At 34.6% G+C, this 141871-nt stretch overlaps 1 protein-coding gene across 19 annotated transcripts; it reads right to left on the bottom strand.

The window, feature by feature from the left end:
- Positions 1-23172: 23172 nt before the first annotated feature.
- Positions 23173-132767, bottom strand: LOC101789162 (histone H1.8-like). 19 transcript variants are annotated; one of them, XR_010046114.1, is made up of 11 exons: positions 132591-132732; positions 131400-131593; positions 90293-90344; positions 87765-89551; positions 87508-87540; positions 85004-85101; positions 46698-46774; positions 44878-44980; positions 42187-42265; positions 39689-39759; positions 31178-35960 (listed from the first exon to the last, which is right to left on the bottom strand). XR_010046114.1 is itself a non-coding variant. In XM_063244527.1 (3 exons), exon 3 carries the CDS (start codon positions 25984-25986, stop codon positions 25228-25230), a length of 759 nt encoding a protein of 252 aa, XP_063100597.1. In that variant the 5' UTR covers positions 25987-26045; positions 39689-39759; positions 42187-44658; the 3' UTR covers positions 23173-25227. The 19 variants fall into 19 exon arrangements, 3 of the variants coding, with proteins under 3 accessions (XP_063100597.1, XP_063100598.1, XP_063100596.1); XR_010046116.1 differs by lacking the exons at positions 42187-42265; positions 44878-44980 and adding an exon at positions 47987-48094 and having other exon boundaries at positions 31178-34161; XR_010046115.1 differs by lacking the exon at positions 44878-44980.
- Between the last annotated feature and the right edge of the window lie 9104 nt (positions 132768-141871).

The raw sequence follows: 141871 nt of genomic DNA, 5'->3' as shown, positions 1-141871 counted from the left end.
CTTCCCATGTCTTTCACAAATAAAATTTTCAAAATATATTAAATTTGCACTTAAGGCAACATCCAGGATTATATTCACTTACCATAAACATTTACAAAATAATAACATTCTATTTCCACCCATTACCCCTTAAGCCATTAATTCTCTTATGAAACTACATTGTACAGATTCAGTAACAAGGATAATGTGTGAAATTTCTTCTATAAGCGTAGTAACTGTCAAAAGGTAAAAACAAGTGGAATTATATGACATCACAGAATGGAAATAAAATAGCAGAAATATTTGATTAGTATATTTAAAAGTCTGTACACTCTCATATTTGTCTAAGTTTTTCAGGCCCTCTAAATGGAAGTACACTGATAGAGATATTTGATTAACTTAGTTAGAAGTTTCTACCCTTTATATTTGCTTCAGTTATTTAGGCTTCCTAAGAATTTTTCAGGGACTACTATGGATATTTTTTATGATTCTCAATTATTTTCAATAAGTAGGTCATTTTTATTGCCTCTTCATTTCTCATTTCTAGAACATTAAAGTACAAGTGTAATTTTTAGGTAAAGTTTCTTAAATGATTTCTTCTAAGACTTCTTCTTCTTCTTCTTCTTCTTCTTCTTCTTCTTCACTTCTTTCTTCTTTTTATAATAAAAGTATATATTAATAAGTAAAAGTATTTATATATATTACAATTTTTATTAAAAGTAAAATATTATTATTTTACTTTTAACTTGTTTAGAGTCATTTTTAGTAGGGTAATTTCACAAATATTCCAGTCTCCATAGTAACCATAAAAGTTTCAGTTCTGTCTTATTTTGTTATAATCTTTTTTCTTTGCTTTTCATTAAATTTATCCTATCTGCTTCTTTTAAAACATGTCTCCGGTGATTTTATAATGTGTACTTTTATACTTATCTGTTCATTAGAATTTTAAAAACATGAGCAACTTATAAGGAAGTTGAATTTCTTATTAAAAATTAAGAATATTATTATGGGCTGGGGACTTAGGGCAGTGGAAGAAGCACCTGCCTGGGAAGTGCAAGGTCATGAGTCTGATCTCTGGAAAGGAAGGAAGGAAGGAAGGAAGAAAAAAAGAAAGAAAGAAAGAAAGAGAAAGAAAGAGAGAGAGAAAGAAAGAAAAAAGAATAAAGAAAGAAAGGGAAAGTAAGAAAGAAAGAAAGATGAAAGGAAATTATTAACAAAGTTAAAAATTGTTAATAAAAACATCTTTTGCCTCATAATTGTGTCACATATGAGTAATGCTAGCTTCATGTTATATTAACACAATAATTTCTTATTGAAGTCTAATTTTTATGAATCCATAGAAAAATCTTTGGTGTCCTATAAATTGTACATGCAGTCCATGTTTCTTTTGTAATGGGGAACATTTCTTTTGTCTTAATCTTGAAGTTTGATTGTTATTAAAACTATACGATAACAAGACAAATAAGAAAAATAAAAAGGCTATTGTGATTGAGTACATTTAAATGATATTATAATAAATGTAGAAGTGGAAATCAGGATGTTTCTTAGTTGCTGATATGAAATATTTCATACCTACAAGTTAAACAAAGAAAGGTTTATTTGAACTCATAGTGTGTTGAGGTTTCAGTACATACTCAGCTGACCTCCATGCAGGGTGCTGTGAAAGATGGTCATAGCAGAGGAGAAACAGTCCTTGGCAGAGTAGGCAGCAAGCAGCAGGACTTCCTTCTTCTTTCCCTTTGTAGTTCATCCAGGCTGCAAGCCTGTAGGTTGGTGCCACCCAGACCCAGAGTAGGTCTTTCCTCTTTAGTAAGTCGATCATTCATACCCATAACTGTGCTAAACATCTCAGTAGAATCACTCCCCTAGGATCCAGTGTCACAAATCCATTGTCCCTGGACTCCAAAAAGCCCTACCTGCAAACACTTCAGGTTTGAGAAAGACATCCAGATATAATTTAACAGGAAACATTTACAAAAAATGACACTAAATATAAGGTCTACATAACAAAATATATGAGAAATTTTGGTCAAAATTTCATGCAATTGAAGTAATAATTCTGATTCTATTACAGGGAAACATGTATCAGCACAAAATAATATGATGTTTTTGAATAATAACAATTAATATAATGCAAGGAACCCTCAAATCATTAACTTTAAATAAGAGTTTTTATAATGTTTTCTAAAAATGTGGAGCCTTCAAAAATTTTCCTGCAATATCTTGTGGGTGATTAAAGTTTTGTTTTCTTACACAGTGTCTTTGTATTCTAGTTTATTCTGCTTGTGTAAATTATGAACCAATGTTACTTTCCATTCTGATAAAAGAATTTTCACTCTATTTAGGCAAAATTTGAAATTTATTCTCTCGCATGGCTAAAATAATAAAAGAAACAATTAATTTCAGAAATAAATAGATTTAGTGATTCAAGAAACAATTAATTTCAGAAATAAATAGATTTAGTGATTCAAGCATCTGGGTTCTCTCTGAATCTCTCAGATAAATTCATTTTATGCATCATGTTTCATAGCCATTGGCAAACCGATCTCAACTATTTGTTCAATTATATCAGAGGTGAGACTTTTGGAAGGTGTTGCAACATGGAGGTTCTATATTCAGTGGATTCATTCATTAATGAGTTCTGTTAGGAGATGGGTGTTGATTAGAGGTGAGTTAGGGTACGACCTGGAAGGATATTGTTTTTGGCAGCCTTCCTCTACCATACTTTATGTTGTGGAATATTGAAACTATGGAGTGAAGCCTGTAGGACCTGAGCCAGAATAACTTCTGTCCATTTAAGTTTTTGCATTGGATATTTTTCTCAAGTGAGAAGAAAGTGACCAAGAGAGCTCCTTTGCCTGGTATCTGTCAATGTTGCAGATTCAACATTGCTTTGATTACCAGTAAATCACTAAAGATGCTAATTTCTAATTCAAACACTACAAAAATGTTTGCATTTCCATTTTCTTTGCCACAAAAAATCATTCATGCTCTAGTCAAATTTCTGTACAATGACAAATACATTATGCCTACTAACTGACTAATATGGATGAATTTTTAAAAGTATGTTTTAATTGTTTCTGTCTTTATTTAACCATATTCTTATTGCTAAAGAAAACTTTGTTTCACTTAGGGTAGTTTCCATATTATTAAAGAATAATGTTGGCATTATTTTCTAATTGTTTCATCTAAAAGAAGTCTCATTTATTAGATAATAGTAAAATTTATCATGTTAAGGGTGTGAATCACTGTAAACATCTTTGGATTCATGACCAGTGTATGACTAATTAATGGCTCAGCTGTATAATATTTGGTCAGATATTAGTTAATATACAATGTTAATATTTTTTCTGTAGTGTGTCCTACTTTTACTATATTTTTCCTGATTTACAGTTCACCAGAGATATATTTAGAAAACTGAAATAAAGTTAAACTGTGAGAACAGAGAACTGATTTGTTGATCTGTTTGACCCATCATACCAACTTCTATATCTGGTTTGTCCAATTGTCAAAAGGAGGATATATTAGTGAGTATTCAAGTTGTTGGAAACAATAGTGGACACCCACAAATTAAAGGAAAAGAGGAGGTTTAATTCAGCTCATATTTTAAGGAGACTCAGTCCATGGTTAGCCAGCTCCAAAGCAGCATTTCTGCTTTTTAATCATGGTAGAATGGCATGATGCAGCAAAGGCAGTCAGACAATATTTGTGGCCAGGATACAGAGCAAGACAACAGTGACAGAGAGGAAGAATGAGGGACTGGACATAGATCCAAGTTAATGTCTCACCCAGACACAACAAGAAGTGTACATCACTAAAACTTATCAGATCTCAAAGTTAATGAGGTTGACACTCTACCATAGCTATCATATCCTAGTCCTTGTCAAAATCACATCAAAACACATCTCCTTAAATCACATTTATTTTCCAAATGAAAACAATAGAAAGTTCGTAATTTTGTCTTACATAATAACAAATATCCTGTGTACAGCTGGAATGCAACAACTTTCCCCCCAAATCTCAACAATTCCAGAATTTTTCAAAAGTCCAAGTCCAAATCTAGTCAATGCTTAGTTTTATATTTCGGTGAAAATCAAAAAGGAGTAATGCAATCCCAGAGGAGACTGGTGCAGGGGTAACATTCTTCTTCCATATGTAGTGAAAAGGTGACTAGAACCAAATCAAGTTAAAGCATGATTGGAATGGTTAATATACTTTGTCAGCTGGAGAAGTCTAGAAGCTTAACTAAATAACTAGCTGTTCTGCTCTAGTGTACAGAGGGCATGTTCTCAGGACTCTGGGGTATTGCTCATTGTATCAATTTGAGAAGTTTAGCAGTTTAACTAAGTGATTCAGGATGGGTCCAGAGTCATCACATGAGCCTGCACATGAGAAGGGTGCAGAGATGATGTGAGTGCTACACTCAACTGAGGGCACAGCCTACATACAATATAAGGAAGAAAAGAGGCTTGTATCCGTCTTTTGCTATTGTTGCCTTTTCTGTCTTCTCCTGCCTTGAAGTGTTGCCTGTGTCACATCGCTTTGTCTTGGAGCCAGCTGATTATGTACTGAAACTTCCACACACTGTGAGTTCAGCAAACTTTTCTTTTCTTAAATTTTGGGCATTGGGCATTTTATCCCAGCAATGATAAAACAACCAAGACAATAAGAAATATCCAACAGGGCAACTATTAAGTTCTATAGCATCATAGCTGGCATTGAAGGCAAACAAGGATGAAATTTGAGTTCCAGAGTGCCTAAGTAGCCCTAATACTATGGCTTTGTTAGTTGCAGTTCACTTGGTCTCTGTCTTGAGCAGTGTCCACTCCAGACCTCTAGTTTTCCTTACTAGATGGTTCATATTTCTGGCATCCCTGACTTTCTGCCTTGTTCTCTGCTTTATTCCCACAGCTTTACAGATTGCACTCATAGGAGATCCTTGCTTGGCCTCCTCAGCCCTATTCTGAAATCTAGATAGACATCTTCCTAATTCCATAACTCTTCATTTCTGCATATTGATAAAAAACAGCATCATGTGGATGATGCCAAGATCTGCTCTCAAATTGAGCAGTAACTGGACACCTTTAAACCTTGACTGCAATGACCTCTCAGAATCTGGATAACTGACAGCATCAAAATAAATCTTGGGAAGCATTACTAATAGTGTACTTTCCCAAGCAATTCTACCATACGTTATCTTCTAAAATAAATGTATTATTCTTATTCAACCTTTTCTACTTTGATGGTTAGGACTTTACTGGTTTTTGGGATGCTCTCAAGTCATCTTTTTTTTATGCCTTTAGAAAGTACTTGTTTTTTTTCTTTCTTTCTTTCTTTTTTTTTTTTTTTTGTCTTTTTCATTTTTTTATCAGTACCGGGGATTGAACTCAGAACCGCCTGCTTGCAAGGCTGGTGCTTATGCCACTGAGCTAAACCCCCAGCCCCTTGTTTTCTTTTTATAGATGATAATCTCTTAATGAGATTTTGCTTTGTTTTGTTTTTCTTGCCCCTGATACTCATGAAAATTTGGTAAATCAGCCAACAAAGACTAAAGGGTACTCTAAAGGTTAGACAGCTTTACAATTCCCTTTGCTATCATAATTAGTGTATTATCCTTTATCTCAGTTTTTTAAAAAAGTCTTATTGGTTGGACAAATTGGAAACAGCATCTTTTCCAGAACATCAGCTCATGGTCTCTAGTGCATTTCCCAGTATAGTTCATTTGCACTTGAAACTTAAAAACCCTGGCTTTTCATCTCTGCATTCCTATCAGTATGATCTGAGCTCCCACTAGACTCACCCCTGAAGTTTTGCTTATAGCATTTTAGTACATCTACAATCTGTGTTTCCAATGCTTTCCAATTTCCTTCCATAAGCCAGTTCCAAAAGTTTTCAGACAACTTCACTAGGTAGAATCACAAAAAGATCACCTCTTTTGCTCCAATTTTTCTGTATTTATCAGCTCTCTTCTTCTGATACACAATATTATATATCCAAGACTTAAAGGAGAATTTTGATTTAATTCATGTTTACAATCTGCGCCCAATTTACTCAAAGACACAAGCATGATGGCAGAAGAATGTTGCACAATGAAGTTCCTGAGTCCATAATGACCAGAAATCAGAGCAGGAGAAAAGACTCATAGAGGAAGGGGCCAGAGACCTCACACAGTCCCCATAGCCATGCTTCCTCTCCACTACCCACTCAGACACCCCCAAAATGTGGTAAACCTCTCTTGAGCTATCCCAAGCAATTCTACCATGCATTATCTTCTAAAATAAATGTATTATGCTTGTTCACCCTTTTCAACTTTGATGGTTAGGTTCTTATTGATTTTTGAGATGCTCCCAAGTCATCTTTTTACACCTTTAGAAAGTACTTGTTATTGATGCATCCTAATATGGCTCATAACTTCCTGCATAAATGAAATTAAACTAGCTGTCTTAATGATTTATACAAGTCCTTGAATCATAGACATTATTGTTAGACAAATAAAAATATTCTGTCATTGTTTATAATGTCATTTAGATGGTTTTAATACAGCAAAATTTCAAAATATAAAATGACTTACTTGTTTCTAGCAAAATTATGGCTTATTTAAACATGTTATTATTTCATATTAAAATCAATCAAAATGTTTAATCACATACAGTAACACATTATGTTCTACGCTACAAAAATTGAGTTTCCAAAGGATGTGCATAAAGTTAGGTAAACAGATAGATCTACATTTGTGTGTGTGTGTGTGTGTGTGTGTGTGTGTGTGTGTGTATATATATATATGTTTCAGGTCCTTTAAAAAGTTTGATATAGTCTATATTATAATAAGATCTTCAACCAGAGTAATTAAGAGTATTAAACATTATTTTCCAAACGTAGATTAAAGAAGAAAGTATGATCAGCTTTTGAAACTCTTGTTTCTGAATACGAGTGAATATGCTATTTCACTCAGCTTTTTAAAAAAGTAACTACATAATAGCTTCTTCAGTCAGTGAGAGAAATAGTTGCCAAGTCATAAAAATGACACTTAAAAATTATGATTGTCTTTCTTCTTCATATTTCAGTCTTTCTCTTTAAAGTACAGTCATTATTGAAAATGTAAGTTTTAAAGCAGAAAGTCAGAGTAACATTACACTCTGCAAATTTATTTGTTAACTTACTCATTTTTATCTATATATCACACTCTGAATTAACTCTTGTGCTAAGAGAAAATTTGCTATGTAGGATAAATTATTGCCAGTGTGTGCTCACTTTTCTTATTCATAAATTCCACAATGGTTCTAAGAGGACAAAGGATGATATAGGTAACAGTAAAGATGGTTTCTGAGTTTGATTTTGCCTGTATTTTCCCATAGGAATTGTAAAATACTTAATTAAGTTGAATATCTTTATTAAATACATGATTTCTTAGGCAAAAGAGCCCTCCACAGTCATCAGCATATTGTAAATATTTTAGGAAACAAGTAAACCATAATGTAAAATTACATGATATTTAGCTTAAGGTAATTGGCATCAATGTTAAACTACTGCTATAAAAAAAGAAAAAAAAAGCAAGCAAGCAAGAAATAAAATTGAAAACTACCAAATTCTATAATACAAGAACTTTCTAGTGTGCATCAAATGAGATTAAATTTCTAACCATTTGACCCTTTGTCCTCTTTTTTTCCCTTTCCTTACAGGAACACCAAGTGCAGTCATTAACTGGGCCTGTTCTGTGTGCAGCTGGGTCAGTAGGGAGGAGGGAGCCCTAGTAATATCAAAGCTGAGTCCCATCTGGGGATTGCTGCTTATGTCTCGGGTACAGGCCTGTTTCAGGGAGAAGCAGGGCTGCACACTTGCTATGAACATGAATATTCTGTCCCACAGCTTCCTGATACACTCTCATTCCATGTTGCTGACACAACACAAAAATAAGGAAAAGGAAGAACAATCCATATAAAGGAGATGAGAGCTGGAATACAAATCACAACAAAAGACAGAAGTCTCTGAAAATGTTGAAAGCAAGCATAAACTTTCCCAAAATTGAGCTTTAAACATGGGGTGCTAAAAGATTGTGAAAAAGTAGAGAGCTTTTGAACACAGGTTAAACCACAAGCTAGGGTAGCAACTTGTTCAGCACAATGTTATTCACACGGTCAGGAAAATTTCACAGCGGTATGGTGAAAATTTATTACCATTTGTTTAGCTAAAAAAGTGGAAATTATCAAAATATACTAATACAGATCTTTATTATTTATTTACAAAATTCTTTTAAAGTGCACAGTGCTTTCATTATAAAGTATGGACTGATTAATTCATCCTACTGCTTTTACTTCATTCTCATCTATTTTGATTGATGGGGACACACATCTAACCAGAGAATGGAGAAAAGAGAACCAAAGTCGGAATACAGGAACCTGAGGCCACAGGAAGCCCTCTCTGCCAGTCAGAAATAAGAGAAACGAAGGGTGTAAGGAGCGGGAGTGCCAAGAGCTGTGGCACGTTTATTTATCCACTTGGGAGGTGGAGTCTCATGTGAACCTCTGCCTCATAGTTTCTCCATGTGCAATGTGTCAGGCACTCAGTGTTCTTGAGAGCAGAGCTGCTTAGTGAAGTGACTTGCCTCAGGTGCTCTGTGTTCTTCAGGCTGGCCTTGGCTCTGCTGCAAGTGATCACTCCGTCTTTAGTCACTACCCACATCATAGGAATTTGGGTGAGGATGTTTGGATTTTAATGTTTGATTGCAATAGCATTCTATCCTACTCAGGACCCTTATGTATCCATTTGCAGAATGTAAGTGCTCTTTAGGTTTTAAAATATTTTCATTAGAATATGTTTGCAATATATTATGATTACATTCATCATGGGGGTTAGTCTGTAGAGATATCCTGACCAGGTCTTTTCTCATATAAGAGAAACCATATGATATTTAACTGCTCTTTATATTGAACTATTATTGAGATTTGATATTGTTCTAAGAAAGAATATTTAAAGTTTAGTCACATGCAATATATACTTATGTATCGCAAATTGATAGGCAAAATAATGATTTGTAAACAAAAACTGTTGTATTCAATGTATTCGGGATGTTCATTTTCTCATATTTACAAAAAGTTCACAAAAATAATTTTGAAAAGAAAAATGTGTTTGTATGATAATACATATGTAATAGTTACATGCTGCAAACATGCACTAATAATTTTATTGAAACTTTGTCTCTTCCTCTTCCATACTTTGTTTACATCTCTATTATCGTAGGCTCCATCTTTTGTTTTGACTTAAGAATTTGTACTATTTATGCCTTATGTCCAATATTAAACTATGTTTACACTCTCAAAGCAGGAGATGAGGCTCTTTAAAAATGTTACAGGCTTGTTCTGAGTTTCATAAGTTGTTGTACATGGTTGATTAAAAGATCTATTATTCTCATGTAAATTGATCATCGGCATTTAGAAACAGCTATCCTGTTCTATTCTAATGTTCTTATAACTGCTGTCTCTCCCATTTATCTTAAATGTGTGCAGCATTAGATTGTCAAAATACTCATCATTTAATATAGCACATTCCTTTCCTCTATGAATGAAGCCCTAGCAATTACATTGCAAAATAGCTGTCAATTCTTGGCTTGTATTTAGTGTTGAGATTCTCCTTTCCATTTGGAAAGCAGCTGCTCAATTCTAGGATGACTCCTAAGATGCACTGTTTTAGTAAGTAAAGTTTCTTGGAAGTAAATGCTCAGGTACAATTTCAAGTGAATTATTATATGAAACAAAAGCTCTCAGTACAATGGAAGTTGAATAAATAAAGTTCAGGAGAGAAGCAATAAATGGTAAGGTCTTATCATCTGTCAATTAGTTTTAATCCGATCTAATGTGAAAACTGTAAATCACAAAAGTCAATGCTACATTCCACCAAATTACCTTTAATCATATAATAGACCAAAGTCTGTGCACAAAATGAGATTAGCCTGTAGCTCCTGAAGGTGAAACTGCTGAAGATTTGGTTAATGGCAATTCCTTGGAGAAGAGAACAGATGTGAGATTTTTTCTTTCCTGTACTAGCCTGTAATCTCTGAGAGCCCTGTGTACTAACTGGCTCAAGGCACCTTGGATAAGACATTCAACATCACATGAATTTCATCTCATATGAAGTTACAAGATCAATTACAAAATTTCAAGATCATTTTGTACATGATATTACTATTTAAATGCTATTTGCCATAAGATTTGACAAAGCAGAACAATGCAATTCATTTCTTTACTTATGAAGTCATAATTAGGATTTTATATCAATTTGTGTTATGATGATTATATCACAAGAGTATAAGACTAATTGCTGGAATTACTTAAAATACACTTAATACGACAATTAAAAACACATTAAGACTACTCTTGCCTTAAATAAGAAGAGGTATGAAAATCTACACATAAAGTGTGAGCTATAAATAAATATCTTAGAAATATAATCTAAAATAACTGCCCTTAAAAATTTGTAAATCCAAGTTTTTTTCCCAAGTAAGAAATTCATTTCAGACAAAATAAATATCTAAAAAAGAGAAATACTTTAAAGAGCTACTGATGGAAATTACTTTAAATATGAGCTGATGAAGCACACGCACTTTTTAATCAAATTACACAAATATAGTTACATAATAAAAACTACATCTATGCATTTTACAGCTTTTATATATTAGAAGTTGTGATCTTCCATATTCATTGCTCACTGTATGATGGTTTTAATGCATTATATATAACATTAATCCAATCTGAATAAAGATGAGAAAATTTTAAGTAACTATTAAGGAAACATAGAATACAAACCAAATAGCTCAAAGTGAAAGTAATACAAAAATCTCAGATTCTCACCATCTTCACCTTCTCTAACAGATGGCCGACAAGTGCCGTGATGGCTGACAAGTGCCAGGCCTACTATAAGCTAGGTCCAGAAACAATGAGCAAGACCTTTCAACCAGAGAAGTTCATGCATCATGATTTTTGACATAAAGTAGTTAGCTAACACAAACTCCATACAAGGGGTTCAGGGAATGAGGGGAGACAGGAGGTGAGGAGCGGAAGGGGAAGACAAATGATTAAGATACAATGATGATTGCTTTTGTTACATCAATAGTGCATATCTAACTAAACTGTATCTCTGGATTCATATGTCTGTACCTACATAATTTGTAACCTGTCATAATAACTCAAACTATCAATACCTTTAATTTAAAAAAAAAACAACTCACATGGAGCGTTATACAAATAGCAAATATTTAAATCTCACAGGACAAATACAATTAATTTGTATTGTTTATTAAAGTTATTTTTAGTATCCTTTGTCTGAATTTATCTAATAAGGAATCATGCTACATTGTGCAAATGTTCTAGTTATTTACTACTAACACTAATAGAACAAAAAGGAGAGGTACTGTATTTTATTGGAACAACAAAAAGAGATTAAGTTTAAAGAGCTGAATTTAAGTGTTGCATTTGACAGTATTATCAAGAACCATGCATGCTTCTAACCTCATTCAATTTCTATTTCTTCAAATATGAAAAGTAAATAATTACCCAATATTTTGCCTAGAGATACAATAATTTATTAGCTAATATTGAAAAATTAAAGTAGTAATGGTAATCTAAATGTGAAAATAGTATTTGTAAATTTATTTTCTAGAAATATAGCTTTTTGCTTATTTGAAGCGTGTATGCTCAATATTTGTTATATACAATGTCTATAGACTTTGCTCTCATTTGCTGTCACTTGCTCAAAAATAACTGGTACCATTTGGTTAGATACATTTGATTTTATTTTCATTTATATTTTTATTTAGTGTTCCATTTGTATGATAAATATATTAAATTACAAAAATGTATCAACTGTTTACAGCAAACCTTTGAAAAAGTATATATACTGTATGCAATAATTCCTTCTTATAGATTTATAAAACGTTGTAACTTTCAATTTTCAGTATTTCAGCTGAATGAAAGTGGATTGTTGAGCAAGTCAAGTTATAGTTTCAAAGACAGTTGAGGTATTATCTGTGTTGTGAACATCCATTGGGCTGATCGCTCTGAGCTTCCCTGTTCCTCAATTTGGCTCTTTGGAATAAAGTAGCTTTCTGAGCTATGTTTACTACTGAATAAGTGGAACATATTCCATAATTCCTACTTCATAATATGATTTATATAACATCTACAAGTCTGAGATTCTATCCATAGATGGAAAGGAAGCATCCTTCGATGAATTGTACACAAGAAACTCTATAAGACTACAAAAAAAATTCAGCTTTTTCTTAATAAAATTTTGTATCTTTCTAAAGGGAAAATTTGAAGGAAATCATTCTGGTATTGAACATTTTATATCTTTTTGGAAATTAGGTTTATTTCTTCATCTTAGTGTTAACACTTTGAAATATCAGGCATGAACACCCCTTTGATATATTTACCACTTTCTAACTGTCTTTGTTTTCCTTTGAAATTAATCCATTCTCTCAAGCTAGGGCTGTCTAGTTTCCACAGTTCCCACACACTAATGGGTGTTATCTAGCTTAATCCATTCAGGATAGGAAAACTTATTGATGGATTCTGACATGTCTGCATGGGAAGCCCACAATGCAGAGGCAGGTTTGTATTCACATTGATCATCATATGTATCATTCTATGACCAAAACTTCTCAGAGGGTGGTACCCATGAGGAAAAATGAATTAGTAAGTCTAGTGTAGCTGCAGAATTTATATCAGTACCAGTAGATAAAAATTGTAGATACTTTTCTCCCTTTTAAAAAGTCCAACACAATCCACTCCTCACCATAAGACTAGTTTATTGCCTAGAATGATAGTCATATACTAAAGAGTCAGAGTTCAGAGAAACAACTTCAGCATGGGTCTGAGGGAGGCTCTGTCCAGCGTAACACAATGTGGGCCACAATGTTGTGCATCACCTGATCTCCATATATCTCTACAGCAAAAGTGTAAACATGTTAGTAGTATTGTCTTAGGTAGAGTATTATGGATTTCTGAACTCTTAACATATCTGGATATTTGCATTCTTTAAGTGTACTATATGATCCTTCTCACAAATATTGGGCCCTGTGGCCTGTCTCACAAAGGTTGGAAAAAATATACTTACACATTTATCAAGCAAGCTAAGTGTCTTCCTCCACTGATGGCATCTGACCATAATACCAATCTCTGTTCTTTAAGGTGAAGAGCTGTGATTTTTCCAAATTTCATTATATTTTCAATTCTTTTGAGATAAGGTCATACTTTGTATATAGTTCAGGTTAGTTTTGAATTCATTACATACCCCATGCTAGCCTTGGACTCATTGTAATTCTTTTGTTTCTGCCTCTCCATTTCTGGGATTACAGGCATGTGCCACCATGCCTGGCTCAATTAATTATTTTGAAATTTCTCTGAACACATCCACAAAAATAAATACTGTTTCTCAGTTTATAATTTAAATTTACTGGAAATTACAGAATACTATATATGTATATTCAGATAATTACATTTTATTGATACTAACACTTTCTGAAATAAATGCATGAGATGCAGCTTTATTCAGATTTCACAAAAATAAATGTAGAATACTAAGTGTTACTTTTCTTGATTTATTGAAATAATCATAGGTTTTCCAGCTTTAATCAAAGCATTCAATTTGCATTCCATTTGCTTTTAAATGGTTTCATTCTAGGAGGAGATTATCTTATCTTAGGTTATGAAAGATTGGAAACCTGAGTAAACATGATCTCTAAATTGATTAGACTTTTAAAGTCCAAGACCTAAATTTATAAGAGTATATCCAACAGTTGCTCAAAAATTATACCTACCCTGTACAAAATACACAAACATATGGCAACAAGTTATAAAACCAAAGTAGATTAAATGTTATATCAACTTCTGTAACATGAGAATGAAATTGAGGCCACGTTTTTTGGATATTTCTTTTTTTGTGAACAAATGCTTTTGTTTTCCATAGAGAGTAAGTAAAAGACTCTCGGCTAGCAGATTCTCTTGTTGTTTCATACTTTCCAAAAGGATCTTTTTCTCCTTTTTTCTATAGAATTTACAATATATTTAAGGTAACTTCTGACAGGTGGTGACCACAAAGTATCAAATACTGCAGTTATCTTTGTAGAAAAAGAATAGAAGTTTCCTTTATGAAACATTCTTCTTCCATTTAACTAATTCTGTTTTTTGTAAAAAGTTTTCTCCAACCAAAGATTATAAAAAATAGAACCTGAAAATTATTTGTCTGAATAACCCCCCCCAATTGTTTTTATCATCTTGAGATCTATGTCAAATTGGAGTTGTTGTCCAAATTTGAGGTGGTTGTTTAAAGTAGCAAGTTTATGGAAGAATATCTGATATGGCATTATTTGTGTTATTTTTCATTATTCTCTTAGCAGAGATGTTTAAAAATGAAGGATAAAGACACCTGACAGAATACAATGTGAAGCCAGGCAGTGTAGCAATCCAGCGACATATCTTCCTCTGACTCACAGAGTGATGGAGACTGGCCAATCTAAAGAGAAAAAAGTAGGAATTTCACAAAATGTTGCCTAGGTCATACAACAAGACCCACTCTGGCTATCTATTCCTTTTTGAAAAGAACATGTGTTGATATCATTTGGCCAGCTCACACATGACAGATGTCTTTTAGCCAGGCTAAAAAAAAAAAAAAAAAAAAACAATATGAAAGACAGAATTTGTATTTCTTGTCAATTCTGGCCTGCATTCTGAAATTGAAAGTTTATCTCAACATCAGGCTTCCTTGTAGTACTTACACTGAGATCTAACCATCTTCACTTGAGACTATTCTAATTTTTACTACTTTAAGAGCACTGTCGTGTAACTTTACAAATCACATATATAAAGTCAGAAATTGATTAATTATACTTAAATATCCTTTTCTCTGTTATCTCGTTCCACCCTCTTCTCACTTCCTCCTCTTTTTTTCTCCTTTCTTTTTTCTTTACATAATAATATTTTTATAAATACCATTTTTATGCCAGACAGTGTTAGTTTGAGGATCACATAATTAAAAACACAAAACTTGTTAAAACTTAAAACTTAGTATTTCAGAAAGAAAGATAACCAGTAATTACAATACAAACCATTTGATGGGAAGGTGTGTAGGATGAATACCCACCATATATGTAGACAGATGCTGTGGAGAAACTGACTTCTTCAGTCTCTAAATATTATGTAGAAGATGTGTGGCTATAGAAAAGAAGTGAGGAGCTTTAGGGTTTCAGGATGGTTGAATAAGGCATCAAGAATTCATGTCCTCCTCCATGAAAAGGAAGCAAAGCACCAGGAAAATGGTTACATTTTGAGATGTGTGATCATAGGCAAATGCTTGAACTCAACAAGTTATAGCCTTGGAGATTTAAGTAACACAGAAGCAACAGATGTTCTGGGAACTTTGATATTGGCTCCCAAACTGGATGAGGACTCTCTTTTGCAAAGTAAAATATAAACATTTGAGTCATTGCAAACTCCATGAGAACAAACTTAGATCATCATAAAGAAAAATTTCACAGATTGGACAAGTTTGCAATCAATTTAAGGGAGCAACTTGGAATTGCATAGCACCTGTGCTGTGAAGAAGGAACTCATACTATATCTCAGCAGATTTTCAGAGCCTAGGCCACTGATGGTGGGTGCCATATTGAAAACTGAGCTTTTCTCCAAACGTACATCACACTGCTGCTTGGAATCATACCTATTCCATCATTCCTTAGACCTCACTGCATTCCCCCACACTAGCAAACGGGCCTGACTTTCACAAAACCATCTTGACCTGGCATGGCAACCGTGATCCCAGTATCCAAAAGTGCCAATCGCTGCTTTACAGAAGACGAATGTTTCATCACAGAGGTAACAAAAGGTGTCACTGTGGAGAACTAAAAGTCCACAGTTCTTGTTTTCTGCGCCCTAAGCTATGAGCAGCTTTGTAAGTCATCGTCTGCCTCCCAGAGTGACAGTAGGTGGCTGCTCAGTACCACAAATTTTCTTACAACAATGCACAGCTGTGCATAATCCCTGGCCCTGACTGCGAAGAGTGTAGAAGGACATTTGCCTGCTTCCATATCTCCTCCCTCCATGAGGCTTGTGCCACCACCAGGACTGAGAACACTCCAATGGGGCTCTGAGCCTGTCCACTAATCCATCTCCCCACTGCATTTGTGTGCCACCACCTGGACTAAGATTGGGTGCTTCTGAATCCTTCTCACTGTAAGGAATGCCAGATGCACAACACAAGCCAGTGCCTGAGAGAATGTCTATTTTCCCATTGCCGTTACCTACCTTCTTAAGTTGACACAGGAAGAGCATCAAACCACTTTGCTCATCAATATTTCTTGCCTGATCCCCAGAGATAGGGAGTTTCTACAGTACTATAACATGAACTAAACCAAAAGCCAAAGGTACAAGGAGACCACACATTGGTGATCAACTGTATACAAAGTCAACATTATATGCAAATTCTCCATCTCAAGACATATCTTCAAAAAAAACACAATTTACGATTTACTAAGCCCCATCATAAAACAAGTAAAGATAACTGTTCCAATAGATATACAAATATCCACACTGGAGCACAATAAGTATAAAAAAAGTAACAAGGTACAATGATACCAAAAAGAATACAATTATTTAGAAAACTCTACTTAGAAAAAGAGATCAAAGAAAAGAATATCAACAAAATTCCTAACATAGAATGTCAAAAACTGACAAGGTCCTGAGTTCAATTTCGAGTACCAAAAAATGTTTAAAATGAACAATTGTAAAGAAACTGAAATATACAGCATTGAAAACATACAAATTTGAATGAAATTAGAAAAATTATGTATGATATGAATGAGAAATTCAGCACAAGACAGAGATCTTGATAGAGTCAAACAAGTGTTTGGAATCAAGGTGGAAATAAGTAAAATAAAAAATGCAGTCGAAACCTTTCCACAGAGTAGAGCAGACAAAAAGTAACTCTGAACTCAAAGGCAGTTTTTAAAAATATCCTAGTCAGAAAGAAAAAAGAAAAATTTATACCACATGGTTTCTTTCATATAAGAAATTCAAAACATAAAATTTCAAAGAGCAAAATTAAAGATAAGCAATATGCAATAGGAACACAGGATTTTTAAATACGAAAAGGAAAATGTGGAGATGGAGGTGAACTAAAGGAGAGAAGGGCAAGCAGAAGTGTAGATAATTAAAATGTGCTACTTATATGTCCCAGCTCCCAAGATGAGTGTAACCATTGTGCATATCAAATATACTAATAAACACAGAAAGAAAGATGGAAGGAATGGGAGAAGGGAAAGGAGGGAAGGAGAGAAGAGGAGAGGGAAAAAGATAGTAAGAGAGGATAAAGACAGCTTAGAGACATTTTGGATAAATAATAAACAGATATTCACATTTTATGAGCCCTTGAAGAAAAAGAAAAGTACACAAGACGCTTTCAGTAATAGCTGAATAACATCAATCTTATGGATGATGTGCACACTCAGGCAGAGCAGGCCCACACAGACCTCACCAGAGAAGAGCCTTCACTCTGCATATTATAGTCAAAGTATCAAAAAGATAAAGAATTCTGAAACCTGAAGAGAAAAACATCAAGTCACATTTAAAGGATCTCCATTTAGACTAAATTACACTTTGTATCAAAGGCTGTATACCTTAGGAAAGAATGAACTGACATATTACAAGTTCAGAAAGAAAATAACACATTCAAGAGTACTATTTGCAGCAAAGCTATGAGATTTCCTTTTCATTAAGAACAAAATACTTGAAATATTTAACAATTCTTCTTTAAACTATTCATTTTATGGATGTTAATTCCATTGTGTTGTGATAGCCCAGTGTGTGTGAGTGTACCCTTCAAAGGTTATTAACTTATGTCATATCACCAAAAATGCAGGTGGGTTTGTAAAATTCCATAGGAGCTTAAAACATGTGGATATAGATTCAGATTTGTAGATACAAATATGTAGATACAGATATTTTCATATTCTACTGCTGTTGGTTGAAGTAGTCTAAATATGTCAATTATATCCAATAAATTGGTAGTGTGAAGTTTCATTTCTAAAGTTTCATTTCTTTTTTAAAAGCTTTTATGTATTTAAATTTAAAAAAATATTATCAACATATGCATGCAGTATATGTAGCTTATGCTCATCTTGGGGAGTGGGTAAATGTGCATACTAGAGCTTGTTTCTGTTTCATTTCAATCCCCTCATCCCTTTCCCTCCTTCTCTGGTAATTCCCCTGTCTCAGTTTTCATTCTTGTTGAGATTATTAATCTTAGATCATGTTATAGAATATAATGTTATATTGATTGAGGTTATAGGCTCCTATATATGAAATAGCTTCTTTATTTCCTCTTCTGCTCCTTTTCACCCCTCACCCCTGTTCCTTTGGACCACTTCCCTACTGTAACAGATTCATCCTCTTGTCCTCTTCTATCCATCGTTTATTATTTTCTTTTTTATACGTTGTCCCCTTACTCAAACAATGACAGCTCCTGGCATGCCCCACATGTCTCCTAAGGTTCTCAGGGTGAAGGACCAGGCAAGGATGAGAGAAATAAAGCAGAGCTGAAAGTTGGGGTCAGGGGAGACCTCTCTCTCCTGATGGGAGAAAAGGAACTTATCCTTCACTGCAGGGCATTTATTTATACATTCAACAACATAGTGCCACGTGGCGCCTCTTTGACTAGCAACCCATGGCTTGAGTTCTCTGGATGCTTGGTGTTATTTTGGGCTGAAGCATCTTCTTACGTGACTTGCCCCACTGCTCTTTGTTCTTGGGGCAGTCATGCACAGGCCATGCTCAGCCCTGCATGTGTTATAATTCTCATTTCCCCGAAAGGTACAATATGATATTTAAGCTTGTGTGTCTCATGTATTTTATTTAATATTATGTTTTCCAGGTATACCAATGTTTTTCTACAAATGTTAATATTTATAGCCAAGCAAGAGTATTCCAGTATATATGGATACCACATGTCCAATTGTCCTGCTATAAATATTGGTATATATGACCCAAAGACCAATATATACCAATAAATACTGGTATATTTATATGTTGACACCACCAGTGATACAGCTGGGTCATATGGAATTTCTAGTTTCAGTTTATTGGTACGTCTCTACACTGATTTCCATAATGGCTGTCCTAGTTTACATTCCTACCAACCACGAAGAAAGTTTTATTTTCCCCACAGCCTCACCAGAGTTTGCTATTGTAGATTTCTTAATGACTGTCATTCTTTCCAGATAAGATGGAATCAACATTGTTTTAAAATGCATACCTCTAATGGATAGAGATGTTGAACATTTTTTCATATATTTGTTGAGGATTTGTCTTTGTTTCTCTGTGACATTTGTTGATTTGTCTTGCCCATTTCTTGACTGGATTTTTAATTTTAAAATGTTAGTAAATGTTAGTACATCACATAAAGAGAAGCAAAGTAAAAAACCATATGATCATATAAGTAGATGTAGAAGAGGCTTTCAGTAATATACAAAATGGCTTCACGATGAAAAAAAAAGCTTGAAGAAAATAGGTATATGGTAACCATTCCTAAACATGATAAAAGCTATTTATGACACACTAACAGCCAGGATTAATTTTTTAAAATTCATTTTACAGGCCTGGGTCTGGTAATAGCTGGCAAAAAGTTTTATGCTATTCTGTAAGTTGTCTCTCCACTTTATTCTTTTGCTGTACAGAAGCTTTTTAGTGTGATATATTCCCACTTCTTGCTTTTATTTCATATGCCACTGAAGCTGTTTAGAAAATCCTTTCTAAACATCCATGTCTTCGTGGGGATGTTTCTGCATCCTGTTTTCTGGTCTATTGATCTATGAAGCTGTTCTTGTTCCATTACTGTGTGACCTTTTCCACTACTGCTTTGTGCTATTGCCCTAAATCAGGCATCAGAAGGCCTGTTGCTTGCTCTTGTTTCCCAGAATTGTTATTGCTACTCTGGGTATCATCTGGTCCCTTATTTATTTATTTATTATACCAGGAATCAAAGTCATAACCTCATGCTTGCCAGGCAGGAGCTGTGTCAGTGAGCTATATTCCCAACATGGTTCCATATGAATTTCAGACTCTTTTATGTTGGTCTGTAAAGTATGCTGTTGGCACTGAATTTGTATGACAATTTAGAAAGTATGACTATTTTAACAATACTGGTGCTGCCTATCCAACAGCAGGGGACATCTTTGCATCCTGGTGTCCTGTTCTGTCTCCTTTTTCAGGGGACTGAATTTTTATTTGTAGAGGTCTTTCATCCATGGTTACATTAATTCTTAGGTATATCATTTTTCTTGAAGCTAATGTGAATGGAATTCTTTCATAACTTCCTTCTCACCAAATTCTTTATTGGTACATACAAATGTTAATGATTTTTGTATGTTGATCAATATCCTGCTACATTGCTGAAGTTAATTATTAATTCTAAGAGCTTTTTGGTGAGATTCTTTGGGTTTTGTATGTAGAGTATCATATATACTTGTATGCAGAGTATCATGTCATCTGCAAATAATGCTAATTTGAGGTTTTCTTTCCCTGTATGTGTACACTTTGTTTCTCATGCCTGAAAAAGTGTCAAGTACTATGTTCAGTAGAAGTGGTGGTAATAAACATAACAGTCTTCTTCCTGATTTTTGGAGGAATAGTTTTGGTTTTCCCCATTTAACAAGATCCTGGCTGTTAGTGTGTCATAAATAGCTTTTATCATGTTTAGGAATGGTTACCGTATACCTATTTTCTTCAAGCTTTTTTTTTCATCGTGAAGCCATTTTGTATATTACTGAAAGCCTCTTCTACATCTACTTATATGATCATATGGTTTTTTACTTTGCTTCTCTTTATGTGATGTACTAACATTTACTAAGTTATGTATGTTGAACTATCCATGCATCTCTGGGATGAAAACTGCTTGATCACAATCTATAATCTTTTTGATAATGTGCTGCATCCTACTTGTTAATACCTTACTGAGTTTTACTGCATCTATGTTCATTAAGGACGCTGACCTATGGTTTTCTTTTTTCATTTGGTCTTTGTGCAGCTTTGAGATCAGTGTGATATTAATTTCCATAAGTGAATTTGGGAACAATTAATGTCTTTCCATATTATTGAAGATTTTGAAGAGTATTAGTGACACAATGTGATTAAAGATTTTTTAGTATCTCAACCATGAAGCCAGTAGGTCTTCAACATTTTGTTTCATAGATTATTTATTATGGTGTCTATTTCATTGCTTGTTACTGGGTTATTAAATATGATCATGTATTCTTGGGTCAGTTTTCATAGTTTGCATGTGTCTGGGTATCTATAACTAATACTATTTCTTTAAAATTTGCTAATTTGTTGAAATATAATTTTTCTAACTATTTAGTGTCATCTGGATTTTGACAGTGTTGTATTGTTACCTTTTCGTTTCTATCTGCAAGACTTATCTTTCTTTTTCATTTAAAATCTGCCTATAAATTATCTATTTTATTTATTCTTTCAAAGGAAAAACTCTTTGATTCAAAGAGTTTTTATTTTTTTCTTGATTGTTGTATCTTCCCACTGTTATAAGATAGTATAAGTCAAAATATATTAAGTCAACTTTTCCTGTGTAATTCTGTCTGCTTTTGCCTTAGATTGTTTTGGAGGGTAAGAGGTTAAAGATTATTACACATAGTTTGAGATTTGAACCATTATCACTATGTGGTGCTCCTGCTTGTCCTTGATGATCTTTTTGTTCTCAAATCAAATTGTCTGAAGGTAACAAAGCTATGTCCTCTTTTGATTAGGGATAACATAACAGATATACTTTTTAATACACTTAGATTCAATATTTAAATAGTTTCTAATAAATATAAATGAGTCTTATTTTTAATTCCCTCTGATGATTGTTATTTTCTAATGGTTCTTTTAAATTATTGACACTCATATTTTTGTTGATATAATAGCAATATCTATTATAGTCTTCCTCTCATCTATGCATTGTGTATTTTTCTTTTTTCCTATTTTTGTCTTTCATTCTTAGTGCATCTTTTAGTGTCTGTATTGAATTTATTTTTTACACTTTATTTCTTAGTATAACAGTTGTACTTTCTTTACCATTTTAGCTTTACATTCACTGTTTTCTCCAGTGCTGTTACTTTGCTATGTCAAATTCTTGTGTGTATCATTTTCTTCTATCTAAAGAACTTTGAAATTTAAGATAGATCTTCTAATGAAAACACTTCAATTTCTTTTTATCTGAGAAAGTGTACATTTCTCCATTATTTTTGAAGGATAATTTTTCATGGTACCGAATTCCAGATCTTTTTATCTTAGAAACATCTGAAAATTTTAGTCTACTATTTTCTTTTAGACTATTTTTAAGTAGTTGAATATGGTGTTTCTGTTTGTGTCTCTGCATTTTTATTCTGATTTCTTTCAAAATATTTATTTTTAGTTTTCTACAGTTCAAAAGTAACATTTCTGAGTACAGTTCTCTTTGGCACTTATCCATACTAGAGTTCTTTGAGCTTCATAATCTCTGGCCTGATATCAATATTCTTTTTTGGTCTTTTTCTGTTTTTATAGGTACCAGCGATTGAAGTCAGAACTGCCTGCTTGCAAGCCAGGCACTTATGCTGCTGAACTAAATCCCCAGCCCCTTGTTATCAATATTAACTGGGGAGAATTTTCAGTCTTTGTCTGTTTATTATATTTCTTATGTTTCTCATCTTTTCATATTATGCACATTTATAACTTTTATGTTTAACTGAATAACGTTGTTACTTTATTTCAAGTTATGTTTTCTAGTTTATTTTCTGCTTGCTTTTAACTGGGGAAGTTAATATTGAAATATCCTGAAGCTTAAAAATTTTTCTTCTCATCAATGTCCAGTCTACCAGTTAAGACCAAATGAACATTGCTTCTATCACAGTGTTTTTCAGTGTCTTATGTTTCTTGTTTGCTGTGTCTTAGCATACTCACTGCATTTTTCACTGATCACCTAGTCCTGTGTATTGTTTTCTTTATCCAGTATAGCCTATTGCACATTAATCGTAAGTGACTTACGTTGCTTTTCTAATCATACTAATGACTCTCTTATTTCTGAGTCTGACTCTGTCTTCCTAACTGTGATTTTACATTTTAATGGTGAAGTACTGAAAATAAGGCTTTGACAATGTAGTAACAAGATGTTAATGAATGAGAGATTTTTAAGGTTTTACTTTAAAGAGAACAAAGCAAAACAAAATGAAACAGAATAAAGCCAATCAAAACAAAACCATGAAAGCAATACAGACTCTCAAAACAAGGTAATAGATAATCAACGACTATCATAATATCTCATATTATCTTTAAAATAGCTGTACATACAATAAGACAATAATATCAAGCAAAACAACAGAATAAAAGCAATCAAAAAACACAATACAGTGATACAGGACTTCAAAACAAGAGAATAGGAGATGAACAATGGCTACCATAATATATCTTTTTATCGTAGAAATAATTTCCCATACAACCTGACACAATAGAATCTAACAAAACAAACAGAATAAAATGAAACCAAACCAAACAATGAAAATGATGCAGAACTTCAAAACAAGTTAATAGGAAATTAACTATAGCTACCACCTTCCCTTTTTAGACATTTCCTCCCCTTTCACCTTCACAATATCTATTGTACATTTTGGATCCCACTAATTCCTTCAGTTTTTCCTTATCTTTAAATTTAAGGGGAATAAAACAGCAATAAAATGCATCTAAACAGTGATAAGACAGTAGGAAATGTACCACAGTTACTATATTACATACTGTTGTCCTCTAAATAGTTGCTTGGTTTAGGCTTGCTAAGTCAGTCAAACAACAGTGCCTCCGAGTCAGTTTGCTGCTCATAGGGGAAGCTGTACTCCTCAGCCCACCCCATGCACCAGCTGGCTCACAGGCAGGGCCTTTGCTTCCATCTCAGCTCTCCCCACCTGCACTCTGAATGGCTTATAGGCAGGGGCAGGAAGGAAAACACTTTACAGTCTTATATCTCGCTTATCTTTTGGAGAAGCTATGCATGTAACCTTTACATTACATAAGTCCTTAACCACCACCACAGATTCGTGAAGTGAAATAAAATGGCTAGAATAAAAACAAAAGCAAGGGTCAGTATTTTTCTTTTGTCACATGGAAGATTGGAGGGAGATATTTTGTTTATGTCATATCAGTAAAGCTTTGAAAAAACCCAAGCAGTTCAGTTTTTGTAAAATAATTTATACTGAGAAAACTTTGTTGGGTACAGAAAATGCTGGTCAAAATAATTCTTTTTCTATCTTTAAATCTACAATAGAGTTTCTCTCTTGTATTTACTATAGGAACCAGGTGAGACTTGTTTAGGTAAAACACAAAAGTATTGTGGCTAAATCTCATTGAGTATTTTAATTCTCAGAATGACACTGAACTTCCAAAAATTCTTCAACTTCAATTCACAGTTTCTTACCCTGACATTTGGCCACATTTGTAGGATCCTGAAGTAACTCACTGGGTTGTCTGTATTCACCTGGCTCTCTAAGTGTGCTGAGGACAAATTCGTTGTCCTGTGCTTTCACTTCTTTTACAGTTCTCAATCTGGTAACAGATAGAGCTTGTCCTCTTCCTTCAGTTATTTTTTTTTCTGATTGTTAGAATAGAATGTTGAATCTAAGTTTCTCATTTAGTGGAATATAGGAAGTATTGTGTTGCATTTTGGTATGAATGAATGAAAAATTCATGGGGGAATTGCATCATTCTGAGCCACAAAAGTCAGGGAGTTATCAGTTGCAGATCAATTCACTGTGGGTCACAAAACGGTAGTGATATTGATTCAGCTTGTCAGGTGGTATTAATAGATTAGACTTAGCATGTGATTTAAAATCCACGATCACTATTGTGGAGGAAAAATAACTTGAAATATGAGATAGCAGCACTCCTATTTTACATGTCAAACTTATCAAAATTTGTATGAAAAATATTTGGAATCTGAGCATGTTAATACAGTCTTATATGTGTACTTCCAAATTCATTTTATTATTTTAAGTTAGCATGTGTGACTTTTGTAATGTTAATTTTCTTTTTTTTGGTGATACATCAGTGTCTTTATTGATAACTAGGTCATGATTTGAGAAATAAGTTAGGGTTAAATTAGTAGTGCAACGATTTGGAGGAATAAAAACTCCAGCCCAGCCACCCACAGTCCCACCGGCCTATAGCTGCTGAGCTCTGAGTACAATAACTATGACCTCTTGACCAGTGGCCTGGGGTTCTTGGGGCCCCCAGCCTTCCTGGCTGGAGACAGAGTCCTGGTCCTGGGGGCACCAGCCTTGGAAGCAGTGGCGGCTTTGGGGGCAGCAATGACTTTGGGTCCAGGCCCTGGGGCAGCCTTCACTGCGGGTTTTGTACCCTTCAGGGAGGCAGCACATTTTCCAGCCTTGGAGGCTGCAGTTGAAGTTTTCCCAGGGGCTCCTGTCTTCTTGCCTGCTCTGCTGCCTGAGACCTTGGGCTTCCTGCCAAGCTTGTGGACAGTTGAGGAAGCCCCAGCTGACTTTGGGGGGTCCTTCTTGGCTACAACCTGCTGTGGCCCAGTGCCTTTCGCCTTGCAGCCTCCTTGAGGGGCTGTCTCTAGGGCTTTGCCCTGTTTGCGGGAAGCTCTTGCTTCACATGGTTCTGCAATCTTTTTCTTGCTGGAGCCAGCAGGCCCTGTCCGAGTACTTTTCCTGCTGCACTGCGGCTTCTTCTGATGCTTGGGGACAAGCTTGAACCTGCCAGTGGCACCCCTGGCCTTGGAGTTGATGGGCCTGGCAAGGAGGCCACGGCTCATGCCTGTGGCAAGGGCCTGCTTCAATAGGTACTTGAAGCGGGTGACATCGACTGTGGGGTACTTGTGCAGGATGTAGAGCTTGATGGCTGCCACTGAGGTGCCCCGGCGCTGCTCTCCTGCCTGTAGGGCCTCCAGCACCATGCGCAGCACTGTGGGGTGGCAACGGGTCACCATGACCCTGTTTGAGTTCCGGCCTGCTGGCTTTCCATACTCAGGGGGCTCTGCTGGCCCTGCTGTGGAAGAGGAGGAAGAGGAAGAGGAGGAAGAAGAGTAATTGGTGATGCTCCCAGGAGCCATCTGAAGGACACTTATAAATGACCACCTCCGCTGTTCACATACCGTTAATTTTCATACTGAACCTCTAGCACTCATTTCTTTCAATGTTTATACACAAATCATTGGCTATATCACAGTGCATAATGAAAAGTTATTTTTGTGGAAGAAATGTTTGAAAATCAATTGAAGCAAGAGTAAGGATTGTTAGTATTTTTAATTAATGAGTTAACCTTTTGATGGTTATTGTAATAATGTATTACTTTTTTCCTGTATTTACATTGCAATAAAATTAGTACAATGAAACTTTTCATAAACATTGTCAATTGGCTTAAAGTTCAAGTTTAAAAAATGACAATTAAGGCATGAATACACAAAGATTTTGAATCAATAATTTAATTACTGTTATCCTAATTAGAACTTGGAATCCTCTGTTTCAGAAAGCAGAAGAATACCTCAGCATTTTAATTATAGGGCTATATATAGAAATATATTTGAGCCCTCAGTTAGAACTATATTATTATTTCAACTTTCATTAATGGAAAAATGTACTTTTAATGATTTTTATTGTACTGATTTCTTACTGATTTAATGATTTCTATTGTACTGATTTAATGATTTTATTGTGTCTTATAATCAAAAAAGTGTCTTATAATGAAAATTCTAATTGTAGTTTAATATCAAAATGGTTTCTTGAGCTTTTGAAATATCAATAGTACTGTGTCTGCAATTTCACCTAATTCTGCACTTTGTAAGGACTCCTAAATGCTTCCTAGTGAGCAAAATGTTAAATACCACCTATTTAAAGTACAAAATTATTATTCCTGGTGTGCTCAAATACAATCATTTTACATTTTTTCACTCAGAAAAAGTACACTTTTGTAATGACTACTCACTTTATTTCTGAATTTTGTCTACTCAATTCCATATGAAACAAATACAATTGAATTGATCATGTTCTCATCACAAAAATGATAATGCAATGAAATGAAATCTAGCTAATTAGCTAGATTTTTTTATTTCATAATGTATATAAACTTCAAAGCATATGGACAACATATATGTTTATATATATATATATATATATATATATATATATATATATATATAATTCAACATAAGAAGCCATTTTAAAATATTTTTTATAGTGTATGCTTTAGTTTATATCTTAAATGTTCCTCAATGGCTCATGCATTAAAGGCTGTGACTTAGGATGCCCTGTAACTTTAAATGGTGACATCAGAAGTTAGATATTAGCAGAAGTGCCTTAAAGGGGATATGTAATTCTAAAACCCTCCACTTTTTCTCTTTGCTTTTTAGATGCCATGAACTGAACATACCTCTCTGCCACATGTTTTTCCAAGGTGTATTGCACCACCACAGCCCCATATCAACAGAGCCAATTGAATATGGACTGAAATCTTTGATGCTATCAACTGATGTAAGACTCTAATTTTTAACTACATTTTTAACGTAAATATTTTGTCACAATGATGGAAACTGGCAAACAGTGTATTTGAATAAAATACAAATGGAAGGAAGCCGTTGGTCTTAAAATGAGTAATTATAACCCTGTGAATGTGTAATGAAACATTACATATTACTAAATGCATAAAGCATTATAATATATTTATTATGTAACTTATATGTATTACTTGATTTTATTATATGTCACATAGGAGTTAGCTAACGTTATGATTATCTATCCTTTCCCAGTAATCACACATATAATAATCCTGGACTGCTCCTTGAAGAGATACTTTCTTCCTACAATACCAAATGACTGTCATGGAAATATATGCAAACCAAAAAATCCAAATCCTGTATGGTGAACTATGCCCTTTATTCAGCTCACACAGGTTGAAATAATATCTTCCTGCTTTCCTACAATCCAGGGCCAGCAATTAGAGAATTTCTACATACCAAAGCCCTGGGCTTGTTTCACATGGAACAATCCTTCATCCAGTGCCCCTGCCTCGTCTCATCTTCACTTTCTCAAAAAAATCACAGTAAATTTTCTTATCCATGACTTTGTCATCACTTATTCTGCTACTTTACTAAGCCTGGTACTTTCTTGTGCAGTTCTCCAGAGATTACAGTTCTCCTTTTTCTTTTGAATACTATTTATTCAATACCATTAATTTCCTTAACTACTGACCTCATCAAAGCTGAATAAATTCTCCATTTTAAATACATAAATGTTTAAGTGTGTTTCTGTATTTGATCTATGTGTCTAATAACAAGGATTTTGTGGTATAATTCAACAATTTTATCATTTCTGACTTCTGTGCTGATAAAATATTGTCTATACTGAACAAATAGTTTTACAAAATACATTAACTTATTTATATTACTTTGGCCTCCTAAAATATCAGTTAACAGTATTAAAAATAATTCAAATCAGTTTTAAAAACATAAAATTTAAAGTACTGAAATTTACTAATGCAACATGAAAAGCACTTTTTACTAAAACTGTCAGTAGACTTTTTTCTGGAACTATTTGTAAGGTTTTTATTAAAGGAATTTAAAATTAAGAAGAAAAACATATAACCTCACACTTAGTTTTCAAAAGGCCACATTTTAAACCTGCTTGAAAACTAAAATATTGCTAAATAAACAAGGTTTTATTATTTTATAGTTCTTCATTTTGAACAAGAAGTTTATTGAAGAAACAAGGCGCTTGACTTAAAGGGAAAAATATTGAAGAATCTTTTTTTAAGAGTGATGTACAGCTACGTATGTAGCTGATTGTTGCAGCTCATACAGAAAAGTCATAAAATTGTCCTTGCTTTACAGTGATAAATGAGAAACTTGAAATTCTGCAGTCAAACAAGATATGCCAGAATGTTTATGCTTTTTGTCTCTTCTGCTAAAATTTTGAGGGCAAAATAACTTACTTAAAATACAGTATGCAATTATATCAAAGCACTTAAGCTTTTATTGAAGTTTCCTGGGAAGTCTTATATATTCACAAGGAAATGTTGTATCTGTTGTATTTGTTATACAAAAAGAAATGATATTTTGACATGTTAAAGAAATTATGCTGTCTGTTTTCACCCTTTATCACTTGGCTTCCCTTGATTTCTATATCAGATTTTGAGGTAGACCAGTTTAGTTTCTAGTGTTTCTTAGCAGTGTGGAGATTATATGTTGTACAGAAGTCAGGTATACCTAATGAGTATAGAGAAGGAAAAAGGAGAAATGTTTTTTCCAGACTAGAGAAGTATGGGGAATGGGCAGAATGTCACAATAATGAGCAAGGGGTTGAGTCTTCTATATTCTAAGCCACGTCCTTAGAAATGAGAAAATGAGAATAAGATAAGGGAAACCACTGAATTGGTAGATTTTACTCCATGTTGTCTTTTTGGGAAATTCTGGGACCATGAGTTCCCAAGATAATAGCTTTGCCATCACGTGAAAGAAACACATTTAGTGGCCAGATGGATCATGTATCTTCAAATCCCTGAGGATCCTGAAGATGGTAAGTTTCTGGATACAAAAGTGGAATCTCCAGTTTGTCCTGTTGCCACGGGTCATATAATAGTACTTTTCCTTGTCTTTGACCGGGCTGATACATAATGAAACAGTGACATTTAGCTTGCATGTGTTCATAATGAGAACACTGTAGGACCTCTGACACTGTTTTGATATGAACAGATCATTTCTACATCTATTTTTTTTAAAATTTTATTTAAGGAGAAAAAGAAAAAAAAGCAAAGAAAGGGTACAAGTTATACAGAATTTCAGAAAAATAATAAACAGTAGGAAATCACTAGTTAATGAATTACATATTGTCATCTTAGAAATATTTGTTCAAGTTACAAAATTAAAGCTTATATAGTGGACATTCAAACAGTGAGACCAAATAGTTCTGTTCAATGATCCAACAAAACTCAGTAATATCATTGTCTATCTTATACACTTAAATATACATGCAGTTATATCGTTTAGAGCACTTTCTTTTCCTCTCTATTGTACAATGACTATTACACATTTTGGGTTTTATTGCTCCCACAGTTCTTATTACATTTTTTGGAAGAGAGTAAAACCAAATGTGACATAAAAGAAGAGAGTCAGTCAAATCAAAAGGGTGAACATAATAGATAATGTAAAAACATAATACAAGGTGATCAACAATGGTTACCATAATGCCTCCCGCTATCTCTAATAGAATTGCCTATATCATCAATTATAATAAAATTGAACAAAATAGTAAAGAACGAAACCAACAAAACCAAAACATTGGAGACATTACAGGTCTTCAAAAGTAGATAATAGTCAACCAGAATGGGCGTCATAATGAATCCCACTATCTTCATAGTTGTTGCCTATACTTTCGAACCTCATACTATCAAGCAAAACAGAATAGAGGAACATCAGTCAAAACAAGATGGTGAGAGCAATACAGGGCTTCAAATCAAGTTAATAGTAAATCAAAGTGGATTACTATAATATATCCTGCTATTTTTTAGTTTATTTTTCCCTTAATTAAAAGGATAAAAATAAAAAAGTAAATAATAAAATAGAGATTGAGATAAAAGAGGGCATAACAACAAAACAGCGCAGAAAAAAACATAACCATTTAAGCAAAATAGTGTTTTACCACAAGATAATCCTGACATAAATGTAGTTACCATATTGTCTCTTTCCTTGAAATCTTTGAGTATAACTTCATATACTGTAGCATCAAATATATCAAAACAATGTAAAACCATTCAAGAGAATGACAGTATTACAGGGTATTTAGAATCAACTAACAGAAAATGAACAACAGTTTCTGTATAATCTCCTTGTCTATAAAGGTTTTTGTTTATACTATCACATATAATAAAATCCAATAAGATACAACATGCTAAGACCAATGGAGACAGAAGAGCAAAAGCTTGATGAGACTTCAAAACAAGATGATACTAAATCAGCATTACCTATTATGATGTTGTTTTCTCCAAAATAGCTGTTCCTATCATCCAGTCTTCTCTGCCTCATTTCTGTTGAGCTCTTTTTCTGTCATTTGTTGTAAGTTTGTCTTCTTCATTTCGCTTTCTGCTCTATTCATTGTGGCCTCTCTGCCACTATTTCTGGAATCTTGGTATTTTCCTTTTTTAGAATATCCTGAAGTATTCTCTGTAAAGTTGGATTGGTGGTTGCATATTCCCCTAGTTCCTCTTTATCCTGGAAGCACCTTGTTTTTCCATCAATTTCCAGGGATAGTTGTGCAGGACATTTCAATCTTGGCTGGAGGTTATTATCTTTCAAAGCTTGAATTATTTCCCCCCACACTCTTCGTGATTTGATGGTTTGTGCCGAGAAATCTGCTGTAATTCTGATGGGTGTACCCTTGTAAGTGATCTGTTTCTTGTCTCTGACAGCTTTTAATATTCTGTTCTTATATTGGATTTCTGGTATTTTGATTATTATATGCCTGGGTGTAGCTCTGTTTGGGTTGTAGGTGGCTGGGGTCCTGAATGCTTCATACATCTGAGTATCTTTACCTTTTGCTAAATTAGGAAAATTCTTCTGGATTATTTCTGTGAGTAGCTTTTGTAGTTCATGTCGCCGTCTCTCTACATCTTTTTTCTGAAGAAGCAAGTTTAATCATTCTGATGAAGGGAACTACATCTACCAACCATTTGAAAACAGCTACATTAAACATCCTAATTACATATAATTTTTTTAGTCAAGTAATATCTAATGTGCAGTGAAATCAATCTTTTCCAATTCATCATAGTTTACAACACTCAAACACAAAAAATGGAGGACATGAAAAGCTATGAAGTCACTGAAAACAAGTGGATACTTTGAGATTTAATGGAGGTTAATTTGAAAATGATGTTTCTTGAAAACACAATAATGCAATCAGATGCAAGAAATAAGTTGGTAAAATTTCTATATAGTTTTATAAATCTAATTTTCTATGATTTTTCCAGTTAAAATTAAAAACTAGACCTTTACCCTCCTAATCCATTTTCTAGGTTTCTTTTCTTCCTTTCTAGTTTTGTATTGAGACTGCTTACTTTTAGTGTTTACTTTAATAAGTTTTATATATTCCTGAAAATGATTTACTAAATCTATGAAACCCAAGAGGTTGACAAATATTTCATTATACTAAAAATTATTGTAATAATTTTTACTCGTCAATAAATTATTACCAAGTAGACAAAATGTATTATTAGGATATCCCAGGGCTTACATAAAAAATGATAGCAATTTTATATACATAAAATTTAAATAAGCTTAATAAAATACTGTTTAAATCAAAGAACATGCTATTTGACCACAATGACTTCCAAAATAAAGTCTGACTACAGGAGCTTTGTTCATCTGTTAAGAATCATTTATATATAAAACATATATTAATATGTTTTAAATCAAGTAAAAATATAGATATATGATTATTTGAGATGATGTGTTTATTTTATTAAAAGTTTTAGAGACTATCCTTTTTTATTAAAAAGTATATATGTGTATAATAGAGAAGAACATTTTCTAGAGTCACTGGTTAAACAGCCTCAAAGTTAGTTTGCTATTTTGGTTTATTTTTAAAAATATGATCTAGGAACCATCATCCTGTGCTTATTTACAATGCACAGTACTAAATCTACAATGAGTCTTCTCAAAATAAATATGCATTTTAATAGAAGCTGCGGGTAATTTTAGATACTTTAATGGGTTGGTGAAGCAATTTGAGATTTAATCTGCCTACTTACAATTTAAAAAAAAATTTAAAAAGTTGTTAATAATTAAATGTAACTATCAAGAAAAAGTGTTCAGAATAACATGATACTGGTGAAAGAGGAAGTGTCATGGTGTATGTTGTGTCCCCCAGGCCTCATGAGTTTGCATCGTGCATTTGTGATTGGTTCATCGTCTAGTGCTTGGATTGATGGTCTGAGTGCTCCACCCACAGAGGGGTGGAGCCAGGATGTGATGTAATGACAGGAAGACGGTGTGTCAGGCTCTTTTGCTGGTTTCAGCCTTGCTGTTTGCAGCCTCCATGAACTGCGGCTATGCCATGCCACCCTGCCTTGGAGCCAACTGAGTATGGACTGAAACCACCAAAAACTGTAAAAAAAAAATCTTTCCTTTCCCACTTTGTGGGATATTTTGTCTCAGCAATGAGTAAAAAGTAACCAAGACAATAAGCAAAGAGATAAATGAATGCAATAGTGAGCCCATAAATAGCAACACAGAAATATAATCAACTGTGTATTGGTAAAACACATACAAAGTAGGTAGACTTAAATAAATGACCATGAAAATACTGGACATCTGGTTGTAAAACAAATTAATGTAGATATAAACTTTATAAACTTCACAAAAAGTAACTCAAAGTGGACCATGTTCTTAAAAATAGACTTCAAAACTGTAAAACTCATGGAGGATAACCTAAAAGAAAGCCTAGGTGACTTTTTGATGATATCTCTAATAACAAAGATATTAAAAAATAGTTGAAAACACTCACTTTATTAAAACTGAAAGCTCCAGCCATGCAAAAGACAACAATAAGAAAATGAAGCCACAACTCCACAGACTGAGAGAAAATGTTTCTTCAGTAAACCTCTAATGAAAGCAATATTCCAAAATGTGCAAGCACTCCTTTATAATAACAGTAAGAAAAAAATTCTGATTGCAAAAATAGGCAAAAGATTTGAGCAAAAGTCTCAACAAACACAATGATAAATGACAACATGCATTTAAAAATGCTTATAGTCACATGTTTGGAAGAGCTCTAAGATTCCCATCACCTTTGGTTGTCGGTTTCTACTTTCTTCAGCCTTCCAGTGCAGACTTACACAGATGTCACGCTAGTCAGTTTCCAGGCTTTTGATCTTGGACTGGTGCTGTGTCCTTGATCCTTCTTGTCCATCATCCTGGGTTGAACAACTTCTGTATCTTCCAGTTCTCCCTCACACAGATAATCACTGTGGACTTTTCTGCTTCTCATTCTGTAACCTTACTAAAAAAATCCTCTTGAATAAATGTTTGTATTTTCTACTTATGTTGTTCCTCTGGAGTACTCAAACAAATATGTCAACATACTAATTCCAACTCTATGACTTTGTGGAATACTGAAATCTGCAAGGACAGTAAAATGATTAATGGTTTTCAGAAATGATTAGAGCTTGAGGGAGAGGGATACTTAGCCAGCAAAGGATATTTAGGGTGATAAAATATTGAGTTCTGATGAAGTGTATATGGTCATATATTGTCTTAATCTTTAGAATATACAACTTCCAGAATGAATTCAAAAGTAAGTTGTAGATATAGTAATAATGGTTTATATACATAGTTTCATAAACATCTACAGATATAATGCTCTGGTGAGGCATATTAATAGTATAAAGATTGTATAAATATGATGAGAAAAGTTTTCAAGAATTTGTAACTTTCATTTAATTTTTGTGTTTTTCTAAGACATAGTTTATTAAAATTGATTACAAAAATATCTTGTTAATTAAGATAAATACAAACAAGTTAATGTGTTTGTATATTTACAAATGTGCATATGTATGCACAAAGTCTTTATAAAATGATTAAATTCATCATGAGGAGGTGATACATGTAAAAGACTCAATTAGTTATTTTTTTACTATTGATTTCTCTGCTTCCCCCCTTCAATCTTTTGTTTTGTAGATTCAGTCTTATCCAAATTTTTCTGTAACACATTTGGGAAGTGACTGGAAGTTCATTTAAATTTTACAGTATTAAAATAAATATTTTTAGGCTGATTCTCCATGAATTTCTCCTAACTCTAAAAATATGCTAGGCAAAGTGTGAATGCTGAAGAAAAAAAGGGCAAAGTATAAAATCTAGTGCCTTTAATGGACCTTGGATGCAATTCCTTGTTAAATGTTTTCTACTAACTTCAAACTCCCGAAGGGAGAACAAATGCCATAAGGCCATGAGTACCATAAAACAAAATGACGAACACTGTAGTCATTCTTCAGGGTTCATTTTTGAGAATGCAAAACTAGTGATTATTGTAAGAACTGGCAGCACTCTTAAAGTAAATGCAATAACCAAACTACACTCGGTGCTGTCACATACATTTAATCAGAGGACACTGCAGTCTATATACCATTGAAGAGTCCATTTATCTATTCAGTTATTCTGGATTCATTTTTGTCAAGAAATTTTTTATCATTGAAATTTTATACTTAGAATATATTTAAAAATGTAGAATTTTAAAACTTTCTAACATTTTTCTACTGATGATGTTTCATTGTGATATTTATTATTACCTTCTGGGTTTCCTACTACAAAGTACAAAATTGACCTTGTTGAATAGTTGATATTATTTTATTAATAGTTATGCATTGATTGCACAATTTATGTAACTGGTCAATAATTTGCTATTCTTTTTGAAGAATACACACTATATACAAAGTAAAAACCTGCATAAACATCCCATGACTTTATAAGTTATACTTTAGGTCCCAAAATATTCATAAATATATTTTTGTATTTTTATAGCAATATAATATTTACTTCTGTATGTTATAATGATATTTTATATTTAGAAAAATTATATTTGCTGTTTATAGTTACTGCAAATGATTAAATTATTTTATAGGTGTAAAAATTCAGGTAAATACAGACTACTGCACCCTTGAAAATTGGTCAACTGTGTACTCAAAGAGGGTTTCAATCACATTAAATAGTCTAAATTTATTTAAGTATGATATTTTGATATTCTGTTCCTCACCATAATCAAAGACTCTAAAGTCAAAATCAACCAAATTATCAATTCAAAGCAAAACTACACTATTTCCAAGTATAAAGTCAAAATTAGTAGATAGCAGTGAAGATTTTTGTAATCGTACATTATTACATTCTAAAAATTAATGTTTTTTCTAACCAAATGTCTTGTTTCTCTAGAAAGAAAAAAAGAAAAAGAAAAAAGTATGTGGCACTGGTTAGAGAAAAAGAGATATAACATTTCAGAGGCAGTTTAAGTAGCTCAAGATCAATAACTAGTATTCCCAAATAAGTTGCTTTATGTTAGACTTTTCCCTGCATTAGACATTGCTGACGCTCTACTTCAAACCAAGGGAAAAACAGAAATATAAGAGTAGTCTTTAACATGGGGATGATAATAAATGCATTGCTTATAGGTCAGTGAGTTGACAATATTATCCTGAAGATCAGTAAATCTATTGTATCTTTCCACATTAATTACTACACAGTCATATCCATGAACTGTTCCATTAAAAGAATAGATGAAGAAAAGTGAATGCAAGCAAATTATACATTCTCCATATAATTTTACTCTAGTGACACCTGGTAAAATACACACACACACACACACACACACACACACACACACACACACACACAAATGCTAACAATGTGAAGACAAAAAAAATAGCAGGACATACTTGGCAAATGTGTGGCTTGTGTGTGTTTCTGTGTGTTGTACTGTTGGCTGCAGTTAAAAGAATGCATAAAGGAGAGAGAAATTTCCTTACAAAAATCATGTTATAATTTTGAATTTTAGATAAAAGGTGATCAAAGTAGTATAGTATATCATGTATCTTCACCATCAAAGGAAGACTACGCATTGCTCAACTTTTTAATTAAAGTTTATAAAACTGTATAATAGGCTAGTAACCAAAAATATCAAAAGGTTATAAGCTATAAGGTCATTCAAAAGAATATGGAGTTTTCTCAATCTAGAATGCGTTTCATGCTAATCAGTAAAACATGCTACCTAGAATGTCATTTAATTACAATGAAATATTCAGTAGCTATTTAAAATATATGGTAAGATTTACAGACAAAGATCAAAGAAAAGTTTCACTTTTGGCAAAAAATTTAATAATGTTTTGTTAATATCTTATTAAAAGTATAATTTGATCCTTTTTTGATTTATCACTTAAAACTTTGCATTTGAAAACATTTGCTTTGCTTTGAATTATTAAGATTTTGCTATTTGTGTTTAGTGAAGATAACTTGTCTTATTCATAAAATCAACAAAAAAATTTTGAAAATTGTGTTGTAGCTCTGCATTTAACATCTCTACAGAGGAATACAATTGAATATAAATATCCAATGAATATAATTGAAAAACAAAATTCATTTTATTATTCCCTGTGGATCCCTCAAATTGTTTATTAATTTTAGTGTACATAATATAATCAAAAAATAAGGTATACATTTAAATTTGTAAAACTATCACTGTAAAAAGCACATAAACATTAATTCCCATTAAACTCTCTCCTTTCCTTTAAACATATTTCTTCCACCATTCTCGTCACTTTCTGAAGCAGTTCTTAGTTTTTAGCGAGTGTTTTGTTAAATCTGTTTCCAAGTTTCACCTACTCTGAAAAATTGGAACTATTTTATGTTTGTTTCTTTATTTTACTTTATTCAAAATTTTAGATTTTAAAGAGAATTTTAAAATATTTTCAGGATTATCTGTAAATTGGAGTTTGTGGCTTAAGGTATAAAACATAATTACTGGGTTCAGACTGACTTTTTTCTTCAAATTAGTGACTCTACTGACAGTATAAATTAACTAACTTCTCCAATATACTATTTGTCTCATGTAATTTTAAAAATATATAATCACAATGATAATTTGTCATCTGTTAGCTTGTAGACAAACTGGGCACATGTGAAAAATTAAAGAACTGCTAGATCTTGTTAGTAAGTGACAAATGGTCAATTTTTTTAACAACTCAGATTCAATATATCGTGCAGTGGATCGAGCCCTCTGTTTGGCAAATAATTTTTCTTTCACTGCTTCCAACATTAATTGTTATATTCTTCTTTCTTTTTAGTGTCCAAACTTCCACTGTTGCTCTGATAAACTTTATTTCTAAGCTAGTGAGTAAACTGTCCATGCAATACTTGTTCAAAGAATACAAAATAGAAAAATATAAAGGAAAATATTTCCTCTGATAATTATTTCTTGGCAGCACAAAGGCATATGATATTAGATAAGGTGCTTATACATTAAAATTTCCACATTTCTAATAAACTGTCATAATTTATATAAGAAATTATGCTCCCATTTCCCAGCTATAGCTCTTTGAACTGACTTTTCAAACTTGACAGGAGAATTCAGCAAGAAAATATTCTATCATGCGTTTATGTTAGAAATGACTGGATGAAAAAATTTAATGATAGATGACAGTGAACTGTAAAACTTTTGTGTCATAAAACTAGTGAAACATGAAATTACCCAAATCAATTGCTTAAATAACTTAATAACTTGAAAATTTGAAATTTATTCATAGATGGAGGACAAAAAGGAATTACAATATATCAATAAAAGGTCACTGGAAAGTCTTCATTTTAAGGATTTGCCCTCAAACTGTATTTCACCATTTCTTCTTAACTCTCAAATCTCTGTTAAAATTTACTGTTGTGACAAATTTTAATATTAAATTCATAGGTGAGCAAGCAGATATATTTTCTTTGGTAACAGGTCAAATGGCAGATGAAAAATTCAATACACTATTAAGAATAAGAAGATAGATTTCAGATAAACTCAATTAAAATAAAACTGATTAGAAATAAACACATATGGGGCCTGTGATCTTAATGATGAAAATGATTTATTTTACCAAATAATATTTGAAACTTCAAATATATATTGTTATTCCTTTTGCATTAGTAAGGCTTACATAATGATTTGAAAAAACTTTCTGAGGAGACAGCTACTCAAAGTGATTTAATTATGATTTTTAAGTTTGATCAAAAGTTATTTTTGTCTCCACAAAGAAGAAGAGTAATAAAAGTAGCTAAAGTGAGGGCATTGTAGTTAACTTCTATATGACACAATGTTTTAAAATCAATTCTTATTGAGCTATTCTTATTATTATATCCACTTCTATTGTCATTAATAAATATATGTCATATTTCTTGACAAAACCATGGTCCATTTAATCATTCAACATTGTTTACACACACACACATACACACACGTGCATGCACACATGCACACACGGACACAGGAGGCTCCAAACAGTGACATTGTGCAGAGAACTACGGCACAGACTTGTTTAAGGACTCCTAGCAGCCCAGCAGAGACACATGTCACCACAAAGTGTAGGAATATTTGATATAGATATGTTCCTAAAACATTAAGATTTGATGGAGAAGACATATAATTAGGTGAGAGAGGCAAAAGAGGGCATTTTGTGTCTGTGGGGAAAACAAATTCAAAGAAATTTATAAGCTTCAGCAATGTATTATTATGCGGATTGAGGTTAGAGCAGAGATGAAGGATCCAACCTCTGAGGATGCTGAAGAAGGGTAAAGAAGGGAAGTAGTGAAACTTGAACTCTTGAGGAAGAGCTTGCAAACTGAAGGGGACTAAGCTTAATGATCTCCTTGAACTGTGCGAACTGAATGCCCCGGAATCCTATAACAATGGCAAGCCATGAGTGACACATTTAAGGGGATGGCAGGGATTCAGATGAGAATGACCTAGATCACATCTTTTCTTTATTTTACAAGGTATGCATGTAATGTGCGAATGTGCATTTCTGTATCTATAAATCAGTATTAATTTAAACCTGCTCATTAGTGTCTTAGTTACTGTTCTTGTTGCTGAGAGAAAATACTCAGCAGCCAAATAAAGGAGGAAACATACCTTTAGCCCACAGTTAAAAGATTTGAGTCTGTAATTGGCTGGCTCCAAGGGAGGTGTCATGTCAACAGGCACTGGGGAGGAAAAACAGTTCATGGAAGGGTTCAGGTAGAAAAGCAAGAAGGGACACCCATAGCTCTTTCTATCCCTTATATCTCATCCAGGACAAAATAGGATGAGTGGCACTCACACCCTTATTCCTAGTGCCCTAGCAATGCACCATGAATCAATTCCAGCATCCCGCACTCTAGATCCAGTCACCTAAAAGCCCCACCAATGACTGCGTGAGAGCTGGGAAGGCATCTTTACACAAGCCAAAATTAAATTTAAATTTGTTCATTTGATAGGTTCTTTAGTAAAGGAGAGGTGATATTATGCATTAAAAGTGGTGCTATAGTTTCAAAATGAGGAATTCTATCCCAATTAATTAACAATTTGATGCTTAGAAAATAATTTATCAGTCTTAGTATTTCATTCTTCATAGTTGTGTAAGATTTACGCTACTTGTCTAAGGTTACCAAAAATGCATAGAAAAATATAATTTAGTATAAATCTACCTTAGAAAAGTGTAAATATATTCAATGAAAACAAGATTCTTTGGTTAATACATAGTGGGACCAATATATAGGGCAAAGGTTTAAACTGTGTAAAAACTTACACTGTCTGAATTTCATCTCCACTGAAAATGTTTTTTTTTCAATCATCACCTTCTGCCTTTGTTTTACTAAAAGAATTTCTAAATGATCTCCTTGATTTTAACAAATCACATGTGCTAAAATTCATCTTTTATGCAATGGAATAACACATTTTAAATGTTATATTTTCAAATGTGTCAAAAATAGGAACAATATTATATTGCCCTTACAAAGTATATTCAAATGCTCACCTAAGGCATAGGCCCGTCCATGAGCTGTGCTGGCCCATTTATTTGATCTTGTCCACTATTCTACTCATAATCACTTAATGCTACTCAAGTTGTACTGGTTTCCATGGTGTTCCTCATTCAGGCCAGCCCTATTAATGATTCAGGTCCCCTATACCTTCCTCTTTCAGCTAGGAACTTTAATGATATCATTGTATTTCTGTTCCTTTTCAGCAGATTTCTCAGTTTAAAATTCAGTTTATCACAGATGTCTTCCTTCATCATATCACCTAAAGCTAAGGTTAACTTTATTGTTGTTGATGCATTTCTGAGTTAAATTATTTTTTCTTGCTTTTTCTGCATGCTCTATCTCAAATTTAATACTTGGAAACAGGGTTGTTTTCTTCATTTGCCGCCTATTTGTGCCACTTAAAATAGAAGCTGACACACAGCAGATGACACAATGTACGGAATTGAAATTAGTTTGGTATGAGAGTTTCTTCAGCAATTAGAGAAAACATTGTAACTACTGTCTAGATAAAATGAAAACATAGAGATATCTAGAAATGATACCGATTGTAAAAATATCTCCTAAACTAGAAAAATAAATTATTTATAAAATTTTTACAACAGGTCTATATCACTTACATGTGAAATAAGCACTACTTATTAGAAAATAAAGTTTGATTAATTTTTTTTCAGAATCTAATAACTGCCAAGCACAACTGTTAATGTTGCAAAATAAATATACTGTAAAAAATTACATATGAACCACTGTGGAGAGATTGGAATATAAGTAAGTAAATATTAAGTCTGAGAACAGAGGTGTGAACCTCACAGAGCAGAGGTATGGACTGAAACCATGCATCACATATGAGGACATAACTCAGAAAGAGTTAATTTTACACATTTTAATTTTTTGTGTCGTAAGCATTTGAAATCCACTGCACATTTCACAACTATAATGCATTCTAATTTAGACTATATACCTCTTAAATGTTCATTAGAGTTAAGTGCAGTACAGACCTGTAATTTCAGCCTTCTCCGAGTGTAAGCAGGATGATTTCAAGTATGATCCCAGCCTGGGCAGCTTAACGACTTACTGATACCATGTCTAATATACCCACATGCACACACAGGCACATGTGCGCGCGCGCGCACACACACACACACACACACACGCAAGTAAATGATTACAGTCACCTAAGGTTGTAAAGCTCAATTCAAAAGCCCAGAATTCCATGTCTAGTATGGAAAAAAGAAAAAGAAAGTATTCAGCACAAACATGTTCCTACAATCATATCATACCAGCTTATTCCAAGCAAGAGTCTGTCTCTTTGGTCTTGTAATCAGATTGTAAATGACTGGCTCGCTTTTCCATGTATTGAGTTCTGCTCACTTTGCAGCAAATTGAAGTTCCTCAATCACATGTCTTGTATGTATAAATGATGGCAAATGACATAAATGAAAATGTGAGCCAGCAATGAAATATTCTGCAGATCATCAAAAGTTGTGAGTCAAATGTTAGGATTCCTTTAAATGTGCGTGTCAGAACAAGAGATCCAGAAAATAAATATATTATAAAGAAAAAATACAGAGGTAGGGATACTAGAAACAAAATACATATCCATATACATACATGGCACATATAGGTGAGAGAGATGTTAAAGAACTAAATTAACAATCTTGTGGGCTGTCATGGTCTCACAACTTCAGAACTGTATAGAGTGATAGAAAGTTGGTATTAACTGTGATGAAGAGTATATTACAGAGAAAAACTGAATTAAATTAATAAGTAGTTTACCAAAGTCAACCGTAAGAATTGAAACTACTTTATAAGTTAACATTTCAAGGCCCTGATACTTTAGTGTTCATAATTCACTTTTTTAAAAAGGTCAATTGGAGCAATTCTGATGCACAGAAAACTCTCACATCTAAAATTTTATCAAAGTAAAATAGCATCTTCATAGTACCAAATATATTATTAATACATTCAGTATTATGGTTGTATTAATTTAACTTTATAATTATATCTACTAGTTTAATCATTAGACACAACTTAATTGTAATTTTACGCACCACTCTTATTACAAATTCATACTTTGTTTTTATTTTTTACCCTAACTAAAATTTATGATTTAGTCTAGCACAAGTCACACCATTCTAACCCATATTCTAATCAACCCATGTGCAATTTTCAGAAACAAGTTATAGCACAATTCATATTGTATTAGGCCATCTTAAAATAGGCTTATTATCTGAACTGCCGGGATTCAATTTAGCTGTAAGGTCATATAATGAACATGAGGCTAGTAATGATTCATTTTCTTCCATAATTTAATAATATTAACTTAGTAGCTTGAAAAATGAATCAACAAAGTCCTATGAATAGATTAACAGTGTTTAAAAATGTAAAGCAATGATAAAATATAGGTTATTTCACTGAAATTGTTAACAAAATTCACTCCAAAATTTATGGAAGCAAAGTAGTATTTTATTGTTAATTGCTATAATATGGGATTAATTAGGCACCTCCAGAAATGTATTAAAACTCTAGGGTACCATCTGGTAAATTAGCACTTTAGTACATCAAAGGGTACCTAAATCATTATAGTGCTCACTTCCTTCTTATGCTAACCCTGAACTTTTCAACTATTAAGGATAAAGATTGCTCAGGGCATTTAAATTTGGAATATGAAGTAAGAGACTATGACTGACAGTGTTTGATGGATTCCTGGGAGGCAAGTGGACCTTCTCTTTCCTGATAACTCAGACATGAAACATGTAAAAATCATATGGATGAGACTAGAAACCTCTTCCACGTGGCCTATGCAGCAGTTTCTCTTCTTATCCTATTCTTTACCTTTACTATTTGATAGTGTGCAATCTACTACAATCTAATAGAAGTAATAATCTAGCTAAGTGCTCATATGTTTATCATTCTTAAACAACATATTCAATTTTATATATTGTGCAGCATTATTGTACACTTGCATAATTAGCTTTATTAATTTGATAATGTTTGCATTCATATTTGTATTGATTAAATTTTTATATTAATGTTTAATAATTAAATGCATGCTCATATGGCACATATTCAGTATATGCAATAAATATTTTTAAGTTGCACATTATTATATAGAAAACTTTCAGGAAATCTACATCCTAGTCCTTGTGACCCTTTCTATACTTATAATGGTTGTTCGTTTAGTGCATGTGTCTGCAAAAGTTTGTCTGTGCTCTAAAGATATATCATATACCTGCATGCACAAAAAGTGTATTTCTTAAGTGCATAGACATTAATAGGCATAGACAAATGTTACATATGCTATGCATAAGTGTGCATATTTATCATCATGCCTAGATTTGTCTTCCATATCAAAATAATATTCTTTGGTGCCATTCTTAGTATTTTAAGAGAAGCAAAATGTTTCATAGTGGTAAGCAATTCTTTGTTTTTTCACAGATTTACAGTTTTATGTCAGTTTTGTTCTCTTTGATGTAGCTAATACAAACAATAAAATGAATATTAACTCACATGACATGATATTTACAGGCTGTGCATTTTCAGGAAAGTGAAAACCACATCAATATAAAATATCCAAATACTTAAGTTATTTTCCCAGTATGTTTATAGCCACCTTCAGAATGGCATTATGAGTACCTGACAATGTGTCACATACTTTCACATTCATTACTAGAAAAAAAGACAATCATATATAGTGAGAAATTATATTAAATATTATTTTCAAGTTAGCTATGGTGGCATTACATTCCCACACTTAAAGAGTGGATTGCACAACATTTATGTCACCCACTCTGTTCTTCTTCCATAGCTCCGAAGGAGCTTATGAAACACAATACCTGGGGCGGGGAGTAAAATTTTTACTACCAGGAAAGAGATGAAAGAATGGCTATTAGACAATCAACTGGATGTGTCTGCCATACATTTTATATTCTCTGAATCAGTTTACCAAATGTGATAAATGATGTTTACAAAAATATCATTTTGTATTTCTTCTATGATTTTCTAGAGAATTTCTAGAATTCTAGAGAAATTCTAGAGAATTTCTGGAGAATAGTTGCAAAGAAAAAGAGGGCTGTATTATGGAATTCAACAAAAACATACAAATATTCCATTGACTTTCATCATATGTTGCAACTTTCTATCACTGTGACAAAATACCTGACAGAGACAACTCAAAGAAATAAAATTTTTATCTTATGGCTTTGGAGGTTTTAATCCATACTCATTTGGCTAATCTTTTTCTGGGTGTATGGGGAGGCAGAGCGCCATGGAAGGGCATGTATAAGGAGCAAAGCCACTAACCTTATGGCGGTAAGCTGGGGGATGTATCAGGGTCCATTATATCCTCAGTGGCCTATTTCCATCAGTCCTCAAATTCTAAAGCTTCCATCACCTTTCAACAATACTTTATGGTGGGAACATGTCTTTAGAACATAAACTTTTCTGAGGCATTCTAAATCCAAACTATGTCACATGTAACACATAAATATTTGCACATTGATGATTACAGGATGCATTGCTTAATGGCAATGAAAGAGCTAGTTAAAATTATGTCACATTAACAAGCAATTAAAAGAAATTGTCATAAACCAAGTGGATAATTTTATCAGCCTGTAGTTATACACATGACCAGCATAGCACTTAATGCAGGGAGACGAGCCCAAATTTTCAATGTTATTTGAAAGGTAATAAAAATGAATTTAGTATGTGTCAACTGGTAATTTGATTCTTTTTCATTTTTGAGGAACAGCTCTTTTTATCTTATATTTTTATCAATTTGGGATAATTTTGAATTCAGGGATAAATATGAACACACATATATGATATGTAAGCTAGCATATCTATTACCTATCTATAGGTAAATATATATGTATATGTATAAATATATATAGTATATATATAAATACATATATATATATATATATATATATATATATATATATATATACAGAGATGGAGAGAGACAGAGAGAGATCACTTACTTTCCTAATTAGCAACAAGTTTTTCAAATCTTTTTAAAATAGTGGTTGAAAAATTAATAAATTCTAATCTATGCTTCTTTCCTATTGTGACTCTAAATTTTATTCAGAAGAGGATTAAATAACTGAATATCTTAAATATATTTTCATGTATTCATTTTTTTCTTGTTGCTTATTCACTATTTGAATTATGTTGGGAAATTGTTTCTCAAGAATCATTATTTCGGGGCTGTGGATTTAGCTCAGCGGCATAAGCGCCTGCCTTGCAAGCAGGCAGTCATGAGTTCGATCCCTGGTACAGATAAAAACGAAAAAGACAAAAAAAAAAAAAAAAAAGAAAAGAAAAGAAAAAAGAAAATAATCGTTTCTCACATTTTGAACTTTTTATGCATAATTCATTGATCTACTATATGTGAATAACAATAAATGATTTAACTGTCTAAGGCTGGAGAAAGCTACTTTTTTTCAAGTGGTTGCCAACTACCCAAAACCATTCATTACATGGTTCTTCCTGATTTTAAAGACAATTACAACAATCAATTGGACAAAACTTTTACTCATGAATAATCCATTGCTATAGAAATTAGCATATTGTCATAAATAATAGAAAAGTTTATAAAACAGAGCTCTAGTTTTCAAGTTGTGTTTAGGATGAAGGAAAGGATGCAAATTTCTAAGAGAACAGAACAACTAGTACATCACGTGGAAGTGGATTTGAAGATATAGTGCAAGAGTACAAAATTCAAATATCCAAGGAAATTAAAAGGACAGAATATGGTAAAAATATCCTAAAAGTAAGTGACAAGGAGCTAAACAGTCAATTTTTTTTTTCTAAATGAGAAAAGCACTTAAAAAGATATATTGACCAAAGTGATGTAAGAATGAGTAAAAATTTTAGAGTTCAATATTGCCTGTTACTAATACGATTCAAATTAAATCCACAGTGAAGTAGCACTATGTATAATCGACAATTGCCACAATTAAAGAGGCTAGTAATTCCAAGTGTTTCTAGTGAGTTAGAGCTATCAGATCTGGTGGATGATTTGAATAACTGTACAATCATTCTAGAAATTATTGTGGTAATTTATACACATAAAAATACACTAATGAAATGATTCAGCAATTCCTTCAATAGGTACTTACCCTAATTAAACACTATGAGTGTGGACATTAGTTAAAAATTATGAGCTCAATCATCCAAACTGGCTTTATTCACCGTACTGAAAGTCAAACAAATGAAAAAGTACATTCAGCATAAATAAATATACAAATGTCACTAAATTCAAAATGAAAGCAAAATATTTACTCTGATTTTTACTTTTCAATACTGAAATGCAAATCCTAGATAATGTAAGAGGGTATGAAATACAATCTAAATGTGTAATTACTAGAAGGAAGAAATATTTTTATTCATAAATGATGTTGTTGGGTAGAAATCTCGCTCAAATCAATAACTACTCAATTGTATGGATATGGTACATTGTCTGCTAAGAATTACAAAAGCTTTGCTATAAGAATGAAACTAAACCTAATATGATGTGTTATAAAGCTCAGCATGTATGCAATTACAGAAAAGGTAAAACTACTGTGTAAAAGAGTAAATCAGTAATTTCGGAGCCTACTAGATTTCAAGATGCTCAATCTCATATAAGAAAAAAATGAATATTCTGAGTGTAGAAAGTTGATCTTGTCTCAATTATGGTGCATCACTATATATATATATATATATCTCCAAATTTAAATTGATAAGCTAGATTTTAACAGTTGACTCTTTATAAAAGTAAAAACAGAGAAATACAATGCTTAAAAATTTGCTTAATGTAAACTAAAACAAAAGTTTCCAGAATCCAACCATGAGACAGTGTTTTTATGAATATAAATATAAATAAAAATCATAAAAATACTCAAATTCATCATGATATCCATTCTTTCTAATTTAAATGTTTATTATAACTCAGATTACATTTAGATGCTGAATATTTAGGTGTTGACAAAGAGATTCAGAATTATAAAGAGAGCTGGAGATATGGCTCAGCTGTAGAGTTCTTGTCTCGTAATCACAAGGCCCTGGATTCTATCTCTGGCATTGCAAAAACGAAACAAAAACAAAAACAAAATTAAAAAGAAACACAAGAATCAGAATATCTAATACTATAGCACTACTTTAAAGAACAGCAAAGTTAGAGAGTGGACACTATCTGACTTAATTTATGCTACAAAACTATGATAATCAAAAAGTTTGATTTGGGGGGGTGGGGGAATAGAATTGGCAAATAGATCAATGGTACAAAAGGCTCAGACAGCTCATAAAAACATTCGCAAAGGTATAGTAAACTTATCTGAGAAAGATTGTCCTCACACACTGAGATGACTGATCATCTACATTAATAATTTAAGAAAGAAGAACACAATTGGCTGGGCTTGGTACTCACCTGTAATCCTAGCACACAGGAGGCTGACACAGGAGGATTGTTGCAAGTTCAAGAACAGCCTGGGCTACAAAGTGAGCTCAGGGTCAACGTGAACTGCATAGCAAGACTCTGTCTCAAAAAGATGGGAAAAAAAACCACAGATGCCTTGTACATTTCAAGTAAATACATAAAATAGAAAAATATAAAATTCTTAGATGATTACATAAGAGAAATCTACAAGATAATGTGTTAGCTGAAATTATATACAATAAAAAGCATAATTTATAAATTAAAAATTCTATGTTGTGAAATCGAATATAATTCAAAAGTTCTGCTGTGTGACAAACCATGTGAAAATATAAATACAGGTCTGAATTTCTTTGAAAAAGGTTACTTAATATCTATAGTATTTGATAAATAACAATTTAATAAGTGGGAAAGCTTTAAAGTGGAATTTCAAAGTCTTTGATATAAGTATACAAGGATACTATTGTTTGTTGATAATAGTATACAAGGATACTACTGTTTCCTTGAGTGAATTTACTTTTGTTCTTCAAGTTGTCCACACTACCCGAGTTACCAAATTAAATGACATAAGCCTGTCCATAACAATCTCTTATGTGATTTTTTTTCTTTTTGCTAAATTTTTCCCTCAAATTGGTATCTCACTATTTTGTGCAACATGGATTCCAACACTGGGCTCAAGTGGTTCTCCCATCCAACCTCTAAAGTAACCAAGACTCATTATATTCCTATGAACTTGGCTGTACAATTCTCATTTATATCTATGTTTATGCAACCTATAACACTGTCTTTGTATTACTCATATTTATGTTTTCTCCTTTGAAAAAAAATAATCTGCATAGAGGTCTAACAACTACACACTACAATACAAGGAAATAGCTGTTGATTTTGTTGGTTTTTTTCCTTTTAATGTACTATTTTATAATATTTCTTTACTGTGTACATATATTTAGATTTTTCTGTTTCAAGTTTCTTTTGCAGTAGGTTTACATCTATGATAGGAGATTTCCTAAAAGAACATTAATTGCTATTCAGTTTTCTATGAGTATTTTCTCAAATGCATGACAACAATTGTTTGGGTAATTTTATTTTCATTTTACCCAGTTATAACTAATTTTTAATTGCATTTTTAACTTTTCTCATTGCTTTGATCATGGTTACTGTAATTTTGTTAATTGCTTTCCGTGTATGTGGGTGTTTTACTTTCTTTCCTTTTTTCTCTATGCCATGCTGGGGATTGAATCCGTGGTTAAAGGCACTATGTGGTGCATGCTACAGTGAAATAAATTCCAGCCTGTGTTCTCAGATTTATATTCCTTCCTACTATTGTTTGATTTTAATCAGAGGACAATCTACATGTTTCACATATCTTTATAATTTATGGGCATTGTGTCACAACCTAAAATATGATCTACCCTTGCAAACTTTTTGAGTAAACTTAAAAATGTTTTCTTCTAACTTTGATCAAACTTATGTAATTGTAATTAGTCAAATTAATTGATAATATTATTTAAAATTTTAACTCCTAGCTAAATTATTGTATATTTATTCTGTTATCAGTTGAAAGAAATGTATGGCTGGCACCATGTTTTCCACTTGTATTACTATCATATGTTGTTGTTGGTTTTGAACCTTTGTTAGCAGATGCAAAGTTATTTTGTATTTACGTGTACCATCTATAAATTAAAACTTTTTAATTATAAAATAACCTTCCTTATCTGTAGTAGCATTATTTTTTCCAAATCTGCGTTGCTGTATGTTCATATGCCAGTATTATTAGGTATTGATTAGTATTAGCTTTGTTTCTCCATTGTTATTTAGATATGTTTATGGTTTTAACTTAATTTTAATTACATATACAGAGGGAATAAAGAGAGACAGGACCCACTTCAACTCACTTGTCATTGAGATCCAGGCACGTTGCTCACTGGGGACTCCTGCCCGAGCCTATTTGGAAATCCCAAACCCAAGCTACCTGGGCCCTGCAATTTCCTCGGGAGCGATTTACCTGGCCTCCTCATACCAGGATAAATTAAGGGTTATTTGCTGCAAAGGAAACCTTGTGAAGGAGACCGGCACTGAGCACCACCAGGTCCCCTCCACCTCCCGCAGCAGCCCCAACAAGCGAGGCCTCCCAACGTACAATGAGCACATCACCAAGCATGTGGCCTCCAGCCCAGCACCACCTGAAAACCCCAGCCACCCCCGGGAGCCAAGCACACCCCACCGCTACCGTGAGGGGCGAACAGAGCTGCAGAGGGACAAATCTCCCAGCCGTCCCCTGGAGCGTGAGAAGTCCCCGGGCCGGATTCTGAGCCGGCTGCCTGTGGGAGCTGTGAGGACCCCACTGTCCCAGGTTAACAAGGTCTGGGACCAGTCTTCAGTATAAATTTCAGCCAGAAAAATCGACTCCTCATTTCAGTTTGCAGAAGAACACTAAACACACTATGGAACTCTGCTGCAGGGGACACAAGCACCTCTCCACTCAGCTGCCCCATTGCACAGCTAGGCCCAGACCCACCTCGGCACGGGACACCTCTGTCTCCAGGAGGTGCAGGTGGCTGAGGCTCTTTGAAGCTGTCAGTGCTCGGTGTCTCCTCTGGGCACCTTCCTGCAGTCATCCTCTTTGCACTTTGTTACTCTTTCAAAGCATTCATAAACTTTTGTACTTAGCTCTAGCCTGTACCAACTCATCAAAAAGGAACCAACCAGATACTATGTGGTTACAATCCTAATTAGCTACTTCAAGATCCTAGGCTTGGTTGGTTTTTCTTTTGGTTTCATTTCTTTTCTTTTCCTATTTGTTTTTCTTTTTTCTTTTTCTCTCTCTCTCTTTCATTTTTTTTAAGACAAGAGAATTCTTAATAGATTTGAATAGCAATGTAAAAAAAGAGAGAGACAGGAAAAACAGTTGAATCCTACTTTTTCTGTGTTACTCTAAAAAATTCTTTCTTATAACTTTCAGGTTGCTTTCATTTATCTATTAATGTAACTTTTTATTATTTTGGTTTTTTGTATTTGTCCTTTTATTTTTCCTCTATTTCTTTTAAAATATTCTTTATTATATTATTACAACTTTATTGTTGTATTGACTAGATTTACTTTTAAAAACATTTTTTTTTGTACTTTTTGGTAGTTCTGGTGATTTTACCCATGCATGTTAAGCAATAGCTCTACCACCAAGTAATATCGTCAACTAATTAATACCTTTATTTTAAAAATAATTTTGGGTTTATGGAATAATTATAAAACTAATAAAAATAGACATTTGCCATATACTAAATTTGTTCTCTAATTTTATCTCTGGAGACTTCACTTACTCTTGGTCTACTGAAAAGTATGCTGATTAATCCAAATATTTTTTATTTTTCCAGTTATGTTTCTTTTATTGATCTCTAGTTTTAGATCATTGTGTTCCAAGAAGACACTTCATAAGATTTCTGTTCTTTTAAATTAGTTTAGGTGTATTTTGTGGTCCAGAAGTGTTTTTCCCCCCCTTAGGAAATGTTCTATGCGAACTTGAGACAAATGTGTCGTCTGCTGCTGTTGGATAAGCCAGTCTACAAGTGTCAATTAGATCCAGTAGATTTAATTGCAAGATTTGATGTCACTGTACTCTTATTGATTTTCTGCCTGCTGAGTCTATCAATTATGGCATGAGAACTGTTGACACCTCCACTTGTAACTTCAGATTTGTTTATTTCTCCCGGCAGTCTTATTGCTTTTTGTCTTCATACTTGGGCATGTTTCTGTGAGATGCACATAACCTCATGATTGCTCTGTCTTCTTGAAAGACTGATCCTTTTTATTGTTATCTTTTGACTCTTTTTACATCTAAAAATTATTCTCCTCCTGAAATTTACTTTAGGTGAAATTAGTATAGCCAGAGTAGATTGCTTTAGTGTCTGAGTGAAACAATTATCACTATCTCTTCATTTTTAATCTACATGAGTCTGGATATCTAAGTTGTCTTTTAGGTGGTATGTTTCTCCAATTAAAAATCTCTGTTTTTGACTTGTATGTTTAGAACATTATATTTCAAGTGATTACAAATATAGGTCCTATCTGAGTAAAATCTATTATATCTACCTGACTGTGGTGGTGTTTTCCTGTAATCTCAACACACTGGAAGGCTAAGCAAGGAGATCACAACCTAGGGCACAGCCTGAGCAACTGAATGACTTAGTGTGACACTGTTCAAACAAACCAACACCCAGGCAGACAAAAGCTACACTGTCTGTTTTCTATTATTGAGGATTTTTATTTTCTTTTTATTTTCTGTACTTTTAGATTCCCTTATTTTAGTGGAACTTTTAATATGACAAATATATGGGTACAAGCCTTACACATTTTTATTAAAATTTTGTGTTAATGTTTGCCCTAGTGTGGACAATGCACATTAAGTCTATGACCGAAATCTTAAGTCCTCTTCCAATTTGTACTACAGTGCTACATTGCTAGTGAAGACATAATAGTTTTTCATTCATTACAATATATTGATTTGACTTTTTCATATTTAATATCACAAAATACATTTTTGCTCTTATTTCAAATAATTATCTATTAGATCAATTAAAAGTTAAAAATAAATTCATATTTTACATTCATTCACCAGAAGTTTTCTTTATTATGAAAAATTTAATGTATTTAGAAGTCAGATCTGCTACTGACAAAAGACAACTTTGATGGATACTGGGTGTTGTTTTGATGTATCTTTTTATTTTAGCACTACTAATTTTGATGTATGTTTTAGCATGCTTAAATGTAAAAAATTTTGATGTATTTTCTTTATTTCTTAGTGGAAATGTTTTTTATCTGGTTTAATTTCTTTTGAGATGTGCATGTGTGTATGTGTGTGTCTCTCCCTCCAGGAAGTTAAAATTGACCTGATTACATGTTTTGCTATTCTTTTTTTGGTATTTATTTTTTGCAACTCTGAATTAATTAGACTTATGGTTTGTTTTCTTACATTGATTTTGAAAATAATTGTTTATTGTTACTTCAAGTATTTCTTCTTCTCTGTTCTAGTTTTAGTCTCTGATATTTAATTATACTTCTTATTTCTTTATGAATTGTTTTATATTTCTTGGATATTCCAATCATTTCATTTTTCTCCATTTCACAGTGAGCAGCAAATCTTTCATTTAAATTCATTTCATTGACTAATTTTTCAGCTTTTTATTTCACAAAAAGCTTTTATTTTACCTATTTTTTACAAAACACTGTTTTTGAATACAATGGAACATTCACTGTCTTTATTTCTTAGTACATAAAGATACTTCTCTGTTTTCTTATTTGCACTGCTTTTCAAGAGCAATGTAGTGCTATTGTTTCTTTTTAGCTTCTTATGTCTTGTATCTTTATTCTTGATGCTTTGGAGGGTGTTTGTGCTTGTGTGTGCACATGCACACGTTTGTGTGTGTCACAATGAATTTGCAGTTACCTATGTCCCTACCCTAGCTTTGTGCATTCATTTTTACTTTGAGATAAAAATCTCACTGAGTTACCTATGAAAGGCCTGTCTTAGCCTGCTCAACTGCTTGGTTTACAGGCATTAACTCACGGAGTGAGTTCATTTTTATTAGTTGTTTTTGCAATCCTATTGCCATGTACATTAATTTTATATCTTATTTTTCTGAATTTTCAATTTTTTCATTTTTATTGTATTGGTACATACAGCTTATACATATAAATGAAATCCATTGAAGCATAACTATTTTTATGTATAAAATAATTTGATGTGTAAAATATGTAATGATGAAACTCAGGGCACTAAGGATTGTCATTTCCTAACATATTTATATTTTATGTGTATTGGGAAACTTTGGGCTCTCATATTCAGTTTTTTAAAAGTAAAGCATAAATTATCTCCTAAAGTTATCCCGTGTGTTATCCTACACCAGAACTAGTTGCTCATATTTAATTGTATTTTGGCATGCATTATCTAATCTATCTGTAGTTCTCATCCCTTAACCTTTTTGTCCCTTATGACTATCACTTTATTTTCTACTCCACTGAATTTTTATCTTATACAAATGAATAAGAACATGAGACATTGTCTTACTCTGACTGACATTTCACTTAGGATAATTAATTTTCTCTAATTGTCACGTTGCTGTGAATGACTGCATTGCATTCTTTCTGTGGTGGAAAAATTCTGCTTTCAATATTAACCACAACTTCTTTATCTCTTCTCTGTTTCATAGGCAGCCTATATGACTGTGTTTTTTGACTCATCAATAATGCTATAATAAGCATGAAAGGTTAGGTTTCTAAAGATTTCATTTCCATTGGATGTGTACCCATGAATGAGTATGGTGGATCATATGGTAGTACCAGTATTAAAATTTTTTTTGTTAGGTAACATTCTACTATTTTCCTGAGTACCTATACTAATTAAAATCATCAAATAAAAATTCATTTTTCTCCATATTTTTATCAGCATTTTTATATCTTTCACTTAATACAACATTGTAAATTTTCTTTGTTTTTCACTCATGTTTCATAATATCAGGCTTAATCAGAAAATTATTTTAAATGGAATGTTTTATTATATATGTAAAATGGATTTATATAAGCAATGAATGGGAAGCTTAAAAGTATATATATTCTCTTTATATAATTTAAGAATTACAGAAATATGCTCTATTTCATTTGCAATATATTGGCTAAAGTATTAAAAATAATGTATGAAAAATTTATTACATTGCTTCAGATATGACAAACAGCAAAACAGAAGCAATTTAAAAAACAATTTGATTCCTAGAAATGAAACTAATAGTTTATAGTAAACATATTTTCTGTTAATAAATAAACATAATACTGTAATATATCACTTAATCAAGTCAATTTTTCAAATTAAATATACATTAAATCACATGAGAAGCACCCAGTAAAGCAAATAATAAACTATATGTATTTATAGCTCTACATCTGATAGTTTTAAAATCAGCAGTTTTCTTAATTTTGATATCAATTTATTCAGTTAATTTCAGGCATGTAACTATTTTTTCAATTATAAGCAGACCTTTTATATTTTTATTAGAATTTATTTTACATAAAATGTATTGAATTTACCTTTCAAAAAATGTTCTTTACAGTTTAATTCTAATTAGCATGTTCATATTTGGCAAAAAGGCACCCATAAAACCTCTCAGATATAAATACATGCAGTGTAAATGAAAAAATTTGTCAAGAGTACTGTATTTGTATCAGCTCTGCCTATCCATTCCTCATCTTCTCATGTTGAAAAACTCAAGATGCATCTGCTACAAAGATAAATCACTTGATCTTCCATTGCAAATACTAACAGAACTCATTCAATTAAAATGCTTACAAATTTCTGACTACATCATCCTATTTTAAGTCTTATGCTCAAAAATTTCTTTTTTCACTACCATATCAATACAGTAATATATGAATATTATAGTATATTATAATATAGGAATGGTATTTTTGAAATGTATATCAAAAAGATTTTTCTTCATATCTGCCATAAATAGAATTGAAATAGATTGGACATCTCCAAATAAACTATGGAATTGTTTCCACAGAAAATATCTGTTGATCCATGATTCAAGTGTTTGATAACTTCTATTTGATGAAAGAAAACATCTAGTTGCTCAACTGATAGTGCAAAATACATTGAAATGGATGGCTTGTGCACCTACAGTTTTCCAAATATGTAGATTTTTCATAATATTACTGCCATTAAAAATGAATGCACAGGAAGCCTGTTCATCTGAGTCTGAAAATATATTCAGTATTAGTGAGGATGTTTGATGTGGTATACTGCTTAGTTCAGTCACATCAGGTCCTTAATATAAGAAAATCCTAGTCTATAATGACAATTTCATTACTTACTATTGAATATAAACTTTAACTGTAACTTATGTTTCTCTTGGATTTATTGTTATTCACTTGACAGTTATCTGAGTGTCATTATGTTACAGATACTTTATTTGATATTTCTGCTATTCTGTTTCATATTAAACCTTCTTCTACAGACTTACGTTCAGATCAGACAAAAAGATAAGCAATAAAGGTGAATAACAAGCAAATATCACTGTGCATAAAAGCAAAATAAATGGTATGAAAAAATATCATGGTAAAATTTTCAATATTTAAAGGGAAAATAGATAATATGGAGAACTAGACCGGACACTTTAATATGTGTGGTTGAAATAGCAAGTCTTAATTTTGCATAGCAGGGCTAAGAAAGTTTTTATGTGGAAGTGAGAGATCTGTAGATTCACCTCTAGAACTGTTCCATCCATGGTGTATGACTAGTGAGAATATCTGAGCACTAGTGGAAAGCTCACACACAAAGTACAAGCTTCACACATTCCAGTGAAAGACAAGAGATGGCAGACTGGTGAGAAGAAATAAGACAGAGAATAGGCCGAGTAAAGGAAGAGAAAGTGAAAGAAGGAAGCTTGGATGTATTCTCCTCAAAAGGTGTTTGTTTGGTTTTTGGTTTTTATTTATAAGAATTATACAATTAGACATACATATAATAATTTAGAAATATTTAAACTTATAGCCCTATGTTACTTTAAATCATATTGTGCTAATGCATGTTTGAAAACATTTGCAACAGTTTTAAGGAATTAGATATATAATACAAAAGAGTTCTGTAATAATGTTCTTAAATTGTTTAATATATGCATGCTTTTATCCATTCATTCAAAAAGAATTACCCAATAAAATCTAAAACTTGCCATCAAATTTACAACTTTGCAAAATAGTTGTCATTATTTATATATTCCTCTAGATTTTTGTGTTTTAATATGTTCTTAAAGCTATTTAGATAATCAATAGTTTTCATTTGAGTGCTTTTTATGTTAAGAAAGAAAAAGGACAATTTCAAAGATATATTCCATTTTGTTATTTTATATTTCACATACTTTCAATTAAAAAATATTAAAGCTAAATGGATATTCCACATTTTAAAGCACATTTTAACTATTATAAAGAAATATATTTAGAACAGAAGTGGTATTATAAAAGCAATGCATTGGTATCAATAAAAACTGGATAATAAAGATTTGCTTGTATTGCATGAAAAATATATGATGTGATTCCATGAAAATTATGAGTTACACTAGCACTTAAATGTACCTTATTATATGGTATGTAAATGGCTAAGAAAACCAGAAATAAGTTAAATAAGTTTGCCACTATAAAATCATCCTACATTTCTGTGAAAATAATACTATTTTTCAAAATTATTTATATTTCACTTAGTGAAAGTCTCCCATGACGTATGTTCTCATTGTGTCTGTTATCAAATGAAGTTATCTTACCACACTAAAGTTAATGTGCTATCAATTTGTTTGCAGCGTGTTGCAAAGATCATTAAAACCAGGGTTATAAACCACTAAAAGGAGTGCTAAATGTTCTGATGTTTTGTATAAAAGTTGTTCTTGCATTACCCCCACCACACCGCTGATAGATAAGAACTTAAAAAGTCTACCATTTATTACTAATATACATATTACAAACTTTAAGCTTCAAAAGTAATGATGATAAATCCACAAATCTATAAGATATTAAAATAAATGCACCTGTGAGTATTTGACTATTCTGAAAACAAAGAAAGTAGTTTATGAATTGTGTTATAGTTTAGTTTAATATAGGATTAAAGAAGCAAGAGGCCTTCTGGGATGGCAGGAGGATGGTGACACATCTTCTCTGATATTTGGAATCCAGATGCTAGAAGAGCGCAAGGGGAAGAAGAGAGAAGTGGCTTCCCAGGACTGAGCAAGTATCTAAGGTGAGAATTAGGGCCCGCAGAGAGAGAAAGGAGAGGGACCAAGTGCAGACATGGGAAGTGAGGAGTGGCACTTTCTCTCTGAGCTGTAGTGTGGGAGGGGTGGCTCAAATCTGTAGAGGTACATTGACTACTGGTGACTACAGAGAGCTCCAAAGAGAAACACACCAGCAGAATGGAACAATGGATGCTGCAAACTGCTGTGCCTGGTGAATAACTCAGTTTCACTTCAGAGATGATGACCATAATAAAGGTCATGATTAGTGAATCTAGAAAAGAGAAAGAAAAAAATAGAGGAGCTTAGGAAAATGAAGCAAGCCATAAAATCCCAACATAAGAAAGAAATGTAATCCATGAAACAGATTCAAACAGATATCCAGGATTGAAATATGTGTAGCAGAATGAACCATTATCAGGACAGAGTATCAGATCTGGAAGACAGGATTATATCATGGTCATGAAAATAAAGGGTTCTTAAAAATAGCAAAGGGCTGTGAATATATCAATACAACATTTGCTAGATGATGCAAAGAAAAATAACTTAAGATTGACTGAGTCAGTGATAAAACAGAAGACAGCACAAATAATATAAAAATGTATCCAAAGAAGTAATGGCAGAAACTTGTTGAGCATGTAAAAAGAATTTTACAAACAGATAACTGAGACACATACAACTCCAGTTACCCAAGATATATATATATATATATATATAAATCTACCCGAAGGTGTATAACAGTAAGGATTCCAGGAATTCAACACAGGAATGGAATATTAAAAGTTCATACATAAAGAAACAATTCACTTACAAAGGAAAGCCCACCAAAATTACAGCAGTCATCTCAATTTAAACCCAAATGCCAGTGTACTCAACTATAAAAAATGAATATTAAATACATGAAAAATCAGATAAGCACTAATGCAATTGTAATGGGGGGACTCAATGCTCTATAGTCAGATATAAACTAGACCAAAAAGATCAACAAACTCTCAAAAATGCATCAAATTTTTGAAAAAGTGAATTTAAGTGATACCTGCAGAGTGTTGTATCCCACAACATCAGAATACATATTTTTTCAGATGCATTCAGAACTTTCTCTAAAAGAGAACATATATTGGTTCATAAAACAAGCTTGAGTAAATTTAAAGGAACTGAAGTTATTCCATGCATATTGTCTGATCATAGTGCAATGAAATTGGCAATCACTGGCAAAAGAAACCAATAAAACTACTTAAAAACATGCAAATTAAATAACATTTCAGAGACATGCAACTCTTTAATGAAATTCAAAGTGAATCTACTCTCCCAAATTCATTCCTGGAAATAAGCATCACCATGAAACCAAAACCAGTAAAGGACCTAATGAAGAAACAGAGATACGGGCAAATCTTCCAAATGAATATAGATGTAAAAATCCTCATAAGATATTGGCAAACAGAATACAGCAAATCATCAAGATTACACAGAACAAGCAAGGATCATCCAATGGATGCAGGATGGTTGAAAATAAGTATATTAATGAATTTAATACACAATATTAACACAGCTAAGGACAAAAATGGCATGATCATCTCAACACATGCATAAAAAGCATTTGACAAGTCAAATATGCAAACATGGGAAAAACAACAAAAAGTTGGTATAGATAATCTTTATCTGATACAACATTTATGAGATCTATGAGAAACCAACAGCCAAACCAACAGCATACTGAATGGTCAAGAACTGAAAGAATTCCTGTGAAATGAGGAACAAGACAAGGGTGTCCACTGCCAGGAATCCTGTTTAATATAGTTCTGGAAGCATTAACTGGAACAACTAGACAAGAGAAAAAATTAAAAGGAATAAGGATAGGAAAAGAAGAAGTTAAATTGTGAGTATTGTGATTGACATGATACTCTACATAGAAGACCCCATAAACAGTACCAAAATAATTCCAAATTTAATAAAAAATTCACTACTGTAGTTGCAAAGAAAGTCAACATGCAAAAATCAAAAACATCCCTATATATGAATAGGATACTCACTGAGAGGAAAATTATGGAAATAACACCTTTCAAAATTGCATCCAAAAAATTTAAATATTTAAGTTTCAATGTAAGGAAAGAAGTAAAATACTTTACATTGAAACATACAGTACTCAGAAAAAAAAGAGACTGAAGATGATATGAAAAAAATGGAAAGATTTTCCTTGTTCTTGGGAAGAAAGAACACATACAATGAAAATGGCCATCCTGTAAAAATGATTTACAGATTTAATGCAGTCTTGGTCAAAATATCAATATCATACATTACAGATTTGGAGGAAACAATGCTAAAATTCATTTGGAAGCTGAAGTGATAAGCAAAACCCATTCGTGGAAACAAAGGCAAGGTAGGATGGCATCACAATCCTTGACTTCAATTATACTATCAAGCTACAGTGACAAAACAGTATGGTAATGGGGAAATAACAGACCCATAAATCAATGGAACACACTAGCATATACAGAAACAATTCCAAACACAGTCAGCCACCTTATCTTTGACAAAGGAGCCAAACACTTTCATTGTAAAAAATACACCTACTTAATAAATTATACTGGAAAAACTAGCTTTCCACTTGACAGATTAAAACTAGACCCATATTTTCATGATACACTAAACTAAAATTGATCTGGATCAAATCCCTAATTATTAAAACAGAAACATGAAATCTGCTAGAAGACTGAATAGAACATCGAATAGATAGAACTCATGATGATATGGAAAAGACATTATGAATGTTGTAGAGAAAGTATCACAAAGAACTTACAAAAGGGATCTAATCTTATTAAAAATCTTTGCACAACAAAAGAAACCAACAGAGTGTGAAGAAACCAGAGAGTGGAAAAATATTCCAGATAAAGCACTAGCTAGATAGCTAGAATACGTAAAGAATTTAAAAAGTTCAGACCTGGCAAATTTTTTAAAAAAATAATTTTCCTTTTTATCGGTACCGGGGATCGAACTCACTACTGCCTGCTTGCAAGGCAGGCCCTTATGTCGCTGAGCTAAATCCCCAGCCCCAGACCTGGCAAATTTAATGATGCATTCCAGAAATGGACATTTGGAATGAATACATAACTGCTCAGATGAAGAATTAGAAATTGCAAATAAATATACCAAAACAAATTGACAGTTGTGGTCATTCAAGAGATGCAAATTACAATAACATTGATGTTCCATCTTACTCTAGAAAAAATGGCTGCTAATCAGAAATCAACAAATAGCAAATTCTGGTGGGGCTATGTGGAAAAGGAAACCATCTCCGTTCCTGTTGAAAGTATAGACTGGTGCAACAATTATGAAAACCAGCAGAGAGATCCTTCAAAAAACTAAAACTAGGCTTTGTTGGTTGCTTACCAAAAGAATTAAAAGCATCATACCACAGCAATATATGCACACCCATGTTTATAGGAGCACAGTTCATAATAGCTAATTCTTGGAAATACCCCAGCTTCCTATCAGCCTATAAATGAATAAACTACATGTAGTTTTTTATACAATGGATGTGACTGATATTTGAAACATTTCTATATCCGTGAACGCACTTTGAGATGATACTCTATCCGTGAACGCACCTTGAGATGATACTCTTAAATGAAATAAATTGTGCACACATGTGTAATTTTTTTCCTCTGGTGTGAGAAACTGAAAGTATAAATAAGGGCCAAAATGTATAATAGAAAGTGTGAAATAGGAATAAAATGTTCAAATTGAAGTGAAAATTAGGAAGGGGGATGGGGAAATGGAGGAGAGGAAGAGGACAAAAAGAGAAAAGGAGGGAAAAATAGAAACAAAGCTTTTGTAAATAAGCAGGGGAAAAGGAGTGAAAGGGAAGAGAGAAAAATACAAACATAAAGAGGAGTCAAGATGTATCATGTTTAACAGCTCCTGCCTGGAAAGTGTGAGTTTGATTCTCAGTACAAAGAAAAGAAAACATCATTTACAGGTACAAGTTCCTCCATGATGAATGTGGATATCATGTATATATAAAATACAGCAATAAAACTGATTTAAAATAAAAAGTAAATAAGTAAACAGCAAAACAGTTACTTTAGGTACTATGATTACTTTTTAATTATACATTTATGAGTTTGAGAATTATTTTTGTGTGTCATTTTGCATCTATTATGTCATAAATACTATTCTACTCATTCATGTTCTTACTTATTAATTCTCCAGCAAACAAAATTTTAAAGAAAAATTGATATGCAGATTTTAAAATAAAAGAAACATTATGCAGATTTCCAATTATCTGATACTTCTAAGAAAATAGTTTCATTGACTAGCAGTTTAATGTTACTGTATAAAATATAATATTACAAGTATTTAAGCAATTTGAAATTTTTGACTGTATTCATTGAGAATTATATAATATTACAAGTATTTAAGAAGCAATTTGAAATTTTTGACTGTATTAATTCACTGATAATTAAAAATGTTAACAATTTCTTGATATTAATGATTATAGCATCAATTTATTAATTAAAATTAAAATTTTAAAATATGTTTTTCTAGTATTGTCAGCGTTTAACATCTTTAATAAATACATAACATGTTGAGATTCCATAGTTAGACATTAAAAGTAAGCTACTGGAAAATGTCAGTTGCTTTCTAACCCAACCCAGTGCTGACTGTGTCCTTACTGGGCTGTAAATATTCCATGGTTTTTGTGGTGTGAGAAGCCAAAAGTTTAAATAAGGATCAAAATGTTAACAGGTTTTGGGAAAAGGGAAAACAGTGGTCACATGAGAAGGAGGACAAGGCACTGGGGTTGGGAGTGGCAAGAGAGAAAGAATAGAAGGAAACAATGGAAATGTAACTTGTAAATCAAGAAGAGAAGAGGGACTGCAGGGAGGGGAGGGGACAGGAAGAAAAGGAGCAGCAGGAGGTACACATATAGGCTCAGCTTTCCTATGATGAATGTTATCACTGTATACTAAATGTACCAATAAAAAATTAGAAAAAACTATAGCCTTACTGCTTAATCAATGAAAATGAAAGCTTTCCAGGGAGTGGACACCAGAAACTGATACTGTTCCCAGATTCACATTATAATGACTTATTGAGAAAGAATCACCGTTGAAATTGGCAGAGTGAGGTCATAGGAAGTGAATCTTCACCACTTGTCTACTAACTCAGAATTGAGATCAAATGGTGGAAAGCATAATTCCAAGGATCTTCCACACTTGATGTCCACAGGTGACAACTACATCTAATCTATGAACAGATGAAAAGTACAAAGTTTCTGATGATTAAAGAAAGTAAGGGGGGGGTGTAAATGTAATACCTATCACATTAGAATTCTAAGTTTGTAAACAGTTTTAGTTTTAGTTTGCTTTTAAGATTATACATATATATATATTTATTATAATCAGCATCACTAGAAATTATTGAGTAGAGTCTCTTTGTTATTGGGAATGTAATATAATAGTTACTAATATTGGAAAATCTCAGTAATCAGAAGATATCAATCTCACATGAAGAAACCCATATGTTGGTCAATTAAGTACTCTTTGCTCAATTATGAAAAGTAAGAAATTACACTTCACCTCACCTGTTCTATTCTACCATCTTTACAGAAGAATGTAGCAAGTGAAGCAAAAAAAGAAAGTGACAAGTATATGAAATAGAAAATAAAGCACATATCTTAGAAAATGATGACCCCATATGTAGGGAAAGATAAACAACATCAAATAGAATAGTATGAAGAAAATTCAGCCAAATCAAAAACAATTAAAAATCAATTGTACTTATATATTCCAGCATCCAAGCATTGAATATGTAAACTGGCTCTTTATATCATAAAAAAGTGCCATTAGAGGGGAATAAACATCTGTCATAGTGTCTTGATTGTACTCATTTCTGCTCAGTGGTCCATGTCTCTCTGTCAGCGTTCTTTATCTTTCTAGAATGAACCTAATTTATTTCTTATTCTAATTCATTCTTTGGTCAAAATATTTTACTTTGCCATTAATTTCACCATTGATTCTGTAGAAACTGGGTTTAAGTGTATATAGACCTATTTATCATTATGAACTAGAAAGTCAGAGATGAATTTTGAATGAAAAAAATATCATTGGTTAACAAATGCATTAAAATGAATATTATGAAATTGCAATTTTCTAGAAAAATTAAAGAAAATAAAATAAATCATTAAACAGATATATTTTCATGAAGTAGATGAATATTACAAATTAATGAAATAATACATGATTTAGGCTTTCTAGTAAGAGTCAAAAACAAAATGATTGAAGTACCAATAATTTCTTTTAAAACAAGTATGAGGGGAAAACATGCTATTATCAGCTAAAACAATGTCATATTTTCTGTACATAATATCATTTAACATTCTTTAAAATGGTACATGGATAGAAATAATAATTAATATAATCATTCATATTCTAATAATTTAAATAGTGTTCATCTTTTGTCCTCATCCATAAAAGCTGTGAAAAATAATGCAAAAAAAATTACAAGAGAAAACATTGCAAATTTAGATAGTAAAAATATTATTTAGTTTTAAGTCTCTAAATTAGAATACTTTTTGCATATAAAATGTGCATGGTTTGCTTAGTTTATGATAATCATTGTTCACACCAGATAATGCATTTTTCCTTAAGCAAAATGAACCATGTAATATAATGCAGGCATACTATATAAGTAAAATAAACAGTGTTTCTGAAATTCTAATAAAGAAACAGCAAATAATCCAGTAAAATGCTTTGTTATATAATGCCAATCACACTAAAAATGTTGAAAATTAGAAAACATCATCACCAGATATAATGTAATGAAGTAGATACCATGTACATGGGGGCCCACTGTAAAGTGGTGATTAGTAAAGAATTTTGAATTGAAATAAATTAAATTTAAATAAATTTATAGCTCAATTCCTCAACTGTATTAGTTGCATTTCAAATGCTCATGAAGCACAAGAGGCTAATGCTCATGGCTACCATGATAGATCATGAAGAAAAATGGGAATTGCCATTCTCACAAAAATTCTTATTTTATAGTGTCCATTATAGGCACATAATTTGTTTCTACTTAAAACACTTGTCTTAGAACATTTTTCTATGTTTTGTTCACTTTTAAAATTTGCTTTTTTGGTTGAAATTTTCTTATTATTTTAGGCTGAAAATATAAAGAAGATAGAGATTTGAGGTTTATACTGAACACTTGATCAGCTGGCAGAGGCCTCAGCAGCATCTTTCCCCACCTGGAGGATTTTGGAGGGCTGGAAGAGTGCAGGTGAACCTTCCCACCACCCAAGGGAAGCTGGTTGGGTCTGCAAGATCCCCTGTAACACAGTAGGACCCCGGCTGTAGTGTACTCCATGGACAGGCAAGTCCAGTGGCCTGGAAATGTATGAACCTGCAGCAACAATATTGGCTAAAGTTTGTATCATATCAATATGCCTAGGCTGGTTAGCTCAGGAAGAATCCAGGACCAACCCAACTGACCATGCAGGAGGAATTTAGGTGACTGGCCTGTCTCCTACAGTGTGGGGCTCAGCAAGTAGGTGAATATTAGCCAAAGTATGACACTGACTGAAACACACACAAAGGATTGACAGAACTAGTGGGATTGAAATGATTGAAATATAAACCAAGAAGCTAAAATGACAATATAAAAAACAAAATGCAGTCTCAGACCTCCAGCCCATCTGGAACAAGTACAGGAGATACTGACATAGAAGACATTGAAGAAACATAATTTAAATTTTTGTAAAAACACCAAGTAAAGTAAAGAAACAAATCCATGAGGCTATAGAGAAAATCAGATCAGAAATAATCTCTAAGCTAATGTAACAAATGACAACCTTAATGAAGGAATTTTTTACCTCAGAGAAGACATAGATGAATAAAGGAACACAGATGCACATAGGAAAATGATAGACATTTTGAAGGAATAATATAAGACATAAAATGCATGAAGCAGATACAAAGAGATATCCAGGAAATTAAAATTCTATTGAAATCTGGCAAAATAGCTTGAACAAAAATGAAGATAGACTTTCAGATCCTGAAGACACAATTGTAGCTACTGATAAAAAATGAAAAAAATCTCTTAAAAATATCAGAGAACCATGAAATAACAGTTCAACACCTCCAAGATGATACAAAGAAAAGTAAGGTAAAACTGATTAGATATCAATTAAAAAGCAGAAGTCAACACAAGTGATATAAAAAGAAACTATTTGAATAAGAGCAGAAAATTGCCAAAGCATGGTGACAGAATCCGAAATACAGGTAACTGAGGCATATAGAATCCCAAAAAGGTATAACCAAAATAAATATACACCCAAATATATAATCATCAAGATTCCAGAAATTCAGCCCCCCAAAAATCCCAGAATGGTAAAAATTGTTAGACCAAAGATACGGGTCACATATAAAGGAAAGTTTATTTCTGAATCACACTGACTTCTGAATACAAACCTTCAAGTCAAGGAGAGCTCAGTAAAGGTTTTTGAGTCCTTAAAAATCAAATTAAAACAGCTTGCTGCCTAGATTGATATAAACTACAAAAGTGTCTTTCAAAAATAAGAGACATAAGATATTTCCATGACAAAGAACAAATGAAGAAATTCATGTCCGCCAAAACAATCCTAGAAAGGTTACTGGAAGACATACTAGATAGAGATAAAAATGACCACAAAAATAGAAAGAAGCCACTGGACAAGACAAACAAAGAAAAGGGAAAAACAAGTAAAAAAAAAAAAACACAAAAAAACTAGGCCAATACTTTATCAGTTATAATCATCAATGTAAATGGCCTCAATTCACTAATCCAAAAAAAAAAATTGTCAGAATGGGTTATGAAACAAGATCCAAAGATATGTATACAAGAAACACATTTAACTCAAAAAGAAATTCATGCTCTGAAAGTCAAAATATTGAAAGCAGTACTCTATGCAACAGGAACTCAGAAAAGAAATGGTAGATACTCTCTTCACAGATAAACTGAACTTAAAACCAAAAATGACCGACTGAGATAGAGAAAGTGACTGCATACTTGCTAGGGGAAAATTTCAAGAGGAAGGGGTAACAGTCTTAAATATGTATGCATCCAACATGGGAGTGCCCAAGTATACAAGAAAAGTATCAATAGACAGGAAACATCAAATATGCAGTAACACAAGGATAACAGGGGCATAATAACCCATTATCACAAAGGGATAGATCAAAAGACAGAATGTCAGCAAAGAAATAGCAGAAATGAATCAAACCTGTTAACAAATGGATTTAATAGATGTTTACAGAGGGTTCCACCCAACAACATCAGAATACACATTCTCTTCAGCTGCACGTGGGACGTTCTCCAAAATAGAACACGTACTACCCATGGAAGATGCCTAAGCAAGTGCAAAGGAACTAACATTATCCCATGCATATTATCTGAACATAATGCAATGAAATTGGAAACTAATGGCAAAGAAGCTACAAAAACTACATAGACACACGAAAATTAAATAACCCCCTCTTGAACAACCAATGTGTCACAGATAAAATTAAAGAACAAATTGAACAATATCTACAGTTAAATGAAAATGCAGATATAACGTACTTAAACCTGTGGGATGTGATGAAAGCAATCCTAAGAAGGAAATATGGCAGTGAATTCTCATTTCAGGAAAACACAACAGCACAAATGAGCAATCTGCAAGTCAAGACCAAAGCTCATAGAAGGGAAGAAATTGTAAAGATCAGAGTAGAGCTTAATGTAATTGAGACTAAGAAAATAGTACAAAGAATTAATTGAGTTGGTTCTTTGAAACAATCAACAAAATTGGTAAAACCCTAGCCAACGTTATCAAGAAAAGATAAGAAAAAACTCAAGTGTATGCAATGAGAAATTAAAAGGATGAAATCACTACAGATCATGTGGAAAATCAGAAGATCTTCATTAATCACTTTAAAGGCCTTTACTCATGCTGGAAAACACAGAAGAAATGGATAGATTCCTAGAAACTCACCAGTTAGCAAAGCTGAATCGAGAAGATACAAAAAATTTGAATAACCTACTATCAACTACTGAAATCAAATATGTAATTAAAAACTTACTAACAAATAAAAATCCTTGTAGATTTATGGCTGAATTCTAGAAGAAATTTAGAGAAGATTTAATGTTAATACTCTTCAAACTCTGTAATGAAACTGAAAGGGTAACAACACTCCCTACCCCATTCCTGGAGGCAAGCACCATTCTGATACTGAAACCAGAGAAAAACTCAACCAAACAGGAGAACCACAGGCCAATCTCCCTAACGAACATAGATGCAAAAATTCTCAATAAAATAGCAGACAGAATGCAGCAAATCATTTAGAAGATTATACATCATGACCAAGTAGGATTCATCCCAGGAATGGGTCAGTATATGCAAACCAATAAACATAATGCACCACATCAAAAGAGCCAAAGACAAAAATCATATGGTCATAGCAATAGATGTAGAAAATGCTTTTGATAAAGTCCAATAGTCATTCATGATAAAAACTCCACAGAAAACCAGTATAAACTGTCTCTACCTCGATATGAGAAAAAGCATCTATGACAAACCAATAGCCAATATCATACAAAATAGACAAAAACTGGAAGCTTTCACTATAAAGTCAGGAACAAGAGAAGGTCATCCAATATCACCACTCCTTCAATACAGTTTTGGTAACAGTAACCAGAGCAGTAGACAAGAGAGAGAAATAAAACAAAGATAGGAAAGAATAAGTTAAATTATCATTATTTGTAAATGGCATGATACTCTACATAGCAGACCCCAAAAACTCCACCAAATGAGTAGACTAAATAAGTAAATTCAGTAGCATAGCTGGAAACAAAGTTAGTACCAAAAAGTAACAGCATTTCTGTACACAAAAACCAAATTGACTGAGAGAAGTATTGTAGAAATAACACTTTCACAATAGCATCCAAAAAAATGAAATACCTTGGAATAAATCTAAGAAAGTACATAAACAATCTGTATACTGCAAATTACAAATTACAGTATGCTTTGCTCATGGATAGAAAGACCCAATATTGTGAAAATATGGTCATACTCCCAAAACTGTTACACAAATTGCAATGCAATTCTGATCAAAATACCATTAGCATACCTCACAGATATAGAGAAAACATTTCTAAAAATCATTTAGAAACAGAAAAGATCTAGGATAGCAAAGCCAATCCTGAGAAACAAAGGCAATGCAGGAGGCATCACGATCCTAGATTTGAAATTCTACTACAAAGGGACTCTAATAAAATCAGTATGGTACTGGCAAGGAAAAAGACATAAGGAACAATATACTAAAGTAGAAGATGAGTACAGAACTGTAAAGACATTCAGCCACTTCATTTTTGGCAAAGGAGTCAAACATGGTCACTGGGCAAAAGGCTTTGTAATAAATAGTGCTGAAAAAACTGGCTTTCTACATGCCAAACACTAAAACTAGACACATGCTATCACCATGAAATGAATTAAAATCAAAATATATCAAAGATCTAAATATTAAACAGAAAAACTAAATCTAATGGAAGACAATGTACATAGAAATCTTGAAGACGGGTAAGCAGTGATTTGATGAACAAAATGTAAACTGCACACGAAATACTTCAAAGAATCAACAACTGGGATCTCAATTTATTAAAGAGTTTTACACATCAAAAAAATCAATGCAGTGAAAAGAAAACACACAGAATGGAAAAAAATTATCTAAGTTTCCCTCAGACAAAAAACTTCTATCTAGAACATGTAAAGAATTGAAAAAAAATATGATATCTAAATTCAAAGATGTAATCCAAATAAAGGCATTTTAGAAGAATATACACATCTCAGATAAAGAAGTACAAATGGCAAGTAAATACATGAAAAAATATTCAACATCACTGGTCATTTGAGAAATGCAAATTTAAAAAGCACTGATATTTCATCTCACTCCAAAAAGAATGGTTTTCATGAAGAAATCAATCAATAACAAATGTTGGCATTGCTATGGGATAAAGGAACCCTTATGCCCAGTTGGTGGGAGTGTAGACTGCTCCAATCACTGTGGAGATTCCTCAAAAGGAGGTTCATTTCTAACCAGCTATTCTCCTTCTGGGTATTTTCCAAGAAAAAGTTAAAACAACATACCACATAAAAGTTGTGCCATCTCTCAACAGTTCCACAATCTGTAACAATAGAGCACTTGGGGACATTTAAGATTCTGTCTTAGTTACCTTTCCCTCATTGTTGAGACAAAATACTTTACACCCAAAATTGAGAAGAGAAGGTTTATTTCTTACAGTTTTGGGGGTTTCAATGCATACTGAGCTAGCTCCCAGGCAGAGTGGCATGGTAGGCTCGCAGTTCATGACCACCACAAACAGTAATAACAAACAGAAAAAGAAGGAAAACACACCTTCTTCCTACCGTTAGAGTGTGCTGGCTCCACCCCTGGCAGCTCTTACACCACCAATCCCAGTGCTAGACAATGAACCAATCATGAACACTACTAGATTCACCTGCATCCACATGGGATTATTACTTGCTTCCTTTAAGAGTAGTGGATTTAAACATTTGAAGACAGCAAATAATTTGCTCTACTGAAGTCAGATTGTGAATTTCAACAAGAACAATCCTCTAAACAAGTAGATGAAAAATTAAAAGATGTATATCGGTTGGCACTAGTGGCTTTCTAGTTGCCATGAGCAGCATTTTCCCATAAACAATATGAAAACATCTGATGCAAAGCTGTCCAACATTGTCCTATAAATCTTACCTTCCCTACAAAGGGACACAGATCTTGTCTTCTTGTTAGGTCTTTTCCCTTTAATCACTATGTAGGAATACATATAAAATTATAATAATAATAAATGTGACAAAATTACGAACTCAAAGAATATTTCCCAATGCCTTGTCATTGCTCCACCTCCCTAAATAGTCATCTACATTAAGAGATTTTATAAAGACTGCTGGAATGTGTCCTACTTAGTATTGTTCCTGTGAAGTGCAGCTCATTCTTTATCTACAGATTCAAATTTTTCTGAAACTAAAATCATATCTACAAACGTAATAGAATTTCTTCCTGTGATGTCCTTACTGTCACTCAATAGGTAATTCTTACGTTAAATACAGCTGTTTCCTTGAGCATCATAAGGTTCTGACTGACTTAAGCAGTTCTCACAAAGACTAGACTCAAGTGAAGAAGCAGCATGTGAAATGAGAAATGGGATGGGAAGTGACAAAATGAGTGGGTACAGGTGAACAAAAGCCCTTGAAGGATTCTTTCCACACGCATGACTAATGCTCTGCGGTCAAAGCCTTTACAGTGTACACTATGTTCTTTGTAGTTGAGTTTTACACTGATTTAGCAAATATCCCCAGGCTGGGGATATAGCTCAGCAGCACACAGTCTGCTTGGCAAGTGCAAGGTCATGAGTTCAACTCCTAGAAGTAAAAAAACAAACAAAAAAACCAGTATTTCCTATATAGATTGATGCTTTTATATCATCATTGCCATATTTGCCACTTTTGATTCATCAGTAAACTAGATCTTTTTGTTTTGAAAATGTATTAAAATTATTCATTTTAAAATACATTTTATTCAGTTGGCTTTGTATAATTTTGATGATTTGGTACAATATATTTTAGTTAATAAACATGATCATGAATGTACAGTTCATACTGAAAATTATTTGATAAGACATATAAAATATAATAAGAATTAAATTAAATAAGATTAAATTAAATTAATTAAATATAATAAGAAATATAATATAAAATGTTAGAAACCAATATTTTAAAATATTTCACATAACTATTTCAAAATATGTGTTAATTATATTTGTACCAACTCCCTTCAAAGAATGTGATCATTATGTGCTACAAAATCATGCTGATAAAGATAAAATGTTGAGAAAAAAATTTTAAAATATATTCAAAATCAAATTTAAGTAAGGTAAACATACACAAATTCAATCCTGGAGTGCTCTTAATTTCACACAGATTTTAAAGTTATTTACAGTGCCTTTAGTGCAAATATCTTTCATTAAGTTGCATAATATTTCTAGTTTAAAACATGTTTTAATTACTTATTTTTTAATGTTGATCTAGATAATTTTAGCTTAATGATGCTGCACTTAAGAAATGTCAGGGTAGTTGAATTGCAATTTTAAATTTTTACATGAGAAGATATACCTGTCAATCATTCAAAATTGCTTTTAGGTTTAATGAATACATTTCCAATACTTAGGAAACAACCAAAGTAAAGACTGTTGATAGGACCTTGATGTAGAAAAATAAGAATGAGTTTGAATATTTAAGAGTAATAAAATTATTCTGTTGCATATATTTTCTTGTGTTTAAAAAATGTTTTGACCTGGACGTGGTGGTGCTTGCCTGTAACCCTAGCATGTAGCAGGCTGAGGCAGGAGGATTCCTATGTGTTTGGGGCCAGCCTGGGCTACAGGGTGATTTCAAGGCCAGCCTGAACTGCATAGCAAGGCCCTGTCCCAAAAAAGATAAACAAAGATTTTGATTATAATCAAATTAACATCATTTAAAATATCTGTGGCTTATACATTATTCACTTCAAATCAAACTGTAGGTCTAAATATCAAAGTGTTACTTTAAACATGAATGTTACCATGTTTCATTATCAATAGTAATGTTTTAAATGATAGAATTCATCTAGATATAGAAAAATATCCATATAATATATTAGGATTTGATTGACCTGTTTGCAAAATGAAAATCACATATTTATTTACATTTACTAGATGATGCTTCACACATTTAAAACAAACTTTCTTGTCAATCTGATGTGAAACACACAAAAGAAAAGCTGTTAAAACTTTCCCTGTGGGGCAGCTTTTGTGCTACTTATTTCACTAGAGCTAGTGAACGTATCGAGCTACTTTTTTTCACCCACAGGGTCTTAACTCTCGTTTCCAGGACTCTGCCTTCTAACTACAATGCCCTATTACTCACCACCTCTCCTATGAAAATTTTTAGTTTGATATGGTATCTTTCTCACAATTAATAGAGTGAGCATGTGCTCATTGATTTCTTCTTACTCTTTTTCCCTCCACTTGATTCCGAATGGGAAATAGAATTTATTCTCCACTGAAACATCCACAGTAGAATTTAAAATACAAAAGAATTCATCAGAAGTTCACTCTACTTTTGCAACAGGATTTTTAAGTTTCAGTGAAATAAAAATCAAATCATTTACAACCTCAAGAATGGTGTCTGAAAAGCAGCTGAGTTTTAGAAACGTGTTATGGTACATAATGGAAAAAGAGAGAGAGAGACAGAGACAGAGAGACAGACAGAGAGAGAGACAGACAGAGAGAGACAGAGAGAGAGACAGAGACAGAGAGAGAAAGAGAGATGTAGGTATATATAAACATTACAGAAAGACACAAAAGTTACTTTTGAAAATAATGTCTACAAGTAAATTAAAATTCATATTTTGTCTTTCAAAAAGACAAAGCAGAAGAAATAGTAACTGAGAGAGGAAATAATAGCCAAAATAATTTTAATGCTTGAATCCTAATAACAAGTTTATGCTCTAATATGAAAAGACATTTCATATCTGTCCTCCCAAAGAAAAATACGAAAGTTTGTAGATACAAAACTTTAAACTGAATGTGTGCAATATTTCAGACAATAGTAATGAGGGATATAGGAAGAAAAATACTCTGGAAATAATTCAGTATTGACTGATATGAAACTTGAATCTATTCTATAAAATAGAATGTATGTATAGTATGTATACCCTAGGAAAACTAAACTGCGTAAAAGAATATATTGTTATCTTACAAGGAGTTGTTCAAGTTATAAAATCAAAGCATAAAAAATGATCAATCAAACAATGACAGCACCAAATATTGTTTGATGAGCTAACAAAAAATTAGTAGTATGGTTATCTATCTTGCACTGGTTTTGCTTTTTTTCTTTAAATAAAAAATAATATATTAGTGTATAATTCTGAATATAATTTAGGAAATAAGTAAATTAAAATCATTTATGGTAATATGAAAATTACTTTTAAATGCAATGATGTAAGAAAATTTCAAGAAAAAAGTGAAATAAACACCAGATTTCCACTTATGTACAATGTACAAGCAAAAAATACAATCTTTATGCTTATAAATACATTTAAAATCATAAAACATAATATGCATTACAGACATGAGATTTGAAAGAGTAGTTATCTTGGGATATCTTAGGTACAAATAACATTACTAATATACTATTTAATGGATTTTGTATCCAAAAATAGTTTTATTTTTATCATTTTTTTCACAAAGTATTTATTTTTAAACATGACAATGACAAGAAACTATTATTACCCCTCATATGTGCAAAGAAGACAAAAGCAATAAAAAGGTGCTTTAATGAAATACACTAACATTAGATAAATAAGAGAAAATGTTATCCGTTAAAATGCCAAGAACTTTTTAATATTTCCTGACTGACTGACAGACAATCATAAAACCAAAAGATGCGAACCCTGGAGTAATTTCCATACTGCACCTGCAGCTTGTCCCTCTGACCTCACCTTTCCTCTCAGTGCCATCCCCCTTCTGTTTCACCCTTTTCTTGTGAAACAGTTGGCAGAATACCAGCAAAGATGTGGAGATGATCCTTCTAACTCACTTGGGTAAAGCTCCAAAGTAACATAAAGCACAGATCTCCAGGAATCAGGCAAGTGTGGTGGGTTCTTGATCTTTAATCTTATTGCTCAGAGAAATTGTTTACTAAACACTGGAAATGTAATAAAAACCAGGAATCATGCAAGTCAGTGACAAAGTTAATAAAAATTTTTATCCAAAATAGTAGTGTTAACTATATTTATATTTAATTAGCTTCAACAATAAATAAATCACACTTTTGCCTAAAATTGTAAACTACATAACAGTACCAAATTAAAGATAACATAGTCTACTAGCAGTAGCTTTTCTCTAATCACCAATTCTAAAATTTGATTCTGTGAAAATTCAGATTCACACTGTTGGTATTAAATATAAATTTTAGGTCCTGCATTATGTTTTCCTAATTCACAGAAAATATTATTTTCAAAATTGTTAATTCTATGCAACTCCTATAAAATGATCACTTATTTGCAAATTAAACAGATTTATGATTCCTTGACAAATAATCATGTTAAAAACCAAATGACAACAAAAGTAACAGAAATTATGCCACATCATATTTATAATGTAAATTCTCAAAAAAGACTCATTGCATAATCAATAATATGAGAGCTGTTCAAATTTCACTTCAGTCTCTAGTGTTCCCACTGTCCTCATTTCTAAACTTTATGTACTGATTGTTTTCACCTGGGAACAATGTGATGAAAACTAAATAAAACACTTAAGGTTAAAAAAAGGAGGTAAACAATGAGTAACTGTTAGATATTCAACAATTTTATTACTTAGGTATTTATGTTAATACACTTTTTATTTTGTAAGCATGTTCATGAAACACTTATTTCATGTTTCCACAAGGTGAATTGCTAAATACTTAACTCGACTGTAGTATTTTTTTCCACAATACAAAGGATACATAGGAACAATTAAAACATGTTTTTATGTCTCTCCTAGGTGCCTTTGATAACATCCTCTGTTAAAGGCCTTTTTCATTCCACTAATTAAGGGCTAAGATTGAGTTCAGTAGTGAGAATTATATGCAGTTAATTTGGGACCTCTTGGAGGATTCTGTAGTTCATTACTATCTTATCAGGCCACGAAATTCTTTTGCTATATGAAGAAAAGTCTCGCGTTAGTTACCTGCTGCTGAAAGTATCTGGCTATCCCCCGTCTCTGTACTGTATTGCGTTTTTAAGAGAATCCACTTGTAACACTTCTTGTCCTGAACTCTTTTTTGTCAAATTATGATTACACGTGGATACTGAGTGCTGCTAACCAAGCAGCTGTCCTCACTGGAGGCTGGCAACAAAAGGGGTGCCAATTATTTTCTACAGAAAATCTTCAGGAAAAACAACACTTGATGTGAAAAAGCTGCACTTTCATTACTCTCTGGTCCTATGTCAATATTTCTTTAAGTAATTGACTACAAGTCATAATTAACCAAGTGGGGACTACCAAGTTTTAACAAGTTAAAAACAGCTCGACTATAGTTTCAAACACATGTTTCTTTCTTTCCTGAGAGAGTGAAACAGTAAAAGATACAGTTAACACTCAAACTAATTTATTTTTACATATTTTATAATCAATATCATGATAAAAGAAACATCAACAACCTATGCAATAAAAGAATCTTGATGTTAATTTTTTTTTAGTTAAAGGAAAGACACTGGAGGCTGAGTCAATGATATCTGAAAATGATTTATGCTTCAGTGTCTGAAATTCCATAACAGTCAAGCACACAATGATCTAAGTGAACAGCTAAAATCTGATTATCCATGAGTAGTAACTAAAAAGGCCACACAGAGAAAATCTTTACCAGTAGATGAAACCTTCATGTTTTTAAATTTTATTAATCAATTTTTCAAAAAAACATAGGGGTAACAAAGCTTTTAGACTTAAATCCTGTGAAAGTATTATTTTTCACCCTTAGAAGAATGCTTAACAGACATCAACTTTCTCAATCTTGATTTTGAAGTAAGCTTAGCAGGAAAGAGCTTCAGCTAAATGGAAAGTGTATTAGAGTTTTAAATGCTTGATTGTCTTTCACGGATATAAATCAGTGTCTAGTTTCTGATTCCAACTTTATTTTTGGATAGTTATCCCAATTATAAATGCTTGTAGTTTCATGATAGTGTGTTTCTGGGCACATTGTTTTCTATTTAAAGCATTCCTTCTCAAAAACCAAACACTGTGGAAATTGAGTAGGTTCAAGAAGTAATTGTGGTGAATTAAAGAAACTTTATACAACACAACACATAGTAACTTGTGTTGTAAATGCCGAGGTCCATTTAAAGCACCTGAAGAGAAAGTTTTAGTATCACAAGATTCCTCTCTTCAAAAGTTACTTTATCATTTTTCTAAAGTAGAAAATAGTATGAGGAGCCAGAGGCATAAGCAAGTCAATGGTAATGTCCAGGGAAACAATAAAGTAACAAGAGGAAATGTAACTCGTGAAGTAAAGAATGATAGTAAAATGAAGTTGTCATGATATCTTCAGTCACATTTCATAGCAATGTTTTGTGTGGCATTGTGAGTAGTCAAATAATATCAATAAAAAGGAAGTTGCTTTAAATATCAAACATCTACATTTAATAAAAATGTTGGCCATAATATAATGATAATTTCCATATGGGTCAAGGGAGAATGAGAAGTTGTCAGTCAAAAGATACCAATTTTCACTACACAAAGGAAGTAAGTCCAAGAGATCTAGACATTAACATGTAAGTGACTATAGTGAAAAATATTGTATACTTCACAATCACTAAGAATTAACTTAAATCTTCTCACCACCAAATAATAAATATGCATGATGATTATTGAACACATTGGCCTTTGAAAATCTATACATATATGAAAATATCAAATGTAATATATGCATGCATATATATACATATATTAAAAATAAGTGCAAAAATTAGTGGTCAGATGGTATGTTCATGAATTTGGAACATCAAAAGTTGCCAAATGATGTTATATTCTAAAGGATTTGTTATGAAACCATTAACATACTGTTTCTTCATATAGCAAAAGAATTTCGTGGCCTGATAAGATAGTAATGAACTACAGAATCCTCCAAGAGGTCCCAAATTAACTGCATATAATTCTCACTACTGAACCCAATCTTAGCCCTTAATTAGTGGAATGAAAAAGGCCTTTAACAGAGTACATTTTCCATACAGTCTTTTACGTGTGTTTCTGTTAATACCATTTCCTGTGCTGTACCATGTCACTGGCCTATGAAGATGATGTCCCTGGCTTGCATAGTGTGAAGCTACTGTGGTCGCATAGTCCTATTCTGACACTTGGGACAGAGTCTTCTGAAAGGATGGACAAGAGGTGGGAACAAAGCCCCAACAGGAAAAAACTACATGACTGCTACAAAGAAAGATAATGCGACTGTGTTTCAGCAGCCATTTGCATATTGTAAATTTTGCTCTAAGTGCTAATCTCATTAAAATTAAAAAATAAATTCTAAAACTTTTATTATTATTATTATTATTATTATTATTATTATTATTTTGTACCAGGAATTAAACTCAGGACCTCATGCTTGCCAGGCAGGCGTTGTTCCACTGAGCTATATTCCCACAAACTAATGCTTACTAAAAATAGTTACATGCAGTTTATTAGCTAAATACCTTGATTCTGTATGTAAATAGCTTTCACTTATGGTTAAATTACTTTTAGTCAGCTCTATTTGACACACTAAGTATCACTTTTCTCCCATCAAAGCAAGCATGTTGTTTAGTTCCTATTTATAGCAATAAATTGCGACTTAGATCCAGAATGTCACTTCAGGGTCACCATATTAGGTAAGCCATATTTCCTTCAAGTTCCATGAATGATTATTTATAGTATTTGTAGTTTAATTAAAAAAAAACTAAGAAAATTGCTAGTGACCTCCATCTGGGTCTTGCTTCAGATGTAATTCCTTTTACTTTACTGCTGATCTGAGATTTCAGATTCATTTTTAAAGCCATGATATATTTTTTTTTCAAAAATTTCTGTGAAGTTTATCTATAGTTCAGCTTTTAAAGGATGTAGAAAAATGAACTAATAATCGTTGAAAAGAAATTGATGTTTTAGCACTACAAAAGACACAGCTCAAGATTAATAGCCTGCTCCATTATCTGTTAATGCCTTAGTTCTTTTTATCCAAAAATATTTCCTTAAAATTGTCATTTTCAATGATTAAAGATATTTATTTTTCTTTCCTTTTTCGGCATGTTTGCTTTATTCATGTAATAGGAAAACCAACATTGTGGAAGAAAAATAAAAGGTCCAATAAATTCTAATCCTCTGGGTCGCAGAGACCTATTGGAAATGTCATCATGCCACAAAATGTCTTCCTGTGTCATCACTGCAGTAACATCTGGCCACATTTGACCAGACAGAGCTCAGGTCCAAGGACGGGAATAACGAAGAGAGGGATATTCTGTCTAACACATAACTTAGACGATTAGAAGTACACTACATATCAGGAAATACAGTACACTGACTACAAAAGCAAACATACTAAAAGAAAAAAAGTGGTTGACAATAAAGCAAATATTTTAAAATTACACACTTAAATTTTTATTTAGCAGCACAAAGAGGCATCTAAATTGATGCTGCAGGTAAACACAATGAGAGCGCGTATAAGACCATTATTTTTTTCTAGCAAATGTTAAAATTACAAGATACCTACCACATAATTATGATGCTACGGAGCAGAGGTGATTATAAATTCAAAAGTGCTGTATATGTCACTTAACATAGTACTTTTGCTTTCTAGTAAAAAAGAAAACTAATAAAATGAAATCATGTTGGGACTGGGGATTGGCAAGTACGAGGTTTTAAGTTTGATACTCTGCCTGGTACACACATATACACACATACACAAGAAGAAATCATGCTGACATTTTTAAATTAAACTCCATACTTCCACATTCAATAATACTAGTTTAATTAGCACTCATGTTGTTGATTAAAAGATAAACAATGAGCTGGGATTTAGCTCAGCAGCACAAGCACCTGCTTGGCAAGTGCAAGGTGGTGAGTTCAATCCCTGGTACAAAAACAAACAAACAAAAAGATAAACAATGAAAAGTCAGTTGTTTCTGTGATATAAAGAAAATTACTGAATTTTAATCTTAACATAATGCCAGAACCACTAACAAGTACTATCCTATTGGGACTAATATTTAACTGTTAATTTTTCAAAGATTTTACTGAGTGATATATACACAATATTATATTAAATTATATATATGTATTTATTCTTTTAAAATTGTGTCTGTTCATCTGCATTACCAACTTGAAAAGATGAAGAGACTTTGAAAGAAGTGATTGGATTGTGAGGAGACTAACCTCATCAATGGGTGAGTTTATCATTGAGTTTACAACTAAGTGGGCTTTAGGGTGTGGGTCCGGCTGGAGGAAGCAGGCCCCAGAGACAGGACCTCGGGGACTGCATCTGTCCATCAACTCTCTTTGGTTTTGCCCTGTTCTCCCACCCTTCTGGGGTATTTTGAGCTGTCTTCCTGTGAATGCTCTACTGCCATGATATTTGAGCCTTAAAATTAAACAATCATGATTTGAAAACTCTGAAAATATGAACCAAAATAAGCTTTTCTTTTAAATTATGAGGTTTGGAAGTTTTGTCCAGCAACAGAAAAGTGAACAGTTCAGAAAATTTCCAATAGAGAAGTGGGGTCATTACTGTAGCTACACATGACCATGGGGGCTCAGAAGCCTTTGTAACTATTTCTCAGGAGGAATGTGTGATTTGGTGATGTGGGCTTCAGACTCCTAGAAAGCTATAAACAGAGACTGATAGATGATTATCACAGTAGCTCAGAAGCTCTGAATGTTAAACAGAATTTAGAATAAAAATTGTACTCAAGAAGCTTTAGACTTCTGATGGAAAAAGAGAATTCTTTTGACAATTGGACAAGAGACCAAAATGCTATATTCTTACAAATCATTTTTCTACAGTTTATCCACACGCTAAAATTCTGTAAGGCGGAGTTCAAGGATGATGCATTAATTGGTCTAGTGGAGCAAAAATACTATAAGACCAGCATCCCTGCCTGCTACGAGATCCTGAGAGGCTGCTGAGTCCCTGGGAGTGGAGTGAAGCTGCAGTGGATACCACAGAAACTTGGAGATGCCAGGAAAATGGAACATGGTCCAAAAAGTTATAAGCAAGGAGCAGAACCAGCAGAAGAATGAGGTCATGGTGTATTTGAAGATCAAATGTATTTGAAAGATATAAGGTTATTGAGAAATTAATCATAGTTTAAAGATGGGTAATTAAGTGTCAAATTGATAAAGTGATAGTCTTCAATCAGTTGAGCTTCACTGTAGTCTTGACTGGACTGAGAGACTCCTAGAGAGGTATCAGATTGTGAGGGCAGTAACTTCATTAAAACTGAGTTTGTATTTGAATGGGCTTTTAGGACATGGGGTATAGTTTAAGGAAATGGGTCAAGAGAGCATAATCTTGCGGACTATATTAGTCACTGAAAGTTTCTTCTTTGGCTCTTTGTAATCTGCTCTGCTTTCCAGCTGCCATGAGTGTAGCAGCTTTCCTCTGTGATGCTTTTCCCCCAGGGGGACTGAGATCTCTGAAAGTATGGGCCAAAATGAAGCTCTGTGCATTTAGATTGTAAATGTAAGAAATTTTTGCCCCCGAACAGAAAAGCGACAAATGTGATTCTCAAACAATCATAAAATTCAGATATCTATCTACCTAATATATTGTATGCTCTAAATACATTAAACACTAACAATCAGTAAACTGAACATTTTCAGTAAGAATATATATATGTATATATATACATATATATATATTCATCTATATCATATATAATGTATATTTATTTTTATTCTTAACAACCTAGACCATGCAAGTGTCATAAAGACATCTACAAAAATATATTTAATATTTGGAAGCCTCTTGATAAGAGTTTTAGTTTTCAAGTTATAAAACTTTTTTCATACTTGAATTAACAAAACAATTATATAATGCAGAAACGAATGCAGAATCATTATATGTATTTTAATATGAGTAAATGGCAAGTGAGAAATAAGTGACATGCCCAAATTCACATAAAAGCTAAATAATATTCTTAGACTAGGTCCTCTAATTCAATTTCAGTATTTAGTTGTTCAAATCTGGAGTGTTCCCTGAAAGTCCACATGTTAAAGGTGATTCCTGAGACTGGGAGGCTGTAGAAACAAGAGTTGGGGCTTGGTGAGTGCTGTGCAGTCATCATGAACACATGCTCTGAGGAATTATGACTCAGGCTGTCTCTCTGTGCTCACGATGCGAGCAGGGTTACTTCACCACAAACTTCATGCAGTCTTGTGCTGCCCCTTTCTCATCAGAGGACTGAAACTATTAAGTCTTTCTCATCTAGACTGGAATCTCTAAAACTGTAGGCAAAATTAAACTGTTTCTTTTCACGAACTGACAATCATACCTTAATTGACTAATACATTTATTTCACTGCCCCTCATCTCTGAACTATGGTGGAGAGATTTATGCATTCTAGTTAATACCTCCATGAGATACTCTTAGAAACTGGTTCACATTTATTTACTATTCTTACCATATTGAGTTTTTGTTAAAAACATGTTTTTCTTACTTTCATGCTATTCTGTTACTTAAAATGAAACATATTTAAGGAGACGTGGAAGCCAATCTGAGAAAAAAAACTGTCAATTTGCCTATTTATTAGTGATATATTTTTGAAAACAATAAAATATACATCTTAAATAAAAGTTATCAAATAAATGTTTCCTAGATGTGAATGTATGGGCTAGTAACTAAAGCAATGATTTCCTTTATTTTTTAGCCTTGACTAGTAACAGTTCTTAAAGCAAATCCCACAATTACTATTATACTTCATATTGTATTGAGACAATATACTAGGTGTTATAATATCTATTAAGTACATTTAATAATATGTTACCATGGTGATATAAAATTTCATATTTTTAAACCACTTAGAAATTTTGAATTATTCACATTTTACTTTAAAATAATAGAATTTAAGTTATGCAAACATCAGAAGTACTATTGAGTACTTTGAATATAAGCATTTTACTATTTAGCCACAAAGAAAGATAAATTTGAGTTTTTAGGAAAACGATTGCATTCTGAGAACAAAATGTTAAATGACATTAAACAAGTGCACAAGTTGAATACCACATGGCTTTTCTTATATGAGTTAGGAAAAATGTATAAAGCAAAATAAATGATAGGTAATAAGAATTAGGAGGATAGATCTTTCTCAGTGGAGAAGGGGATCGCCAGGTGGAAGGGAAGGAGTACTGTAAAAGGAATTAAAGTGTGTTATGTACTTGTAATAATTCTCCACAAGACATATAAATAGTATATATACTATATGCGTATACAAAGTAGGATAAAAATAAATATAATTTTGTAATGTCATTAGTAGTATTACTTAAAATGTAGTTAACTGAATATAACTAAATTTCATGGGCAATGTTGCATTTGTAAATCAATTTTTAAATTTTCAATTTAGACAAAAAGTGCATTTAGCTACCAGGACTCATTTAATTTTACATAAATATTAATCTCTTTGAGACTGTGGCAAATCTGATTGGTTTTCAATGTGAAATTAAAATGCAAAAATAAACTTCTCTTGGGCTTACTTATGAATAGAATTTTTCACTAATCATTATTTAACAGAGAGCTGTATAATGATCAGTATTTGACATTTTCATGTGGTAGATTTCAAAGCTTGAAACCACAAAAAGTAGGTCCACCCCAAAATACTGTTTATCTTAGAGTCTTGCAAACTTTGTCCCTGTGAAAAGAGCAAACTTAGCAGCAACCCTTTGAATTCTATTCCTCTGTTGTAATCTGCAAGTGACAGAGCCACAGCCACTGCTAGTGAGTAGCCTAGCAGCAAATGGGAAAATAAACAGGTTAAAATAAATTAAGAAAATTTATTTATCTTTAAAACATGTTTTGATGTAATTACTGTTAACTTTATCACTGAGTAGTAAGTACTTATATTTTGCAATGTTGTTGAAAAGTAAGCACAAAATATTCATTGTAAAAATGTTACTATAGCGTGAGGGCAACTACTGGCAAGGCCGAGGGCTATGGGGAAGGGGGCCCCCCTCACCAAGCCGGCCTTGGCTCCCTACTCACTCAGAACCACGAGAAGGGCACCCCTTGACTCTGGAGGTGCAGGCACATTTTTAACCAGCAAGAAAAAGTCACCCTGGACTGGCATTTCTGGAGCAGAGCGGGGTTTGGGGCTCCCGTGAGGAGCCAGGACCCCTCAGCGCTGCCCTGTCATCACCTTGACCATTTCCAGGTTGCTGTTGGAAGAATCGGTCCCGCAGCCCCGCGTGCCCAGGTGGTGCCAGGCGTGCACTAGCCTGAGCCCCAGAGTTTGGGGTCATTGCTCCCACTGCCTGTCAAGGAGCTGCCCGGCCTCCTGCACACTCTACAGCTCCTCAGGTCTCGGCCTGCCTGCCCCAACCCTAGTGACCCTCTCTCAATCCCAGGAACTGGGCTGTCAGAGGCCCAGGATTTTATGATTCAATAAAATCACCAATAAGCTGGTGATACATTAAATGTTCATTTTTCTAGTATTACAAATAAGTTTATGCAATAAGAAATAATTTATAACATTATCTGATCACAAATAATAGAAATATTCCTTTAAAACTCAGTAAGCATTTCTATGTGCATCTGAAAAGAATATGTACACAGCAGATTTATTTGCAATTTTGTGAGGTCTTCCTCTGATCTTTATAGTATTTATTCTTGAATCTTTACTACTCACATGTAGTGATTTAAGAGTACATTTTCCTTTTAAATACACTAATGTTTTTCATCATGTAAATAGTATTTGAGTAAAAATTGTGGCTTTAAAAATAGCTTTCATACTTTAAAGAATTTCAAAATTTTCAATAATCGAGGCAAACCTAACTAAATTACTTTGTATTTTATTTCATTTGCGAAAATCAGACAAGAAGCATATAAAACAGAATTATGATACAAAATTTTTTATATCAATTTAAAATTTACCCATTCCAAAATAACCCAAAATGGACTGCTCATTATAAGTATAGTTCAATTGATTTTCAAAATATTTATTCAAGTTTTTCAAAGGTAAACTGTCATAGTTTTAAAAATTGGTCCATTTTATAATCACAGTATTGGAATTATTTTGATACCTTTCTAGGCAATGTAAAATTATTAAAACTCATGTATGTAATTGGATTCATAAATTGTGATTGATAACTTAAAGATATGAAGAGGCCTCTTCATCCTGTGTTATCTATAATTTGGTATATTCGTAGAACAAATTTCAGGTCATAGATTTTAAAACAAGAAGTTTTTACCGCTCAGAAAATAGTATATTTACTTTTGGCTCCCTAATGCTGCTTATAAAACTAGATATAATTAATTTTGTACTCTGCCACATGTAGGTTTCAAGATAGCCATGAACACTGGAGAAGGCAACAGGGTATCTATAAAACATGTAACAGTACAGATTTGGAGGAACACTTGACACAAGTTGTTGGAGGGGGGAGATATCTGTCCACTTACCTCATCTTAGTTCCAAAGTAGAGGAGGAAAGATAAGTCCTTCTATTTTAGAAACACCATATTCTAACCATCTCCAGGAATGAAATGTGTGCCAATAGCCTGGAATATGATCAAAGTAATTTAAAAGATACTTTTGCAAAGTCAGCACCGAGAGAACTTTTATGATAACCAAGCAAGACAAATATCACCTGAAAATTCACGGCTATTGTTTTATTTAAGTGACCTTAGTCTTAGCCAGCTTTGGTGCTACAGTCCTCTAATTTCGGCTTTAGAGAGGGTAAAGAGTCAGGAGGATCACCATCCCAGGCCACTTAGTAAGAGCTTTTCTAAAAATTAAATTGGAAATTTGGCTGGGGATATAGTTCAGTGATTCTTGAGATCAATGTCCAATACCTCAAAATAAACAAAACAAAACATACAATATTTTAAATCCTTGAGGTTTAGGAAAAATAACTCTCCTGAAGTCTGAGGAGATATTGGACGAACCTATGAGAGAAGTGGTCAAGAATCAAAAAGAGAACAAGGCCCCACAGGTGACATATCAGAGCTCATGTTCACAAACCTCATCAAGCAGCCATAAAAGTCTACCTGGAGACCTGAGAAAGCACTACTCAGGTTATTAACCAGAAGAAAGCAAGAAAAGGAAAGGTACTAAACTGTGATGACATTATCACGGATGCTTTTCCTCCTTAGGAAAGCCTTAAACTAAAAGCAAAGCAAAAATATTTTAAGGAAATAAAATATTGTACAAATATCTCCCATTGATATAGACAGAAATAAACAAATACTGCTTTACAAAATTTAGGATTTATAAGAGAGTATCATCATGATGTGAGTGAAGCAAGGCTAGTCCAACAATGAGAAATAAATTATTTACCAATTAAAAGACTAAAGATGGTTAATGGCAAATTTGTCATACATGTGGGACAAAGAGGAAAAGATTAAAAAGAATTATAAGTAGGAATTATTTTTTCAAACACCTATTACAATGGTGTTTTAATATTCATATTCAAAATCAGAGTTAAAGACCTAGTGAGGCCAATAAGTAAATGAAAAAAAAAATAGGGTAAACATGTCAAACTCCAACCTGTATATGTGAATGTGTGTTAGTTATAGTATCAATTGTGTCTCAATAAAATGATCAAATAATTAAGGGAATAATCAGCAAAAAATAAATGAACTAGAATTAAAAAGCAGAAAATTGATTATGTAAAACTACTTGACAGTTGTACATGGTACTATTTTAATGTAAAATATATCAATAAATAGAAAATGAGAAAATATGTCACTCTTTGCAAATGAGATGATTAGCCAAATAAAATATCAATAAAAATCCAAAACATGTTTACAATCCAGTGATAAGCTGTAAGAAACAAAATCAGTATATAAATTATATATGTGAAATATCCATTATCACAGGAAAACCAGTGGAATTCTTACACATAAATTGAAAATAATAAAACTTCCTCTTCCGTAGTCCTCCTGGTGTTTGTTATCCCTGTGTTCTCTGGGCTTCCTCTTGTGACATTCCAGCTTACTAAACATTTTTCACACTTACAGATAAGAAAATTAAACAGGTTTTCATTGTACTTTCATCCAAGCAGTCCCTGCTGTCCTTCTTATTCTTTAATGATTATGCTGTCGGACTGTGAATCAGCTGTGTATTGAAGTTATAAATGTGACATAAGGTGCTTTTATGAAAGCCATTTTGCATATCTACATCTTCTTCCCTGCATTTTGTTCTGGCTTCTACTCAAAAACCTAATGGGCTGGGAAGGCAATAAGGACCCAAGAAAGATTTGAAAGTTTTATTAAATGACTACTTTTTAAGTCATGCAAGGAAACAATAACTATCACAAAAGTCTTCAAAATCTGAGGTATGAAAAAGAGTGGGGTTATTGGCCACCAAAAAAAAAAAAAGTGCAAAACAAGACAAGAAAATCTTGCACAGAAAGAGCCTGAGAACGTTCCACAAATCTCCTGCTGCTCCAGGGGAGCAGGAGAAATCAAGAGCGAGGCTTGGCTATGAAATCCTTAGGAAATCTGAGGATGAAATGAGAAGCAATACACACATAAGGCTGAAGACTGGAGCCCATGGTAGGGCCACACATGAAGCGAAATCATGCTCAAAGGACCAAAACAGAAACAGCAAATGGCATCTTTCAACTGACAACCTACACTCAAAGATGGTTGTTACCCTGCATTCATTAGATGACCTCACTATGTCAGACTCTGCAATGAGTCATTGAAAAGGCTTAATTCATGTTTTATGAAACAAAAGCTGGTCAAAACAGTAGAAGACAGGATTTTCTTGGTGTGATGATTAGTTTTTTCCTCCAAATGTGATGGGGATTTCCTTATGATTTAAGCTTAAATATCATAATTGATCATGTATTTTTTCTGTATATTACTTTTTAGGCTTGTGAAAAGTAGTAAGTGTTTTCACAGTTGTACCTTTTTCAAATAACCACAAGTAAGAAATTCCAAATATTTTAAAAGACTTACCAAAGTAGAGGGTCTTTGAGTTTGATCTCCATACTGAAAAAAAGAAAAAGTAGAGGGTCGTATAAGAGAATGTATAACACTGTGATAGAAAAATACCCATTGAAATTTAAGAGGGAAATATAGAAAATCAGAGTGCCTTTGGGGACTAAATTGTATATTAGTGAATCAAGGGAATTTCTATGAATCAAGTAATTAAACAAAGGCTTTAAATTGAGTAACTCAACAATTCAGTCACTCTACGTGGAATCAGAACTTACATTTTTTTTTAAAGATGTGTTTGCAATTTCTTTGGGAATCTGAAAGCTGGTCTTTTCAGGCTGGTTAAAAAAAAAATCAAAGCTGAAAGATGTGTATCTATTCAATTATTTCAAGAGGAACTGTTTCCGGGGCTTAGGAGGGTATTCCTGATCCACCTTTTTGCCTAGTAATGTTGGAGGGGTCTTCTTGGGAAGCTCCAGGACATTCTCCATGAGTCCAGCCCCAACGCACTGCAACGCCTGTGCCATTGGTACGTTACAGCGGATCCTACACAGCAGCTGCCCTGGTGGGGAGTCAGGGAAAGCTGAGAGGTCGGGTCCACGTGGAGGTTCCCGACTGGTAGGATGCTTCTACTTCCGGAAACATTCTGTTACTGTAGATTTTCCTCAGGGTAGGAATGGCAACAATGTTTTCCCCTCAAGCTGTGGAGAGACTCTGAGATACTGTTACTAAATGTTAGTAACAAGATATTGTTACTAACACTGTGGTAGTGTATTGTTATCTTCTCTACACTGAGGACACTCTGGTGCAGTTCACTAGACCAAAACAAAGCCAAACTGAAAAAACAACAAAAGAAAATTCTTGTCATCCAGGAAAACACTGAATGTCCAGTTCTGCCAGTGATTAAAATGGTAAGCCTTTTAATTGGTCCCAAGTATAAACATGCTCATTTGGCCAAATTCCCAATCAACATTAATAACGCTAAAGTCATTTGCTCATCTACATTTTTAATGGACTTACTCATCTTGGTATTATTTTATTCTTGTCTACATTTTACACCGTAATTTTCTCCATATGTAAAGTCAAAAGAAAAGTATTCCAGGTTTTGGCTTTTAAAACACCAACAAGCACTCTATTGTATCCACTTACAAACAAACATCTCTCTGTGCATGTAGTGTAGCTGTTCCTTAGTTCAAATGGAGATTTACATCTTAGCCTGATGCTGGTGTAACAAGTGGACTTTAGGATTTGACACAGGTAGTTAACTTTAGTTCAGGGAACACCAAGATGACAAACTCAAATTTTATTAATTTTGGCAGGCCTCATAACAAATATTATCAGTTTGGCCTGGAATCAGATAATCTTAGCAGGCCCAGTAGGGAAGCAAACAGATTACACAGAGAAAAAATGAAGACCAGGTGGGAAGGAGGCAGCAGCTGATACAGCTGTGCATTTAAGACCCTCTCTACTGAATTACCTTGGCCTTTATTCTGTTTTGCCTCGTTAGGCTAAACAGCATGATTTTTCCCACCAGCACAGCTGCACCTGAGGAGCCTGCGCAGGAGCATCCTGACTATCTGCCTGCACTCTCGGGCTTACCTGAGGCTCTCTGTTCATGACTACCAGAAACTGAAAATCTTCATTTCTAATTTCATGATAAAACCCGAAAAAGGTATCTGTTAACTTCATCTACTTTAAGTGGAACTCAGGTCCTTGTTCTTTGACACAAAGTATATTAGATAATTACAAAGGAAAAAATACAGGTTTTCCAGGTAAAGAATCAAGATGATTGTGACACATCCGAGAGCATTTTTCTTTCTGCATGTCTCTTCTACTTCATTTCATTTTTACTGCTTCCTTCATATTGTGCAACTTTCTTTTTGTGTGCACAGGATCCTTTGCTGTTGCCCGACAGCACGCAGTGATGTTGCATTTGGCTTGATATCCATCTTTTTCTATCACTGCAGTCTTGTCTTCTGTTTTCTGCTGTTTCCTAGCTGACCTCTCAGCCTGTCCTGTGGGTTACAGATTCTCAGTGAACAGCTCACACAAGTATAGATGTTCCCTACAAACAAGAGAATAGTAAGAACAGCAAAAGAATATAATGCAGTAATTTGAAAATATATTTTAGTAGCTAAACACACCACTAATATCATCAAGTATTGTTAGTTCTGTCCAGTCAAATGGCTACAATCATTTCCCTCCTAAGTCACATTTCAAATTAAACCTTGTATGTTTCCGTGTCTCTGCACTATGTTGTCTTTATGTTTGCCTCTATTTTTCTCTACTTGCTTTAATTATTTGTTATAAAAATACAGAAAAAGTACATTAATTCTTCGTAGTGTTGTAGTTTAATAGTTAGTAAAGAATATGTTCTGGTGTCATTGGTTATCCCCAGAGTACTTCACAATTAGTCTGAAATTTTAGCTAAATTTCATAAAATTCAGACAATTTCAAACTATTTGACAGACGCTTTGCTGTGCTCACAAAGGACACTGTCTTTGTTTATAGCTTAAATATTTATTTGGTGAAAAAGTGACCTATCTCACAGTTATTTATCCTTCAGAAAAGAGAATCCTTTTATCTGCCCTTAGCATGACTGAGCCCATTCAATTACAACTTGGTTTCCATCTATGAGTATTACAACTTACCTCTTTTCTAAATAGGATATATATGTAACTTTCCTTCTTGAATGCCATTTTTATGCCTTGACTTCCTTGAATTCTGTATAATTAAATATATTTTTCCATAATTTTATTTTTTACACCCTTATTGCCTGTACTATAAAAAAGTACATGATACTTACACTCACAAAAAATATGTGTAGCAATTTTGATTATTGATTCAACCTGGTATTCCTAGATTGAGACAAAGAGAGAGAACGTAAGGACAAACATTAAAGAATGAATTTTTTAAAACTATTTGCTTTTTCCCTCCTCAGATTTCAGGATGTATTTAGAGGAGGGAATGAAGATTTCATCTACCAGACATCATCCACACATCTCCCAGAAGGCAATAAGTGGAAAAAAAGGGCACACGAATGCTTTGTCTGTGACTTCCATTCTACCATGTGATTAAAATGTAACCACCAACTGAAAAAAGAATGAGGAGAAGCCAGTAGGAGCCAATACTTACAATAATTTGAACCAGGTATGTCAATCCAGCAAAATTCACTAACAGCAAATGTTGGGGGCCCTGGCTGGGTGATATGAGGCCTGTAGGAAAGAGTGAAGCCTGAGCTAGATTACCCCTCCCATCGAGTGTGCCAAGATGGCGCTCATGTCCTGCTTCCTGCCTAGTAAACAACACGCCCTGTAAGATAGTCCGCCCAGCAACAACTGACGTTAGCCAATCAGCTTGCCTTGCCTACTTTAATATGATTGGACACTGTATCCGTATATATACTGGTGCCACCCTTGGGGAGAGGCAGAATAGGAAGGAAAATCGCTGAGAGAAGCACGCAGGGAGCCGCAGAGAGCGGACCAGAGGAGGCTTCCCTCGGGCGGGATCGAAGATCCCGGAGCAGGCTATATGGAGAGAGAGAATAAACGGAAAGGTTGTCCGCCTATAACTCTTGTCGTGTGTTTTTCCTGCCGGCCGGGACCGACACCGACATTTGGTGGCCCGTACGGGGGATGATCACCCCCGAGACGAGGCGGACAACGCTCCAGTATTGCCCTGCAGGACAGGTGAGTAGGGGATAAACCTGGGCTCTGGGTGGCGCGCACCTACAGGGCTTTTTAGACTCCCCTCAAGCTCACGTGTACGTGGCAGGTTAGCCTCACACGGTGAGAACAAACTTCTCAGTGACAGGCATGGGCAACTTACCCACTAAGAGTTCCAAGTCACTGGTAAGAGCAGTAAAAGACCTGCTCAAGATTTCAGGCATATCAATAAGTTCCAAGACACTTGCAGAATTTCTCCAACAAATAGATGAGGCGGCACCCTGGTTCCTGCCGACGGGGCATTTGTCCCTGCCTTGTTGGGAGAAATTGGGTAAAGATTTAGAACGAGCAAAAGAGGAGTGCCGGCTTCCACTTTCGGTTCGGCCGCTCTGGGAGATGATTCATACCTGCCTCAAAGGGGAGAGGAACGGGGCTAAAGATAGCGCGGACGGGCTCTCTCGGGCCCGCCGAGCTTTTGAGGGGGCCCGCTCAGAGTCCTCCCGGGAGGGGTCCGTCGCAGGGAGCGTGCGAGGGCGCTCGCGAGAGCGAGACAAGAGAGAGGCGCCCCCTGCCTCGGATCCCTCAGGCTCAGATACCTCGGAAGGCGAGGACAATGAGGTAAGTGACTCCCCTAATCCCTTCGCAGCCTTACGTAGAGATCTAGTCAAGATACAGACAGACCTAAAAAAGGAAAAAGAACTCTTGAGCACTCCCCAACGGAAGGTCATAGAGCCTTCCGCGCCACCCTGGGGGGTCCCAAACGCCAGCTCCTATGGTGAGATGACAGCCTGGGGCCCACCTCTGTCGCCACCCCCATGGAGGGAGTGGCCTGGACCGTTGTCACATGCAGAGCCGCCATCTTATTTGCCTGGCGACCCGCCATCTTGTGCCCTAAAGGCTGGTCGGCCATGTTGTAAAGAGGCGCCATTTTGTGATAGGGAGAGACAGTCATCTCACAGGGAGACACCATCTTGTGAGAAAGTACCAAGGTCCCAAAAAAAGTACTTTCGTAGGTGGACATTTAAGATGGAACAAATCCCCCACGGGGCAAATGAGTACAAACAATGTGGGTTCTATCCGGTACACCTGGCGCAAGGCCAAGGACCCAATCACTGGGAACCACTGGAGATTAAGCAAATTAAGGAGCTCAAAACTGCGGTTGCCACGTTTGGCCCTACTGCTCCTTACACTATAACAATGTTGAAAAATCTGTCCGCCGGTGGTTTCCTGACGCCCAGTGATTGGACCCAGCTGGCTAAAGCCTGCCTGGCCCCCGGGGCTTTTCTGGACTGGCGCGCCTGGTGTACTGAGTTTGCTGCCGAGCAGGCTGAGAAAAATGCGGCTAGGGGCCATAGGGGACAAAATGAGGACATGCTTATGGGTAAGGGTCAATACGCCCAAGATCAAACCAGATTCCCTCCAGGTGTATATAAACAAATACACAACATAGGCATTCGTGCCTGAAAGCAGGTAAACAACACAGGAGCGGCCTCACAATGCCTCTCTAAAATTGTTCAGGGCAGCGCAGAACCTTTTGTAGATTTTGTGGCCAGAATGCAAGAGACAGCTGATAGACTCTTTCCAGATCCGATTGCTGCTGCTCCTCTTGTTAAACAGTTGATCTTTGAGCAGTGCACCAAGGACTGCAGGGCAGCCATAGCGCCCCACAAGGGTAAAAACATAAAAGCTTGGATCAAAATTTGCAGAGAAATAGGAGGGCCACTGTCCAACTCAGGCGTGGCTGCCCTTTTAGCTGCCGCTTTACGACAGACAAGACCTCAAAAGGCTAATGACCCTGGTAAGCCCAGGGGGTGCTTTCAGTGTGGGGATCCTAACCACATAAAAAAAAACTGCCCCAAGACTAGACGGGGGGAATTTATACCCAGAAGACAGGAATCAGACAAACAAACGGGGACCTGCGAAAGGTGCGGTAAAGGTTCTCACAAAGCAAAAGATTACAGATCAGTTTTTGATGCCCAGGGAAACCGTATTAGTGGCAGGGAGATTCCAGAGCCAAAAAACGGCCAGAGGGGGCCCTCCCTACGGATGGGCCCCCACCCCCTAGACAAGACAGCACAAGGTGGCACCCCCCCACAAGGGCTACCCCTGGGTCAGCAGGCGTGGACCTCTGTGTCGCCTCCAGACTCCTATTAACACCCGATATGGGCGTTCAGGTGGTTGGGACCACCTTCAAAGGACCGCTACCTGAAAAGTCAGTTGGTTTAGTGATTAGACGGTCCTCCACAGCCCTCCAGGGCCTTACCGTGATCCCTGGAGTTATAGACTCAGACTACACAAAAAACATTAAGATTATGGTACAATCTCATGTAGGGACCATAGTGATTAATGAGGGGGATAAGATAGCACAACTTTTATTGCTCCCCAGTCTCCATGAGAGATTCCAGTCTAGACAACGGGTTAGAGGGGATCAGGGATTTGGCTCCTCTAGAGAAATTTTTAAAGGACTTCATATGACTCTTGATAAAAGACCCATGCTCTCGCTCAGGGTTAATGGTAAAAAGATAACAGGACTCCTGGATACAGGGGCAGACCGCTCCATTGTCTCCAAGAAAGACTGGCCTTCTAGCTGGCCTACCAACACAGCTGATAACACACTCCAAGGATTGGGGATGGTGGCTGCCCCCCAGGTTAGTGCCGTGACCCTGCCTTGGGGTGATGAGGAGGGTCACCAAGGACATTTTCAACCTTTTGTTCTACAGCTGCCGATATCCTTGTGGGGAAGAGACATCCTCACTCAGATGGATGTCACTCTTACATCCACCTGCTCTCCCCAAGCCAAGGGTATACTTAAAAATCAGGGATATGTCCCCGGCAAGGGCCTGGGCTCTGCCCTGCAGGGCCGGACATCTCCCGTACCTGTAAAAAAGAGAAAAGGTAGACACGGGCTGGGTTTTTCCTAGGGGCCACTGAGAAAGTTCTCCTGCCCACTCCAATTAAGATCACTTAGAAATCCCAAAATCCGGTTTGGGTACCTCAGTGGCCCCTACCCAGGGAAAAGCTTTTAGCATTAACTGAGATAGTCAAAACCCAGTTTCAGGCAGGGCACATAAAGCCATCAACCTCCCCTTGGAATACCCCTGTTTTTGTTATTAAAAAGAAATCAGGTAAGTGGAGGCTGCTCCATGATCTAAGGGCAGTCAACACACAGATGCAACCCCTAGGGGCGATCCAGAGGGGGCTGCCAGCTCTTTCGGCCATCCCTCAGTCCTGGCCAGTTTATGTTATAGATCTTAGAGACTGTTTCTTCTCAATCCCCCTGCATCCAGAAGACACCCATAGATTCGCCTTTACCCTACCCACCATTAACCAAGAAAGTCCTGATCAGAGGTACGAGTGGGTTACATTACCCCAGGGTATGGCCAATAGTCCCACCATGTGTCAGATTTATCTCAATTCTCTACTGGCCCCCTTACGCGAGGCCTTCCCCAGAGTTAGGTGTATTCATTACATAGATGATCTGCTGATCAGTGCAAAAGATATAAATAGGTTAAAAGATATGCTAGGCCAACTGGTCAAGGCCCTGAAAAAGGCCAATTTACATATTGCCCCTGACAAGATTCAGGGAGGAGACATAGTAACCTACTTGGGTACCAAAGTCTCCCCTACATCGATTTCTCCACAGAAGGTAACCATCAAAACAGATAATCTTACAACCCTAAATGACATACAAAGGTTACTGGGAGATATAAATTGGATCAGACCTTACTTGCACATCCCTAATTCGGACTTAAAGCCCCTGTTTGATCTCCTGAGAGGAGATCCGGATATTGCCTCCCCTAGGGAGTTCACCCCAGAAGCCAGAGTTGCTCTAAAAAAGATAAAAGAGGCCCTAAGCAAAGCTACATTACAAAAAATTGACCCAAAACAGCCTTTTGAGGTCTGCTTGCTGCAGACCAGTTCTCAGCCCACGGCAGTGATTTGGCAGAAAGGACCACTTCTGTGGGTGCACCCTAAGGTTTCACCTGCCAAGATTATTAAACATTACCCAAAAACAGTTGCTTCCCTGGCTCTGGAGGCACATGGTAGAGCTATCCAACATTTTGGCTCCACGCCTCATGCTATTCGGGTGCCTTATACCGCTTCTCAAATAAAAATCCTGACTGCTTGCATAGATACTTGGGCCATCCTGAGATGTGTTTTTCTTGGGGAGATAGACAATCAGTTCCCCAAGGACCCTATACTACAGTTCGTTACTCAACATCCGGTGATATTTCCAAAAATCACCGCCCCTGCACCCCTTACTCCTGCAACAACGGTCTATACTGATGGGTCAAAAACCGGGATAGGGGCCTATGTGGTTTCAGGTATGCCTCCGATCAGCATACAATTTAAACCGGATCAACCGCAAGTGGTAGAGTTACAGATTATACAAACCGTCCTCGAAAAGTTCCCAGGAGCCCTTAATATTATCTCTGATTCAAAATATGTGATCAATGCCATACAGGTCCTTGAGACTGCAGGCCCGATTAAGCCAACCTCCAAAGTGACTAATTTGTTTCTGTCTATCCAGACATTGCTCATAAATAGACACAACAAAATATACATCACTCACATAAGAGCACATACATGCCTACCAGGGCCCATGGTACAGGGCAATGCGGCTGCTGACGTGGCCACTCGCCCGTTATGGATTTTCAATATGTTATCTCCAATAGAGCAAGCCCGTCAGTTCCATGACAAATTTCATGTCAACGCCAGGACGCTAGCCAACCAGTACCACATATCCAGGGCTGACGCGCGAGACATCGTGCGACTATGCGGCTCATGCGCCACATACACGCCTGCCGTATCAACGGGAGTTAACCCCAGGGGGTTGATTCCTGGCGATACTTGGCAAATGGATGTCACACACATGACAGAATTTGGATCTCTTAAATATGTCCATGTCTCCACGGACACCTGTTCCCATATTATATTCGCGACTGCAAAAACAGGTAAAAAAGTGTCTCATGTGATCAATCATTGCCTGGCAGCTTGGGCCACATGGGACAAACCAAAAATATTAAAAACTGATAATGGACCAGCCTATACAGGCAAAGCCTTTAATGAGTTCTACAAAAAAATGGGGGTTCAATTAAAACATGGTATCCCATACAATCCCCAAGGTCAAAAAATCATTAAAAGGGCTCATAAAAGCCTTAAACAAATTCTACAAAAACAAAAAGGGGGAGTAAGCCAGGGCCTGCCCCCAAAGGCACGGCTCTCCATGGCACTGTTCACATACAATTTTTTAAACCTAAATAACAACAACCACTCCCCAGCTATGGAACATTGTAATCCATCTCCTGGCAATAAGAGATGGGTAAAATAGAAAAATGTCCTGACGGGACAATGGATGGGCCCAGATCCAGTAGTCAGCTAAAACCGAGGTGCGGTTTGTGTTTTCCCACAGAAACCAGGAAGAAAACCATTGTGGGTTCCAAAACGGCTGACGCGCGTAGCAAATCCAACAGAGCACAATACAGGGGACACTCCAAAACTCAACGGCAACGAACAGCCCGGTCAAGATCGGTCCAACCAAGATATTGCTGCTCGACCGAGTGATACCGTATGACTTCTGGAGCACAATAATGATTATGCTCTCTATAGTAATTGGCTCTCTTTTAGGGTACGGCGCAGCCAGAATGGCTAGGCCACGCCGCCTCCCGGCAACCCCTTTCCTCCTGGCTCTGATGCTCACCACCACCACTAAAATAGGAGCAGACCTGGTGTGGGCGGCAATACACCATCCGCCAGCGCTGGCCACTATTTCTACTACAGCCCCCTCTCTCCCAAAGCTGTACACAAAAAACTGCTCCGCCAGATTGCCCTACATACCAGATATACCGCTAACCATCAAACCCATACGTTTTAACCTCCCCATCACTAATGATGTGGTCATCTTTTCCACTGTTAACAACCCCTCATGTCATCTGGGATCATGCATAGGCTTCCTGCCCCTCTTTATAAAATGGCACGACACCTCCCTGACGGTAAAGCTGTCCGCCCCATTTCTGCATCCGCCTAAATGTTTGGGTAAACACACTAGCCAACTAGCCTATAGACGCCGAGCAGCCATGCACACCCGTCCCGATTTTCCCACATGCCCGTACCGTGTATCCCCAAGCCGTAAAAGACAGATGGTAAACCTGTCACAACTTTCGTGGCAGCCCTACACTGTCGATGGTGTGGGAGTTACTTATCTAAACATGTCTTGGTGGTCCCGGTTCTCTCTTCCACCCGGTACAGACATACTCACTGTAACTGGGTGGGAGTCACAGCGACACCAATATTTTGGTGGCGCTGTGACTTGGTGGGAGCCCTACAAAAAAATAAACAACAATTTGGCAACAAGTTTCCCCTTCCCCCTTAATAAAAATTGGTTGTGCCTCTCCACGGGAGCCTACATAGACTTAAGACCTGTGCTCGCTATTAACGCCTCTGCCTCTAATAAAACCACCAATGTCACCCTTAACTCTGAGGCTGCATGTGTAAAACCGCCCTACTTATGGGTGTTCTCTGTTGACATCACCTTCAAATACAGTAACCAATCTTGTTTTACAGGAAACTGCTAAAATGGGTCTTTCCCATATGCTATGTTGGCTCTTCGACCCCCACTGATGTGGGTTCCCTTTAACAAATCTGTTTGGGTTCACCCCGTCTACCAACAGGACCAGCTACCCATGCTCAGGCATAAGAGAGATTTTGGGATCACAGCGGCCCTGACAGCACTGTTCGTGACTCTGACTGCGACGGCTGTGACGGCTGCCGTTGCTCTGACTCAGTCCACGCTAACGGCACAGGCCTTTGCCAATCTTACAGACACCACCTCCTTGGCGCTGAGGAAACAACAAAAAGTTAACCTCCTCCAACACAACGCCATAATGGCACTACAGCAGCAGGTCGATCTAATTGCCCAAAAAGTCCAAAAACTTTGGGAGGTGGCTAACAATTTGTGTGACGCCAGATGGGCATTCACCCAGTTATGCGTTACCCCCATTCAGGTTAACCGTTCGGCCTACAGGCAATTTCAGGATTATGTTCTCACCACCTACAATTCCTCCTTTTGGAATGCTAGCGTGCGCCTAGATATGACCATCCGGCAGCTAGATCAGATAAAAATACCTATACTTACAGCCTCCTTTTTTGATGATGTCCTAGGCCAGATGGGCTCCTTCTTCAAACCCTCATCACTTCTTGTGTATGGGATCATTCTTGTTCTCATGGTTGTCGCTCTCGTGACCCTCAGGTGCCTGCGGTCGATAAGGACGACCCAAAAGACACATATGACACTGATGATATTGCTGGCCCAGAGTCAAGGGGATTCCACACCTAGTGCTTTCTGGGCTCAGGCTAAGAGGACACGACTCTAATGGTGATTACTTAGTTCCTCAGTGTCACTCGGCAGACCCCTTCGTATCTCCCCCAAAAACATCAGCTTTAAGAGTTGAGTGGGCAAGCCAATAACGGGTAAGACGAGAAAAGTTCTCCTGATCAACCTAAGACAGGCTCCACTCCGATATACCTGGCCTATAAGGCCGAGGGTCCTTCCGGGAGTAAAATTAGTGACATTGAGATGCGAAACCAAGGATACTACACTGCCATCCGCCTCAAAGGTTGGGGGGAAGACAGGAATAAATGTCTATATGCATCCAGGTTCGGTTCACAAAAGCCTGGCCCTGCGAAAAAATAAACCACTCACCTTGAGCATGGTCCTGGGCCAAGGATATGCACAAAACAAGGTGATGCACAACAGGGTATAGACCTCTACATTCTCTCATGCCTCGGCCTACAGAGTAGGCCCACTCCTAGACACCTTAAATGGACCCACGGACCACTCTATCTTAATAAATAAAGAAGGGGGAGATGTTGGGGGCCCTGGCCGGGTGATATGAGGCCTGTAGGAAAGAGTGAAGCCTGAGCTAGATTACCCCTCCCATCGAGTGTGCCAAGATGGCGCTCATGTCCTGCTTCCTGCCTAGTAAACAACACGCCCTGTAAGATAGTCCGCCCAGCAACAACTGACGTTAGCCAATCAGCTTGCCTTGCCTACTTTAATATGATTGGACACTGTATCCGTATATATACTGGTGCCACCCTTGGGGAGAGGCAGAATAGGAAGGAAAATCGCTGAGAGAAGCACGCAGGGAGCCACAGAGAGCGGACCAGAGGAGGCTTCCCTCGGGCGGGATCGAAGATCCCGGAGCAGGCTATACGGAGAGAGAGAATAAACGGAAAGGTTGTCCGCCTACAACTCTTGTCGTGTGTTTTTCCTGCCGGCCGGGACCGACACCGACAAGCAAATATTCCGTGGGTCTCTCTTGCTCCCCAAAACCTTGCAGTGCGTCGACTAGAGAAATTTAGCAGCTTATATGGATAACTCAGCACTTCTACATCCTACAGTGTAGAGGACATGCCCTTAGGGCTCTAGGATATTGTCTGTGTCAATTTGAAAAGTTTAGAAGTTTAAGGGACTCAGCAGGGGGTCAGGGTCCTCACTTGGGAAAAGTTCTGAGACTGTGCAAGAGAGGGGCAGAGGGTGTGAGTGTTAGACCAGCAGAAGGTGGAGAGCTTGCGTACAATATAAGAGAGGAAAAGAGGTTTGTTCTCCCCTTTTTGCTGTTGTTGCTTTGTTGTCTTCTGCAGCCTTGAACTGTTGCCCCTCAGTCAGGCCACCTCCCTTGGAACCAGCTGATTATGGACTGAAACAAACTGTCTGCCATATCAGGTGGTCAGAAAAGGAAGAAGAGCGGCACACTTTTAACCAACTACCAAAGTCTAGGTATCTGTGAAGTGCACTTATTTCATCTCTAAAGTCTATGTCTGATGTGCTTGTGAGATGGCAGGTGTTATGTGCCTGAAAATGATCTGAAAAATAGTTATCCTCCTTGGTCTTTCTGCTTGGGTTTCTTGTTATCTACATACAATATTTGTGTAGGGAAGCATTTGCTTACCAAAATTATTATCCATTTTATAAGTTTCAGAATAAATGTAAGAATATTTAGTTAAAGTATTAATATTTATGCAATTTTAAAATTATTATGCACAAAAATGTACATCAATGAAAACATTACCGTAGGTTAAAGTGCAATAAAACTATGACATCATTTTTGACAATAATAGATTTTTAAGGTGATAATGAGGATTAAATCAAAAGCTATTTTCATGCAAGGTACGTGTTTTACCACTAAACAACATCCCAAAGTCAGAAAAAATAATGTTTTAAAAATACTTGTATCTATTAACGTATAAAGCTATAATGAAGTACAATGCAAGTATTTATGATGGAATAGAATGTATGATTATTTGAATAGGAAGGTCAGCTAAAAGTACTTCATGTGAAGTATTATGTTTATACTATGTGCTTCATTTTAAACATTTACATTTTTCTTTAGTGAGGACTTAGACTTCACCAGAGAGTATCATTATAATACCATCAAATATGGGTTTCTACTCCTGAAAGTTAAACAAAAACATTTAATGAAAAAGTAAAGTGTTCAGTAAAATATCAAACCAACAGAAAAAAATTTAAGTTATACTTTGGTGTGCCTGTCTTATCTATCTTCCTTTCAGAGCATTTTGCTACTCTCAAAATTATAAAATTTTATCAACAATATCAATTAATTCTCACACACCAAAATTTATTTAATTTTTTCATTTGTCATATGCATAAGAAAATTGATATCTGAAGCAAAAAGACAGTTATATTAAACATCAATCTATATTTAAAGAAATGCATATGTGATTTGTTAGAGTCACAGGAAACAAAAATCTCATTATATGTACAATATTACGTACTCAGGAAAGAAGTCAGCAGTTCAGATCAAAATTTATGTATGTTTACCTTTACTGCAGCATTGTAGATTAAAAAAATCAGTGTAACTACTTACATGTGTTTTTACTTTTCTACCAACATTTCACATCTTCCATAAAAAGTATGACACAATGTATTACATATTCATTATGAATAAGTTGTGATTTGTATTTATCAAGAAATTTGGTTGGTTTAAAATTATAATACAGTAGTGCTACAAAAATTAATAGGGAAACAAAGTTTTTGATTTATGTGTCTACCTTTATGACAAAAATGTGAAAATTTGACATGAGGGAAAATTGGAAGCTTCGTACACAGCTGCTGATACCATGAGGTGTTGTAGCTGCTATTGCCATTAGTCTGCAGGACCCAAAGTCTCAAACCGAGAGACACCAGCAATTCCACATCTAATTAAGTAGACAGAAATGCCAACAAAACTTGGAGGCAATAATTCATTTCCATGTCAGGTTTTATTGCTCCGTGGTGATGTTTAATTCATTTTCTTATTGTAAATTCCACTGAGGTTTTTCAATAAGAGTGAAATAGGCCATGAAAGTCTTCTGCTATCACTGTGGAGCTGTTTATTTTCCTTTTAATGCAAAATCTTCAAGCAACACAACTGTTCACCAATTGTTGAATTAATTTTTAATATATTATATAGGAATATGATGCAATATTGTCATCACTAAAAAAGAATTAAGTTCTAATAGGTTCTATCACATGAATGTACCTTGTAAACATCATGTTAAGTGTAACAAATCAATTATGATAGGGGATCTTTTGTATGTTTCCATTACATGAAATATACAACAGACAGACTTAACCAGACAAAAAAGTATGCTATTATTTTTCCAGGGTTGTATGTTGGAGCTTGTTGAAGGAATTCCATGAGGAAAAAGATGTCCCTGTTAGTGTGCATTTATCTTTTCTTACTGGTAGGTTATATATGTAATAAAGTTAGATTTTGATAGTGATTGAAGAATCATGGGAACTTACTAAAATTATTCAATTTTCCTTTTAAAATAGATTGTATATCGATGAAACATCTAAAAACTAAAAATATTTAATTTCAAAATCATTATAGTATTTTATAATTCTGATTACTTTTATTTATTTATTTAATTTTGGTACTTGGAATCAAACTCATGACCTCGAGCTTGACAGGCAAGGGTGGTGCCACTGAGCTGTATCCCCATCTAATTAATTCTAAATGATATATAAAGCTCAACAGTGGATAAAATCTCTTTTAAACATGTGGAAGCCATTAACATAAAATACATTGAGTATAATTACCATGAAACTGATAAATATTAAAAATTCTGCCTCATTCTGCACAATCCAACATTTAATGCCTGAGAGTTCTACATACTGAATTTTACTGAAGTTATAACAACTATAATTACTTCATAATAAAAATTCATCTAACAGTTATGTCTGAAGATATTTTTCTATACAATAATATAAAGCTAAATCTGTTTATTAAAAAGTCACTGTTTCTTGAAAACATCACAGTTACCCTTACCTAACATTATCCACAGATGTAGTAAGGCTCTGTATTGTTTTGGTTATCAAGCTACTATTAACTTATGCATAACTAGCGATACCCATATGGAAAAAATGCAGTTTGAGAAATCCTGCTGTGATAATTGAGACATGTTCTGTATTGATCCAGGAAGTACTTGGCTTATAATTTAATATTTTCCAGTTTGATATAACAAAATAAGCATTCACTAAACTGTTCACCTACACAGGGAACCATGATCTTTCAATTACACTGAAGTTTATTGAGGCCATCAATAGTAGTGATTTGTAAGGTCAAGAGGCTCAAACTTCTAACTCTGTGTTGGAGATCTGGTCACAGATTTTGTGGATGAAAATATAAAGGAAAGTAAAGATGTAAAAATTATAATTTATATTTTATGATTTGAAATTGTCTGGAATTTAAATCAACTATTTTTCATAGTATCGTCTTAATGTTTATTAGCTGTAAAAACTGTTTTTCATTCTAGTGAAGTTTCAAAATAACAGGACAGTATACTTTTTTGATTTCTAACATAGGAGAATCCATGTATTTCATTCATTTTCATGCAAAGTACTACTTTTATAACTGATATTGTTTATTTTTAATGCACAGCAATATGATATTTGGTAGTATTTTTACTTAATTAGCAAAATATCATTGTTAATTTTACTACTTCATTATCAAAAGACTATGATATTAATATTATAAGTAAACACATATACTATCAAACATAAATCAGGAAAAGTTAGTAATAAATGATCCTTAAAGAATCAAATGAATATTGTATTAGTTACTTTTCTTATTGCTGAAACAAAATGCCTGACACCCAAAGTTCAAAGAAGAAAGGTCTATTTGGCTCATGGTTTGTAGAGGCTTCAGTTCATAGTTGGCTGGTTCCAAGGCAGGGTAGCATGGCAGAGGGGCAACTCACAGGAGGAAAAGGTCATGGTGGGCAAAAGACATCAAACAGTGAAGTAAATGAGAAGCAGCTCACAACAACTACCCTCTTTCTATCTGCTGTATCTTATTCAGGCTACCCACCCTTAGCATTCACACCCAAGGTGAGGCATCCTTCATCCTAGCATGGCTCCATGAATCAATCCCAACATCACATCCTTGATCCCAGCAGCACACGTCTTAGATTCATCTGTGTCCCAAAAGCTTAACCTATGACTGCATGAGGATGTGACGTGATGTCTAGGTATGAGCCACAACAAATGTCTGGGAAATTAACACATCAAACAGAAAATAAGCAATAGAATTATAAATGAATTTTAGACTTCTTGACTTCTTGTCTTTTAAGTTATAACATTTATTAAGTATATATTTAATAGGCCTCACCACAAACCATATGTACTATCCACCACATGCTTCAATGATTAAATGGTGCTTCAAGTTCAAATACGAAGTTGTTTGTATTATGTTATCAATAATATTAAAAGAGATAAAATACTTTTATTTTTTGTTAAAAATGAGATGCAGACAGACATGAAATGCATAGTATAAAGTTTTCCTTTGGCTGTTACATGAAAAATTTAAGAATTTTCTAAATTATTTCTTTTTTTTTCTAAGTTATTTCTTTTTTTTTTATTTAAGGAGAAAAGAAAAAAAGCACAGAAAGGGTACAGGTTATACAGATTTGCAGAAAAAAAATAAACAGTAGGAAATCACTAGTTAATGGATTACATATTGTCATCTTAGAAACAATTGTTCAAGTCACAAAATTAAAGCTTGTAAAGTGGACATTCTATCAATGATACTGCAAACAGTTCTGTTCAATGATCCAATAAAACTCTGTGATATCATATTCTGTCTTATACACTTAAATATACATGCAGTTATATAGTTTAGAGCACTTTCTTTTCCTCTTTTTTGTACAATGACTATTACACATTTTGGGTTTCATTGCTCTCACGGTTCTTATTACTTTTTTGGAAGAGAGTAAAACCAAATGTGACATAACAGAACAGAATCGGTCAAGTCAAAAGGGTGGACATAATAGATAATGTGAAAACATAATACAAGGTGATCAACAATGGTTACCACAATGCCTCCCGCTATCTCTAATAGAATTGCCTATACCATTAGTTATAATACAATTGAACAAAACAGTAAAGAACAAAACCAAACCATTGGAGACATTGTAGGTCTTCAAAAGTAGATAGGAGTAAATATATCGCCTTATCGGTATAAGACTGGATGATATATGAGGATGACTTACCTAACTACATGTTGCTTGATCCTTACAATTTTATTTGTCTCACAAAATCTTTTATTACTGACTCTGAGTTCAATGGCTTTAAATATATAACAGTCTGAGATTTCTTAAATGCTGTCACTGCTTTTATAGGCCATATTCAATTACTTGATACCTTATACTCTCAATCCAGCTTTGTAAATGTCTAGAAAATATTAAAGTTATCATTTCAGTCAAACTATTAGGTTGTATGAAATTTTCTTGAATATAAGATAAATATTTGATTTAGACTTACTGTCTGTATATTTCTTCACAAACTGCAGAAAGGTTTGGACAGCAGATTTGAGAGGAAGCATAAAAGTAATAAATAAAGAACAAATTTTGTCCTTACAATTGATATATTTTGGATTATTTCCAAGGAAATTTTATTTGGACAAAAGTTTTCAGGAGACAGAAGGTCATTAAAATTGCTGAGTTAAAAAAATTACCAATGCAGGAAATTTTATGAAAACGTATCTTTTGTCAGTATATTCACATTATTTAATAAATGAAAACAAATAAAAACTTTACAAAAAGAGTAAAACAACCATAACTAAGCTCTACTGCTTATTTTTTCTACTGGAAATCCACCTTCTATAACATTGCTCTGGTTCTTATAAATAAAAATAAAATATTATTGTATAAAGGACCTTTGTAATTCATCATGAAAGAATACTTAAAGTAGGAAGTTGACATTAAACTATTCTAAACAGTTTTACCCATTGCTTCTTTGGGAATTACATGACATAGCATCGAGCAATAGCTTATCAAAATTGTTTTACCCGCACTAGCAGAAAACTATGTATACTGAAACATTTTTTCTCTTGTGCCCGAAAACTTCACAAGTTCAAATTTTCTATAGTTGTACAGGAATTTAATTCAAACAATTTTTGATAATTATGTATAATAGTGTTCACTTAAATTTGCTTACATAAATGTTCAGTGAAATTAAAAAAGATTTTAAAAGGCAGTAGTCATTGAACAGCTTCCTTATAAATAATTGTGAATCATATCATCTTTATGGAAGAGATCTCACTGTTCGATACTGATGCTACAAATGTTACATGAATTATATTATAAACTTTGAGTTGAAAATTATGAAGTGTAACCATCTTTATTACCTTAATTTGTTTTCATACTTCTTAAAATAGTTTTAACCCAATGCATTTTATCATAAAATTGATATCATTATTAAAGGGAGTATCACTAATAAGAAAATGAAAGGGGAATCAGCAGATGAGAAATAGATGTATCAAATCACAGATAGGATAAAATACATATTAAGAATATATACTGACTTGTATCTCGAATATATACAAAGACTTCAAAAGCCAGCATACAACCCCACACATAAATTCAGAAACTATCTGATCATATATTTCACCAAAATAAGAATAATGAATTCTTATCATAACATAAGTGGATGTCAAATTAACTATGATTCCTAAATAAAGTCAGGCAAAAATAGTTTTATGTAAACATTTAGATTGATCTATTGGAAATATAATTTAATTTTTTATGGCTGAAATTGCCTTGATGTTTATTAAAAACAAATTACATAGAGGTTAATGAACATTTTAGCAGAGAATGTATATCATCAATATTTGATTATGATAATGACCTGCCAGCCATATACCTACATGTAAACCAATTAGCTGAAACAAGTAAATGATTTGCATTTTTGTTTTATATTGGGTATAGCTCAATAAATGTAAAAATATTTTTACAATGAGTATGTATATTGCATATTTACTTTGGGGGAATTTTCAGGATTTAAAATATATGTTTTGGAAATGTTGATTGAAATAAGGTCAAAAATTATTTTAAGTGTGCTGCTTTTGTGAGTTACCTACCACTCTGAATAGTAAATGTTTAGGCAGATGGTTATTCTTCATAGAAAATATTCCAAACTAATTGTGAAAACTACTTTTATTCATGAAGTAATAAACTTAATATGTAGATATAAACTGAAATAAAATGTAGCTCATTATGTTTTTATTTCTGACATTAATTTTATTACTGTCACTTAAACCTACCCAGATTAAGATACTGTTTTTCAACAAAACATATATTCAGAAAGCGATAGCAGACTAAATTAGGTAACCACCACAGGCTGATCCAGGAATTCCATCCAAACCATCAAGTACATGGTGCTGTGAGGTTACAGGAAAACCATGGAAAGTGTGAGACAGAATTTGAACAAGGTAGGAATTTAAGTGATTATAAATAGGGAAGAAAGAAGTAAAATTATCCCTATTTACAGATGATTTAATTCTTTAGCAAAAATCTGCATCAGAATTCTTTCAGTGCTTATAAATGAATTCAATGAAGAGGCAGGATATAAAATTAATACATGAAATCAATTGCATCCCTGCATGCTAATAAACAATATGCTAAGAAAAAAAAATCAAGAAATAATTTCAGTCATGATAGCTTTCAATTATGTACCTTGGAGTTAACCTACCCAGGAAGTCGAAGTCATTTAAACTAAAACTTACAGAACTCTGAATAACAAAACTGAAGCTGACTTTAGAAAATGGAAAAACAAAACTAAAAGAAAATTGAAATGAATTGTTACATTATTAAAATGACCATATAACCAATAATTGTGTGTAGATTCAGTGCAAACACTTTTAAAATACTGACATTGATTTTCGCAGCACTAGATAAAAGATATTAAATTTCATTTGGGAACAGAAAATAATCCTGAATTTAATCTGGGATGGAAAAAACAAAGGACAGCTAAATCTCAAGATAAAAGACCAAGGCTGAAAGCATCACTATGCTGAAATTCAAGCTATACTGCAGAGTCAATACAATGGTAACAAGTATTACATGGAACTAGCATGAAAACAGAAATGGAGACGAGTGGAGTAGGAGAGAAGACAGAGAAATAAACCCAAAGGGCCATAGCTGTTTGATTTTCAACAAAAGTGCTACAACACATGCTAGACAAAAGACAATGTCTGAAAGAAGAATCTACTGATAGAATTTTTAGGGTCTCCTATGTAAGTAGTCACATCATCTGCAAATACTTTCCTATTCATAGCACACTTACTTCCTGATGTAAACTGCCTGGCCTGGCTAAATTTTAAGCACTATATTGAACAGGTGTGTGGAAAATGCATACACTCTTCTCCTTCCCAATTGTCGGTGAAAATTTCATTGTGGGGTTACAATGTATGGCTTTTATCAGTTTGAGGTAAAATATTTCTGCAGCTTCAAGGTTTTTAGTTATTAACATATGTTGAATTTTGGTGAAAGTTCTGTTCTGCGTCACTGAGATGCTCACTTGTATATACATGCATGTATGTATGTATGTATGTATGTATGAATTATGTATATATTATTTAAAACATATTTTATGTACTTGACCATGTATATATAATACATATATTTATATGTATATAAGTATAAATTCTATATAGCCCAATTAAAAGCATTGATTTTACTTTGTGCTATGACTTTTGCCTTTGTTATTAAAAGTTTGGTGATTGTTATTCAAGAATTTTTACTTTTAACTGCTATTCATAAGAAGATTTTGACATTGGGAAACTTTTTAGGAAATTCAGTAATTATAAGACTTTGGCCATAATATTTTAGGAAATTCAGTAATTATAAGACTTTGGCCATAATATTTCCAAAACTATATATGTGGGTCAAAAATACAATTTAATTTATAAATTTCAATTCTTATACTCTAAATAGTAACCAAAGTGTACATAGTAACCATAGGTAAAGTTCACATTACACTTCAAAGAAAACCCCTAATTAAACTACCAGTTGGGCCATACTTACTTTGAATACCCTGGAGGAGAATTCTTCCTTATCCCCTCTACCTTCTGGTGGAGTCTGACATCCATTGGTCCTCGGCAATATACTATATCTCCAGTCTTTGCAAGACATTCTTTTAGTATCCTTGTATCCCATATTCCTACCTTTTCCTTTAAAGACATGTATATTTGGATCGAGGGCACACTTTAAATTCAGGGTGATCTTATTCTGAGATTCTTATTTATGTCTCCAAACACTGTCTTTTTTTCCAAACTGAGATCATATTCACAGGTTCCTTGGATGGGAAGGATATACCTCTCTGGGAGTCACTATTAAAGATGCTACTCATACCAGCTTTTCTGAAAGTAACTACTATGCAGAGTTCCTGAGACATTTTCAAGAAAAATATGTAATTGATTAAAGAAATAGCTTCCTAAAGATTTGCTTCACGTTCTGTCTTCTCATATTCTCTCCCCTCCTCTGTCTCTTTCTCTTCATCCTTTCTCTTACCATTTCTCATTTCTCCAAACACACACATACACACACACACACACACACACACACACACACACACACACACACACACAAATTCCAGTGTATTATTTTATATAGTATATTATGTTATTATTGTATCATTTTAATTCCATTTATTTAGCTGTATGTCACATATATAGTAACTTTTTAAAAATAACTTTACTAATTTCTCTGGAAATATAATTTACGTGTGCAGGTACAAAACTGGAATAGCAAGAAAATCTTATGCCAAGCTAGAATGATGACAAAAGTTCTGAAATTTGAGTAACATCTAATTTTTAATTAGTTATTTCTTTTTATGTTAGCAACAAAATTTAAAGTATAAGCATAGGCATTTATAGCTCCTATTGATATGAGAAGACATTGCAATTAACAAGATTGCAGTTTTAGTAAGATCAAATGGCAGGTAGGACACAGGTAAGCAGGAGGACCATGCATGTGACTTCATACTCTAATTTCATCAGTTGCAAACGTACGTTCAAGATCACTTCATACACCAAATCATTCCCAACTTACAAGTCATCCTACAGTCATCCTGGCTTGATCTCTGTTGGGTCAACCCATTACTACTTTATAGATCACCTTTTCTTTGAAAAATGACTTCATCCTATCGTACATCCTCAGATGTACATCCTCTGAATGCCATTTGGAATAGATGCATTCTCTAAGTTTAAAATGTGTTTTATAAAATTGATGGCTTTCCAAACACAAGTGTTCCTATAAGATACTTTATGCTTGATACTAAGACAAGATGTGATTCCAATAGATAGGAGAATTTCCAACCAATGAAAAGAAGAAATATTAGGGAAGGACAGTTTCTTTTTTTAACATAGCAAACAACAATATCATTGATACACATTTCTATAGTAACCTTTTTCTTTAAAATTCTTTTCTTAATAAAAAGTTTTTGGTATGTAATGCAAATGTTTCTTCACAGGTCTTGGCAAATGTCATTTGGATAGAACAAATATCACTTTATTTCATATTTTGAAGGACATTTAGTGACATGGATACAGCAAGCTATTTTTAACTGTTCACTATTAAAATTTTAACTAAAAGAGTATAGTTCAAATTTAAAATAAGACCTATAGCTACTTACAAGACTACACGCTTTGAAAAGTTTAGAAGATTGGATGATTTTTATTTTAGACACTAAGCTATTAAAATAATAGTAGCATATGTGATTTGGGTAGAGAGTGCACACAAGAGAGATAGAGACAGAAAGACAGAGACAAATAAATTTCTTCTTTACTATAAATAATACTTCAAGATATATGTCAGTCATTTCAATTTTCTAAAAATATTATGATATATTGCACATTACATTTAACCTCAGCCTTTCGGATATAATTCATCAAATGATGACAAAGTCTCAGTTTTGTTTTGTTTTGTTTTGTTTTGTGAAACAGAATATGTAGCCCAGAACTTGTTACATAGTCCAGTGGTGTCACTGTGGCTTATTTCAATTATCTTGCCTCAGCCTCCTCAGTGCTGGTGTTAGAGGAATGTACCATTATGCCCATCTCAGTCTCACATGTGAAATAAAAATATTATTACTGTATCAGAAAACTACTCAATTTTTTTCCTAAATGGCTCCTTTACTTCATTTTATCAAGATATTTTACTGAGATTGATATTATTGAAAGATAGTTACACACCAAATAAAATTATCAGAATAATTTTAAATTTAAATACATATTAAGTTACTGTGATCATTAATCATGATATATGGACTTGAATGGATTATCAGCTCCACATAAAAATGTAAACATTATGTGCTGCAACTATGTACTAATAAAAATATAAAAATAAAAATCTAGGGATTTGTAAAAGAGTTTTCGTAGTGTCCGTGGATGTTTGATGTAAAGGACAGCAAACTGGGGGGAGCAGATCCACCTTGGATGTGATTGGCATCAACCAATAGGATTGTAGCTTGAAGAGAATAAAAAGGGAAAGAAAAAGGAATTGGTCCCATTTTGGAAAACATACTGACTTTGTCTTAACTTTGGATATGATCTGTAGTGTCTTCACCTCTCAATGTAAATTCACACCTGTGACTCTAGACTGAACTTCCAGGGCTCTAGGTTTGGGATGGTGCTGTGTTATTAATACTTCTTTTTCTGGCACTTTCATCCTCTTGGACTTCAGAGATATTGGACCTTCCAGCTCTCCATGGTACAGATGGTCATTGTGAATTTTCTGCTTCTGATCTTTCAAGCCTACTTGATAAATCTCTATTCTGTTCCTCTAGAGAACTTTAACTAATACACTTAAATATTATTATTCTAAAGAAATGTAACAAAATAGGATTTGGTAAATTAGTTTAGTAAATTGAATCAAATCAAGGTATACACATGTGAAGGTTGTCAGAATGTCACATTCTTAATTATTCAGAAATTAATTATTAATCTTCAGCTAAAGTAAATTGAATTGCAAAATGTAAAGAATACTTTCCTTGACCAAATAATTGTATTGATGTTTTATATAGTCCATTCAAAAATAAACTTCCTAACCTTGGTATGTATGAAAGCAAGTGCATATATAAGTTATATAGCAATGATTCAGTTAATAAGGTAGAGACTGTAAAATCTGAAAATAATGCTGTGTTTATTCAATAGATATTGGCATGAAATAGCACACTACACTAAAATATAATGTACTCCTTTAAAGTTGCAGTTCAGAGTTCGATGCCTCGGTCCTTCTCTGAGTTTTCCTTAAAGTTTAACTAACTTCTGCCACTTTGTGGTGAAACCACACGTATCTACTTTAAGTGGATGTTCTCAGTTTTGTTCTTAGAGTCCTAAGGTCCTTAAGATGATATGAAAATGCAACCTGAACTTTTTAAGCTTTTATAAGTATAGTTATTTTGTTGAGTTACATAACTGTGGGAGACAGGGTATTTAGGGCTTAAACTATAAAAACAGGCTTTTATAGGCATTTTTCTGACCATAATTGGAATTCGCTGTTTTACACAACTTGCTGGTGCTCTAGGAGTGTAACCGAAGTAAACTTTGGTGGAACAATCTCTTCTACATGTTTGTAATTGACATAATGATAACATTTTTTTCCCATAAGAAGTGGAATGAAGTCGCAGACAGCTTCATAACCTTTTTTTTTCTCAGAAACCTTAAGGAAATAAAGACAATGTACAGAGCATAAGCTATATACTTACATACAGATAAGAAGAAAATTGATGGCACATTTATATATAAAAATAAAGCATGCGTACTGCTGAATTATGCCCCAAAATCATTCTTGCTTTGAGAGTGGTGCCAACATACTGTAATCTCAACTACTTAACAGCCTAAATCAGGAGGGTTTCAAGTTCCAGGCCAATCTGGATTGGTCTCAAAATTAAACAAATTAAGAGCATTTGATAGTCTGCTGTATGGTCCTATCTCTGCTAGTATAAAAAAGAAAGGAAAGGGCTAGGGATTTAGCTTAGTGGCATAGCGAGAAAAAAATAGCTTTTATACAGGGGATCAAACTCAAGACCTGGTGCCTACCAGGCAGGCACTTATGCTGCTGAACTAAATCTCCAGCCCCCTGATTTATATCTTTGGTAAATTTGTCAGTCATGCTTTGTTGATTTTGGTCAGATCTTATTTGATTCTTCTTTAAACACACTGGCCAGTTTGTCAGTTCCACTCCCATTTTAGGAGCTTACAAAGTTTCTTTGCTTCCATTTTAACCATTTGTGCAGATTAGCTATTTGGTGTTTTTTTTTTTTTTTTTTTCCTCTCCAGGAGTCTACCTTGTGTCACCTTGGAAAAATTGAGAGTCAGTAAGTTTGTGATCTCAGAAATTCATATGGTTACAATCTACTCATGAGTATGGGCATACTGGGAAGTGGAATCTTTGGAGGTTATACGTTAATGTGAAGTTATAAAAGTGGTGCCAAAGAGTGAGAGTGCTGTCCTCATAGGAAAAGGAGGAGAGATCATAGCTCCTTCCTCCCCCATGTAAAGACACAGAAAGAAAGTTCTGTAAGCCAGCGTGAAGCCTCACCAGAATCAATCAGTATTTTGCCCCCAGAATCCCCAATATAGGGACAGCAAGAAACTGTCTCTTGTTTATATACCTTGCCTAAAAAATATTGGATATGATAGTCCAAACAGATTAAAATACTTCATATAAATTTCAAAGGAAATTGTGGAGAAAAAAATAAAGGGAAAGAGAGTATAGAAAGAACAATATGCCTGCTGGGCTTGTTGGTATAGACCTGTAATCCTAGCACTCAGGAGGCTTTGGCAGGAGAGTGTCTGGGAACTTGAGGCCAGTCAGTGCTACAAAGTGAGTTCAAGGACAACCTGAACTGCATAGTGGGATCCTGTCTCATATAAACAATCCAACAAAAATCAAAAACAAACTGCATTCTTTTTATACTTAAAATTGAAGAATAAAAATCAAACTAATTTATATTAATCTTTGAGAAGAAAGGATAGGCAGCCAGACATATCCAGTTCTTTCATCTTGCTTAGAGGCATTAACTTTTAAATATGATCCAACCTGGAAAGAGAAGTGAATCTGCAAAGATGGTAACAGATGAAACAGTATGTTTTGGGAGAATTTAAATGAGGGAAAAATATTGTGACATAAATAGTGCACCTGAAAAACAAAGTCTAACATGACTTTTATAAAGCAGGTGTTAAAGACTTGTGTGGTATAGAATGACAACTGGAAATTGTATGGTAAAGTTGGTGTACATTATCATTTAAGGTAAGTAAAATGCAATCATTAATTTTATTTTACACACAGGTATGATCACAATGTAACAGCTTAGTCAGAAGCATGGATGTGCTATTTAACTAGTTAGTTTTCATGACTAAAATTTTCTCTATAAGAAATATTTCAGCCCTTCCCAAATTATCCTTTCCAGATTACTACAAATTCTTTTTCTTAGGGACAACACAATGGCACTGTCATATATTTTATCATGGCCACTTATTCCTGTTTCCAATGTAGGTTTTCTATATTTTTAACTCTGGCTTGAGAGAGTTATTCCACAAAAAAAAAGTCTTCAGACTCACTTTCCTTTTAGTTTACAACCTAAGAATTCAAATTTTCAGGAGGGATATGTGGTTCAAGCTAGAGACTTGCCTTGAGGATATTTTTTCTCCATTAAAGTAAGAAAAATTATTATATAAAACTTCTTTCAGGGTTTCTGCTTTAGGCCTGAGGTTCTTTTTGATCCTGGGAAGAATATATGATAATTTTCATAGTTGCTTCAAATTTTGACACTCCCATTTTACACATAAAGGAACTGAATTGAAAATGAATAAATTATTTAAATATACACTGGTTTTTAATTATAAATGTTTTGTTGAAAGTTACATAAAAAGTCACTAAATTTATTCTTATCATTGAGATAAAAGGGTATCTGTCAGAGGTTGAAGATTATATAAAGGTTCCAAAATAATTATGTTCAAAACATTTGCCATGTATTGAAAAAGTTTGTTTAATATACTTAATTAATGAATATGTTTAATATGCTTAATTAATATGTTTAATTCACATTAGTGAATTATTTATATGAAGTATTTTTTTTCTTTTGAGAATCAATATTTTACAATCACTCCATATCAAGTGAGTATTCTTCCAAACCACAGCTAATAAAATTATATTTCTCAATTACATAAAAGGTTCAAAGTCTGTATCTTAATTTGCTTATCTTGCTTTAGTATTTTACATTTAAATACCGTTATATTTTCCTCAAAATACCATGTTTCTTTCATGAACCCTGTATATCATAGGCAAAAACTTTTGTTTGCAGAAATTTGGATGAATAATTATGATCTGATTAAAATGTAAAGTCTTCAGAGATTCTGTTAATCACACTCCTGTTGATTTTCTGTTTGTGCAAGTGAGTGAAATGTCTTTCATCATCCTATAACTGGGTAGCAATTCATTTTCCCTGTGTGTAAAATGTACAAATTTAGAAGACAGGTCACATTTAGTGCCACATCATGGTCACCAAAATAATTACTTGGCAGTTTCCCTTTAGGATTCTTCTATATAAAATTGCATAGATTTATGTGTTTTCAATCTAAATAACATTTAGGTTTAAAATGTGACTTACTGCTTTTTGAACAGCTCCAGATTCAGATCTGTAAATGGTGAAATCTAGCTTTATAGATCATTATTTTTCTATGTTTGAGAAGTAGTAAGTACCAGTCAGCCTAATTCATTTTGTTAGTCCTTGATCCAGTACAGAATCTCTACCAAAAAAATTCTATGATATATTTTCTATATTAATAAATTTAGAACAGTTGAATATTGTCACCAAATAAATACAAATCTAAGAGTTTAAGTTCATATCTACAAATAATAGTTTCAACTATGCAGCAAGTTACAGTAAACAGTCACAACCAAATGTGTCTGACATACATAGAAGTAAACACTTACATCATTCTTGAAAACTGGGTATTTTTATAACCTTTTGCTATTGTTATCTTTGCATTACCATTACACAAAGGAGACTGGAGGTGAATCATTAGGACAGATTGCCCTGTTTCCTATAGAATGATATGAGCAAATTAAACTTCTGAGAGCTAAGTTCCTCTGAATTGTGTCAATAATCAAAGAGACATTTCTTAAATTCAGAATGTACTGATTTTTTACAGAGCACTGATTGGAATGCTTTAGTCACTCACTAATTCCTTCCTCCCAGATGTTTTTCTGGAAAAACTCTAATTCTTACGCACCAAATAACAAATTTCAAAACTCTGAAAAACTATAGAATCACAGGGTACCATGGAATCACAGGGTACTATGTTAGTGTGTACATTTACATATTAAAATAAAGTGAAATGAAGAAAGTTATTCCTTAAGATGTATGTAGTTTTATCTTTGATGCAACAACATACTTTTCATTGATTTCTATTTCATCATATTATAAAATGCATTTAAATATTTTTGAATGGTGCACGTAATTAAACCTTGGAACTTGTACACGCTAGAAAAGTCCTCTAAAGTTGGTCTGTAAATCCATCCCTCAGATATATTTGTTCAAATTTTATTATAAATATTAATCTACTAGATTTCTTTGCATTTGACACTATAATTACCTCATACGCTACATTTTTACCTACACCTTTTGCTATGATGGCCTCATAATTTTCTGGAACAAACATCACTGTTGTTAAACTTATTAAATGGATATCATTGAAGAGGAAGAAATGAATATTAGGCTTACAGGAATATATAAGTCATTGACTAATGAAAAATATATGCAAAAAGAGAAAAAAGTTACTATAATCCAAAACAATGTAACTTGATTTAGTAAATTGTCTTATACATTTATGATTTTTAGCCTACTACTTTGTTTTTTTATCCCTATGTATGATAAGTAACTTTATAAAGACTCATGCTCTAAATATATGAATCTAATGCAGACCATAACAAAGGAGCAAGTGGAGAGGAAGGGGAAAAATAAATGAGATGTGTTAAGTAATATATATATCAATTCCCACACTGAATGTGATCATTTTGTACTGCAAATATATAATAAAACTTTTTAAAGAAGAAAATAATTTTGATAATGATGTGACATTCACTTTGAACTTAACTTTGTAAACTAGAACAATACTTTACAGTAGCATATATGTTAAAATTGTATGTTTTGTACTAGTACAAAAATACATGTACAGCAGAGCAATATATTTCCTTTTCTTTACAGGAGCTTATACAGTCACCAGTGATTGGAATGGTAAAAGCAGTCAATTACAGATCAAGTGCCATCAGTCAAAAATTCACTTGATTTTTCAGATGTTTTGTTCTCAGAATACTAAATGTATATCATGTTAAAAAAAAACATGATAGTGTTATCTAAATATTGTATTATTGTACCAAAGGAAAACACACACAAAATCCAAGATTTGTTACCTAGTACTCTGAAATCCTTTCATAGTAGCTGTTCTGTGAGTTAAAAGAGATAAAATTTGAACAACTGTATTTATAAATGAGAGCAAACATTTTTTGGTTAGCATAAGTCAAGGTTTAAAATGCTGTTTACTTAAACTATCTTTATCATTTCTTTTTTGAACAATGAACTAACTCTTATGTATGCTATGTCTTAAAAGTAACTATTTTCTAAAATAAGTTAATCTTGCTGAAAATATTGAAGAACAAGATTAAAATATTCTTTTGGTTAGAAGCAGATATCATTTGCAATGAAGTACTGCTTTATAACTAATAATTTTTGATGAATTATTTGTCTACACACATCTTCAGAATTTCAGAATCCAAAGAGTATATGAAATAACATTAAATATCTTTCCATTTTGGTAGATTAAGCTGATTTAACTAAGCCTACTCCAACTATATCTATTTACTTATTTCTTATATAATTGTATTATGCACCGTGATTAAAGCTAGAGATTTAGGTGCTACTAAATGTCCTCAAATAATTTATTACCTAACAGTGGAGACAAATTTATAAGCAAATAATCATTGAATCAAATTAGTACTACAGAGAAATGTGAATTTTATGAATCTTCCCTATTGTCTGCAAAGAGAAGGCAAAATATCATTGTAAAAGATCCAATTATGAAGCAAGCAAATGTTAAGGCCTGTGTGTCCTTGAATATTTTAATTCCCTTTTTGTAAGCTGTGTTCAGATAGAAGATTTTATAATTTACACAATTACATGTCAGTAGTTGAAAAAAGGAGTCTAAAGTTCAGAGGGAATGTGTGACACATAGGCTTTGATGGGAAAGAGAACAGTAATAGGAGCCCGTGCTCACTACTTGTTAGTTTTGTGAGTTTACATGTCGTTGACTTAGTTGATGCTCAATTTTCAAAATAAGAAAAATTAAATGAAATAAAATGAAAAAATTGTGATGCCAATGTGAGACTAAAACACATTTAAGAATTCTCACATTGAAGAAAGGAGAATTACTTCTAGCATCTTGGATCTGGCTGCAGTAGGAAGAATGTCACATCAGGGCCATAACTCAAATGTGGGGTACAATCTGCTCTTGGCAGCCCTTAGCACCTACATATAAAGCCTGACTACATGAGTATTTAGGTTAAACTGTCCATTCCCAGAGCAGCTGAGGACACCTGGAGATGCACTGGGGCGCAGTTCACGTTTCTGCCATTGCACCATCTACTCTCAGATTAGAAGGCAATAATGCCTCTTAAATCCTACAGATGAGACCAGGTCCCTGCTGAATACCAGCTAGTCAGCCTCAGCTGGAGCAAAAGATTTGCTCAGCCCATACACTTGTACCAACAGAACAAAACTCATTTTAACTGATATGTTCCTGTGCATTGGGGGATTATTGTCACACGATTAGATAATTGGAAAAAATGAAAAACAAAAGCACTTAGGGTTTTGTTAGAGATGAGAAAATCATGTGGAAAACTTCCCACCATGTTAGAATCTCTAGAAAACTGACTTTTGAGTTGAAGGCTGACACTGTGGCCATTAATTCTATGGAGCTCTGATTTTACTGGTGCATATGCAAATGCATACCAGGAAAAAGATGAGAAAAGGAAAGGGAAAGGAACCAAAGCAAGGGGAGGGCATGGGAGTGGAAACAGAGGATATAAACAAGGCAAGGAGATCTGATGTCATCAAAGCAGAGAAGGAACACAATTACATAGGCAGAGCTGCATGTATTTCCCAGTACTATTAAAGAGCTTTGGCTGTGAATGTACAGTAAATAGGAATCAATGCTGGACACAGAGTGCGATCTACACTCAAGTGTAGATGAAAAAAGGAAAACAAAGATAAATTGGTGTATGCAAGAACAAATTTGTTTCTTTGGTGATAATATTAAATTGGTTAACCTTGTTGACAAAATTTGAAATGATGGAGTAGTTTAATGTGTATTTTCAACATTTTTTGGGACCTGTCACCCGTGGCTTTGGCTCAATTTTAACTCTATTTGTTCCTATAGCCACATCCTAGTGACTTTTCTCATGCTTGAGACAAAATATCCAACATCCAAAGTTAGAGGAGGAAAGATTTACTTAGCCTATAGTTTGCAGAAGTTTCAGTTCATAGTTGACTGGCTTTGAAACAGGGTGGTGTTGGCACAGGGGCATCACAGAGAGAAACAGACTAGGGCAAAACAAGAGCAGGCAGTAAGCTGCAAGCAACCAACAAGCGATGGCTATAGCCCACTTTCTTATATTTTATCTAGGCTATCAGCCTTTAGCCTACTTACCCTTAGAGAGGGTAGCACTCACTCCAGGTTGGGACACCCTTAATCTCACCCAGAAATATGATGAACCAATCAGCGGTCCAATTCAGTAACCATATAATCGTAATTCCAGCATTATACACTTTAGACACAGCCACCTCCAAAATTCCCCATTGGCATGAGAATTTGGGGAAACATCTAGAAACAAGCTATAATGTCATGTGCTCCAGACTGAACTTCCTAAATCTTACCTTTGCTACACCAGTAAATATCTCCCACTTGCTTCCCTAGAGACTCTGCAATGTGGACCATGACAGAAACTGATTAGTTATTCTACAACATGTGTAAACCTCAGTAGGGAATTAAAACCTGTTGCATGGATACTAAGCACTGTAGTAAGAATGCTATTGATTTGTTATCTAGTTGTGAATTCTGAAAATAACATCCTTCCATATAAATACTGAAAATTTCCATCCTGTTAAGATTTGTGAAGCTAGATTTTAGGAGCTACTATTTTGCATAGCAAGAAAGGGCACTGGCTTCACCCCAGTTGCCTTCCACAAGGCTTTCTTATGTACCACTATTTGAAATTAAATATGTGTCCATTTTCTCTGTCATTTAACTGTATCAATATTCGTGAACATGCAATTAGCTAATGGAAAATCTTCACTGTAGTTATTTATCACTCCTGGTTTGCTTAACACAGAGTGATTATAAACTGCTTCTCTATACTCTACTGTGTTTCTTACATTTTATAAACACTACTTATAAATTCTATGTTGACCTCTTATCAGAAACATGACTTACAAATGTTTTCTCACCCTGTAGACTTCATTCCCATCCTGTATCCTTTGATGTACAGAATTTATTAATTCTGACATGCATGCAGTCTATTTCCTTTAAAGGAAGATACCTATGATACACTGAGTACACACATATACATATAAATACACATGTATATAATTCTAGTTTAGTATACAGTGACTTAAAATATGTGAGTCTGTTTTTCTCAGGCACTTCTCAAAATGTTTTTAATGTTTTTTAATAAATTATCGAATCCTAGGACTAGAGTCATAAAAGCTACAGACATATGTGTACAGACTTTCAAAGAGTGAATTCCAGGGAACTTGTCCAAAGTTTTCTCTTTTTTTAATGTGTTTTTGAAACAGGGTCTTGCTATGTATGTTCAGGCTGGCTCTGTACTCACTATGTAACCCAAATTGGTCTCAAATTCCCAATCCTTCTGCCTTGGCCTCCCCAGTGCTGGAATTATAGGAGTGTGCCACCATGTCTGACTTCAAAGTCCTTTCTTATACAAGCTGGCAGCTTCCCTACCCCTTCCTTAAATCTGAGAAATTATTCCCAGTTAATATGAAAATATGCCCAGCAGGGATAATTCTTAAACAATAAATAATAATCAACAATAATAATAACAACAATAAACAACAATAAAATTGGAAAATCACTGCACTCCTAAACATATAAACTATTCTGTTTTAGAAGAGTAGAAAGAGATAGTATGAAGAAAAGGGTTAACAGTCTCTAATAGGTTCTTTCCCAAAGAGTAGAATTTTGGCATTTAGTTCACCGTGATATTCAATATGGGCATATGGTAGAGTTTTGTACATTTTGATGGCCACTTCACTAAAATATATTTAAGATAGAACTGTATATAAACAATTCAAAATAGGTTTCTTTTTTGTGAGCACTGGAATAATGAGTGACTATAAACTGCTTGTCTAGATTGTACTGTGTTTCTCACATTTTGTTAGGCTAAGATTGTAATGCTGTGTATATCTGATGCATTTTTCTCACCATGGTGACAAAATATCTGACACTCACAAAATAAAGGAAGGGAGGCTTATTCATAGGTCATGGTTGCAGCCCATGGTTGGCCCCTTCAAGAAAAAAACCCAAGGGCCTGAGGGCAGAGGGTGAACTGAGAAAAGCTGCTCTGGTCATGGCACCCAGGAAGCAGAAGGTGAGGGAAGACACAGGGAGACACAGGCTTCCACGTTATGGTCCAAGGCCTGTATCTTCCATCCGAACCTCTCTTCATGGCACATTCAGCTATGAATTTATCTCTACTAATGAGAATAACATTCCCATGACCCAATCACCTCCTCAAATCCCACCTCTGGAAAAATGAGTTTTATTGGAGTGGGGCAGATTCTAGATCTAAATCATGACAGTGAATCAAATTCAGAAAATAAAGATGATGGAAAGATTCATAGTTGTTACATGTGTTAATTTCTTCAATATAACTTCTTCACCTTATTTTGTGATTAGCCTCAGAGTTACTCAGACAATAACTTTGTGATAGTTTTTAAACATAAAGACACTGAAATTAAAAAGTCACTATCATTTTGTGCTGTGGCTTGTGTGCCTCTTGATGGTCCCCCAAGGGTCCACTGCGAATGAGCACTTGGTTCCCGGGTTGGGGTGTGAGGGTATGTGTGGAACCCTGAAGAGGGGGCACTCGGTGAGGATTCCCTAGATTATAGGGTGTGTCTCAGAGGCAGTTCTGGCACCCATTGGTTCATGTCATGGAGTAGCTGATAAATGCCTAGCCTAATAGCTGCTAATAGCTGCCATTATTCTTTATGCTACCTGTTCGAGGTGAAATCCCTTGTTTGCTCTCAGAAGACCTTCTACCCGTTGATCAGCTCTACCAGGTGATGCGATCAGGAAGCCACATTTGCCATGGAAACGTGCTCTTTGGACTTTGAAACTCAAAACAGTGAAGTGAAAAAAAAAACAATTCTTTTCTTTTTTTCTTTTGTCTTTTCCTTTTTTATCTGTACCAGGGATCAAACTCACAGCCGCCTGCTTGCAAGGCAGGTGCTTATGCCCCTGAGCTAAATCCCCAGCCCCAAAAACTTTTTTCTTAATAAACAGCCTGTGTCAGGTATTTTACCATAACACAAATCTAATAAAATTTACATTAAAATGCATGTAAAATGGACTTTTAATTAACATTTTACTTTATATTTATATTATGTTATTAAATCTAGGATGTAAACATCTGTAAGAATCTCTACTGAAACCTTGTGAGTGTGGAGGCAATGAAACTAATGAAAGAAGCTGATTATTTCTCCAAGAGTCTGTTATAAAATTGTTTCTTTTTTTACATTTTCCAGACGTATGAATGTGTGTTCACGCATGAATGTACACATGTATGTTTTAGTCTATTTTTTAAGATCATAAATATGGAATACATGGTCTTAAGTTTCTTCATTATGATTTTCATGGAACAAACACTCCAATATTGACTGGTAGACAAAAATTTAATTAAATATTTGGAAAATAAGTGGAATTTTCATAGTCAATATAATTCCTAACATGCCTGTAAACATCATGAATTCAAGGCATGCCTAGGCTTCATAGGGAAACCCTATCTCAAAGAGAAAGATAGAGAGAGGGATGGATGGAGAGAGAAACAGAGAGAGACAGACACAGAGAGAGAATGAATGAATGAATTTCCCAAAGAGAAATTTTTTTTCTGAAATCTAGAAGAAATTCCTTTTGGGGACTGCAGGATAATTAGGGCATCTTAATGAAATGAAAAAAGAATAATTATGTTGCTCATTACCATTGCAGCTTAGAAATGGAGCAGTGTTTTTCTAGCACAATGGAAGATGAACTGTAAGTATTACTTAGCTATTTCCACATTTGAAACTCTCCCTTCATGCTGGAAGGTTTATCTTAGATAGGACATGCAACTGTCTGTGTGGATGCACAATATAATGCAACTGTCTGTGTGGATGCACAATATAATCACAGTGAACACATGCATTTGATCAATCAATAGAGAGTAAGTGGCATTTGCCAGTGATCTTCTATGTTTTTCATCCCTCAGCTGTGTTATTCACTAGCATTCAACTTGTACTGTCAGTATTTTGTATCAATGTCAGAAAGTGGTCATCTTGTCTTTAGTAAATAGAATAATGAGAGTTAAAAGCTGAACAAGACAACAGCTATTGAGACAATTTTAGTCTCCAGAAGACAGACATTTTGTCATAGATTGATAGCTGTTGTACTTTGAAATGAATTATAAAAATCCATTTTCAGAGTATAAGAGTTGTGAATAACAATTAAACAGCTTTACTCTGTCAAGTCCCCAAGTAGTCAGTCACATCTGTGTTCCTTTTGCCCAAAGTACGATGTTGTTGTAAATTAAATACTGGTTTTATCAACTGATGCTTCTACCCAGCATTTTGTTTCCTTAAATGAAAAGCAATTAGAATATATTGCAATATGATGGTTGAGAAAGGAAGCCAGAAGTAGGAAGATGAGGCTGGCATTTCCTCTGCAGCACAGAACCAAGCATGCTTATCATGGCAGCACCTGCGGGAGTGGGAAGCATGAAGGTCTACATGACAATACTCTTGACCTCAGTCTTTGAACTTACACCTGAATCAATTCTGCGGCATTGAGTGTACCATGAAGTCTGGAGGAATACCAATGCGAGTGACTAAGTAACATTTCAGGGCTTCTTGCAAATATATTTTAATCATAAAAGCAGCTTAAATGTCCACTGAGGGATAAGTAAAGAAAATATGGCATAGTTACAAAATGATATTAATGAGGTATAAAGAAGAGTAAAATGTCATCTCTAAAAACAAACTGAACCTGGGATAATTATATAAAGTAAAATAAGCAAAACTCAGAAAGTCAAATTTTCAAGTTTTCTTTCATATGTAAAATCTAAAAAATAAAAAATTAGAAAGGAAACACAAGCTTATATGAAAGCATAAAGGAAGCTATTACAGGAAAAAATCAAGGAGGGGATGAAGAGAGGAACAGGGAATCCATGAGGGAGTGAGCTTGCTAAGTGTAGGTTACACACATGAATAAATATGTCAAAACTTCCCACCGTGTATAACTAATAGGACCCAATAAAACAAACATGCAAAGGAGGTAAGAAAAATGTTAAAGATACTATAATGTAAATACTATTTTTTGCCTAAAAATATCCCAGGATCTACATCCCAACACTTCTGATCTCATAAATAAATTCTATAAAGTTGCAGGATACAAAAATAAGTAGCATTTTTTCATATGCTAGCTATTCAAAAAAGAAATCAAGAAAATAATCCAATATAGAATAACTGAAAAAATATACTCAAGAATATGTTTACCCAAGGAGCTTGAAGCTCTTTTTACTTGAAAATATAAAACACTATTAAAAAAATTGGTGAATAAACAAAGAAATGGGAAGATGTCCTGCGTTTATGCATTGAAAACTCAATATTGGTAACATGGCCATGTTTATCCATCTGGGACTCTTCAGAGACCCTGCAATCACTATTGAAATTCTAATGATATTCAACGTAGGTCTATAACATATAATTTGAATTGTACATAATTCCATGAAAAATCTGGAATAGCCAAACTGATTATGAGCAAAAAGTATGTGTCTAGAAGCATCACACTGATGCTAGGTATACTTTAAAGCTATTATAATAAAAACTGACTAGCATAAAAACAAGAATACAGGCTAACTGAACAGAATATGGAGCTCAGAAATACATCTATGGAGAGTTTGCGTGGGATCCTGAGGCTGCCTTGGACAGATCTTTCCTATACATGATTTAGCGGCAGACGGGGTACTTTGGAGGAAGTTTTAAATTGCTGCTTTTTAAAAATGTAACCCTATCAGATGAATGCCCTTTAGTTTCCTCTCAGCATTGTAACTCAGCATGATGCACTCAAACATATGAACAACTCTGTAGGTGTCATTTTTCCCTGAAGACTGCTATCCTAGTGAGAATTCTGGTGGCTGTGGTAGGAGGTGTGCGTGAAGAGCTGCTCATGGTGAGACCAGTTTGGTGGATGATGAGACAGTTCCTGAGAAACACAGTGATAATCAGACGCTCACAGTGAAGGTTCATCGATGTTGAAAGAGGAGAGAAAATGGCGGCGTGCTAGGGGATCGAGCGAAGAATCTCTCCAGAGAATTCAAACTCAAAGCTAAAAAAAAAAAAAAAAAAAGACAGCATGGAGAGGACCAGACAAACCCATAGCGATTCTTATCAACCAAGACAGTACAGCTGGAGGATTTAAAGTCGTGCTGAGACCGGAGGCTGCAAATCCCGCGCCCTTAAATCAACGAACAGACTCGTGGACCCAACACGAAAAGCTGAGTTGCTTTTGGGGACTGCGGAAACTGAGACCCAGATTGAGACTCCAGGCGGCAGCCAGTTCTGCACCGCTGCACCAGAGCAGATGTACAGAGCTCTGGCATTTCGAATCTAAACGGTGCACAGAAATCTGACCAGTCAGCGCTGAGCCGCGAGGTGGGGAAAAGTGGACGGCTTGGTGTGTGGCGGTCCCGGAGCGGGGACTTGCACCGGACTCTGGTGAGTATAGAAAACCCCGCGGCGGCTGGGTTTGGCCAGAGAACAGCTGGCCCGCCACCACGGGGAAATCAATAACACAGAATCTGGTGCAGACATATTAGCCTGGCGGCTGAAACCGCAGCTTGGTGACATCACCAGGACCCCCTGTAGGGAGGGCTGGTGGAAGACATCTTGAGTCCTGGCAGAGTCTGATTGCTTGCTGGCTTCAGCTCCGCACGGAGAACTTAGTGGGAGCCATCTTGGTTTTGGGCAGATCTGCTTTTCTAGAGCTCCTATCACAGAGAGGTTTGGAAGAGAACGGCTGGGACCTGGGCAGAATCCTGTGCCATTACCCAGCTGCTTCTGATTCAGGGAGAACTGGCAGGAGCTGTTGGGGCTAGATCAGGCCTCTGCTTGGGGCCCAATGGGCAGATGCAGAATGGTCACAACTCAGTGACAACCAGAAAGTACAGCCTAATTTATGAACTAACTGACACAGAGGCTAGAGACTAGACTGTACCGCCCCTGCATCCCAGCCTACCCCAGATAACTGCAAATTGGGGAGGACAGCAAAAACTCAAGCCAGCACGCTTCTGAAAGGCCCTAAGCAATTCGGAGAGGGCCAGAGAACTCCAGGACAGTCTGAAAGAAACCAGAAACATGACAAGAGATAAAAATAAAAAAAAATCTCCAGCTGTTCAACAGGAGAAATTAAACCCAAGAGAACTAAACACTGAAGAGAACAAGCACAGTAACCATCCATTGCTCGACTCAGCATCAGCCGAAATTAAAAAGTATTTACATGATCTCATAGAGGAATTTAAAGATGTACTCCTGATCCAAGTGAGGCAAGATATAAAGAGATTAATTAAAGAAATGACAAGCCCTGCCCAAGAGAACACAGATGGAAGAACTGAGGAAATCAGAAAAGAAAGAGAAGCATCTGAAGAATTTAAGCATAACTTAGAATACATGAAACAGATCCAAAGAGAAAATCAGGAAATTAAAAACTCCATTGAATATTGGCAAAATGCCTTGACAGAAACTAAAGACAACCTTCTGAAACTTGAAGAGAGATTTAGGGCTTATGAACGTGAAAGAAAAAGCCTCTTAAAAATAACAAGGAACCAGAAAGAAGCAATTCTAAAACTGGAAGATGATAAAAAGATGCATAACCTAAGAATAAAGAATGTGAGTGAGGAAGCAGGAACATCCAAAAATGAAATACAAAAAATATTCACAGAGATATTAAAGCAAAATTTCCCATGTATAGCAAAAAGAAATGATATCCAGATAAAAGAAGCATACAGAACGCCAGCTACCTACAACCAAAACAGATCTACGCCTAGGCATATAATAATCGAGATCCCAGAAATCCACCAAAAAAACAGAATATTAAAAGCAGCCAGAGAAAAGATGCAGGTTACATATAACGGGAAATCTATCAAAATAACAGCAGACTTATCAACACAAACTCTTAAGTCAAGAAGGGAGTGGGGAGAAATATTCCAAGTCCTGAAGGAAAAAAATATGCAACCTAAGTTCATATATCCATCAAAACTCTCTCTAAAAATTAATGAAGAAATAAGATACTTTCAAGACAAGGAGGAACTGTGGGAGTTCATGGCCACCAATCCAACCCTACAGAGAGCGCTGAAGGACATTACAGAGAAAGAGAAGAAGAGATATCAGGATTACAGCTACAGTGGCAGAGAGGCCTCAGTGTACGGGGCAGACCATGGAATGAGGGAATAAGGTGGACAAATTATAGCAGAAAAGTGGAGTAGCAGACATGAGGCAGAGACGGTAAGCTAATCTTTGGTAGAGACAGCTCTGAAACTATATTTAAAAAAAAAAAAAGCAGAGGTCACTGCTAATGGTGTATAACGATTTAAAAGACACAGTAGTCCTAGTGCCATATTTAGATTGAATTAAATTTGTTCTGGTCTGTCCACTCATATCAGATTTGAGGACACAGACCTCTAGAACCAAAAATAGCAGGTTATACCATGGTAACCATCCTTACTTTCCTATTGACTTAAGCTGAAATCCTGTATTACTTACATTGTCTTACTATGACTGATCTTAATTGTATCTGAATCATAAGACTATTGGTTGGCCTTGACTGATCCTATTTGAAATCCGTATGCGTGTTAGAACCAACCCTAAAAGTAGAGGAAACTACTCTGAGCATGACAGGATGTAAAGGATATCCATACTGGTATGAATCAGTAACAGCTCTCAAATACTACAATGCAGTCAAAGATAAGTTTTTATAAAAATAGGTGATAGTATATTTAACTATAATAAGCCAGTGTTGCCGACAAATCTATTGAAAATAACAAGAGAAAACATAGTAGCTACGGAAGATCATTTATATTATAGTTTTGTAAGTCTTATCCATTGCATGTTTATCTAGGAAATTGTTTCGCTGTCTTGTTATGACTTGGTTTTCCCTATAATACAGAGAGGATAGGAACAAATACTCTGAGGAAGAGACCTGAAAAACCCGAGGCTTATTTTGTAGCATTATAATATAAATTCTAGCAACCTATTGCTTGCTGATTAAAATGACTCTGGACTGGTTTCTTCAGCTCAACTTCAGCATATGCAGAGATGGGGACGGCTATCACAAAGAGAATGAGAGATGCGAAAGTAGTTGGAAATGTCTTCCCTAATTTGGAACTTGAGGACCTAAAGAGACTCCATCATCCTGTAATGATTTGATTAGTTCTATAATATGCAATAAGTATAGAAAGTGGGTGAAGTTAGGGACAACTATTTGTAAGAGGCTAGAGACAGTTGGATAAGGTAGATCTCCGGTGGACTTGCTTTGAAATCTGTGTTTCTTTAAATTGTTTTTTATTTTTTTTTTTAATGTTCTGTTCTGTTTTGATATGATTAACCTTATCCTCTTAGAGATGTAAAACAAATAGGTGGGACTGATAATCATATTACGGAGCTTTTGTTCGGCCATAGAGCAGAATGGTTTGTAGGGTCACTTTTTTGAATGTCATTCTAAATACTTTAATTCTATAACCTAAACAGCCATTTTGAAGAAGACAATTTGTAACTTATCAACTGGCAATTTCTTACCTTTTGTTTGTCTGTAATTTAGTATTATTTTTCTACCCTTTTTTTCTTTAATCTCCATGTATTTTTTTTTCGTTTCCTTTTCTTTAAATAAAAAAAAAAAAAAAAAAAAGAAATACATCTATGCTTTTGCAAACAGTTGCTCCTTGCACATTTCCAAGAGCGCATAAAAGAATGGCTACCTCTGATGCCCGGAGTAGTAGATATCTACAAAGCAATGAAATTATGTGTTTTCCTTATGCAATAAATAAAAATAAATTTTAAATGAAGTTTTAAAGGTCTGAAAACGTAAAATTTTTAGAAATTTGAGGAAAAAGTTTGTGAATACTATGGAAAGCTGTAGTTATAGGTCACTGTATGATAGGGACCTGTTTAGCTGTATGTCTCCTAGAAAGCATATAATCCGTAGTTTAGACACTCATTGTTAGACTAAAAATTTTAAAGCACCAAAAATAAAACTAAGCAGTTTATTTAGAGTAAACAAAATATGAAGTGGGCAAAAATCATACATGTGATTAGAGTTTAACATCCAAAACTAGAAAATACTTCAGCTCAATAACCAACCAAACAAAAATAATGTGAATAAAATGATTAAATGAAGTTATAATATTCTCAATTGACAACATAAAAAAAATCTATCAGTTTTGTGAAAAATGCTCAATGTCATTAATCATCAGAAAAGTACAAATTGAAGACACAAGGAGATACTGATTCACAAATGTCAGCATGACTGTTATCAAGAATACCAAGGATAAGAAGTGTTCGAAAGAGGTGAAGAAGAGTAACATCTTGCACACTGTTATAAGGAATGTAAACTGATATCGAACACATGGTGGAAGTTTCTCAAAAAAATAAAATTAGACCTGCTATATGATCCAATAATTTTATTATTTGGTATGTGACTAGAAATTTAAACTGTTATGTGAAAGTGTGATCTGTATTCTCCTATGGATTACAGAATTCTTCAAAATACTCAAGACATGAAATGCACTTAGATGTTCACTGATAGAAAAATGGATAATGAAAATATTATTCATAAGTGCTGTGTATGTGGGTGTGCTTGTGTGTGACTGAACGCTTTTCAGTCTTACACAAGAAAGTATTCTGTCATTTATAATATATAAAAGAACTTTCACTTGTTAAGTGAAATTAGGCAAAGAAAAATGCTACATGATCTCATAAGGGTAGAATGATATTTAACAAAGGCTGATGCACAGGAAGTGGGGGTTCGTGGTTAATCGAAAAAGGGCTGTTAATGAAAAATCACAAACTTCATTTAGGTAGAATGTTAAGTTCTGTATATTCATTTTAAAAAATGGTGACTATTGATGATTTAACACATACTTAGAAATTGCTGAGAATGGATTTTTAAATACAATAATACCTCAGTATATGAATTCTTCTGTTTGCAAACAATTTGGTTTGCAAACAAAACATTTAGCAAACTTTGTTTCCACACACAAGTTTTACTTCCGTGGTTATACCCATGCAACCACAGTTATTTTCCCCAAAATTGTGAAACAAATAGATTATAAACCAAGGCACTACTGTATCTCACCACAAGAAATTTGTATTTTTGCCATATTAAATTCCTTTTCTTTTAATCTCGAAATGGGTCTACATCAAAAGCCACTATATTTTGGAAGTATAATTTTTTAACTTTCAATTTTCTGACCATAAGTTCCCCTCTTCCAATTATAATTAATTTACTTTCCTATCTTGAAATAACTTAGATTTATTTGAAACTATTCATGTATTTTATGGAGTAATTATTAACTATGTACCGTATATCCTCTTTTGATGGTTTATGTATTTATATGGCTTATTCTACATACTATTAATAAATTGCATCAAATTAAATATATTAATGGTATTAAAGCATTGTTTTAGCCTAGGAAAACTGCTCACATTTTTAACACTTCTGTTGTTTTTAATGGCTATCTGATTTCATTTTGGACTAGTAGAATGGAATACTTGAGACGTGGTAGATTAAACTTAACAGACATGTTTCAGCATATGGGTTCACAGGCTGTGAAGGCTACGGTCAAGGTGTAGGCACTTGTCAGCAGCCTTCTGTGGCATCTCCCACAAAGTAGGAACAAAGTGGTTGAAAAGATATAAGAATGGCCCTCACACTTTTGTAATGACAGAAATCCCAACCATGAGCATAAATCTCTAGACACAAACACCTAAAGCTTACCATTTAATTTCAGCAAGTCTTAGCAAAAGCTATAAACCATACCACGTAGTTTGTTTCATGTACCACTTAACATTTTACATATTAAATAAGCTAATATTTTCAAAACTCTAATTCAATGAAATTCACTCAAATTGCATAATTTTGTTGTTTTTGACTAAATATTCATCAATTTTAGCATGATTACATTTATTTTAATGTACTTTCCCTGTGTTAGCATTTAGTCTCAATTAATGCATTGTAAGTTTAATTTTATTATGTAAGGTGTTCTAAGCCTTACATCTCATTTATAAATTTCATATGCTATTTTGCTTTACCTTTAAAAAACATTTAATATGTATTCCAGAACACTGCTGAAGTAAATCACCTTGAGAACTTTAAATTTTAATTTTAAATATCTAAAAATTTTTAATTTTTTGCTTTTTTAATTTTTATAATTTTGAAGATTTTGTATCTCATAAATTTATGAGATAAAATGATCTTTGATGCTGGCATCTCAACGATTCTTACTGTGATGTTTTATTTCCTTGTTTCTCCACAGAAATATAATGAAAAAATAATAGGCCTCAAGCAATGCACAATTTACCTTACAAATCTGGAAATATTCTGAAGTCAAGGTTTCCTGAATCTCCTCTCTCAGAACTCCAGCTGTCCCTCCTGGATGCAAGGGACCACTACCAGTCCCACCGCTGTTACTGCTACTGCTGCTGCCACTGCCCAGTGAGGAGGCAGTCAAGCCATCCAAAACTTTTCGGAAATTAAACTTCTTCATTTTAAGAACTGTTGAGAAAGTCAAAGGAAAAGAGAAAGGGTTGACTAACTACATAGAATTATACCGGGTAAAATCATTTATTCTTCCATATTCGGGCAGTAATAGCCAGCCCCATTTTATGAGCATTGGCTGAAAAGTGGAAAAGAAGAAAGGCCTCGTTTTGTCAAATTTTAATTCTAAAATACATATCTTCATAAAATAAAGACCATTCCTAGAGCAACTGTATTCCTTCTTCATACATCAGATTTTCAAGGGCTTTATCCCCAGCTGTAACTATGCTTTGACAGCACTGGGGTCAAAATAAAAGGCAGTGTCGTCATTAGTATTATATCATTATTATTATACAATCAAACCAGAATCAAAAGAACAAGACCCTCCGCGTCTCTCTTCAAGCCGGGATTTCCTTCTAAAGGTTCAGCTAGAATAATTTTTATTTCCAGAAAAACGTTGTGGGGGGGGGGTTGCTGCAATTTACTCTGCCACCATCTTCCAGGCGACCCCCCCCAACCCTCTGTCATCTTCAACCCTGCCTTTTTTCTCGGCAAGAAATTTGGGAGGCAAAGACGCCTTTTATTCCACTCCCCATTCCCAACAGTCGGAGCCCAAAACTTCTGCGGCTGACAGCACCACAGCCGACGGGAGGGACGCGCGGCGACGCCGGCCGCCTCCGCGCTGCCCCGCACCCTCATCCCGGCCCCTCCCGCCCGCGCCTCTAGACCCCCACCCCACCTCCTCCCACCCCAGGCAACCAGCCGCTCGCAGCCCCCGCGGCGTCCGCCCGCCCGCCCCGGCGCTCTCCGCAGCACGACAGCGGCCCTCAGGGGACGCGAGGCGGTGGCGGCTGCGGCGCAAGTCCCGCCTGAGCCGGCCGGGCGCGCGGAGTCAGGCTCCCGCCGTCGCTCCCCGGGGCCGAGCACCCAACGCGCGAGCACACAAGCACCCTCAGCAGACCGACGCGCTCCGGGCCGAGCGCACACACACGCGCGCCCACGGGCCCCTACAGACCCTGCGCGGGCGCCCACACGCATGCCAGCAGGTGTGAAGGAAGCGCGGCTGGACGGCGAGCGCTGCGTCCCGGACGAACGTCTAAGGACCCGGATTTAGGCGCCCGCCTCACCGCCGCTAGCCGCCTACCAATCCGGGAAGAGAAGGTCGCGGAGGGCGGCGGGCTTACAGGCGTGGGTGCGCCCGCCTAGGGCAGCTCCGCCGGTGTCTCTGGTCTTGGCGCCGGGCGCTCTCCAGTATTAGAAGAGTGTCCATCATTTTGCTTATAAATTCTGTGTTTTATAAGAATTCAAGCCTCTGGCAATGCCTTTGGAATATCTTTTAAGAAATTATCAATGGTTTATTTTGACCAAATTTCCTAAAGTGAGTTCGTTGGAATTGTAATTCCTCCATGATAGATTGTGAATGTCAACTTTCAGTCTCCCAAAATTGCCTCTTAATTGCCTTCTACCTCTTGCAATACATTAGAAATTACATTCCACTTTCTGTTAATATGTATTAAGTGTATGGGACAGTAATTAAAATATGCTTCAATATGCATTTTATAAATATAATTTTAATCCACAAATTCTAAAACCTATTTTCTGGGTATGCAAAATGAAAGAATTGTCTTTAAAAGATATTTGATTATTCCTATTTTAAGTACTCATTTGGCTGCTTTTCACTTAACCTTTATTTTCATGTTTCTAAAATTTTATATAGGTTATTTGGAACCTGAAACATTTTGCATTGAAAGAGTGATGACTAAGGATATCATAGAATGGCAGTACTAAAGTGTCATTAAAAATATTTCTATGAGAAAATATAGGAGATAGCACAGAAATAGTTATTTCTGGTGGAGTACATATAGTATTTCTAAAAATGTAACCTTTTTTCTACATATGATTAAATTTTATCGTGACATTTTGGAATTCTTAGAGTTAGGTTTGCTTTTAATCAAACATTGCTATTTGAAGAAAAAAGATTAAATAGAAAGATAATTATTATGGGAAATATATTTTGACAATTCCATAAGAAAATCATCTGATATAAACCTCAGAAAAGTCTCTGTGAAGGGAATTATATCTATGCTGAGAGCTGAAGGATGAGTTTTCAGATACACAAGTGAAGAATCAGGACAAAGATGACAATTTTCCAGGAAAAAACCCCAAAATGTTCAAAAGATATGGTGAGAATTTTATGTTCCATGACTAGAAATGTTTTGAGTTTTGGTTGGTTTGAATGGCTGGAAGAGAAGATGGCAAGAGATATATCTGGGGCTGTAATCAGGGCATATATATAAATAGTCTTATAAGCCACTCTGAGTAGTTTGAACTTTAAAGTCAATAGGAAGCTAGACTTTAAATGGCTTTAGACAGATGTAATTTGATTAAATTTAAATTTTAAAAATATCCTATTCAGGAATGGAGAAATGATTGGAGAGAGAGTAAAAAATTATACTCTGGGTAAAAATTATAATACTTTGTGGGGAAGAGTTAAGCTGTTTTATTTTAAAAATAGAGGAAGAAGTGGAACAAATATAAAGAGAAAATTCAAGGATGGTATCGAGGTATTTGTCTTGAAGAACTGTGTATAATAGTGCCTGTTACTAAAAGAGAGCCAAAGATTTAAGTTTTGAAGTAAAGCAGTGTTCAATTTTAGGTGTGTTGAACTGTAAAGGTTCATTACATTCAGATGGTAATTAAAAATGAGAAGAGGGATATAGCTCAGCAGCACAGCGCCTACCTGGCAAGCACAGTGTTCTGAGTTCAGTGCCTGGTACCCTCACGCCAAAAAGATTAGATTCCCAGTTTTCAGTGAAAGAATTCGTGATGAAATTATCCTACTGTAGTATTCTTGCAGGGATCTGTGAAACAATTTTGGTTCTGTAGGTGGGCAATGTGCCATCTAGTTTGTCACAGTTCTTATCCTTTTTAACTCAGTGATTACCATGGATTTTTAAATTCATGACCGTATATTATATAGAAATAGATGGCAGTTTAGGACAGGATACCCCGCAGTATTAACATTTAGGATAGGACAATATGAAAAGACCAACAAATCAATTTAAGATTCAGATATTCTTTATTATTTTGGGCAGAATCTTTCATGATTTTCATACATGCTTAAGCCATGATGAATGGGAGAAAGAGAAATGAATTGTGATGTCCAGAAGAATTACTGATCATTGTTTAGGTGCTGTTATATGAATTTATTGTCATTGACTTTTCTATCTAATTTTTTGAAATTTCATGATCCATAATTTTATATTTTAAAAAATTCATTATAAATAACAGAAATTTATTCTGATAAACAAATATAATCCTACATTATTCTGCTGAATTAGTTGGTTTTATAACCAACTAGAAGAATCTTGCATATAGTTTCATTCCCTAAAAAAATATTTTAGTGATTCCCTTATGGTAAATGAAAAAAGATTTCAGTGGACCAACAAGCTTGGAAAATATTGAAGATTTGGGATAACTATTTGCGTAGTACTGGTTCTAAAAAGTTTTGTAGGAAAAAATATTTAACTTTATTTAATTTAGAGTTTCCCAAACTTTAAGGAAATGAGTCATTCTTTCCTAATCAGGCCACATGACATTGAAACCACTAAATGAGATCCAGCAAACATTCTGCTCCAGTACTGTGCTCACAATGGGTAAATAATGCCCAGATAGGAAGACCTAAGAGACCGCCTGCTGTGGCCCATCTGATTGGACAGTTCATATAGCCCACCTCTTCATCAGTGATTCAGTCTTTCTCTACTGCTCTCCTCCTGAATCAAGAATAAACAGGGAAAGGAACCCCTCCCTGCAAGACTGGATCCCAAATGATAGACTGTAGTGCTGACTTCTGGAGCTGACTGTCTTCTACAGTGCTGATATCCACAGAGGAGTGCTTGTACCAAAGAGATTTACCTCAGGCTTTTTATTTCCAATTCCATTTGATTTCAATGGTAAAAATAAACTAAAACTAAATTTCAAAACATGTCAATCAGGGGACAACAATGGTAAATACTTTGCACACTGTCATCCCCCGATCATTCATACCAGAGCACAAGACATTTGTATTCAATTTTCCAAACAATACTGTAATGGGCAGCTGAGTTAGTCAAATAATGTTGGCAGTGAGACAGGGCTAGGTTCTCCAAGGATCCCATGCAGAAGCCCATATACCTTCAACTATAGGGAAGGCAGACACTTCCTGCTAAGCGTCAGACTTCAGGACAAAAGATTAAGCAAATGTATTCATATGGTAAGGATTGATATTTGAAATGGTTCTCTAGCACTCTGAGGAAGTCAGCAGTTACCATTCAAGTAAAGCCTGCTATTCCAAATAATTCCTATCATCCTGGTGAAATCATGAGTCACCTTCTGAACCCCTTAATTGAAGAGTTACTACTGCATAAAAATGCCTAGTTTCTGTGTGACAGGCTTCCCCATTTGATCTCAATTTAATCACTTTTACCTGAACTATTAATTTTATTGGCTGCCATATTTCTGTCCCATCTTATGCATATCTGCCTTGTGAGCTCCCAGTATTCCCACCTTAAATCCACCTCACAAAATGATTTTACTCTATAGAAGTCCCTAGAAAAGACAGTCTTTGGCAACCCACTCAGGACCCCTTCTCTCTCTCAGACAGCTTTCTTTCCCAATAAATATATTCTACTCTTAAATTCTGTTGTTCCTAAAATTTATGCTTTAATTTTAGAGAGCACAAACTCACACTGGACATAGTAGATCAGGAGTTTCTTTCCCCTGTACCAATACCATTATAAATTTTTCTCTTTAGTGAACTCAGATAAATGAATAGCAGTTTGTGTTCTATAAAGCTGATCTAATATCTTCAGGGATACTCTCATTGAAGGCCTTTATGCCTGCATTTAAGTGCTGCTTCTGTTTTCTGAAAGTGAACTGATCTGTAATTTTGGTTATGGTATCTACAATTTATTAAGGATATGACTCAAAATATTTCTTGTGAATGGTTACCTCCAGCATTGGAGGAAGACACATAGCAAACCTTCTTTATTTTCATTTCATCATTCAAACTGAGGGATGTACTTGAAAGACTTTTGCCCTTGAATGAGTTACAGGACCTCCTGGTGGTAGTTGAACATGGTGGAAGGCCCAATCAGGGATGCTAACCATATGGCCACTTCCTCTTTTTCCCTGATTACAACCTTCTCATTCCTTTCCCAGGGGCCTGAGGAAAATTCCAGTCAGCTCCTCACATGACAGAAACGTCTGTTCCAATCTCCACATCTAGTCAAAAGTCAGATATACCCCTAACCACATAGTAAAAAAACAACCTTGGTTTTTTTGGGCTCCTCCTCACATTCCTTACATAGAAAGGCCACTTTTACTTTTTCTTATATTCTGCTTCTCTATTGCCCCCCCAAAATGCTAACAGTACTGATTCTTGTCTATGTATGTGGCTAATTTACCTCCTCAGTAATTCATATGATCAATGCCGTGGATATATAATTGAAATTAATGTAGTGGACTGTTGCTTCACTCCATCAGTGTCAATGCAGTGAGTTTAAGCCTACGATAAAAATAAACCTTCATATAAACTTCAATGCAGAAAAAGCATCAAAATATAAACAGGGTCCTACAGATGTACAAACTTCTTTCAATAACATAATAGAAGCCTTCTACAAAAAGGCAAAAATACACATTTCATGTATCTTAAAATTGTTGAAGGAGCCAGTAATGTAGAAATTGTTCTGAACAATTTTAGTTGAACATTCACTTTTATACGAGATAACCTACTGCCATGGCAATATCTAGTTCTTGCTAAATTATATACTCAAAACAATTATTTTACATTTATAATGACTGATTTATACAACTTTATACATTGCCAGGAATACAACCACTGTGAGTTGTATTGATCACTTAAAACTGCATGAAAAGTGAAAAGCATTCAGACAAATCATAAAGATATTTATGTTAATTTGGCTCATGTTAATGATAGAGGGGAATGAAACTCCTGATCTACTATATATCTGGAATGAGTTTTTGTTCTCTAAAATAGAAGAATAATGTTTAGAATGATGGAGTTTAAGAATGGAATATATTTATTGAGAGAAAAAAAGCTTCTGTCAAGGAGACAGAAGGGGTCCTGAGTGGGTTGCCAAAGACTCTGTATTTAGAGAGTAATAACAGAAGTTAGATGGGTCAAAAGAGGGGAAGAATGGGAATTTGCAAGATGAGCATAAGGCAGGATAGAGCTGTGTTCAACTAATAGGGTCAACTGCTCAGGTAAAATTGATTCAATTAGGAACAAATGGGGGAGCATGTCCCATACTAAGTGGGCTTGCTTAACAGCAGGGAGTCTTCCTGTAAGGGGGTTGGGATGGTGAGTCTTGACTTCTTCAGGGTGATGCAGAACTATTTGGACTATTGGTTCTTAGCACTTGATTGTATTTCTGTTGGCATTTGTCTTGAGATTTGGCCCAGAGCAAGAGGTGATTGTCTCTTCCAAGGCTATAAGCAATCTGAATTTAGCCTCTTGCTCCTTTGAAGTCCCAGCCCTGTTGTTACAGGCAGCTGAGTTAGTTAGACATATATAGGCATTGAGACAGGATTAGGTCCTAGAAATGGCCAATTCAAAAGCCCAGATACCTTGCAACCATGGGGGAGACGGGATACCTCCGGTTGTGGGTCAGGCCTCAAGATAAAACATTAAGCAAATGCATCCCTATCCTAAGGGCTGAGCCAGAGGTGACAGACAGGCTTGAACTGGCTCTGACCTGGCTGCTGCCCCAGTCTCAACCCCACTCCTGGTCTCATTGTTCTGTTGCCCCCTGCATCATAGAACCTTTTTTTTCTAGAAAATATCTGGTGGATCATAGCACAAGGAATCCAAAGGGAATTTATAATTATCTCTTAACTGTAGCTTTTAAACATCCAGCAGATTAATACCACACAGTACAGGACAAGCAGTAAACTTAATATAGAACATTAAATGGAAGTGTTAGTTTCTATTAACCATTGGTGTTTTAACATTTGAGCACTGAAAAAATTTGTGACATATTTTGGACTGCTTACTATTACATTACATAAATTTTTGTTAAAAATTATTATTTGACTGGTGACCTTGTATTGGCCTGATTTAAATCACCAGGCTGGAACACAAGAAAAAGGCATAAGACATCTAGGTATGAAAGAAAACATTTGTCATCATAAACAATCACAACTTTATATTTGAAGGCATGAAAATACCATCATATCAGCAACAATGAATTGTCTTAGTAATATGAACTTTACTGGAACTTTTTCCAAAGAGGCTAAAGTGTTTATTTGGACCTCCCATCAGTGAACCTGACCTGGTTAAAGTACCTGGTTGTTCATGTGTAAATACCATATAGTCTCCCTAGTGTGAGAAATGGTAAGAGTACATAAGAGTTTGTGGTAATCCTACTTCCCCATTATATTGCTTTGGAGCCTTATAATATTCCCATTCATTACTCAGAATGGTTTCATCCTGGGTTGTTTGATTTTATTATCTATGATTATTTGAACAGTTATTTTGAAAAAAACAAAACATCATAGTAGTCAGTGCTGATTTAATATCATCTTGTTTTGAAGTGCAAACATCCTTTTAGTCTTCTGTTTCCATTGGTTCTATTTTGTTGTATCCTATTGGATTGCATTTTGTGTGGTAGTATAAACAAATATTTTATGGACAATGAGATAATATAGTAACCATTGTTCATTTTGTGCTATTTGGTTCTGAATAATCTGTAATAATTTCATGCTCTTTAATGGTTTTATAATATTTTGTTATGTTTGATACTACTGTGTATGAAGATATACTCAACTACTTCAAGGAAAGAGACTTTATGGTAGCTACTGATATGTCAGGTTGTATTGTATTGAAATACTTTGTTGCTTAAACTGTTGTGTTCCAATCACATTTATTAAGTGCTCTTTTATTTTAATCTCTTTAAAATTAAAATAAATTTTTTAAAAAGTTACCAGGTGCCACTTTCTTGTCTACCAATTGAAGTGCTGTCTAATTTTGCCTCACCCCAATGGATTTTGTTTAACCACTTATAGCATCATTTTGACCAGCTGGAAACTTTGGTGGAAGCATGTCTTTTAAATCTGTTATCCAAAGAAACCTTTATTACATGATCTGAAAATATAAATGTTGAGGAAAAAGTTGTCGAGCTCAAATAAAAAGAAAAACCTGCTAACAGAGCAGACAATTGGACAAATGGACAATAGATGTATATGAACTGACAATCATCTTATAAAATTAGAATGCCCTCAAATATAATTGGCCAACTTGAACTATAATAGAGTGAACCTTCTTATAGATCAATTAATAGAGATCTCGTGAAATAAGAATACCAGAAATGGAACCTAATTGATGGTTAACCTGAGGTAGCTCAGAAAGTTAAAAAGAAGGAACACAAATATTAGTTAATCTTTTAGGTCCAGCCTGTTCCCAAAGCAGCAGTAAAGATGAGCCCAGCAGGTGCATGTGTGTAATTAACATGGCTGCTGGCAACCATGTGGCCTGCCAAAAGACTGCAATGCCTGAGACCCAGTATGGTGGGCAGGCAGAGAAAATGGCAATGCATGGGAAGGAGAAAAAGAACCCTCAGATGGGACAGAGGGCTAGAGCAGGGGGATTGAGAAGTCAGAGCCTTGTGAGAAATGCTAGGGGAAGGATGAGAGACCCTAGGGGGAGGATTGGAGACCCTAGGGAGTGAAGGAGGAGGAGTGGATGACACAGGGGTACAGAAACCTTTGGCTGAGAAAGCAGTGGGATTTGATATGAAAGATATGGGGAGAAGCTGTAAAGACAGGAGCCGCATCATAAGTGAGGGGAAAGGGAGAGATCCTGGTGGAGCAGAGTGAGCCAGGAGTACTTGGGCCATCACAGAAGACAGAGTGAGAGAAAACCACGTCCTTAAAGTGAAGAAGGCCTAAAGATGAAGGGTTTTGGCCAACTTGTCACCACTGTGACAAAAGCATTAATAAAAGATCAGCTTTTTGGTTGTTGTAGCCTTTTAGAGGCCAAAAGCACCAAGGTTATGAACCAGGCACCAAGAAGTGTTTTCTTAAGGGCAGGAAGTGGTCCCCATGACCAAATTATAAGGGAGCTGAGAGAACAATTTCACCTCAGGAACTAAGAGCTGTAGCTCCCTGAAGGAACATGGAAGCTGTGCTTGGTCACACACAACTAATCTATTTTGAAAGTGTGACAGGCAAAGTCCCAACACCCATTCTTCTTGGCAGGTAACCAAAGAGAGCAGAGCAGGGTCCCAGCACATAAAAATCTCCATGTTACCTCCAGCTGTGTGGCCTAAGGGGTGTGGAAACTAGTAACCCTGTTTGGGGATGGCAGGATGTGTTTTCTGTCACAAGATTGCTAAGAAACAGAAACAAACAAAAAAACAAAAACAAACAAACAAACAACAAAAAAAAACCAGAAGGTATCTCACCCATGTTCAGTGAGTAAGGTTGCTGTTACATGCATATTAGCAGTGGCAAGTAAACCATCCAGGAGGAAGAAACAGGTGGTTTTAAAACAAAGGAACTCAAAATGGGAGGGATTCCCAGGAGACACTCAATCTGCCTTACTGGTCAAGGAGCCAAATGATAGGATTTTTGGCATGGTAAAAGAGAGAATACACAGTAAAAATGTCATGTAGGGCCATACATATAGTTTTCCATTGCGGTGGTGCTTAAAGGTGGCATTGCTGATGTGCAAGTAGCTGATTGGGACTCTTTTCATGCCACAGGTAAGTTGCATAGGAGAGGGGAAAGAGACCCCTGGTCGCACATCCCAGTGCTGAAATGCCCCAATTAGAGCAAAATCCTGTCAATTTATTTCTCTCAAAAAATATATTCTGCTCTTACCTGCATTGTTCCTAATTATTCATTCTTGAATTTTAGAGAACCTTAACTTATACTCAACATAGTAGGTCAGGAGTGGCAATCCCCTATATCACTGTCTGACTGCTTATATTTCTAACTAACTCAGCTGCCCATAACATTAAGAATCGTTTATCAACTTCTCTTAGCATAATTGCAGCAAATAAAATGTACTTAATGAATATAGTGAAATATAAGATTAAAATGAAAAAATAATTATCACAGTTTGTCTATCTAGCATCACCAAATATTTTCAGGTTTCAAGTAAGGGAAAAAATAAAAACTAAAAACAACTCTCAGCAAATACCCATGGTATAGGGGACAGTATATCGTTCACTGTATTTACCATGTTATGTGTAGATATTTTGTAGAACACAAAAGAAAAATTGAGCTACTGAATGA

Source organism: Cavia porcellus, unplaced genomic scaffold, assembly GCF_034190915.1.
Source record: "Cavia porcellus strain 051 isolate PalLab524CR breed Dunkin Hartley unplaced genomic scaffold, mCavPor4.1 scaffold_155, whole genome shotgun sequence".
Lineage (NCBI taxonomy): Eukaryota > Metazoa > Chordata > Mammalia > Rodentia > Caviidae > Cavia > Cavia porcellus.
The sequence above is the reverse complement of the archived record's forward strand: the minus strand, read 5'-3'. Positions and strand labels throughout refer to the sequence as shown.

Bases quoted from the DNA above. Each gene is read 5' to 3' on its own strand.
- LOC101789162 (XM_063244526.1), bottom strand. From the start codon at position 26,109: ATGGCTCCTGGGAGCATCACCAATTACTCTTCTTCCTCCTCTTCCTCT.